We start from the raw sequence: 144,179 nt of genomic DNA, 5'->3' as shown, positions 1-144,179 counted from the left end.
ACTGGAAGGCGTGATGATTAAAAAAGGCTCGAGAGACATAGTTTCTGAGTGATTTAATCATTTTATTAATAAGGTCAGCATGTTATTAATAAAAAGATGGTCATTTGCTCTTCTCTCTTAGAACTAATGGGGGCGAGGTGGTGGTCACAATTTATATTCCCTTCAAAGAATAGGTATTCCTGTTAACACAATGTGGGGGGCTATATTAAAATGAAAGTCTTGGGGTACGTAACTTAGGTCACTCAACTTGGTCAAAGAGACATCAATTTCCCATCTTGATAACAGGGAGAATCAACCTTTGCCCAGACCCATCTGAGAAAACACAACGAGCAGGAATACACCCATTAACCCAAATTTAGAATTTCTTTTACTGTCTGATTAGGTCTCAGCCTGGGTAAATCTTTAAGAGAGATTTCCCATGCTGGTTGGTTTCTGGATGAGGAAGTAGAAAGGGGGGAAACTTTGGTTCTAATGCAATAATTAGTTATTAAATATGAGAGAAATAATCATTTCTTACAAAGGGGCATTAGAATATAGCATTTCAGAGTGAGAAGGGAGCCTACAGAATATTGGGAAAAAATATTGTAACAAAGAATATTAGAACATACAATGCCAAAGCCAAAAGGGCATTTTAGAGCATAGAATATTAGAATACCGAATGCTAAAACATAATGTCGGAGCTGAAAGTGCCTTTGGAATACAGCATATTAGAATATAGACTATCGGGACTGAAATGGCCTTTACAATGTTACGACACAATGTTAGAACACAGGATGGCAATGTTGGAAGGGGCATCAGAACACAGAATTTCAGAACTAGAAGGGAGACTGTAACATAGAATATGGGAATAAAATATTGTAACATAATGTTAAAACATAGAATGTCAGAGTTGAAAGGGCCTTTAGAATGTAGAATGTTAGAATACAGAATGTTAGGGGCAGCTAGGTGGTGCAGTGAGTAGGAGCACCGGCCCTGGAGTCAGGAGGACCTGAGTTCAAATCCAGCCTCAGACACTCAACACATGTACTAGCTGTGTGCCCTTGGGCAAGTCACTTAACCCCAATTGCCCTGCCAAAAAAAACAAAAAACAAAACAAAACAAAGAATATAGAATGTCATAGTTGAAAGGGCTTTTAGAATATAGAATATAGAATGTTAGAATGCAGACTGTTAGAACATAGAATGCCAGAGAGGACCTTTAGAACATAAAACATTAGAACATGGAATGTCAGAGTTGAAAGGGCCTTTAGAACATAGAATGTTAACATATAGAATGTCAGAGTTGAAAGGGCCTTTAGAACATAGAATGTTAACATATAGAATGTCAGAGTTGAAAGGGCCTTTAGAACATAGAATGTTGACATATAGAATGTCAGAGTTGAAAGGGCCTTTAGAACATAGAATGTTAGAATGCAGACTGTTAGAAGACAGGATGTCAGAGCTGAAAGGCATCTCATCTCATAGAATATTGGAACAGATTATTGGGATGTAGAATATTAGAACATGAAATATGAGAGCCAGGAAGGACCTTAGAATACAGAATGTCAGAACTAAAAGGGGTTTTAACTCCAAATCTCTCATTTTATAGACCAGGTAACCCCAGCCCTCTATGCAGAAGTGACTTGCTCACATTCCATAGCAAATGACTAGCTGGGCTGGCATTTCAACTCAGGTCTTCTGACTCACATCCAATGATCTTTATTGTCCTTGTCTGGCATTAATAGGCAATGCCCCAAACAGGACTCAGCTGGACAGTGTTTATTATCCTTCATTCAGATGAATCTTTAAAGCTTTGGGAATCTGGTGTCAACGGCGATGTTCAGGAATTACCTAAGGATGTTGGCTAGCCTAGAGATGGTGAGGAGCAAAGGCTGGAGCCAAAGTCAAGCCCAGGTTCCAGGCCTGGCTCCATAAATGAAGTCACTATGTGACCTTGGGGAAGTTAGTCCTCAATCTGGACTTGAGCTTCATCAATGAAGTGAGACAGTTGCGCTAGGTGGATTCTAAGGTCCCTTCCAGTCCTGGACGACGAGGAGATGAGAGACTAATATATATGAAAATTGGCTAAAGAAACCAGGACTATGTGACCTAGAGAAGAGATTTGGGGAGGATATGAGGACTGTCCTCTAGTATTTGAAGATCTATCATGTGGAAGGAAGATTATACTAGTTCTGCTTGACTCCAGAGATCTGAACCAAGGAGATGGATATAAATTCAAGTCTTCAAGCAAGGCTGGATAACCCCTTGTCAGTATGCTCTGGAAGGGACTCTTTTGTTGCAGGTACATGGATGGACTAGATAGATCCCTTCCAACTCTGGAACTCAATGAGTCTGATTCTCTAAGTTAGAGGACCGAATGTTGTTCAATGGAAGGCCATATTGTAAGGCTACTGGAGCTGTGCAACAGAGGGAAGGGCTATTCCTGGGGAGTAGCAGGCCCTCTACCACTAAGGGCTCCAGCCTCTGACTGACCATTTGTCCAAGTAGTTGAAGACCAAGGCTTCTTAACTTGGAGGCCGTGAATTTTTTTTTAAAAAAAAATCTTGATCATTTTATTTCAATATAGTTGGTTTCCTTTGTAATCTGATGTGTATTATTAAAAACAATTCTTCTGAGAAGGGGTCCGCAGGCTTCACCAAGTTGCCTGAGGAGTTCAATGACACCAAAAAAGTTACAAACCCCTGCAACTCGTGAGACAGCTCTGAGATCTTCCTCTTCAGCTCTGCAATCCCATGGTTCTTCTTTAGCATCAGCTCCCTGGAGCCAGAAGCCTCAGAAAAGGGAGAAGGGATTTCTTTGCCTTTTCTTATTACATTTCTCTGGTACTGTGCAATGACCAAGCTTTAGGCAGATCCCCTTGCTTGCTCCTCAGAAGACCCTGTGAAATCAGTAACAACATTTGTACTCTCTGCATTTTACAAATGAAAAAAAAAAATGAGGTTTTAAGAGATTAAGGAACTGGCCCTAAATTACCCCTAGAACACTGAAGTCAAGATTCAAACCCAGGCCTTCTGACTCAAGGTTGAAGACTTGTTTTACTAAGCCAACAGGAAAACCCAAAGCCAAAAGCATCTTTGTTTGAAGAGGCCTCCAGTCGTGTTACCTGGCTGGGTGTTGGTGCCTGCAACATAGTGAAGCAGAAAGATACCCAGATTTGTAGTCATAAGACCCGACTTCAAGCCAGAAGCTCAGTCCCTTCAATTCAATTTTTAAAATATTTACTCCCTAAGCACCAAGTACTAGGCACTGCGAGACAAACATTAAAAACCAAACCAAACAAACCAAAAAACCAGTCCCTGCCCTCAAGGAGCTTAGATTTAACTTCATATTTACTTTCATTTAACAAGATCACACATGTGACCATGGATAAGTCACTTCCCTGTTTCTATATCTATCTAATTAGGAGGTGATCTCCAACATCCCTTCCTGTTTTCATTCCTATAATCCTTGACTTCTCCATTGCATAGTAGACAGCTCAAAGCTTCCACCAACTTGTAGTCCTATTTTTAATGCCCCTCTCTGGGAACCTTTCCAAGGCTTCTTGGAGGAAGGAAGGAGGGTGATTGCTTTTGATCCCTCATCTTCCCTCAGTCTGTCTGCCACACTTTCCATCTGGGCCCCAGCCGAGTATAGGGAAGCCTAGCAGGACAGAATTCCAGGGGAAGCAGCTTCCCAACCACCTCCTCACAAGTTCAATGCTTTTGAAATCAAACTCAGGGGCCAGCAATAACTCAGAAACAGCCCCAAACCACCCCATTCCCCATCCTCCACTGGGAGAAGAGGGGACAAACGAGAAGACAGTCCCTGACATGTTTAGTAAAGACAGGGGAAGGGGAAGAACAAATGCAGATTTTTCTACCCACCCCCCCACCCCCACTCCCCTCCGCTGAATGTTAAGCAACTCCCAAGCACCAGATCCAGGATTCGCTCTGAGGCCCCACCCACCCTGGGTCTTTCTCCTTCTCTGCCTTTGTTTAGACCAGGAGTAACCAGGCCTCGAGGCCCCATGTGACCCTCTAGGTCCTCAAGCGCAGACTGAGCTTAGTCAAAGGGCCACACTTGAGGACTTAGAGGGTGACATGTGGCCTCCAGCACAGGTTCCCCACCCCTGTTTTAGACTACCCCATAGGCCTAGAATTCCTCCTTTCTTCCTCCACCTCTCCATGTGGACACCTGACTAACCCAACAGCTGAACAACCCTTTGGCGATGCACAAATGAAGTGGAATACTGTTGGACGATAAGAAATAAGGGATATGAGGAATTCAGAGAAACTGTATGAACTGATGCAAAGCAAAATAAGCAGGACCAGAAGAACACATACAATGACTACAACCAAGTGAAGGGGGTGGAAATAAAGGAACAATACACAGGAAGAAATTAAAAGGAAGATGAACCCTGAGCACCTGAGTAGCTAGCAGTACAGCACATAGAGCCTGGATCTGGAGTAAGGAAAACCTGAGTTTGAATTCTGCCTCAGACACTTCCCAGCTGTGTGCCCCTGGGCACCTTGCCTTTGTTTAACTCAGTTTCCCCATCTGTAAAATGGGAGTAATAACATCCCCCCTCCCTCCCAGGATTGTTACAGGATCAAATAAGTTAACATAGAGGGTGTTCTAAAAGTCTTAGTGAAGTCAAGTTATTATGCAGAGTCCTTTGCAAATTCCTCAAAGACCTACATAAATGCTGGTTACTATTGTTATAATAATAAGTTATTGTGTTATTATCAGCAATTGTCATATTTATTATTATTATCTAGTTCAATTTTCTCTGCAGGATCCCTGACAAGTAGTCACCTAGTGACATCCCTTTAAACACATCCAGTGACCGGGGGTTCACTTGGAGGAGGACATACTGACTACTACTACAACTACAACAGAATTGATAAAGCACTTTATTTATAATTAATTATAATTATATACATAATTATAACTAAACATTTATTCATTTATAAATATTATCTCATCTGATCCTCACAACTGAAAAGATGATCACCATCCTCAAATATTTTTCCCCATGGATTAGCCATGGAAGAAGTATTGAAATATTAAAGTGGAGAGAGCACATAGCCCCAAATCAGGAAGATGAGTTTGAATTCAGCCTCAGAAACCCCCTGGCTGTGTGACTGTGGGTAACCGTCTTCTTCAGTTTCCTCGTCTATAAAATGGGAATAAATAATAGCATCTATTTTCCAGAGCTGTTGTGAGTCTCAATTGAGATATTTATAAAGTGCTCAGCCCAATGCCTGACACACAGTAGGTGCTTTATAAGTCCTTATTCTTGATTCTCTTGTTCTTCTTGGTCCCAAAAGGCAGCAGTAGAGATGATGAGTAGAAATTAGAAAGTGGCGAATTTAAGCTTGTCAGGGAAAACGTGCTAACATTTTGAGTTATCCTAAAATTAAATGAAGGGTTAGGTGATGAGAGCAGTGGGTTCCCCTTCCGTAGAGGTGTTGAAGGAGACTGAGTATTTGTCAGGTTTATTGAAGAAGGAAGGGTGTTGTTCCGGTAGGGGAGGTCTCTTCCTACCCTGAGATTCCAGGAAGGTGGCCCCATTCGATGGTTGGCCGGTCAATCAATCAACTAGCATTTTCTAAGAACAACTCTAAAAATCAGCAAGACCTCCATGTGGAACTGAAATTTGCCTCCCCACTACTTCTCCTCCTTGTTTCCAGTTCTGACATCTGGAGCTAAGCAGAAAAGTTTAACCCTACTTCCCCAAGACAATGACTATGTTCTTCAACTGATTCTCCTATTAGGAGGGATCAAGTCTCCTCACCATCCTGGTTACCCTCCCTGGATTTATACTCAATTGTTTTTCACTAATTATTTGTGTAAATATCTGTGTCCATCACTTAGCCCAGTGCCCGGCACATAGCAGGTGTTTCATAAAGTCTAGCTGACTAACCATCTTTCTCACTAGACTTGAAGGCAAGGGCTGTCTTATTTTTCTATCTCCCCCAGTTCCCAGGGTTTACACCTAGTATTCAAAGGACTGTCACCCCAAAGAGATCAGAGAAAGAGGAAAAAGACCCTTATGTACAAAAATATTCATAGCAGCAAAGAACTGGAAACTAAAGGGATCCCACTTGGGGAGGATGGCTGAACAAATTGTGGTGTGTGAATAGAACGTCATTGGTAACTGTGGGGATGGGGAAGGACAAAAGGGACAGGTTATGAGAAACCAATGGAAGACTTGTATCAACTGATACAGAGTAAAATGAGTAAAAACAGGAGAACAATTTATATAGTAACAATGATATTGGAAAGACAAATAACCTTGCAAGACTTCAGAACTCTGGTCAGCACAATGGCCAACCATGACTCACAGGACAGATGGGGAAGAATGCTTACCACCTCCTGGCAGAGAGGTGATGGAACTCAATATGTAAAACTAAGACATACATTTCTTCCAAGGTCAACATGTAAATTTGTTTGTCTTGTCTATGACTGTTTCTTATAGGGGTTTTGTTTTATTTTCATCTTTTCGTAATAGGGAGAGAAAATAAACACATTAATTTTTTATTTAATTTTTTTTTTGAAGAAGGGTTATTATGGGGAAGGATTTTCTCTCCCTGGCCCCCAAAGGACAGAATTAAGAATGATGGATGGAAAGTAGAGGGAAGCAAATATTTGAATATCAGGGGAAACTCTGATTAACAGTGAGAGCTGTCTGAAAGGAGAGTGGGCTACTTTGATAAACAGTGAGCTCCCCATCACTGAGAGGTATTCAAGCAGAGGCTGGATTACCACCTGTTGGGGATATAACAGGCAAGGTATAATGAGTATACCTTAAGGCCACAGGTTCCCCACCCCTCCTGTTCTAGATACAGTGCTAAATACTGGAGATATACAAACATATATGTGTATATATGTATGTGTGTGTAACATATATATATATATATACACATATATATATGAAGGAAAAAAAAGAAAAGGGAAAAAAGGTAGTTCCTGTCCTCAAGGAGCTTACCTTCTAAGGAGAAAAGACATTTATGTAGCACTTCCTATGTGCCAGGCACTTTGCTAAGCATTTTACAATTATCCCATCTGATCTTCACAGCAACCCTGGAAGATTGGTGTTGTTATTGTTACACATGAGGGAATAAGGTGAAGTGACTAACCCAGGGTCACACAGCTTGCTAGGCTCTGAGGCCAAATTTGAACTCAGGTGTTCCTGACTCCAGGCAGGCCCTGTGCTTCTATCCACTATTCCAGCTAGCTGTGACATACAAAAAAAGGGAGCTAAAAGGGAAAGGGGGTTAAGATACCCATGTGGGAACATGATATTGGAGTCTAGAAAGTCAGAAGCACAATCAGGAAGGGATTGAAGTTTGGCTGGCTTGACCCTGGGCCATTCCCCAAAATGACGGCCCCTGTAAGAACTCAGCATTGAAGGAAAGGGGCCAGCATGGCCAAGAGATTTTCCACTGTGAGAAGGCCATGGGGCGGATGATATTCCAGAGTGAGGAGGCTCAGGGCTAAGGAATTTTCCAGAAGGATTTCTGCTTCAGATAGAAACTGCACTCCATATAACAGGTTCTTTCCAAATTTGGAACTTAGTACGTGATTCTCACTTAACAAACATCTACTGAAAAAAAAAATAAATGACTTGTCCAAGGTCACTCATCCACTGAAAACCAGAGCTGGGGCTCAGACTCCCACTCTCAGCTTCTAAGCTCGGTTCCCTTTCCCCCCCTACCCCACCCCATGTTGCCTTTCCCATTCCTGTAGGATGTCAAAGTGGCAACCACTTCTCTGGGACATTGTCAGAAGGATCGTTGTCTGGATTGGCTTAGATGCCCTCCAGAGGCCTGTCCAGCTTGGGGGTTCCACGATGTCATGAAGCCCCATGAAAATCAGGCAGTATAGCATAGCAGTAAGATCACTGATTCTAGGATCAGGGGTGCTGGGTTCAAATCTCTTCTCAGATTGTTCCTTCTTATGAGCCATTTAACTGCCCTCATTCTTGGTTTACTCATCTGCAATATGAGGGGGTTGGACCAGATGGCTGATGAGGTCCCTTTCAGCGTTGGATTTCAGCTCTGGAAATCCCTGCCTAATCTCACGAGATAAAAGTCTACCACTTCCCCCAGCAGGGTGGACAAGGCAGCCTCTGAGTGGGCAGGCCACATCTAACATCGCAGACTGTACTATTGATCTGGGAGGCACAAGTATGGGGCAGGGCCTGCCAGATTTCCCCTATTGATTTGAGGCCGGTGGTCTGGGGTTGTTGTGTGTCTGTCTTGTCTGTGGTCTGGCCAGCCAGGGTAGCCTGGCCCTTTCCTGGACAGGAGTCTGGGTTGGTAGGCAAAGGTGGAGGGAGAGGGGTGTGGGTGCGGCCAGAGAGCCAGAGAACCCAGTGGGCAGAACCACAGGCCAGGATTTCCTGGTTCTTGATAAGCAGCTGCTGGGCTGCTAGGCAAGGCTGTTGATACTCAAAGGGAAATGGCATCTTTCTCTTTTTAAAAAAATAATTCAAGGTAGGCTGAGAAAGATTAGGATCTTCCCAGCAGATTCACTCACTAAAGAGTTGTGTGTATATTTTCTGCCTGCTGTTGTAGTGCTGACTTCTTCTTTTGGGGACAATACATTAATCCACCATGAGTGGGCTTCAGGTTTTTAAATATCTCCTGGCTTTTCTTGTCCCACTCACTGGGTATAAATAGATGCCTTTACTGCCCCCTGGGAAATTTCTATCATGACACCAGGAAGATGAATGGGGATGGACCAGATGGGCCTCTCAGGTCCCATCCAGTTTTGGAACTAAGCCTCGGAGCCTATGAATGTCCCTAACAGGCCTGTGGCATGAAGCCCAACACATGTAGGAAGACAAAAAGGAGAAGGAGGGAGGAAGAGAGACGGGCAGAGACAGGGAGACAGAGACAGATGGATAAAGAGATAGACAGACAGATGAGACCAATAGATGGAGACAGATAGATAGATGGATGGATGGATGGATAGATGGATGGATGGATAGATAGATAGACAGACAGACAGATTGATAGATAGACAGGCAAGCAGGCAGACAGACAGATAGATAGATAGATAGATAGATAGATAGATGATGGATGGATAGATGGATAGATAAATGGATGGATGATAGATGAGAGTAAAATAGACAGAGAGGAATAGATAAATAGAGAGATGAAACTAACAGAGAAATAGACAGAAATGTATGGATCAATAAATAGATGAGTCTAGCAGGGACAAAGATAGGTGAACAGATGAGATGATCATAGAGATGGGAGATGGGGATATCAGTAAGTCAATTAGCATTTAATTGAGCACCTACTATGTGCCAGGCGCTGCGTTAATGGAAGGTGATACCAAAAAGAAAAAAAAAAGCCAAAATGCCCCAACAACCACCACCCGATCCCTACCCTCGAGGAGCTTACAGCCTAATGGATGAAATGACTCACACACAGCCCAGCTGGGATGAGACCACATCAGCCCTCTTGGCCACTAAAATGACTGCTTCTCCCTCAGAGCAAACCGTCACAAACACTCAGATTTCACAAGCATTTCCACCAGCTGTCTTTAAATAAATAAATAAATAAATGGGTGTCTTCTGACTTCGGAGAATTGCCGGCTTTTGCAGAAGTGCTTACAGCCTTCCGAAAGTCTGGTTTCCACTTGGCCAGAGGCCTCGGAGCTAAGCGGGAGAATCCCTCGCAGCCCCTCCCGTGCTGCCCCTGCCCCAGAGGTGGAGCTCGGGCTCCCTCCCCTCTTCCCTGGCACCTCCGCGGTCCCTGCCCAGGCTCAGCTCCAGCCAAACCAAAAGGCGAAGATGGAGATGAGGAGTTCAATCCCTGAACGATTGACACCCACAGGAAAGGGGTGGGCGACACGAGAACAGAGGGTGTCATCGCCACGGTAGGGGCGGCTGCAGCGGCGGCTGACGGAGCTGATAAAAGGAGGAAGGAAACCGACAGATGTTGCATAGAGCTCAACAGAAAAAAAAAAAAAAAACCCTTAGGACAAGTTGCAGCTGCGTGAAGACCGCCTGTCTTCAGAGAAAGGGAGAGAACCGCAGGCAGAGGAAGCCCTGGTCCGTCACTTGGCCAATTGCAGAACGGCCAGTGGGAGAGGGGACCGTGGGCGCAGCAAGTTCGAATTCTGGCGCTGTAATCCAAGTGAACGCCCCTTCCCTCATCACCTGGTGCCCCAGCCAAACTGAGACCTGGTAAAGATCTTGGCTTAAGAAGGCCAAGGTCTCCCGCAGCATCCGGGCCCATCTCTAATAGTCCTGATCTATATCGCTGGACCCAGATGGCTCCGGAGGAGAAAGTGAGGCTGGTGACTCTGCACAGCCCTCCCTCACAGTGATTCAATTCACTTGGGAGTCGTGGCATCACCTTCCTGATGTTATGATCCTCTTTGAGAACAAAGGACAAACTACATTGCCAAGGAACACTCATTTGGGCTCCCTGCCTCCTGACACTCCCCTTTCCAACCTATTCTCCCACACTTGTCCTGTGTAAAGGGGTGGTGTTCAGGGGACCTGATCCGATTAATGAGCTTCACTCTCTCCATCAAACCCCTCCCTGCATATAAGCCCCAATGTTTTGGTTTGTTTTTGTTTTTTTCTAGTTCCCTCTTACCCCTAGGATAAAATACAAACTCTTCTGTTTAACTTTTGAAGTTTTTCCCAGCCTTCCCTTCCAGTTAATTGATGAAAACAGATTCCTCTAGAACACCAAAGATAAAAATCACAATAATAACGACATGTAGCATTTTATAATGCTTTAAGGTTGCACAGCACTTTACAGAGATAGCTCATTTGAGCCTGGGAAGTAGATGGTATGATTATCCCCATTTTACATATGAGAAAAATGAGGGGGGGAGAGAGAGAGAGAGAGAGATGGGGGAGAGGGAGAGAGAGAGGCAGAGAGAGAGACAGAGAGAGGGACAGAGACAGAGAGAGCGAGAGAGAGGGGGAGAGGGAGAGAGAGGAGAGAGAGGAGAAAGAGAAGGAGAGGAAAGAAAGAAGGGAGGAGGGAGAAGGAAGAGAGGGAGAGAGAGGGAGAGAGAGAGAGAGAGAGAGTTGCCTAAGGTCACTAGCCAATGTCTGAGACAGAATTCTTCAGTCTTCCTAACTCTATTCACTGACTCACATAGCAGTGTCCAAGCAAATTAAGGGCTGCCTTCAGGGAATTAAAAAAAAACTTTTTTAAAAAATGTTTTTACTTCCTCGTTTTAGATAGAAGTGTGGGGTGCCCTGGATAAGGACACCTTGGGTCTAAGTCATGGCTGCTACAGTGTGCCATATGCTCTTGGGTAAGATACTTCATATCTCTGGGCCTCAGTTTCCTCTAAATCCTCTGGTCATTTGAAAGGTCAGAGAGGCAGGGAGGAAGCTGGGCTTTGAGAACATGTATTTAAAAAAAAAGGCATAGGAAAATGTTCATGAAAAGCGCAAAATTCTGGTTATCTGGAGCCCCACCTTAGGCTGGGGCATGCTGTGTTGGACCCGAGGGCTCTCTCTGGGTGGCTAGACTTAGATCATGATGACCTGAGAGAGGGGCAAGGTTGTAATGAGAATCAAATGAGAACAAGGATGTAAAGCACTTTGTAATCCTTAAATCAATTCAATAAACATTTATTAAGCACCTACTATGTGTCAGGGCTGGGATTACAAAAAGATGCAAAAGACAGTCCCTGCCCTCAAGGAGCTTACAGTCTAACGGGGGAGCCAATGTACAAACAAATATAAACAAAGCTGTCTATATATGCATAAACAGGGATAATTAATGGAGGGAAAGAGCTGGAATCAAGAGGGGCTGGGGAAGGCTTCCTGTAGAAGGTGGGACATAAAGGAAGCCAGGGAGTCAGGAGTCAGAGTGGAGGAGAGAGAGGATTCCAAGCATGAGGGACACCCAGGGATCTGAGAGATAGCAGGTCCTATTCATGGACAGCAAGGAGGCCAGTGTCACTTGATGGAAGAGTATCCACTGGGACTAAAGTATAAGAGTGAAAAGGTAGGAGGGGTCTGGGTTAGGAAGTGACTCTACACACAATCGCTGTTGTTGTTAGCCTCCCCAGGCCTCCATTCTGGTGATGCCTCCTATCCTTGTTCCCTTCATATTCCTGTTGAGCTCAGGCAATATTTATAGATCAATACAGGGCTATGCTGATAAATGCTTAACAGCTAGATTCTCCCAGGGGAAAACAACATCATGCACACACATGTTTTTAAGTTCAGTCTGAATTATTAAGTCTTTCTTAAGTCTAGACAATCACCAGAACAATCATCAAGCCCTGAGTTGTACCCACTTCAGATTTCCATCTGAGGCCTGGGTAAATGTTCACTTTTAAGCAGCCAGTCAGAGCTGGGTCCAGCATACTCCTGAAAGGAGAGAACCTTAGAGATCATGCTCTTGAGGAATTTCATTCATCCAACCACATTCCACAAATGTTCATTAAAGCACCTGGTCTTATAAGCAGGGTCCTGTGCTAGGCTCAGATGGAAAGACCAAGCCATGATTAAATCAGACCCAGTCCATGCTTTCTGGGGGCTGACCACCTAGTAGAGGCCATGAGATATGGACAGAAACAGACCCAGGGATGGTGTCTAGACCTGGGATTTCAGTGGCAGAGGGAACTCTGGCAGGAGGAAAGGCAGATCATCTACATCTACACTTTCTTTGAAGCTCAAGGCTGTGAGAGTTGCCTGGGGATCCTGAGAGGCTGAGGGGCTCAGGGTCCCAGAGACAGTTATGTGGGGAAGGAGGTTTCAGGTTAATCCAGGCCTGCCTAACCTGCAAGCTGATTCTCTACCCACTAGACCACACATAGGGAGAAAAGGAATATAAAGTCTTTGAGGTTTTCAGAGTAAGAAATCCCTCCCAACCCAGGAACTTCCCACTGGTCAGTGTAATGTACATCATGAGACAGAGTTTGTGTTGGCCACTTGCACTTCGAAGAAAAGCCATCAATTCCAGAGGATCTTGGGTTTTAGAGATGGAAGGGAGAGAATCATTGATTTATTCAGGGGTTCTTAGCCCAGCGTCCATGAACTCTTTTTAAAAACATTTTGAGACAATTTGAGACAATATTTTAACAAGATGATTGGTTTCCTTTGTAATCCTATGTATTTTATTTGGTACTTTATTATTTTAAGAAACCTTATTCTTTCCCAGCCCCTCAATTCTAGTGACTTCTTTCTGTCAATTATTCCCTATTCATTGTCTACATAGCTGTTGTTACAATTTGGCTAGCAGCTGCCGTGCGGGTGAAAAACCAACACAAGCCCAACAACAAGAACGCTGCCAGCACAGATTCTTTTGATCTGCTTTACTAAGGAAAGCAACGTTAAGGGGTTAACAATCTTATTTCAATCCAACATACAGATATCATTCACGTAGTTCAGGGGAAAAACCCAGCACCCTGAACTTCAGAGCAAATACAAACAAATTACAAACATCAGCAGACAGACCTTGTCTGATTCAAATCTCAATTCATAGTTACCAGGGTTTAACAAAGTCCCAACATCCGAGTTTACAAGCTGGAGGGGTCTTAACTACAGCTGCCCAGAGTCTCCACATCAACATACCTGCAAGAGTGAGAGCCCCAAGCAAATAGCTCCGTTCTCTCTTTTTATACACTCTTTAGCCTTCATCAAATGTCATCTGAGTGACCAGAACTCGGGCTTCTACTATTGGCTCTGGTCTTAGCAACTCCCCTTAGGACCCCGAGGTCTTCACGCCCGCACAGGCTTAGCACCTAGTAGATAGGGGTTTGGGCCTGGGGTTTAGCGCCTAGTAAGGCTCAATCCAAGACACCTAATTAATCATTTTAAAATAGTATGAAAGTCCTGCCTTAGTTGATATTACAATAGCTTATCTCTCCCATTAGATTGTGAGTTCCTTGAGGCAGGGACTGTCTTTTGTCTCTTTTTGTAACCCCAATGCTTATTAGCATCATGCTTAGATTAGAACATAGTATTCTTGACCAGTCATTTCAGTTGCGTCCAACTCTTCCTGATCCTATTTGGGGTGTCCTTGGCAAAGATACTGGTGTGCCATTTCCTTCTTTGGCTCATTTGACAGATGAGAAAGTCCAGGGTCACACAGCTAGTAAGTGTCTGAAGTCACATTTGAACTCAGGAAGAGGAGTCTCTCTGACTGTAGACTGTAGACTCTGCACCATGGTGCCACCTAGCTGCTGCTGGAACATAATAGGTTAATAATAAATGTTGATTGATTGAGAAGGCTTGCATAGGCTTCATCAGACTGCTAATGAGGTCCATGGCACCTGTGTGTGTGCATGCACTCGTGCGCGTGCATACACACACACACACCATATCTCTAGAAATAGTAATAAATCAATACTCATGGCAGTTCAGAGACTTGGAGGCAGAAAAACCTGGGTTCAAATCCTACCTCAGACACTTAGTAGCTAAGTGACTCTTAGCCTCTCTGAGCCTCAGTTTCCACTCTGTAAAATGGAGATATAATAAAAGCCCCTCCCTCACAGGTTATTGTGAGACTCAAATGAGATCTATATGCAGTGCCTGGCACACAGTGGATGCATAATAAATACTCATTGGTTGATTCATTGATATGTAAAGCACTTTGCCAACCTTAATGTACTATATTAATACTAGGCATTACTGTTATGCTATCATTCCTGGAGAGGCTAGATCCCTCCACTGACCCATCCCTCCACTCACCCTCCCTGTGACTTACCAAATCAAACGCCTCTCTTTGCTGACCACTATTCTGTGTGAGCCGTCTTCCCCACTAGAATTAATTTCCTTGAGGGCAGGCCAGATCTTAGCCTAGTGCCAGGCCCTTGGTAAATCCTTAATCAATACTTTCTCTTTTGTAAGATTCAGTCCCTGCCCTCCAGGAGTTCACAATTTGGGACGAGAATATAAGAGAGAATGAGAAGACACGACATTGAATGAGAAGTACATCAGACAGGTGTAAAGCAAAGTGATATCCCAGGGAAAGCTTGTTACCAGTGGAGAAGCAGGGAAAGTCTCTGAGTTAAGCTTTAGAGGATGGGTGAAGAGGGGGAGGGGAGGAGAGGAGAGGAGAAAAGGGGAGGGGAAGAGAGGGGAGAGGAGAGGAGACTAGAGGAGGGGAGGGGAGGAGAGAGGAGAGAATGTATGTGTGAGAAAGTGAGAGTGAAAGAAGAGAGGGATTTTGTGTGTGTGTGTGTGTGTGTGTGTGTGTGTGTGTGTGTGTGTGTGTAAGGGAGCAGTAAGAGATAAAAGCTAGAAAGGAATGGAGGCCCAGACCATGAAGGAGCTTGAATGTCATCAGCAGAGTTCCTACAAGGCCGGTGTCAGAGGAGGCCACATGCCGCCATCTCACACCCTGGTTTCAAATCCTGCTCTGCCATTCACTATGTCCTTGAGAAAGTCTGTTCTGCTCTCTGAGCCTCAGTTTACTGATCTTGAGAGGGTTGGACTCGACGGCCTCTAAATCTGTTCAGTTTTTTTGTGTGTTTAAAGCAGAGAAGTGATGTGATCAGATCCTCTAGTGTAGACTGTAAACTCTTTCAGGAAGGGGGGGGAGGGTCTTAGCTAAACCTTCCATCCCCTCCAGCCATCATCCCACACCCTGCCCAGGATTCTGCCCCTGAAGCTGCCCTGGCCTCTCCTTCCACCTTATCTGGCCCAGAACTCCATGGGCCTCATCTCTCCTCCTGATGCCAGCTCCCAGCCAAGCCACCTGTTCCCCCGCTTTGTACCTTCCCTTCATGCGTTGTCCTGCACCATTGAAACATAAGCTCCTCGAGGGCCTAACACAGGACCTGGCACATAGGGAGCCTTTAATAAAGGTTCACCTGCTCTATTTATCCAACCCTCTCTGTCTATCTATCTATCCAGCTTTGCCTCTTTATCTATCTCCCTACTGATACCTCTTTATTGATCCCTTCTCTCGATCTCTCCCTATCTATCCAGCTATCTATCCATCCCTTTCTGTACATCATCTATCACTTCATCCATCTAATAATAATAGCTAACAATGAGATAGCGCTCACTATGTGCTGGGTGCTGTGTTCAGCGTGCCACAATTATTTCATTGGGTCCTCACAACAACCACCCCGGTGCTATCGTCAGTCCCGTTTTACAGATGAGGGAGACTGAGGCAAAAAGAGGTTAAATAACTCATACATAGTCACACAGCTGGTGAGTGTCTGAGCCTGTATTTGAACTTTGGTCTTCCTGACTTCCTGTCTGGTGCCTTGTCCGTTATGCCACCTAACTGCCTCTCTCTCCTCTGTCCTCTCTCTCTCTGTCTTTCTCTGTCTCTCTGTCTCTCTCTCTCTCTGTCTCTCTCTGTCTCTCTCTCCTCTCTCTCTCTGTCTCTCTGTCTCTCTCTGTCTCTCTCCTCAATCTCTCTCTCTCTGTCTCTCTCTCTCTCTGTCTCTCTCTCTCTGTCTCTTTCTCCCCCCCCCCATCTGCGTGTGTGTGTGTGTGTCCCCTAGTACACCCGGCTACATGTAAGACCTGAGTTCAAATGTGACCTAAGACACTTACTAGCTGTATGACCCTAAACAAGCCACTTAACCACTAGCTGCCTCTTCAGGGCTTCTTAACCTTTTTCCGCTCTCGCCCCCTTCAGTGCTTCTTAAACTGTGGGTCTCGACCCTGTCTTGGGGTCACTTCGTAGGGTTGTTGTGGGAGTCAGAAGAGATATTTACAAAGCGTAGGATAATGAGATTCTGCAGGGAGCAGAGATGAAGGTCCAAGGAGGGCCCTTGCTTTGGGTGTTGAGGAGTTTCTGTCCTCTGCCTCCCCAGGGCTGCTCTCCTCCAAATTCCTACCGCTTTGTAGCCTTCCAATGCCTTATATTCTCACTTATATCAGGGACATCTACGTCTGCTTTGGGAGGGAGAGCTGCAATGGCTGGAGTGCAGGTGGGAAGCCCGGGCCACTTTGGCTGAGTGACTCTAGGCAAGTCACCTAACCTCTTAGTAGCCCAGACAACTCTGTAAGACCACAATCCAATACTGCCATTGTTCCTGGAAGGAGTGTGTCAACTCATGATTTAGTGTCCCAGTGGACACTAGTTGGCTCCATAATGCATAGAGTGCTGAGCCTGGAGTCAGGAAGACCTGAGTTCAAATGCAGCCTCAGACACTTCGCAGCTGTGTGATGCTGGACAACTCACTTCACCCTGCTTGCCTCAGTTTCCTCATATGTAAAATAAACCAGATAAGGAAATGGCAAACCACACTAGTATCTTTGCCAAGAAAACCCCAAAGGGGGTCATGAAGAGTTGGACGTGACTAAAACAACTGAAGAAGTCTCCACTCACTTTCCCTATAATTTTTCTAACTCAGTACCCTTCCCTAGCCATTGTTCCCCTGTATAAGCAGCTAGGTGGTATAGTGACTGGAGTGCTGGACCTGGTGCCTGAGTTCGAATCCTGTCTCAGGCATTTTTGCAAGTTGTGTAACCTTGGGCACAATTCCCTCAACTGTAAAACAGGGATAATAATAGCATCTAACTCCCAAGGTGTTTAGGGGATAAAATGAGACAAAATCAGGAGGTGATGGGTAGATTCTTTCAATTTCTATTGTACCCTCTGGTTCTAGAATATCAAGGCAGTTTTCCTTTATAATTTATTGCAATATGATGTGTAGGCTCTCTTTTTTTATCATGGCTTTCATGTAGTCCAATAATTCTTAAATTATTGGATCTATTTTCCAGGTTCGTTGTTTTTTCAATAAGTTATTTCACCTTTTCTTCTATTTTTTTCATTCTTTTGATTTTGTTTTATTGTTTCTTGATATCTCATAAAGTCATTAGCTTCCACTTGCCCAATTCTAATTTTTAAGGAATTATTTTCTTCAGTGTGCTTTTGTACCTCTTTTTCCATTTGGCCAATTCTACTTTTTAAGGAGTTCTCTTCAGTGGATTTTTGTGCCTCTTTTACTATTTGACCTATTCTGTTTTTTAAGGTTTTATTTTCTTCAGTATTTTTTGTGCCTCCTTTACCAAGATGTTGATTTTTTTTATTGTTTTCTTTCTTATCTCTCATTTACTGTCTCAATTTTTCTTCTACTTCTCTTATTTGATTTTTAAAATCCTTTTTGAGTTGTTCCAGGAATTCTTTTTGGGCCTGAGACCAATTCATATTTTTCTTTGACACTTTGGATATAGCCATTTTGATTTTGTTGTCTGGGCTCTATCCCTGGCATGGAGAGGGCACTGTCCTAAGCTTTTTTGTGCAGCTGTTTTCAGAACTAGTTCTGGGGGTCTGTAGGTTTTTGTTTCTTCCAAGGTGGTATAATCTAAAGAGAGGTGTGGTTGCTCTTCTTTTGGATCTGTGAGTGACCACAAGTACTCTTTGCCTCTTTGGAACCGTGACGAGGGTCCTTGCTCCCCTGTGGCCACAAGCTCCAGTGTGCTAGTGCTCCTTCTTGCCCTGAGACTGTGACCCAGAACTTATTATGGGTAATGCAAAAAAGTCCTGCACTCAGTGCCAGCAAAGGGACCCCTGTAATCTTCTTCTGGCCAGTTGTCTGACCCCTTATTATATATGGTCTAAGAGATCCAGAAGCCACTGCTGCCAATTCAGTTGCGTCTAAGGCCTGCTTCTGATTTAGTGAGTGTTACCTGAGCTGGACCACACTCCACTCTCACCCTGGTGCTACAGACTTACCTGCCGACCTTCTAGGTTACCTTGGGCTAGAAAATTGTTTCATCTCATCATTTTGTGGGTTCTGTTACTCTAGAATTCATTTCAAGACATTATTTAAAATTGTTCGGAGGGGAATTTAGATGAGTTCAGGTGAGTTTCTGCCTTTATTCTGCTATCTTGGATCCACCCCTAGGCCATTTGATTTAACAGTTGAGACATCATGTGGTAAGCCACATCACAAAGAGTTAGAAAAGAATGTGAGGGGGGAAGTGAAGACAAGTGAAGGCAGACTACTTTTTCAAGGAGCTGGCCTGAGAAAGGAAGGGGGGATAGAGGGCAATAGCTAGCAGGGATGGTAAGATTTAGTAAGGGGTATTTTTTAAGGATGGGGGAGTCTTATGTATGTATGTAGGCAGAAAGGAAGTAACCAGTAAAGAAGAGGTTGAAGATGAGAAGTGAATTGATTTCAGGGGAAATCTGTTGGAGAAGATAGGAGGGAATGGAAAAAACGGCTTACGTAGAAGCCTTGGTCTTGACCAGAACCACCACCTCTTTTTCAGAGATTGGAGTAAAGGAGAAGATAGTGGGGGATGATGTAAAGAGACTGTGAGATGTGCAAAAAGGAGAAGGTGCTCAGGGTGAATGGTTCTTCTCCATCAAATAGGAGATGAGGTCTTCATCTAAGCAGGTCAGGGGAGAGAACTGTGTGGGAGACTTGAGGAGAGCTGAAGAGCTTAGAACAGCCACTATGGGCAGTAGGACAGAGAGTCAATTAGAGCAGAGGGAACTTTCAGCAGTGAGGACTGAACTGAGATTAGGTAACCTAAGTTTGTAGGGAACCCTCACAGTATGGTTTTGTGGCTTCCCCCCTCCCCCACTCTGTTAAGCCACAAAGGAATAGGAGCAGGAGAAGCAGACAATGGGAATAGTCCAAGGCATGAACAGCTGTGGGACCTGGGAGTAGATCATAGTGTAGAGTTGAATTGACTAACAAAAGGATGACTAGAAAAAGGGAAGAGAGCATAGGGGAGCATGAGTAAGGGGCAGGGAGATCAGTAATGGTTGGAGATTATGAGCAGATAAAGGAATTTGCGCATTAGAATCCTCATGGGTGATGGTAAAGTCAAGAGTGTCATCAACCCTGTGTATGTGGGGCTGAGGCTTAGGTCATGGGAGTTGAGAAGACTGAGGGACTGGGAAGTTAGGGTGTTGAGGCATATCAATATAGATGATGTTGAAGAAGACCAGGGCTCAAGACCCACCTTCAGCATGTACTAGCTGCATAGCCCTGGGCAAGTCACAAACTCTAAGTGCCCTCAAGCAACTCTTTGAGTCTATAAATTGCTGAGCAGGTGCTGTTCCTCCTGAGCAGGAGTTCCTATACTGATGAAATTCCAGTTCTGCAAGATGGTGGAGTAGAGGCAACAGCCCATCTGGACTCTCCCAACATTCCTCTCCAAAAAACCGTAAAATAATGCCTCAAATCGAATTATGGAGCGGCAGAGCCAACAGAAGGTCAAGGTGAGACATTTTTCCAGTTGGCAGGAGAGGTTTGTGACATGGGGTGGGAGCTGGCCCCAAGCATGGAAGCAACACCAGTTGTGGGCCTTTGGGATGGTAGCATTTTCAGGAACTCTCAGCCCAGAGAAGGTGAGGGGATTGGACAACCGGTCAGAAAGAGAATATGGGAGATCTTTTGATGTCATTGGGTGCAGAACCCTGCTGCATTGCCCGTACACAGTTCTGGGTGGTTTAGAGAGGAGTGCTTCCGGTTGGTCACAAGGGATTAGGGGCCTGGTCACAGTTCCAGGATGGAGAAGAACTTTTGTGGTTGCTCACAAGGGAGCAGCAGCCCTGGTCCCAGTTCCAGAGCCAAGAAGAGTGCAAGGGCTCGAGGCTGCAGGGGAACAAGGGCCTTTCCTGGGTAAAGACCAGAGCACAGACCAGGAGAGTGGTGATCACACCTCTCCACGGATCACATCACCTTGGAAGCACCAAAAACTTGCAGACCCCCAGCACAATCAGCAGTACAAAAAAGCCTGAAGCTTGGCACAGTGCCTCCCTGACCCAGGTGAGCAGAGCCCAACTTTAACAAAAAGTTCAAAGGCAAGAAATGGGCTGAAAAATGAGCAAACACCAAAAAAGAATTTGACCATAAAGAGCTACTACAGTGGCAGGGAAGACCAAGAGAGAAACTCAGAAGAACAACAGCTACAAACACAGGCTCAGAGAAAAATGCAAATTGGACATAAGCACAACAAGAATTTCAGAAAGACTTCAAGAAAGAGATAAGAGTGGTAAAGGGAAAATTGAAAAGAGAAATGAAAGTGATGCAAGAAAACTGTGAAAGGAGAATGAACAGCTTGGTAAAAGAGAGACAAAAAATACTGAAGAAAATAACACCTTAAAAAACAGAGGGCAGCTAGGTGGTGCGGTAAGTAGAGCGCCAGCCCTGGAGTCATGAGGACCTGAGTTCAAATCTGGCCTCAGATACTTGACACATTTACTAGCTGTGTGGCCTTGGGCAAGTCACTTAACCCCAATTGCCTTCCCTTCCCCCTTCCAAAAAATAGAATGGGCCTAATGGTAAAAGAGGCATAAAAATTCACCAAAGAAAAGAACTCCTTAAAAAGCAGAATAGACCAAATGGAAAAGGAGGTACAAAAACTTACTGAAGGAAACAATTCCTTAAAGAATGAAAAATAGGAGAAAAATGTGAAATATCTTATTGGAAAAACAACTGTCCCAGAAAAAAGAATTATTAAGCTACCTAAAAAGGAAAAAGATCTTAGACATAATATTTCAAGAAATTATAAAGGAAAACCCCTCCGATATCATAGAACCAGAGGGTAAAACAGAAATTGAGAGAATCATCTGATCACTTTCTGAAAGAGATCCTAGAATAGAATTCCCCAGTAATATTAAAGCCAAATTCCAGAGCTCTCAGGTCAAGGATAAAATATTGCAAGCAGCCAGAAAGGAACAATTTAAATATCATGGAGTCACAGTCAGGCTCACACGGAATGACAAATGCTGGAGGGGATGAGAGAAAAAGACCTGCACTAATGCATTGTTGGTGGAGTTGGGAACTATTCAACCATTCTGGAGAGCAATTTGGAACAATGCCCAAATGGCTATAAATCTGCGCATACTCTTTGACCCAGTGATACCACTGTTTGATCTGTATCCCAGAGAGATCAATAAAAAGGAGAAAGGATATATCTGTACAAAAAATATTTATAGCAGCTCTTTTTACAGTGGCAAAGAATTGGAAATCAAGGGGATGCCCATCAATCGTTGAATGGCTGAGTAAGTTGTGGTATATGGTTGTGACGGAATATTATTGTGCTATAAGAAATGATGAGAAGGACGGTTTCAGAAAAACCTTGGAAGATGTATATGAACTGATGCAAAGTGAAGTTAGCAGAACCAAGCAAACACTGTAACAAGAGAACAATAACAGTAGTATTGTAATGATGTTAAACTGCAAAAGACTCAGCTACTCTGATCAATACAATAATTGAGGACAATTCCCAAGAATTCCCAATGGAAAAAATGCTATCCACCCCCAGTCAGAGAATCGATGAACTCTGAATGCAAATTGAAGTATTACTTTCTCACTTTCTTTGTTTCTCTTCCCCTTGTGACATGGCTAATATGGAAATATGTTGTGTATGATTTCATAAGTATAATTGTTTTCATACTGCTTGTCTTCTTAATGAGTAGGGGAGGGGTTGGAGGGAGAGAATTTGGAACTTGAAATTTTAATAAAGAATGTTTAAAATAAATTAATTTTTAAAAAGAAATCATAGATATATCCTTTTCCTCCCACTTAAAAAGAATATGTTCCCATTCCACCCCCAAAAAGTAGTTGGGAAGAAGGAGCTGTCTAAAGTATAAAGTACTATTTAAATGTGAATTATTATTATTTGATAGATGCATAATAGCAGCCAAGGGTTTAGAGTATGCAAAAGTAGGGCCTGGGGAACATTGAACATGGAGCAGCTTCAAAGCAGTAGCGGGAAAATGACCAATGCAGGAAATATCCTTCCTTGAACAGGTCAAGCTGTGATCTATGGCCCCTGGCAGCTGTAAAATCGCCTTAAGCCTAAAAGCATGTTCTCCTGCGGGGTCAAGCAGGAGCTCGGTGGATTTTCCCTATAGATAAATAAACATTTGTTCAATGAATGAATGAATGCTGTGTTCATGGGCCTGTGAACTAGGGATGGGAGTTGTCTACTTTAGGTTTCAATCTCTAGTTACAAGAAGACTTCACTATAGAACCCTTTGCTACCCTTCAGATCAGATTATTCCATGGGTCAAAGTACATACCTGGTGGACAACAAACAGTGGCTCTCCTTCGCTCTAACACACGGAGCTTTGTTGTTTGTCCTTCGTTCTTAACCTCAGGAAGGCGATGCCATGACTTGCAAGTGAACTGGATTTAAGTGTGGCAGGGCTGTGCAGAGTCACCAGCCTCACTTTCTCCTCCGCAGTCATCTGTGTCCAGTGGCCAGATATAGATCAGGACGACTAGACATGGCCCCGCAACACACAGAGCTACAGTGTAAGAGATGCCCATGTCTCCGAAGAAGAGTGTTAGAACAAGGCTCCAGAGGATCATTAATTAAAATTTTCCTAGGTCACATCTCCTGGAAGCTGTAACCCCAAGCTTTATTTTAAGAAAGAGAAAAAAGAAAACTGAACCAAGCGGGAAGTCATTAAGAAATTGGTTCTAGGGTTTCCGTTGCCTAATTAATATGACGATAGCTTTTGGCTACCGATGGATTTTAATTTCTATGCACAGAAGGACCTGAAGGCCTACTAAAACTGCTGCTAATGATCATGGGAACCGAGCTTCAGTAGGAAATCAAGGTCTTTCAACAGTAACGTCACATCATAAACAGGTTTTAAAGCCAACGGGGAAAAAAGATGCTGAGGCTGCAAGTGAAATATCCATCTCAATTATTAAAGGAGATTAATTCTTAACACCAAAGTAAAATATAATTATTCAGCACCAAACCCTTGGAAAACAGACTTTCCATACTAGACGCCAAATTCTATTAACAAATTAGAAGTGATCACTGCCCCCGGCCCCAACACCTCTACCAGGCTGAGGCCGGCTTCTTTTCTCTTTCCAATGCCATAGGCAAACAGGCCGGTTCATTAGGTTTCATTAGAACAATGTCAGGTCCATATGAGCATAGTTAATCTTGATTAACTAGTAAATTAAACTCAAGGGATTGAGGACAGGCTCTTCCAGGGCCTAGCATAAGGCCTAACCCAAAGTAGGTGCCCGTTTGAAATAATTTATTAAAATCGATGACTAAAATCACTGCCATCCCCTGGAAAGGCGCTTACGAATCCACCATTACTGAGATGTACAGGAATTTCAGCTCGATAAGGAGCAGTGACTTGTGACTGCCCAGTAACAGCATGGGCTGCCTGGGAGGCTGGGGAAGAGTGAGGGACTGGGTCCCTACTGTTGGAGGCAGATTACTTCATAGGGATTTTGTACCAAGATTCATGCTTACAGGAGGGACACTTTATGAGGTCCCTTCCAAGGTAACATTCCATGGTCTATGGAAGGTCTGTTGCAATATTCCCAGGCACTGAGGTCATTTCTAGCCTTGACAATCTATAGGTTTTCTTCCAGTTCTGACTTTCTATGTTCTAAGGTCTCCTCCAGTTCTGACCTTCTATGTTTTAAGCCACAAAGATACAGAACCTGTGGCCTTGAGACCACATGTGACTTTCTAGGTTCTTGGGTGCAGCCTTTTGACTGAGTCCAAGTTTTACAGAACAACTCCTTTTATTAAGGAGATTTGTTCTGTGAAGTTTGGATTCAATCAAAAGGCTGCTCTTGAGAACCTAGAGGGCCACATGTGGCCTTGAGTCTGCAAGTTCCCCACTCCTGTTCTAAGGTCTCTTCCAGTTCTGACTTTCTGTGTTACAAGGTTTCTTCCAGCTCTGATTTTCTATGTCCTAAAGGTCTCTTCTAACCCTGATATTCTGGGTTCTGAGAGCATTTCCAGCTCTGACATTCTGAGTTCCAAGGTTCCCCATAGCTCTGACATTTGATGATCTAAGGGCCCTCCCAGCTCTGACATTCTGTGTTCTAAGGACCCTCTCAGCTCTGACATTCTGTGTTCTAAGGCCCTCCCAGCTCTGACAGTCTGGGTTCTAAGGGCCCTTCCAACTCTGACAGTCCGGGTTCTAAGGCCCTCCCAGCTCTGACAGTCTGGGTTCTAAGGGCCCTTCCAACTCTGACAGTCCGGGTTCTAAGGGCCATCCCAGCTCTCACATTTGATTATCTAAAGGCCCTCCCATCCCTGACATTCTGTGTTCTGAGGTCCCTCCAGCTCTGACTTCCTGTGTTCTAAGGCCCTTCCATGTCTAGAACTCTATGATTCTGTGAACAAGGTTGAATACCCTTCTTATGTTCTTGCAGTAGACCAGGAATCAGGGGACCTAGATTCTAGATAGAGATGGTGTAGTATAGTACAAAGTGTTGGACTTGGGTTCGGATCTTTGTTCTGGCTCCTCTGAGTTGTGTAAGCCGGGGTAAGTCACAACCTCTGAGGCTCAGTTTCCTGATCTATAAAATGGACACAATTACCCTTGCACTAACTACCTCATGGGGATGCAAGGAGGAAAGTTCTTCGTAAACCTCCAAGCCCTATTAAAATGTAAATAACTGTTCTTGGCTGCTGACTGTTCAGTGTCATAGATACTGCTAGGCAGGTCAGGAAGACCTGGGTTCAAAACCTGCTTCTGCTATTCACTGCATCACCACAGTCAGGTCATTTCATCTCTCTGCCTCAGTTTCCTCACCTGTAAGTTGATGTCCTCTGAGCTCCTGTAGCAGAGCACCCCCTCCTGGTGGTGATGGCAGTGATGCTCTGCTCTAGAGGCTCCTGGGCAGGGCAGCCAGCCCCACCTGGGAAGAATGTTTGGAATGCAATGTGTTTGCAAATTCCTGGCTATGCTAGGCTCATTAGGTGGACTGAAGTCCTTTTAAAAAAAAAGGATCAAATGACCCAAGATCCCAACCTAGCTCTAAATCATGCTTCATATAGAGAGAGCAGAAGGGGGACTCCCAGTGTGGAAATTCCTTCATCCCATGCGGATCATCCATTTACCTAAAAGTTAGTCTTAGAGAGTTGCCTCAGACACTGAGAGGTTAAGTGACCTGCTCATGGTCATATGGCCAATATATGTTTTGAACCTTGGTCTTCCTGACTCCAAAGCTGGCCCTCTCTCCATTACCAGGATACCTCTTATATATTTAGGACCTAGTTAATATTGTATACCTGGAATGTATATTCCCACCTCTTCCCAAATCCAGTGAAATTTTGGACATCTCATCTATAAGATCCAGGTCATTCTCATGTAATTATGACAAGGGCTGTCCCCCACCTGTATGGAGGCATTCCCATGTGACTCAAAGGGAGACCGAGTAGATGTCTCTAGCCTCTTCTCCTCTTGCCCTTTTCCAAGGGAGACTTCAAATCTTGCCAAGAGTAGAAGCAAGAGGGTTGGGGCCAGAAATAACTCTGCTCTGATTAGAAAGAGGGGAGAGTGGGCTAAGATTATATCCATGGGCTCACTTGAAGATTTTCTACACAGCTAGATGACGCCGTAGCTCACAGAGTGCCAGGCCTGGAGTCAGGAAGACCTGAGTTCAAATCCAGTCTCAGACATTTCCTAGCTATGTGACCCTGGGCAAGTCACCTAAACTTTGTTTCCCTGTTTTCTCAACTACAAAATGGGGAGAATCATAGCACCTCCCAGGGTTTTGGGAGGATCAAATCAAGTAATAATTGTAAAGTGTTTAGCACAATGCCTGGAACAAAGCAAGCACCATCTAAATATTAGCTATCATTGTAAGGGGATATGATTTTCAGGTTCAGTCTAACTCCTAACCACTGTTTCATTCACTGATTCAATAAACTTTTATTAAGCTCCAAGCACCATGCTAAGCGCTGGGGATACATAAAGGGCAAAAGGCATCCCCTGCCCTCAAGGAGCTTACAGTCTGATGGGGGAGACAACATGTACACAAATCTATACAAAGTAAGCTATGTACAGGATAGATAGGAAATAACTTAAAAAGTAAAAGCACCAGAGGATTTAGGGAAGGCTTCCTGTAGAGGGTGAGATTTTAGTTAAAGGAAGGGGGGAGGGGGCAGGCAGTTGGAGAGGAGGGAGAGAGCCCCAGGCAGGAGGTAATGCCTGTACTTGTTCAAGCAATCCCATGCCATCCCCTCCCCTCCAACACTGCCCTCTCCGTCTCCTCCACTCTTTCGCTTACTTTCAATCTCCCCCTCTCCTGGCTCATTTCCTGCTGCCCACAAACATGCCCGTCTCTCCCCTTTCCTGAAAAAACCCTCGCTTGATCCTCCCATCCCTGCTAACCATCACCTGTATCTCTCCTGCCCTTTGTAGTCCAGCTACAATAGACCCCTCCTGTTTCTCTGGTCTCCACCCCTCACAATCTGGCCGCCAGTCTTGTCACTCCACTGAGACAGGGGTGAAGGAGCAGAGTGGCAGAAGGCACCAGAGTGATGGGAGATGAGGAAGAGGGAGGGACAGCAAATGGCTCGAATGTTTTCTGTAAAATAGGAGGCAAGTTTATCAGTGGTGAGGGGAGGAGGGACCATGAGAGGTCTGAGGAGGGATGAAAAGTTTGGAAGAGCTGCTGTGGAGAGTGGGATAGTGAGCTGATAAGGGAGGTGTCATAGGACTGCCTGGGAGCAGGTTGTGTACCATGCATCTGTACGGAACCCAGTCAGAACAATCGTGGGGTTTGAATGATGGTCTACAGGGATAGGAAGGATATGACCAGGTGTGAGTATGGTCATCACTGAGTGGAAGGTGTGACCCTGCTACCCTCAAAGGACCGGAGCAGTGGGAGATAGGAAGCCTGAAGTCAAAGGGATGCTTGCTCTTCTCTTTGCCAGCGGTCCTCCACATCTCAGCTGGGAGATTAGACTGGCAGCGGGAGGCAGAAGATGGCTTCTACGGATGGAAGTGGTTGCTTTGGAGCGGATGGAAGATGCCCAGCCTGGCCCCAAGCAGCTGCACCAAGCAACAAATGGAAAACTCCAGACACTAGCACGTTACTGGGGGAATCAGGACCCCAACTTCTATATCCAAGGCTTTATTCTTTTTTCCCACAATGAATGTATACAGCAAGAAACAGATTTATCCAAATCAGTAGCAAAACAGAAATCAGAGAATATAAACATGAGAGAATATATACCAGACGATACAGAATAAAGGCTTTCTCCCATTGGGAGTGAGGTAACTCAGCTCAAACAAGAGAGTCCTAGGTCTCCCTCAAGGGATCTCCCTCCCTTCAGTAACTTGAAGCAAGGCTGGCTTCTTCCATCTTCTCTCTGGAAGCTGAAGCTCCTGAAGCCCAAAGAGACTGAAGCTTGAAGACATCCCAAGTCTCTCCTCTCTCCTGCCCTCACCGACTCTTCCCTTCCCCTCATGCTCTCCCCCGAGGAGGACAGTCTCCACACCGATGCACTTTACAGTCTGGCTGATGGTTCTTTTGCAGGTCAAGGTTTGCAGAGCACTTTTTTACCTCATTGGATCCTAAAGACCCTACAAGGCGGGTGCTATAATCTTCATTTTTCTTTTTTCTGCAGGGAAGGCAAGGCAATTGGGGTTAAGTGACAGCTAGTTAAGTGTCAAGTGTCTGACCCTAGATTTGAACTCAGGTCCTCCTGACTCCAGGGCCGGTGCTCTACACAGTGCGCCACCTAGCTGCCCCATCTTCATTTTTCAGATGCGGAAACTGAAGCCCAGACAAGTTTAGTGACTCACTTAAGGGTCATACAGTGGATGGAGCTGGAGCAACTCCACACTGGGCTTCACTTTATTTCACAGCTAAAGACTGTACTCCTAACCATAGCCAGGCCCCTTGGAAATGCATGTTGTTAGTCACAGAGGGACCGAGCAAGAAAATTGTGTTCCGATAGCTGCCTATTCATTCATTCATTCATTCATTCATTCATTCATTCACTAAGCATTTATTAAGCACCTACTGTGTGCCCGAGCACTGAGGATACAAAAAGGAGCGGTGTCCTCTACTCTTGGATCCCTTGCCCCTTGCCCTAACAGCTCAAGCCTTGACGAGTCTCAACCCCAGATTGCCCCCACCATCGACTCCACTCCTACTTACATGTTGCTAAACATGCTGGAGGAATGAATTAATGAATGAAAAAGCATTTATTCAGCGTTGACTATGTATTATCAAGCACTGTGCTCTGCCCTAGAGATCTAAACACAAAAGTGTGACCCTATCAGCCCTGAGCTTACATTCTAATAGTAATAATAAATAATGATGATGATGGTGATATCTAACGTTATACAGCACTTACCACGTGCCAGGCCTTATGCCAAGTGTTTCAAATTTTTTATCTCATTTGATCCTCACAACAATCCTGGGAGGTAGCTGCCCCTTATTATCTCCATTTTACACATGAGGAAACTGAGGCAGACAGAGGTTAAGTGACTTGCCCAGGGTCACACAGCTAGAAAGCACCTGGACATCAAAAAGAGCGTTCAACTTTATGTTGCATGGCAAGGAGGGTTCAGCAGCAAGGCCGATGTCAAGGCCTAGGGATCTGGAGAGTGACCGTTAGGAATCTCGCCATCATGGGAACTGAAGACACAGGCCCACATTTCCATTTGAGCTGAAACTCTAACTCCCCAGGGGGAGTTCTGTTCAACAGAAGAGGTCACATAATTGTGCCGACCAGGCCCACTCTGAATTTGCTATTTAATCTCTGCTATTCTAAGCTTTAAAATCCTGCGACATCACCCCCTAAGGTGTCTCTCCTCCTACACTCGAGTGTTGGATGACGAGGCAGCCCCCCCGTCTCTGTACCCTCGATCGCAACCCCTCTGTCTCTTCCAGACAGACCGACCCCACCACCATTTCCCCTTCTCTAATCTTCCAGGTCCCTGCTGTTTACAGACATACCCAGCTGCCCCTACTGGCCTAAAACTTTTACTTGACCCTGTCCTTCCCTCAAGCTATGGTCTCCTTTTCATAACCAAACGCCTGGAGAATCTCACCTACTCCCATGGCCTTCCCTGCCTTCCTCAATTCTTATTTCTTTTTTGAACTTTGGAATCTGGTTTCCAATCTCAGAACAGCTGACATCACTCTCTCCAAAGCCACCAGCGATGCCTTCATTGCCACATCTAGTGACCTTTTCTCAGTCCCCGTTCTTGACCTCTGAGGCATTTGGCAATGCTGACGAGCCTCTGTTGTTGACCATTTTCTCTCTGTTTGCTCTACCCCCTGTGCCACCTAACTGTCTGTGATACGAGTCTGGAAAGGCAGACTGTAACGGATTGCAATGGCTTTAAATGCCAAACAGGGGAGCTGATATTTTATCTTAGAGGCAAGAAGTGTTCTGAGCAGGAGAATCAACAAGCCTGTGCTTTAGGAATAACACTTTTCCAACTATAGGGGGGCCACTAGGTGGCGCCATAGTGCATAGAACTCTGGGCTTGGAACCGGGAAGACTCATCTTCGTGAGTTCAAATACGGTCTCAGACACTTACTAGCTGTGTGACCCTGGGCAAGTCACTTAATCGCTATCTGCCTCAGTTTCCCCAACTGTAAAATGGGGATAATAAGAGCACCTACCTCCCAGAGTCATCGTGAGGATCAAATATTTGTGAAATACTTAGCACAGTGCTTGGCATATAGTAGGTGCATAATAAATGCTTGTTACCTTACTCCCCTTAATGCTCTATACATTCCCGCTAATCTCTCGTCTCCAGGGTAGGCAGCCCCCTCTTCAACTTTCATTCTTAGAATTCCTAGTCCCCTTCAAAATTCAGTTCAAATACTACCTCCTACATAATGCTGATCCCCAGAGGAGTTAGTGATCTCAAACCTCTTGGAAAACGTGTGTGTGTTGTGTTGTGTGTCACCCTGAATTTTTTCTCGCTTAACAAAAATCCACTTTCTCTCCCTCCCCCCTCCCCAGCCTCCCCCTCCACCACTGTAAGAGAAAAATAAAATCCTTGTAACAAAATATTGTCAAGTCAAACAAATTCCTATGTTGCTCATATCTAAAAAAATAAAAAGCCTTAATCTGTAGTCTAAATACATCACCTCTCTGCCTGGAGGTAGGCAGCATGAGTCTCACATCTCTTGCAACAAGAGGGCATTGTGTGCATCGATCAAAGCTAAGCCTTTCAAAGTTGTTTGTCTTTACAATGTTGTTATTATCATTGAAGTTGTTCTCATGGTCCTGCTCATTTCACTCTGCATCAGTTCATCAAAGTTTCCCAGGTTTCTCTGAAACCATCTCCTCAATTTCTTTCTGCAAAATAGCATCCTATTACATTATCACAATTATTTTTTATCATAATTATTTATGTATCATATTATTATCATAATTTGTTCAACCAGTCCCCAAATGAGGGCCCTCCCCTCAGTTAAAATTCTTTGTCACCCCAGAAGGAGCAGCTACAAATATTTTTGTACATATGGGTCCTTTGACCTCTTTGGGGTAGCGATATCTGTGGGTCAAAAAGCATACAGTTTGGTAATCTTCTAGGCGTAGTTGCAAATTGCTTCCTAGAATGGCTGGAACGGTTCACAGCTCCACCAACAATGCATTAATGAATCTGTATTCCTGACACCCCTCCGCATTTGCCACTTTTCTTTGTTGACTTTGCTGATCTAATGGGTATGGGGACCCTCAGTTGTTGTCATTTGCATTTATCTATTAGTCATTTGGAATTTTTTTTTATATGGCTATGATAGCTTGGATTTCTTCCTCTGAAAGCTGCCTACTTGGAACCTCTATCAGTTGAGGAATGGCTTATTCTTATACTTAAATCAGTTACCTACGTATCTTGAAATGAGACTTTTATTAGAGAAACTTGCCTCAAAGATCTTTCCCCCAGTTACCTGCTTCCATTCTAATTTTAGCTGCATTGGTTTTGTTTGAAACCTTTTTATTGCACATCATCAAAATTACCCATTTTTTTCTTCTGCGGTTCTCTCTACCCTTTGTTTGGTTATGAAGTCTTCCCCCATCCACAAATCTGGAAGGCATTTTCTTCCTTGTTCCTCTCTATATTTATGAAGTCATATACCCGTTTGGAACTTATCTTGGTATGCAATATGAGACCTTATACCTAGTTTCTGCCAGACTACTGTCCAGTTTTCCCAGCAGGTTTTTATCAATCATTGAATTCTTACCCCAATAGCTGAGTTTATCAAACACTAGTCCACTGTGTGCATTTGCTCCTGTATATTGCATATCTAATCAGATCTATTTCTTAACCAGATTCAAATCCTTTTTGATGATTACTATTCTGTAATCTAGTTTATAGTCTGACCCTAGATCCGTGCTAGGTGGGGCAGTGGTTAGAGCACTGGGCCTGGAGCTGGGAAGGACTGAGTTGAAATCTCACCTCAGACACTTAGCAGCCATGTGACCCTGGACAAGTCACTTGTCTGCCTCAGTTTCCTTGTCTGTAAAGTTGGGATAATAATATTGCCTACCTCCCAGGGTTCAACTGAGATAGTTGTAAAGTGCTTGGCATATAGTAGGCTCAACATAAATACCAGCTATTACTATTTGCTCCCACTGCTATCACTTCCATTTTTGGTTATTTTCCCTGAGACTCTTCACATAAAATAAAATAAAAATATTATTTTTCCAGCTCTATAAAGAAATCCTTGGTGGCCTGATTGGCGCGGCCCTGAATATGTCAATTCAGGTAGTGGTGACATTTTTCTTGTGTTGATTGGACCTATCCATGAGCACCGGTTATTCCTCCAATGATTTTGGTCCATCTTTACATGTGAAAAGAGCTTTTTGTAGTTGTATTCATACAGTGCCCATTTTATCTTGACCAGCAGACTCCCGAGGATTTTGTATATTCTGTAGCTATTTTAAATGGAATCTCTCTCTCTCTCTTTCTGCTGGGTTTCTGCTTTTTGTTGCTGTTTTTTATGTGTTGCCCTGCCCTCTCTCCCACCCCAGAATGTGGGACTTGATAGTGGGAATGATTTCACTGGGGTCTTCATACCTCCAGTGCCTAGGGTGGGAGTGGGAAACCTACCGCCTCGAGGCCATGTGTGGCTCTCTAGGTCCTTGGGTGCAGCCTTTTGACAGAGTCCAAGTTTTACAGACTCCTTTTATTAAGGGGATTTGTCCTGTGGAGTTTGGATGCAGTCAAAGGGCTGCACTTGAGGGCCTAGAGGGCCACATGTGGCCTCAAGGCTGCAGGTTCCCCACCCTTGAGCTAGGACATATATATATAAAGTGGTTAAAAAATTCAGGTTGATTGACTGGAATGAAAAAGTGCTTTGAAAATCTCAAGCATTACTTGACTATGAGATTATTATGGATCCAGTGCAAACTCATTACTGAATTTGTGCTATTTTGGGTTCACAGGACTTTTCTTAAAATGAAAAGAATGAATCCAAGCTCTTCTCCCTATTGCAGTAAATGCTTCTCTAAATGAATGTGTGTGTGTGTGTGTGTGTGTGTGTGTGTGTGTGTTGAACCAGTGGTCACAGCAGGAAAGAAAACCAGCCCTGTAAGCACAGAACTTACCACGTCCTAAAATGTATTGAAGGAAGTTTATTTTTTTTTGGAGGCAATGGAGTTAAGTGACTTGCCCAAGGTCACATAGCTAGTGTCTGAGGCCGAATTTGAACCAGGTCCTTCTGACTCCAGGGCCGGTGTTTCATCCACTGCACCATCTAGCTGCCCCCGGAGGACATTCTAGACAACCAACCAAGGCCTCAGGAAGGCTAGAGAGGACCGACGTTCCAAGCCTTGAGGTATCCTTCTTGAAGCGCCTCCCCCTTCCGGGCAGCCTCATGCAATGTTGAAGCCGCTCATGGGGATGCAGCCACAGAGTGAGCTTCTGTCAGTGATGCTTCACCAGTCACCAGTTAGTGGGGAAGCAAGGTACTGTCTGTAACCTCTGCACCAAAACTTATGCTTTGGCAACTTTGAGGACTTTAACAAGAACAAAGAATGTAGAAGGGGAAGCGGGGTAGTCTGGTGTAACCAGGATGGCCTTTGTTTTCTTTGAGTGACTCAATTCATCTCAGTGAGCTTTACTAGGTGCTAAGCCCCAGGCCCAAACCCCATTAGGTGTTAACCTAATCCATGTGGATGTGAACCTCCCAAGGTCCTAAGGGGAGGGGCCAACTCAAGAACCAATCACCAGAGCCTGAGCTCCGGTGATTCAGATGAAGTTTGATGTCTGAAGCTCTATAAGAAGGGAGGACAGAGCCATTTGTGCGGGGCTCTGGAGATGGTGTTGATGAGCAGACTCCAGGCAGCTGTAGCTAAGGAGCCCTCCAGCTTGTAAACCCGGATGCTGAAACTTTGTTGAACTCTGGTAACTCTGTGTTGGGATTTGAATCAGACAAAGTCTGTTGATGTTTGTAATTTGTTTGCATTTTGTTTTGAAGTTCAGGGTGCTGGCTTTTTCCCCTGAACTAACTGAATGATATTTGAATGCTGAATTAAAAGTAAGCTTGTCAACCCCTTCACCTTGCCTTCCTTAATTAAGCAGATCAGAAGAACCTGTGCTGTTGGCAGCTTTCTGGGTGCTGGCTGTGGGTGAATCTTATACCCCCACAGAAGCTGCTAGCCAGGTTGTTGAAACATCTGGCTCTCCCCACAAATGACTACAAGTTTATTGGGTCTGTTCTTGTGGCCTTAGCTGGACTCCGAAAATAATTATCTCTAAGTTTTCCAGAGTCCAGAGACTTACCTATCCCTCCACAGAAAGAGCTACAGTTCATTAGACCAGGGGTTCCATGGAATTAGAAGAAAAAAGTGCCATCAAGTTTGCCCATGGGCTGAATTTCTGACTTAACTCTCCTGATTCGCCAGCCCCCAGACTGTAGGGCATGTGAGAGGTGGAGTTAACAGGCCAGCATTAATTCGCAGCTGTCTTCCCAGCTGGCAGTTCCAAACCTGCACCAGAGATGTGGACTCTCCTGCCCCCTCCTAGGAAGTGCCCTGGCTCTGAGAAGTGACCTTGTTGCTTTCTCTTGCCCAGAACCAAGCCTTGGCCTCACTTCTCGGACACCAGCTCCAGATCTCTCTGGCCTGTGTACCAACCCCGCCCTCCCCACCCTTTGGCTTCCCTTCCCCAGGAGAATGGAAGTGCACAGAGGGCAGGGACTGGCTAGATTCCTTGTCCTTGTGTCCCCAGCACTCAGTACATTTACTGTCTGGGGCATAGCAAGTGGATGGTCAGTGCCCCAGGTGCTCTGTTCAGTCCCTCCCATACCGGAGTGCCCTGCACCTAAGAGATGGATCCAGAGACAATTATTGAGGCTTGGAACAGCTCCCAAGCAACTTCCCACTGAGAAAGCCTTTCCCGATACTCCAGTGTTACCTTCTTATACCAATGATACTCACTTACGGGTTTATTCCAGCATGGCGATTTAACACCCCAACTGTAAAATGTCATTTGTTAGGAGCCTCAACCATACTTGGCTGGTCCCCATCACTTAGCAGAGGCACAGAAAGGTGCCATCATGCTGCTAATTACAGATGAGGAGCCTACACTTACAATGGCTCTTCATCCCACAGCTGCTCTGATCACAAAACAATTCTTCAGAGATTCAGATGTTTTGTAGGGTTTTTGTTCTCTGGCCACAGGGGAGGGGGAAAAAACAGAAAAAACAGAGTCTTTTTTGGTAGTGAAAATATAATTTTTATTTTTTTTTAAACAATAGCTGCCAGCAGTATACTGGTATATCTGTAAAAGAAGTTCCAGAGAGAAAGGAAGACAGAGGCCTACTGCAATACATTTTTTCATTGAACTGTTCAAGTAATTCTGCAGAAAATATTCCAATTCTGTCCAATACTATGGCTTCAGGTAGCTGAAAGCCTGGTGGCAGGAGCCTCGCTTGGCCGAGGAAGGGCTGACGCAGGGGACCTACAAACTCGCCTCTCTTTGAATTAAATGCTGATTATAAATAGCACAAGAAATGAGTTCATTAGCACACTCTACCACAGATGAGCAAAGCCATCAAAAAGGGGATAAAACAAAATAAACATCTATTTGTTCTAAACTTGGCTTTTTTAGCTAGTTTCTAAATGGATGTTAGCTATGTGGAAATAAAAATGATTCGACAACTGCACGTAGCTCTGGGGAAACTCAACTACAGCCAGGAGAGAACTAGGAGATGAGAAGGCCCCCCCGTGCAGATCAAGCCCCCCATCTCTGTAGGGGCGCAGGCCTTGAAGACAAGGTCTAGTCAGGAAATATAACGCCATCCTCAACTGACCAAGCTGGGGACCGCAGCAGACCATCAGACACGAGAAGGCTGTTCACCCTCCCTCACCCCAGGTCAGCCTGGGCCACCTCTGAGCGAAGCGTGAACGCCTCTGGCATCACTGAGAGCGGAGAGAGCCTCCAGGCATACGTCACCTCTGCGCTCCCTTCTGAGGCTCTGCAAACATGGGGGGATCCACCAGGGGGGAGAGGTGGCAGACACCGCTGGGGGGCCCAGCTGCGCTGCTTGAGCAATGAAGCCAATTTTCACTCAGTACCGATCCTTTTGATAGACCTGCCATGACAAGGTAGATGCCCTGTTCCCCTCCTCCAGGAATGTAGCCATGCACCTTTGGTGACAGAGAGGGGCCAGACGCGTGGCAGAAGGCTCATGGCTAGGATTACAGACAACAGCCCTATAATTTTGTTTCTCAGCTTTATTTATTTACCAATGTCTCAACTTTCCTGGATTATATAATATCCTTATTTAGACGGAGAGCTAAAAGTGGTGAAATCTATGTTCTTACAGAGATATCTCAATCCAACTTAAGTCATGTTGGGTTAGTTCCATTCTCATGAAGAAGGGCCAGAGGGGATGAAGAAGGCTGGGACAAAGCCATTTAATACAAAGAACAAGGAGGCTCTCTGACCATCTCACCAGCAAGGCCCTGTCTGTCACTGTCTCCTCATCCTCCTTCTGCAGACTAGAAGTGACCCTGGGCTCTCCGGGGGACACAAGCCCTGGCCAGTCCTGCACTAAGCTGGCCAGGCTTCTCTAGGACCACAGGTGATAGATAGGCTGACCGCATCTGCTGGGGTTCAAGGACCAGGTTACCAAAGTGTGATCAAAGAATTCATAGCTTCTGGCTACAGCAACCCATGAAACCACCTCTCTCCCTTTACCAGCCTCGGTTTGGCTAGAAATAATCCGGACTCCTCCTCTCCCTCACTCTGTTCCCTCCCTCTTTCCTCCACCCCCTATGCTTCATGGGATGGAAAATGCCACAACCTACAAGGGAGGGTGATGGTTTGTGGAGATGCCCAGGTGCAGACGTGGCCCTCTGACCAAGGCAGCATGGGAAAGACCCATTAGCCCTCGAGAACTGATCTGCAGTTTTTTTCTTCTGGAACTGCAAGTTTCCATGCATAGTTTTTGAGACAGGAAAAAAAACCCAACCCATTTGCCAATATTTGATCTGCAGTGGGGCTAATAATACAGGCAAGACCAAGGCATCCTCCTGAGCCAACTGGACACAAAACAGACTTTGTGGTTGCTTTCCTATACTGAGTTAACTTTATGGTATGTAAAGTAGCACAAAAAAAATTAAAAGGCAGGATAGTTTGAAGAGTCAGGCTGTTCCCATAAAGCCAATGTTTATGAAATGTTAGCATGTAAAAAGGTGAGAGCATTGCCATTTTAAGCGGTATGTTTGAAGACCCCCACACAACAGAGCCTAGGAGAAATAGCACTTCCAAGTTTTATAAAATAGAAAAAGCTGTTACCAGATAATTTTCTAACCACAGCCATATTCTCTGCAGCAGAACTCGTGCCAGCTTTCAAAATAATTAGATTGAGAAACCCTGCAAATGTTCCCCCAATCCCTCAGGAAAACAAAACTGACCCTTAACTTAGAAAAATGTCGATTCTTTCTGGGTGGTATCGGTGGTTTTTAAGGTTGACGTGTTATTTCTCAGTGTGGCTGCAGTGAGACAATTCAGAGAAGGGCCAGGACCGCTATCTACCTACGCTATCTACATGGACGGTGGCTACAGTGAGGTTCCGAAAGGGGTGCCTAGGCCTCTCTCCTATCAATGACTCAACTGGCCTGGGCTGGGGCGGGGAGGGCTATGACAGCCAGAGCGTCGTGGAGTTTCAGGCAAGGTCACTGATAGCCAATCCACTCCCCAAACCAAACCAGAGACCTCCCTTGGGGTCCCTCTGAGCCTTCTTGAAATGTTCAGGCTCACCCGGCTGCTCACTGCACTTCTAACACTCCACAGAGTGTCTCTAGCTACATCACTGAGATTCTAGTTCACAAGTGAAATTATTCAGAGAAATTTTCACCAACACCTATAAAGAGCAAAGGTTCTTTGCCACCACAAAAGAAGCCGGTTTCATTTCAAAGCAAACTGGACAATTCAGTACTGTTTCCAAACCAATGGTGTCTGGCTCTATTGCTGGGACTAAAAATGCAAAGTTAGATTTGGCTGGAAGAAGACCTGCGCTCCTCCTATTGTGATGATACAATGCTTTGGGAAGGTCTCAGCGCCACCAGCTCTCCCTACAAACATTCTGTTTATACAACAGTCAGAGAGGTTACAACTAGAATAAAGAAATTAGGGAGAACAAAGAAGAAAAAGGACTCTTCCACCAAACAAGACTGGGAAGAGCTAGTCTGTAAAAGGATCTCCTTTCATACAGACGTAGGGAGCCCAGACAGGTACAGCTGGCTGCTGCTGACGTTCTGCACAGGCTGGCTAACAATTCGGAAAGCCCGAATCCATAGGTATTCCACAGAGCACATGTCAAGGGCTCGATAGTCTGGAGCTGCCTTGTGAAGTTCCCACCACCACTTTAATAAGGTAAGTCCAATTCTTTGTAAGTCTGTGTCACCAACATTGAACAGACACAAGAGCAAGTGTCCTGAAAAGATGATAAACACCTATAGACAAATACATTGTTGTTATGGAGTGTCTCCAAACTCAACACAATTCGAAGGGGGCAGGAAAAAATGGGGTTAAAAAAACACACCAAAAAAGACCACTTCAACACTTCGTAGGAGTGTATATTTTTGATAGCTACTGTACCTGATCTATCCTTTATCCTAATTTTGAGTAACTGCATATTCATGCAAAATATGACCTCTATGTGATAGGAAGAGGAGCAGTATTCTGTTAAGAAGCGTGTTCTGTTAAAGGGGGAAGACAGGAAGCCATCCGTCTCCCAATGCTGCTTTATTTAGTGAGTCTTTTGGCTACATCACTATACGCTATCTCCACCTCCTTGTCACTAGGACAGGTGTTGGTGAACTCATCCCGGCTGTACGCATTAGTCAAGTAGCGCCAGATGCCAGTCATGTCCTTCGGGATAAGGAAATTGCGATACTTTTTGGCCACCACCTAAAACACACAAACACATAGACATCCCAAGTTAGCAGATTAGCTTTTTCATGTCCTCCTCCCATGACACCCCACTTTCAGGGCGTGGAGGGGATCCTGCATTCTCCAAGGCCATACCAGGACAACTCAAGCTCTGTCTGCTCGGGCCAAGTAAACAGGCTGACAGAGGTCAGTGAGCACCAAGGCTCCCAATCAGGGAGCTGGCTACCAGAAGGGAAATTATTTTTTCAACCACAGCAACTCATGAAGACTGTTTACGAAGGGCTGGGACATGTGGAGCACACATACATGTTCTTGAAGTACTCAAGTACCAAAAGACAAACCACTTTTCTGTTGCTCCTCCACATCCAAGTACTAATTCCAGGGATTCCTCCAGACTTGATTCTGCTTGGAGAAATGAGGTTCCTTCTGTGGCAGCAAGAACCCCAAAGAGTCACAGGCAAGTACAAATGATTGCCCCTGGACATCTAAACGTGGGGTGAGGTGGAGAAACACGAAAGGAAAAGATGGATTTGGAATGGTGGGTTGTAAGAGCTACTATTCCACAGCTTTTCCCATGCAGAATCAAGATTTATTCCTGCAGATCCTGGGGGAATCCCACATGAGAAAAACACATTTGCACAAAGAGCACGCTGAAAGTGGATCCCAAATCCAAGCAGCTCATATGCGCTTCTTGGGGGAGCACAGGGCACCAGGACTGGGAGGCAACTTCAAGCATCGCCATCACCCCAACCCCTTATTTGGCAGTTGAGGAATCCAGGATCCAGGGCGGCCGAGTCCAGCTCTGTCTTAGACCACACAGCCGGCTGGGAGTGGGGCCGTGTTCCCTCTGTCCACAGATTCACCCCTAACACTCATGTACTCATGTACATGGATTCAGGGCTGCGAGGCTCCTTAGGTAAGACTATCTAATCCAATCCCCTCCTTTGACAGAAGAGGATCAGAAGCCCAGAAAGGTAAGGGATCAGATAACACAGAGCCAGAATTTAAATCCAGGTCCTCTGACTCAAAATCAGGGCCTTTTTTCCTACCTCATGGCACAACTTAAACTGCACCGTGACAGTAAACACAGAGGAAGTAGGGCTGCAGTGACCTTTCCTCTGGGCACACTCAGCTCTCTCAACCAGCGGTAGGGTCTTGACATCCCCTATGGCAGGGATAAGTACATGGACTCATCTCTTGGATTGCATGACTCTTCCTGGAGGACCTCGAAGAGGGGACGGGGTGGGGGTTGGGGGGGAGGAGGAGAAGGCAGAGCAGTGTACTGTGGGGGAAGGACTCCAGCTGTGGGCCAATCATCTACCCTCTCTGCCATCTATGAAATGGTGATAACACCGCCTGGACTTGCATGTGCCCCTTGGGCATTCCTTTATACCTGTACATAAGGGGAATCATTAGGAGATTTTCACACTTCTGAGTCAGAATCTGCTTGTCCGAGGACAAAATCTAACAGAGGGAGATGAGGGTCCAGTCCAGCGTCAGTGTCAGATGTGACAGGCTCACCTTGACGATGTGCAGTTTGGGCAGCAGGTTGCAGTCAGCTAATGTCATCTCATTGCCATCCAGGAATTTACGGGTGGAAAACTTGATGTCCTCCATGCTGTTCTCATCGATTTCATCGGGAAGGGGAGAGTTCAGGTAGTCGTCCAGTTTCTGCAGTGTTTTCAAGAGACCCCGTTCCAATGCTGTAAGAAGGAAGGGAACACTGTGTGTTTAGGAGGAGCACAGCAGACTCCGGGAATTCCTCTGTTGATAAACACACTAGGGCCTGATGTCCTTAGTGCTTAGCTGGGAAAGGGGCTGCCAATGCACGGGGATGAGAAAGCAGGAAGGAGTGGGAACGTGGCACCGAAAAGCATTCGGCGCTCATTTACAGCGTGCAGGCATTCTTCTCCCTCATTCCCACTTCATGTTCTTCCAAAATAAATGACTTTACAAAAAAAAATATTAAAAAATGCATGATGCTAAACACAAACCAAATACGCAATGTAAAAATAAAAGACCAGACTCAGGATAGGGGGAGAGATAGGCAGCGAGGTGGTGCAGCGGATGGAGCGCTGGGCCTAGAGTCAGGAAGACCTGAGTTCAAATCTAGTCTCAGACACTTACTAGCTGTGTGACCCTGGGCAAGTCACTTCACCCTGTTTGCCTCAGTTTCCTCATCTGTTAAATGAGCCTGAGAAGGAAATGGCAAACCACTCCAGTATCTTTGCCAAGAAAATCCCAAATGGGGTCACAGGAAATCGGACAGAACGAGCAAGAGCCAGCAGGGATGTTCGCATCTAGCTCTGGGCCCCCCGGGCTCTGCCCACAGGCCCAGCTCCCAAAGAGCGACTCTCAGCTCCTTGCCTAGTGCTATTCCTGAGAGGCCTGATTTGACTGACAACACTGCCCCAGACTGTACCGGACTTGGCTCAGCATTTGGATCACCAATCACGATGGTGACCTCCCTTCTAGAACTGTACAGTATTCAAGCAGAAAAAAAGCCTCGGAGAACAATCACCCAGTCCGACTCATTTATTTAAAAGATGAGCGAATGGAGGCTTGCTTAAGGTCTCCCCACTCGTGGGTGTGTGTGCCAGGCCTGAGAAGGGGGACCTGGAACACAAACGGCCCAGAACTCAGCTCTTCCTCCTCGCTTCTGCCACTTCTCCCTCCTCCCGTTCCCCATAAGCACAATGACAGACCACAGGGCACAGGGGGCAGCTGAGGAAGCTACAGCAGCAGCACCTTTATGTCTCCTGAAGACAGCAGAGGGCACTAGAGACCACTAAATATAACAGACCAACATTAGGTTAAGAAAAGAACTCAAAATAGGGAAAGGGGAAAACCCAGCTCAGGCAGTAAAAAGACTCTTACTGTCCTTCTTGTAGGCCCTGAGGCTTTAGAACCTCCCACTCAGCTGTGCCCTCCTTCCCTTAATTCCTGCCACACTCCCTGTTCTGACCACTCTGGCCTCCCAGCTGTCCCTGGCTCTCCTCCGGCTTTCTCCTTCCTCCCCACATCCCTACAGTCACACTGTCATCTCCGGCGCCTGCAGCACATCCCCCCCAAACCTCACACACACACCTGAAGAAATCTTTCTCTTCCAAGGCCCCGCCCAGGTGACACCTCCTCCAGGAAGGCTTTCCTTCTTCCCCATTTAACAGAGGCCTCAAGCTTCCTAGAGTACTTGGTGGCAATCGCTTCTTTCCCCGATCACATCCTACCTCATAGGAAAACCCAGCTAGTAGAGGGTGTCTTGGTGTTGGACTGCTCAGGACTCAGGGACTCCATGGCTCAGTCTCGAGCAGTGACCAATGATGGACACAAACACTTAATGCTTGGTGGAGGGCACAGAGTTAGTTATTCCAACCAGGCAGCTAACTGTGCCCTTCTCCCACACGTGAAGGTTTCTGCAGAGAGCAGGTGTGCCCTGGAAGGCTGCTTCCAAACAAGCGTCCGAGAACAGAAGAGCTGCTGGGCCCCAAGGTCTGTGCAGCAGAGCACCAGTGGCTCCCTGACCACCCACCTGAGGCAGCAGCAGCAGCCAGTGGCCAGCAGGAGGCCACAGCGCTAAGGAAGCCCAGTGCGCCTGGCTGGGCCCATCCCAGCCCAGGAAGGGACTAATGTTTGCGACCCTGGAACGTAACTAGCAGGTCTCAGGCCAGCAGCTGCTGGCCATGACAGTGAAGCAGTGGAGCTGCCTGAGTGAGAAAGGTCCGTGGCATGTGACAAAGAGCCCGGGAAGAGCCTGGGCTCTGCCACAGACGACAGACGGGATCTCAAAACAACACGCCCAACCTCCTGTGGAGCCACTTTTCTCTTCTGCAAAATGCACTAAATGATCTCTGAGGTTCATTTCAGTTTTCACATCCTCTGATCCTAAACCAACTTTGGGCCCTCCCTTCCCCTACGAGGAAAAACTGCCCCTTATAACTCTCCAATTTAAAAAAAAATCCTATGGAGAGAGGCAGCATGGTCCAGCAGATGGAGGGCTGGCCTCCAAACCAAGAAGGTCTGGGTTTAAGTCCTTACTCTGACACATCCAGGCTGTGTGCCCATCTGTCTGGTGCAGAGAAGGTGCCAGCCTGCACCAGTACAAGGAGTTTCCTCCCCTGGCAATCCCCTAGCCTGTAGCAATGACATGACAGGTTCAGCCCCTAACTCTATCCCTATAATTGTTTGTTAAACATCCACTGTCCACCTGACTCCACTCCTTGGGCTCTACAAGTTAGATGGGGGGTGTTTACTCTACAGATGTTTAGTATTTCAGCAGGAAATTCTTGTCACTAATTACCACCAGAGGAGTTGAGGATGGAGCCCCTGTAGACCCTGCTTGGACTGGACACACTGAAGCTTGTGGGAGGCGGTGTGGCCTCAGAGAGAGAGGTCCTGACCCTAATACTCCCTGCCCTCTCCCTGTGTGCCCCTCCAAAAGGGCCTTCCATCTTCCTGGCCCTCAGCTTCCCTGAGGGCACAATGCCTAAAGGCCTCCACCCACTATTCTTTAAACCAAAACAAAATTTGTGCAACATCGATCTCTTTAGCACAGAGAAAATCTCACAGTGACAAAGTACATATTAGTTGATCATCAGAGGAAGTGGCAAGAAAACAGATATTAGAAGACAATGAGCTTTGGGAGAAGGCCAGGAGATGGGGATCCAGACCTGGGACTTCCTCTTTACAGGGAGCTCCTAGTGAAAAACCTCTAACTCAGAGGCATCCAACCCCTGGCCCACCCACTGATGCTTCCCAGGCTTCCTGAACCAGATGAAAATGTCACTGGGAAATACTGAACAAAATAAATACACACGAAACATCCATAGTGTTACTGGGTGATTTGTTTGGAAGTCTCAGGGAGCTTCCTGGGGCCCTAAGACATTCAGTACCTCGCTTACAGCCACACGGCTAGGACTGGAACCCAGGGCTTCCTGCCTCCCAGGGCAGCCTTCTATCCATGACAGCACACTGCTTCACAAATAGGCAATTCTATCATTTAAAAGTTGACCAGTGTGAGGAGACTTAGGAGTCGTGTTACGGCACAACCACTAAAATGCACAGTCTCTGGCTGGTGGATGGCCTTTGTAATAATTAGCCCAAAGCACAGCTCTTACTGCCTTGCATCTCTGCTCCAAGTCACCAAAGGATAGAGACTTGTGCATGCACTAGGGGTATAAAACTCACTCACAACATGGAGGTCTAGAAGAGGAGCTGGGCAAGTCAAGCACAGAGGGAGGAATGGGAGCTGGCTGGAATGGGGCCTTGGTGTCCACACTATCTCCAGATCTAGAAAAAACCCTTCAGCATACAGGAGAGATGCCTCTGTTTGCGGGGGCAGATTTCAGGAAGGTCATGACAAAGACTCTGGGGGGTGAGAGGCCTGGAGGGCTTCGAGCTGCTCTTTTCTACAAAACCACATTCCAGCAGCCCACAGTCCATGAGAATCCTCACGCCTCCTGGTTAAAAATAAGCATAAGCACTTGGCAAACATGAAACACAGCTCCCCCCACTCCAGCAGGGCTCTGTTTCATTCTGAAGAATGAAGGGCAAGGATGGACCACCCTACCTTTTTAAAGGTCATGTGACACAATGGTACGAACACTGGACACAGAGTCCCGGGCATCACTGCTTCTGCCCGGGCAGTGCCACATCCCACCAAGAGGAGTCACCTCAAATGTTGGGGGCGGGGGGGGGGGACAGGTACAGTGACACCACCTCCTTCAGGCAGGTAATGACCAAAGAGCCTCTCAAAGAGCAGCCAATCCAAGGCTGCCTGAGGAGGCTGTGACCTTAGCTCCCTGAGGACAAGTGCCCTCTGCCTTCTGTGGCAACCCCAGGGCTCAGCAGGAGTGACTGGCCATGTGGCATAATGGGAAAGATGTCAAACCTGGAGTCGGAGGACAGGGATTCGAATCTTGGCTCTACCATTTCTGTAAATGTAAATGTGACTTGGTCACTTTACCTTCTCTAGGCCAGTTTCCTCACCTGTAAAATAAGGGGGCACTAAATGAACCCCAACATCTGTTCCTAAATCGTAACATGTAGAATACCCCCTTGCTTCCAGGTAAGCAACCATCCACATCTTTTTTAACCCTTCAGTAAGATTCCAAGATCTCTCTTTCACAGCTCTTTATTTAACACTTATTAAGCACCTAGTGTGCGCAGGGCATCATGCTAGGTGGTTGAGATACAAATACAAAACTAAGGCAGTGTTTGCTGTCGGGGAGCTTACATTCTACCTGTGGGGACACGACATGTGTCTGGAGATGGACAATCAAAGGTTGAGAGAGATGAGGGCCAAGGAGAGAGCCACAGAAACTGCCCTGTTGATGCTGTCTGCAGAGGGGGAGAAGCCTTTCACTGGGGGAGCTGGGGGAGGGGAAGGTCGGGGAAGGTGGGGGAAGGTCAGGGAAAGCGGACAAAGGCCAGAGATGAGCTGGGAGGGAAGGCAAGGTTCAGAAAAGCTGAGCCCAGGAAGGAGTTTTCAAGAATGAATATGGGCAAAGGCCCAGAGGGAGAATGTCAGGTGCACACAAGAGCTCCTAGTTCACTTGGGCTGGAAGACAGAGATCACTACAGGGAATAGTGGGGTATAAAAGGGGGAACTGGGAAGTCTCGCCAAGGCCCTCCAGTCCAATGCCTTCATTTTACAGATGAGGAAAACTGAGTCTGAGAGAGGTGAAAGGAGTGACCCAGAAACACCCAGAAGCAGGAACTGAACCCACGAAGAAAGACCTTCACCAGCGGACAGAGCATCACACAAAAGCGAGGCATCTTGATCTGAGGCACAGACAAGGCTTTAGGGTCTTCTTTCAGGAAAGTCGTCGGTCCAGTACACCTTGAGGCTCTCCAGGAACGCAGGGCATCCTACAGACTGTGCCTGGGAATTCCGGGATTGCCCAGCTTATGAAAGGATTTTAATTGCATTTTAGGAGAAGAGAGACCTTCAAACAAAAGTCCACGAGGGACCACTCCAGAGTGAGCAGGAAGGTTATTTTCTGAAATCTCCCCACAGTTAACAGGTCCCTGTGGTGGGAGGTTACTTAGCAACTGCGTGCTCTTATTTACTAATAGGTAATTGAATCTCCAGGTCTACTGAGCCGCTCACTGTGCTGGCTCTCCTCACTGCTGGTGGCAGTCTGAGGCCAGCCAAGGTGGCCATCTACTTCAGGCAACAGCCAATTAATCAGGGGCAGGGGGAATAGAATATTGTAGAGAGTGGAGTCACATGAGTCACTTCCTCCCCACCTTCCCCCAAAGACACACAAAAAGGCAATTCTTTCTAAAGGGGGGAAAAGGCTTTCTTCTTCAGTGTCAGATGAAATCCAACTACCCTCCAAACCATACACACCATTTTAAAATTCCAGTAGTGATAAAGGGAAGGCTGAACAGTTGGAATTTTGAACAACAACAAATAGAATCATAGAATTTTTTTAACTGAAGGTGATCTTAGTGAAGCCTCCTCCAGATAAGGACACTGAGGTCCCGACATTCTAGTCAGTGACAGCATTGGGAATGAAAGACAGGTGTCCTGCCTTGGAGTCTAACAGAGAAGAGAAGGACACAGAAGGGGCTGACTGAAGAGGACAGACGCTGCTCTGAGTCTAACGCTCAGTCTGTGAAGGGGCCTGACATCCCCACAGGAGTTGGGTGAGGCAGGTGGAACCCAGAGAGCCCAAGGTGTGAAGGAGGGCTCCTCAGCCCACAGACCTCCATCATAAAGACCAATGGCAGTCAGCCCATGACTCAAACCCAAACTGCCATTAGAACGAGGTTAAAGAGGCAGAGTGAGGCCTGGCCACTAGAAGCTTTTCCCTTTTCTTCTAATAACAAGGAAACATCTCATGAAATGGATTTCTTAAAACCAAGATAACAAACTGAGAAGTCCTAAACTGAATGAATACTACTTAATAATTAAGACAAGAACTGCCTGGCTCCCCTGGATGTCCACCTGCCCACAGAGTGGCCTAAAGGCCAATATTGGCAAGTGGCAGGGCCAAGTTTACTTTAAAAAGCAGGCTCTTGCCCCTTGTGGACAGCCCTCTTCAGCATCCCCAATCCATTTATGGCCAGGGATAATGCCAGAAGCTCGCACCCAAGAGGACCCCTACCTAGCTCATCCTCTGGATGAAGCCGAGTGTTTATAGTTGGAGATGAAAAGAGTTGATTTTAGTCTGCCCTGACCAACAATAATGCTTCCCATACCAGGAGCCTTAGATGAGGAATAGGAGGTAAAAATCATGAAATTGAGATTTAAGAAAAAAATTTTCAGGTCCCAGGATTTAGAGCCAGAAGGGACCTTAAAGATCAGCTGGCCCAACTCCCTTGTTTTACAGAGGAAGAAACTGAGGCTCAAGGCATTGGAGCAACTCCCTCAAGGCAGCCCAGGTGATCTGGGACTATCTCCTACGTCTCCCAACCCCCAAGACAAGGTCCTGCCTGCTTCACCACAGACTTCTCTGCACACCTCATCAACCTTTTTTCACCAAATTCCACTGCCACATGTTTAACTTGGCCATAACACAGGTCCTAAGGAACTAGGGCTTTGGAAGAATCAGGTCATTTTAGGCAGGATAAGCCCATTAAAATGGGGGCAGCAGGGAGACCACAACAGCTGAGCTGGACCAGACAAAGTACCAGCCTGGAGGAGGGAAGGCCCAGCTCTGTCCTCAGACATGAGGTATGGGGCCTCCCCTCTCTAAGCCTCCATCTCCTCTCTGTAAAGGAAGGGGTTCAATATGAAGTGACCTGAGCTTCCTGTTCTAACTTCTAACTCTCACGTTCTATAATTCTAGAAACTTCTTTTACAAATCCTCTTAAAAGATACCACATTGACATTTAACTCCAAAAAACTGTCATCACAGAAGAAAAAAAGAAGCTCCTCAAAATTTTTACCTTTAATATGGGTGCAAACTGGGGCAAAGCTTAATTGTATGCAGCCCAACAATCTGACCAGGCTAACTGCTGGTCTGACTCAGGCTGATGTTGGGTCTCTGGACTCAGTTTACAATTAGCTTAGGCTTGGAGCTGAACTTCAGCGCCTACTGCCAAGGCCAGTCACAACCACATCAATCTGCTAGTTGGCAGCACATTCACAATGCTGAAGATTATAATTCAGGGGATGCTGTCAGGTTTTGTGCAGCCCACAGGCTAAGAAGAGTTTTTACATTTTTAAATACAACCTGCTTTATGAACTCTTCGAGCTGGAAAGGAGCTAGAGCTTAGAACAGCTGGTTCCCAAGCCAGGGTCGTGTCCATCAAATCCCAAATTCTTTGCACTAGCTTTACCTTTAGAGCAGCTTTCTATTAAAAGCTCATGGTTGGTTCACGGAAGTAAAAAGGGGGCGTATCTATATTGGCAATCATCTTAGAAAGCTAGCTTGTAATGAGCCATAAGACACTTTGGATTCAAAGTACTCACTTATCATCATCATCATCATTTCATAATAATTAGTATTTTTTTTTACCTTCATTAGCTTCTGGCCTTGAATTCTTAATAAATGCAGAAAATTTGGCAAAGATGTCCATTCCAGCAGTGTTTGACTCTGGGTGCTTTGGTGAAAGCTTTAAGTATCTGTGTGGGGAAAAAAAGCAGTTTGGTTTACACAATTTCCAAAGAATCTTTGATCTGTATGTCAGGTAACAAATAATTTCATGCACAAACACGTCCCATGCTTCCACATTGTTGGTTACTCTGTCACCCAATCGATCCTTCAAAGTACTGTCAAATGTCACCTGCACCATGAGGCTTTCCCTAATTCTCCTCCCCATTTGAAAGGGATCCCCTCTGACTTTTTAAAATTCTGAACTTAAAAACCAAAAAAGAACATTTCCACATACACAGGAAAACCCAACAGATTATATATTAATGTGTGAATTTCCATTTCATGTTGCTTACCTTTTAAAAAACACATATAATCAAATTCGTGTGTTACTTTCAAAACTGCCCTCCTTGCTGTGGCTGGTAGATAAAGTACTAGGTCTGGAGTCAGGAAGCCCTGAATTCAAATCTGACCTCATACAGACCTTGTTAAGTTACTTAAATGGAACTAGGGTGCTAGTCACTGTTGGCTATCAGTAGGGGAACTTGCATCATTAGTAATAAAGACATCCCAATCCCTGAGGGGTACCCGTAGAACCCTGAGGAAGAGAGCCTTGCTATAAGGGTATAGTGAGCTCAGGCCATACGCTACACTAAAAATAAAGGAAAACTTCCTAACAATTAGAGTTGATGGTCCACAGGTGGGATTTGTAAACCTTAAAGCTCCATTTAAATGTGAATCATGACCACCAGGGTAAGAAGGAACTCCATTACTGTGGGTAAATTGGGGGAAGACAAGTGATCTAAGAATTGTAAGGGATCTTAAATATCAAGTCCAATTCCATAATTTTTTTTTTAAATGATGCAACGAAGGCCCTGGCGGGGAGGACCTTGGGTAAGGCCACACAAAGGCTTCTCCTCCCCCAAACTCCCCTTCCTCTCTCCAGAACTCATTACCACCTCTGGTAAATGCTAAGTGTGCTGTGGCCGCTGAACCAAAGGCAAAGGAGTGAGTGAGTAGGCAGTGAGGGTGAGGCTTGGGGAGGGGGTAGAGAACAAGCATCAATTAAGTGCCATACACCAGGCACTGTGCTAAGCACTTAAAACATTGGATCTCCTTTGATCTTCTCATAACCCTGGCAGGCAGGTGCTATTACTATTCCCAAGGGAGGCAGGGAGCAGCTAAGTGACTTGCCTAAGGTCACACAGCCAGATTCAGATCCAGGTCTTCCAGGCTCCAGGCCCAGCCCTCCATCCACTGCACCACCCAGTGCCACCTTGTCTCTGCTGCTGACTGTGAGACCTTGGAGAAGTCTCTGAGGCTTCTCACTTATACAATGGATACTTCCAAAGCCTCCTGTTTCACCAGGTTATGCTTAGATTTATATGATAATCAACATTTGGGCATCACCTACTGAGAGCAAGTGAATGGGAAACCAGGGTAACTGACAGTGGAGACAGGCAGGTCACCAGTGTGTGAGGGGCTCTGGGCCCCTAAAGAGGAGGCTGTGCCAACTCTCAGGACAGCATGCCACCACTACCAGGTGCTTTCCTGCATTTCTGCCTCACTCAGCTGGATGTGACCCACACATTCCTCACAATCAGACTACAGAGAGGACCCCTCCCTGGGCACTGAAATGGACATGCCGGCCCCAGGCTGAGGGATGACCCGGCAGGCAGGACTAGCTTGAGCCTCCCTCTCATCTTCTGTCCTCACAGCGGGGATGCGGATGTGGCACTTAAAGGAGTGGGAACCGACAGACACCTAAGTCATCTAAGACAAGCCAGCTCCAGGACCAGCGGAGACACCTTGGTGCTCATATGGAGGAGGCCCTGAGACTTCCCCAAAGGCCTGGAGGACAACAGGCTGTTTCTCTCTAATGACATCACCACAGAGATTCTCCTCTGAATGAAAGGCAGGAGTTTTTGAGTGAATGAGTATGTACCTCAGGCCTTGGTTGGGCTTCTGCTTGGCTGTCAGGTACATTAGAATGCCAGGAGATCCACAGATGTGAGCAGCCCTGGACTTAAGCTCAGTCCAGTCACTCAGTAGCAGCGTGACCTTGGCCCTGGAGGTCCCCAGCTCCCAAGACTTTGTATTGACTATTTCCTTGTCCCACATTCCCCTCTCCTCCCCTCCCCCCCTCCATACGTATGCAGAACAGAGATAAGAACACAGCACTCAGTACTGCTCACAGTACTGCTGTGAGGGAAGCACGTTGTAAAACACAAATCCAGCACAAGAGAAAAATGAATTCTTGCTAATAGAACTTGATTTCAGGGCCTATCAATATACTCAGAAAGATTCCGGTTCTGACATGGGTCTCCTACCTCCCCCTGCTACTGAGAGATGGAATAAGGTCAGATTTGTGGGGTGGGGTCCTTGTTGGCTATTGTAGAGGTGATTGCTGCTCAGGTTTGGGTTGGACTAAATAATACTAAAAAACATCTCAAGTGCCTTCCAACTCAGAGATTCTATAATTCTATAAAATGACAAGTCAATAAACCCTCTCATTTTTCTTTATTTTAAATTCCTCTAGAGAGTTTCAGTCATATCTGGAGAAGAGACTTTTGTTCTCAGATCCTGCATCCAATAAGGAACTCATCAGGGAGTAAATTCAACAGGCAAATTTCACTTCCTTTTATGCCCGTTTAAATGTGAAGCCCTTACTCTCCTGACTTATTGCTAAGGAAAGGGGGGAGGGAGGAGTGAAAGGAAGCTAATCCCATTCCTTTAGACCATGAGGCGGCTCCCCCCTTTCCAAGTAAATAGCTGGCTTTCAGCGGAAATGTTTGGATCAATGACTGGACGATATAGTTACTGGCCTGCTCCAAATAGGGAACGGCCTCGATGGTGCCAAGGACATAGGTGTCTCAACACTGCAACTGTGTCCAGCCAAGATTCCAATCCCTCCTCCTCCCATCCCACCAAAAGTCTGCTATGTTTAATTTTCTCAAATTGGTAAGACCTCATTAATTCGGAATAACTGAGAGGGAATGTTAGTTTGATGATATTACAGGATATTTAATTCAAACATTTATCAAGCTCTTCCTAAGTGCAATATAGCGTGCTGCTCAGTACTGGGAGACATACAAGGATAAATTATACATGACCATTGCCCTTTACTGGCTCAGAACCAAATAATTTTAATACAAAATGGAACTTGATAAGTGCACTGAACAGAGTCATGGAGGGGTGGGCAGGGATAGGTAATTAATAGATCTTAATAAATGTTTCTTCAACTGATTTGTGGTGGTAGCATTTGAACTAGGCACCAAGGGATGGGCAGGGATTTCAGCAGCAGTGTGCCTAGGTGCCTAAGGCAGCTGTTACTTTCAAGAATACACCTGTGACTCTAAGCAGGGCATCTTAGGGCCTTCTCTGAATGACTGGATAAATGTTTCAGGAACACAGATCTATAGCTGAAAGAGACCTCAGAGTCCAAGCAATGGATCCAACCTGCTCATTTTACAGACCAGGGAACTGAGGCCCGGGGTGGCTATATGGTTTGCACATTGCCACATGGGCAATAAGCAAAAGGGGCACAATTTGAACCCAGGTTCTCCAACTCTAGGGAGTTGGGCTTTTCTTTTTATACTGTACAACTGTCCCCTACTCTATCAATCATTCCCTAAGTAGCCACTCATAGTCGTTCACAGAATAAACCAGGGCGGGGGGAGGGGGTGTGGAAGAGAACAAGCTAAGGGATAAGGGTGACCCTGGTTTCTTAAAAATGATGCCTGCAGAGCCAGGCGAAAAGTCCAGCAGACATCAAGCTGGGAAGGGTCCAGTAAAGGTATGCTACCTGGTGGGGAACTTTCTGCCTGTAAAAGGAGGAACAGCCTAGTGAAGAGTGGACAAGCTTATTATGAACTCATGAGGACCATGGGCTCATAAGGCATGGGAGGCTACTATCTGCATTCCTACAAAGAATACCCACACCAAAGAAATCATGATTCCTTGTAGTACCGAAATATTCATTCATAGAACTTTAGAACTAGAAGGAACATGAGAGATGATCTAAGCCAGACCCCTTACTTTTTTTTTGTCTCATTTAAAAAATTTAGAAATTTTTTTCAATTAATACAAATCTATTTTTTCTTCCTCCTGCCTCCCCCTCTAAAGACAGAAAACAAATTTCTTATAATAAACACTCATAATTAAGCACAATAAATTCTCATATTGGCTATGTCCAAAAAAATCCATGTCAAGCAACACCCTACAACCTCTATGTCATGAATCTTCAGGAATCCTGGTTGTTCATTGAGTTGATCAGAGTTCTTTAGTCTTTCAAAGTTTCTCGTCTTTACATTGTTGTAGATATTGTATAAATTGATCTCCTGGTTCTGCTCCCTTCACTCGCATCAGCTCATATAAATCTTCCACAGTTTCTCTAAAACCATCCCCTTCATCATTTTTACAGCACAATCATTTTCCATCAAACCCCTCATCTTAGAGACTGGAGATTGAGGCCCTGAGAACAGAGGTGATTAACTCAGAAAACACATCTAGTTAGTAACAGAGCATAGACCAGAGCTGAGATCTAACTCCTAGCACAGATCTGGGGTCTGGGAGTGCTTAAAAACAGATAACTGAATTTCAACATAATTGGTTTCCTTTGTGATATTATATGTTGTATTTCATGCATTTAAAAACACTCTTCTAAGAAGTAATACAAAGGCTTCAGGGGCCTGCCAATAGGCCAAGAGGCTGCTGGTGATGCAATGGAGAGAACTGGGCCTGGAGTCAGGAACACCTGAATTCAAGTCTAGTCTCATACAGAAGTTCTGGGTAGTCTCACCCAGCTCATGTCCCTTCACTTCCATCTGCCTCAGTGTCCTCACAGGAGAGGGAGGGAGCATAATACAATAATGGCTAAGAACTTCTGCCCTAATACAATTTTTTTAACCATTCGGACCTGCTGCTTCTTGAAAGTAAATCAGCTCAGCCTCTTTTGGATGATAACAAAGTCTAAATATGCAGATGCCAAGTAACAAGATGTTGAACCAACAACTGGAGGACTATGGGAGGTCATGTGGATGTTCTGTGTGAGCACTACTTTTAGAAGCCTGGGGCTCTTTGGGGATGGGGGAGACTCAGGGTAAAGAACAGGACAGAAATAGATCTAAACTCCAGAGACACTCCCTCCCTGCCACACACACACCCTCAAGAATGGGAGGCAGTGTAAATGCTTGGTTGAAATGGGAAACTGAGGGGCTAGAACAGTCTGCTTGGATTTGGGGGTCAAGGCAGGAACAAGGACAAACACAACAAAAGAACAATGGCTCTGGAGCCAGAAGGCCTTCACTTGACCCCTCGTTCTGCCACTGATCTGTATGACCTTGGGCAAGTTACTTAACTAACTCAGGGATCAATTTCCTCATCTGTAAAATGGGAGGACTGGATCAGATAGCCAGAAGGCCCTTCCAGCTGTAAGTCCATAATCCATAGTCTGAGTTTCTATACCAAAACAGGCACGAGGACCCAAGAATTTTGGCACCCCCACAACCAATGGAACCCCTATATCATCACAGACCATTAACATTGGGTTAGCAAGGCTTCCTTCACTCTTTCTGCCTGCTAAAGGCCTATGACTGTGAATTAGCATTCCTGGTAACCGTGAGGAGCGCTGAACAACTCCACCAGAATGGCTAATACAAGGGTCCTGGGACTGACAGCACTTTGCAGGGGGTTAGCCCTTGTACTCATTCACATTCTCTTTGGAAAGAGCAACACTGACTGTACCTGGAGCCAAAGGGCAGCAGCCTGAGGCCCAGTTCTGCCCCTCATTAGCCGGACAACCCTGAACAACCTGCTTCCCCTCCCTCAGCTTCCCTGTCTGTAAAATGAGGAGACTGAACCAAGTGACCCGTAGGGTCCCTTTCTAGCCATTGCCCTCTGTGCTGCTGCTGAAGAGCTGTTCCCTTCTCAGCTTCTACCAGAGTGCAGGCTGGGGATGCTGCCTTAAAGACCAGTGCCAAACACTATGCTTCCATTTCTCTCTATCCACAGGCCCTTCAGAAAAGCCAGCCCGATCCTTCTGACCTCAGGACCTGCACGTTCCCCAGTCCTGTGGGGGAAGCAGGCTCGCTTCTGCCCTAAGCCCGAGTCACAAATGTTCTCTGAATCAGCTGCGGGGAGAGCAGAGAAGTCACCATACTGACAAAGAAAGCCTGTGGTCAAACCTGTAGTTACACAGAGATATCGGCTCTTTTCCCAAGGGCCCGGATTGGGATCATTCTAGACTGAGAGAAGGCTTTGACTGGAGTTTTCATCCGTCTCTTAAATCACTCCCAATTGGTCAGTTTCCGCCACTGAACCTTCAGCCTGCTGTTGTCAGGGGTCAGGATGAAACACACAGGAGTCCTGTCAAGTACACACTTCGAAGTGTGACCAAACACACCCATCTCAGCCACTAGAAGCCACCGATGTCTGCCTTTCCTCCCCCATCCCCACCCCCTTATCCTTAAGAAAAAGAAAGCTGCAGGGAAAGGGGTAAGGAGGAAGAGCGGTGGTTAACGCCAGGGCAGGAGAGTCCAGAGAAGGTGAACTGTGGTAGTCCCAGGAAGATTTCCTCTTCCTGCACATTCTCCAAGGAGAAAGAGTTGAGCAGGACAAAGATTCTACACTGTTTGGTCAGCTTTCCACACAAATAGCTGCACACTAGCCGAAGGCAAAGCACTCTCAACCCTAACATGCTCTTCCAATTCAGTACACTAATCTTATCTGGAAAGCTTGGTCCCTATCCTGCCCCAGTGCCCTTCTTCGGCAGTATCTTCTGTTTCTGGAATTCAGCTGTCAGTTATTAAATGCCTACTACGTGGGCCTGGGTTTCTGCCCACAATCAGGCTACAACGACGACCAATGAAGAACTGCACAGAGGGAGCAGGGGGAGGAACACTGGGCTTGCAGGGAGAGGACCGGGACCCAGCTCTGCTGCTAAGAGGTCAGTCACCCTGGCCAAGTGACTGCCCCGCCTGGAGCCTTAGTTCCTCACCTATAAGGATGAGGCCTGTTCCTGCTCTGAATCTACGATGGTTTGATATCACAGAAATGCATGACCAGAAAAGAAGGTGGGCTGCTCATCTTGGGGGACAGACAGACAGCACACACGTTCCCCTGGTGTCCACAAGAGGACGCTACCCAAGTACCACTGGATGGTTATTGTTTGGGCCCTCATGGACCAGATGGTAAAAAGTCACTGTTTCTCTTCTGGCTGGCGACCTTGAGGGTCGTACTCTCCCAGTCTGATTTTGGTTTTTTATTAAAGGGGCCATCCCTTGGCTCACTTCTTAAACAGCCCTAATCACCAAATGGGCTTTGCCTCAGTCAAAGTGAGAACTCAGAAAGACCTTAGCTTAAAAAAGCCAAGGTCTCCCACTGCATCAGGGCCATCCAGTCATCCTGATCAATATCTGGCCACTGGACCCAGATGCCTCAGGAGGGGAAAGTGAGGCTGGTGTCTTTGCACAGCCCTCCTCTCGCACTTAAAACCAATTCACTTGCAAGTCATGGCGTCATCTTCCTGATGTCATGGTCCTCTTCAAGAATAAAGGACAAACCACACAACATAATGTTGAGTAAGCCAGACAAGGCTCCCGGAATGCCACACAGATTGAGAAGGTGTGGAGAGAATGAAGCCTGCACGGCTGCAGGAAGCCCCAAATCAATGAGATCGCAGGTTCATCAGGGCCCTGAAGCCCTGTGGGGCAGGCCCTGGGATTCCAACATAGAGGAGGAGCTGACACTGTCCTGGGGAATAAGAAATATCCACAACTTACTACCGAGAGTCAGGGGAGAGGATGGGAGAGGAGGACATGCAGGAACAATCCAAACAAATCGTATGAGAAATCAGAGGAGAGGGAAGGCCCTTCCAGCTGGGGCTGGATGGGAGAAAGAGGGCAGGCAAGGGAGAAATGGCTAACCATAGGCCGGATCTTGAATAAGAATCATCAATGCACACGAATGCACATTTATATGGTGGTCTAAGATTTACAAAGCACTTTTTTCTCACAAGAACCTTGAGAGACTGCCTAATGCAAGTAGTATTATCTCCATTTTAAACTGCCTTGCCCAGGGTCACACAGCTAGGAATTTTCATGGACAAGCACATAGTCATCAAAATGCTGACCGTAAGCACAGGGCCATAATGCCTCCCCTTGAAGAAAGAAGGTGGCATCTAGGTCTAGGGAAATCGTCATGAAGGAAGCCGCTCCTCAGTTGGCACTTGACTGAATGGATGGAGATTGGCAGGAATAGGGAAGGAGATGAAAAGCATGAGCTCAGTCTAGAAGGTGGGACAGAGAACACAGAAGAATCTAGTCTGGCTGGAATAGAGAATGTGTGGAGGGGAATAAGCCAGCAGAAGGCTAGAAGAGCGGGCACACGGGAGCCAGGCCCTTAAGTGCCAAGACCATTTCATCTGGAAGCCAGCAGCAGCCTCTGAAATTTTCTGACTAAATGAGTGTGACTGAGGCAGAACAGTAGCGAGGGTCCTGGGGCAGGGGTGGGAAGGGTGGGAGAAGGGACAACCTCTCTCTGGTCTCCCAGCTTGAAGCCTAGTACAATTGTCTACACTACTGGGCTCTACATTTTGATTGCACAAAAAGGTTTCAGCACCTACTCCCAATACATGTATATTTATAAATTACATACATATATATATATATATCACTTTATTAATAGTTAATTCTATTATAATACAAAAATGGACATTTTAAAGGATGATAAAATATTTAAAATATTCTTAATTTTTTATTTTATCAATGACAGCAAAGGCTTTTCTGTTCTCACTAAAATATTTAACAGTAAGAATGTGACTGAATATACTTTGCTTGTTTCCAAAAATATTTGATTATATCCTAGGGGATAAAGTGGCCTCAGATAATAATTATTTGCTAGCTATTAATTCAATTGATTCAACAACTGTAACTAGCCAAGCAATGAACATATTCAGATATGTTATTGAACGCTACACAATGCAACAATTAAAGAATAGGCCCTAACAATCTGTGCCCAAAATGGCTTTTTGTCAGGAAGATGGTTTCATCTTGTGTAACTATTTAAAGTATATGATGCAAAAACAAGCCAAAGTGAATTATCTTTTCTGAATTCTGCAGAAAGTGGCCAGTAAAAATCCATTCCTCTCTATTTAAGTGGCTCTGCTTAGTGGATGATACATTCTGCTGTGTAGGAGAGGGAGAACAGGAATTTCAGGTCCCCCTGCCGCCTGGAAAACCTCACTGCTCTAGGGCAAACATGTTGCCACCCCTGCCCCAAAGGCCAGGTCTTTTTCCTTCAGGAGTCTTCTCTGGAGCTGGTTTCAGAGAACTGAAAAGTCAGGGGCAGAACAAGATCTGCCTGCTCTAAAGGGCCTGGAACAGAAGAGCACATTACGTGTTCTGGTCCAGGGAACACCTCTGAATTGGAAGTAGGTATGAAGTCAATAGTTTGGACCTGAAGCTAAGGATAAATGGATAAGTGTGGGGACCAGACCCCAGGTAACACCAAGTTTGGCCTAGAAACTGATCATAGCCTTTGACCCAGCAATGCCACTACGAGATCTGTGCCTCCTCATCCTCCCAAGAGATCAAACGGAGGACAAGACCCATATAAACAAAAGTAAGGCAGCTCTTGGTAGCGACAAAGACCTAGCACCGAAGGAGGTTTCTTTCTATTGGGAGAATGGCTGAACAAATGATGATATAAATATATATACACTGGACATCATGGAATATTACTGCACTGTATGGAATGATGAGAGGGAAAGTTTCAGAAACACTTGGGAAGATTTTTACAAGCTGAGGAAGAGTGAAACGAGCAGAAACAAAGAGAATGATTTATACAATAACAACATCGTAAAGGCTCAGGAGCTCTCATCATTGCAATCACCAGACACGGTAATTCCAGAGGGCCGATGAGGAAGCGTGTTAGCCACGACAGACAGGGGATGGACTCAAGATATGGAAGAAGACATGTCTCTGGACATGGCCAGTGCTTTTTAAGTATCTATAGCTGTTAAAAGGACTTTGTTTCTCTTTTACCATTAGGGTGTAAAAGGGGGGAGGAAAGGGAGAAAATAATTGTTGTTTGTTAATTAAAAACCAGTAAAAATATAAGATTAAAAAAAGTCTATGCTAATGACTACACATTGAGGAAGTACCCCCTGAACTTGTTTTCTGGAGTTGCCTTATGTTCCCAGATGAAGCCCCTAACCCCCTCCTCCACTTCCCAGTACCATGATTTGCTACTTTCAACCCTAACATGTATAACCTATATAAAACTGCTTACTGTCTTAGGGAAGCGGTGGGGAGGAAGGGAAAGAATTGGAACTCAAAATTTAAAAAAAGCTAATGTTAACAATTATTTTTATATGTAATTGGGGAAAAAAGTGTGTGTGTGTGTGTGTGAAATCTCCTATAACTATGGAAAGGGCTGTTTCAGTAGAGTGATGAGGTCAGAAGACCCACTATAAAAGATTGAGGATCAAGTAAGAAAAGAAGCAACAAGAGGGAGACACTAAGGAAGAGGACGCATAAGGCAATAAATAACTTAAGAAGAAGGTAATGTCTGGAGAGTATTTTTTAAGGCTGGGGGAAACTGGCCTGTCTGAAAGCCTCAGGGCAGCCTCAGCTGACAGGAAGAGGGTGAAGAACAGAACTCGTGATGTTTCCCTTAAACGCTCCCCTGTCTCCCCCCACCCCCAACCTTCCCTCTTACCATAGAGGACAACACCATCTTCCAGTGCCTAGGGCTCCCAAGCCAAGAGTCATTCTGGATCCTCACTCTCTCACCGCCCAAGGTCTGCTGATTCCACCTTTGCAAAGCCTCTCCAATATACCCCCTTCTCCCCTCTGACACTGCCACCACCCTAGTGCTGCCTCTCATTACTCCACGCCTGGACCATTAGCGGGTCTGCCTGCCTCAAGCCTCTCCCCAGTCCCACCCATCCCCCATGCAGCCACTAACGTGAGTTTCCTAAAGCACAGATCTGATCATATCAACTACGCGGCCCCCCCCCCCCCCCCCCCGCCCTGCCCCAAACTCCAGTGGCTCCCTCCCTACTGTGTCCAGGATCAAATACAAAATGCTCTGTTTGGCATTCAAAGCCTTCCTAACCTCGCCCCCTCCTACCTTCCCAGGCTTCACCTTACTCCTGACACATTCCCTTCAATCCAGTGACACTGGTCTCCAGGCTGCTCCTCCATCTCTCCATTCCAGGCCACTCTCCCTCCTCTGCCTCCATGCCTACTGACCTCCCTGGCTTCCTTCACATCCCAGCTAAAATCCCCTCTTTTATAGGAAGCCTTTCCCAAACCCTCGGCTCACTATTTCCTATTAATCTTGTAGAGAGCTTGCTTTGTCTATGTTTGTATGCTTGTTGTCTCCCCCATTAGACTCTGAGCTCCCCAAGGACAAGCACCGTCTTTTGCCTCCTGCAGTATCCCTAGCACTTAGTACAGTGCCTGGCACACAGAAGGCACTTAATAAATGTTTACTGATTTGATTGACTGAAGACTGGAAAAAGGAAAGATGACTGACAAAGGTTGGCATTCCCCTTGATAAGGATGAAGGAGGTCCTAGTGGCCTTTACAACACATACATGGTTAAGGCATTGCCCCCTACTCTGTGGCATCTAACAATGTTAATCTGCTGGACAAGAGGGCAGAAGATGGGATACAGTGTATATGTAATGGGATTCACCTTGTCAAGGAGAAGGGCCGCCTCTGTCACAAACGGGGGGGAAAGGAAGAAGAAAGTGGGAGATGATGTCAAGGGATTCTGAAACAGAGAGAACAGGAGAGAGAGAGGCCATGTGGAATGGACTCAATTTTTTCAATAAAGTAAGAGACAAAGTTCTTGACGGGGGGGAAGGAAGAGCTATAGAGGAGTACAGCAGGAGGATGTGTGGAGGGCTTGAGGAGAGAAGAGGTCTGGAACAGGGACACTTCCAACTCTGACTTTCTATGGGCTAAAGGTTCTTTCAGCTCTGACTCTGCATGCTTTATGGTCCCCTTTAACAGCCTCTGGCCTACAGTCCTTAACAGATCTGACATTTGACATTTTAACATTTTACATTTTACAACTCTGACCATCTATGCAGATTCTCAGGCCCCTCCCAGCTCTGACTTTCTATGATGCTATTTGTTAGCAGCCCTAATAATAAAACCCTTGTTGGAGAACACCAAAGCTATTACCTAAATTAAAGTCTGAAATCACTTATGGATTTAAATTATGCAGCTGAACATTAAATACTATATAGTAGGCAAGGGAGAGTCAGAGATAAATAAATCTTGGTCCCTACCTCACAGAGCTTATAATCTGGTAGGGGGAAGAGAAGACGATAAGACACAAACACCAACATATATGGGTGCATATAATAAAGGGGTAAAAGATGAGATGAGGAAAAGACCACTTCCAGATAGAGTAAATAATGACAGATAAAATTGGTATAATAACATGTGCATGACCTTATTAAAGGGTGGATAAGGCACTTTGTGATGTTTAAAGCACTGTAGAAGCCCAAGTGATTACTGCTGTGACGGACAGCCCCCAACTGCCTGCCCTGCTCGGCCCTCCCTGGACACTGCTTGGGCCTCTGGGCTAATGACACCTATGCACCAGTGCTCCCTTCCCCTCAGATTCCATTTTGAACCTGCCTTTACCTCATGCTTCTGCAGGTTCTTCCCTCAGACCCATGTGTCCTGACACTCCCGCCTTCCCCCTTCCTGCCCCTGTCTTGGCTCCAGCCAACCCTCTTGATGTGGCTCTTCCTACCACTGTGCAAACCTCAGCTCAGACAGCCATTCAGTTATATTCAACAGAGAGTCAATACTTTGGGGGGAAAGGCTCTTATTTACTCCTAATATGACTACTGTTAAAATAATTTGGTATTTGCACATTAACCAGATGTTGTCTGTTTAATGTACCAGGAGACAGGATTCTCTTTTTCAAAAGACCAGTTGTTCCTTCTAACCAGTCCAAAAAAAAAAAAAAAAAAAAGGAACATTCAACAGCGGCACTATCATTTTTCTCTGATACTCACTTAGGTGGGCATAAGACTTCCTCAAGGAACTCCTCAATCTTGTTCACATCCGTTTTAACTTCACTGTTGAAAGTGATAAATGGCGGGTGAGTCCCTGGAGCCAAGTTCTGCAGGTCTGCAGGTTTCCTAATGGACCAAAAAAGGGAAAGAAAGGAAAACTGTCAAAACCTAATCATTCCTTCTCTTACTCAGAGAGCAGGAATATTCTCCACCTCTCCCCCCACCAAAAAGATAATGGCTCTTGCAAAGAAAACTGATTAAGTTATATAGACAATGATATGGTGAAATTTATCTTTAATTAAGCGAGCTGTCTCCAACTTCACTCGGATTAAAAACAAATTTACATTACAATGAAGAAAGTATATCCTGAAGGTGTGGTGTTTTTCATTACAGTGAATTTTCAGGACTGAATTGATGGTCCTAATGAATTCCGGGCAAAGCACTTTACTGCCCTGTTCTGTATATAAGCATCTCGAGTCCTCTTTACCCTTCATCATTCCACCATTTGGTCCAGCCAGCGCCTCATCTTTGACAGTCATACCTTAGCAGGAAACAAGAAAATTTTGTGAATTCAGTCCCCTGCTTAGGCTATGTTGTTCATATCCCTTCCCAAATCAAGAAAACGGATATTTTACAGCAAGCTTTATAGAATCTAGTCTTCAGCTTCTTTTTTCAAAATTGAAAATTCTATTATTTTCTTTGACTTTCTATTCACCACCTTCAACCACGACTTTCATTCTGTACTGTTTGAAATATTGTATGTGTGTGCATATGCACATAGAGACTATACACGTGTGTGTGTGTGTGTGTGTGTGTGTGTGTGTGTGTGTGTGTGTGGAGAGGAAGGGAGGGGGGGGAGGAGAGTGGAGGGCAAGGGGGAGAGGAGAGTGGAGGGGAGAAGAGGAGAGGGAGATGGAAAGGGAGAGAGAAGATTTAAAGTTAAAAAGGATCTTAGAACAGAAAATGTTTTAACTAGAGGGGACCTCAGAAAGCATCCACTCTGAACTCCCTCATTTTACATATTAGGAATCTGAGCCTCATGGAAGTTAAATGGCTTGTCTAAGGTCACACATGTAAGTAACCAGCAGAAGCGCTATGACAAGTTAAGTCTAATGCAAAATTATGGGAAAATAGGACTCTTGGCTTTAGAAAATAGAGGAGTCTTCCAGAAACACTATTGGGGAAGCAACATGAAATAATAGAAAGAATACTAGACTTGGCAGCTCAGAGACACGAGGAGTTCCATCCCCAATCTCTGCCATTTACTCTGGGCAGTCCTTCTATCTTTCTGATCTTGGGCTTCCTCACTGTGCTATAGTGGAAGGAATACTAGATTTGGAATCCAGAAGGCATGAAGTAAAATAGGGATAATAAAACAAAACGGGATTTTTGTGAGCAAAAGTACCAGGAGCCGTTTATTTTTCACCTAAATTATTTCTTTAAAAAGTTCTTTCTGGCTCTTGACCCTCTTATCCTAGGAGATGATACTTATGCCACCTACCTTTAGGAGTTGTTGGATCAAAAGACATAAATACTTGTAATAACAAAGCACCATGTAAATGTAAATTTATACTTAACTGGGGGGAGTGGGGCTAGAAAACCCCAGGTACTCTAAAGAGGAATCATTCTGCTCCTACACATCAGCGGCATTTGCAGTTTGTCACTCCCTCTCTCTTATCATTGAGACCACCTGCTTTCCCTTTCCCTGATCACTAAAGGGTGTCCGAGTGTGAAATTACAGCCTAGACATCAAGTGCATGTTAGTCTCATCCCCTCTGGCTGCCCACCCCACCCAACACACACACACACACACACACACACACACACACACACACACACACACACGCCCCTGCTTGTACCTTCCTTGGCTCCAGGAGTGCTCAGGCACTGGTCAATAGTCCAGAAACTCAACTACTTTAAGTTTTTAACTTACCTTTGCTCAATATTCAAAAGTGAGAGGTTTTTGTTGTTCAGGTTTTTTTTTTTTTAGGGAGGAAGAAGGGGGTGACAATGAGAAAGGACAGTAGTACTTGAGTAAAGCCAAGGGGCTGTTAGCTGTGCATCATTCACGTAAAACAAAAAGACACACGGCAGAAATCCCATTCAGGGAGGTGGCTGATTCTAGAAAGGTCCAGGAAGTCTTGTTTTTGAATGTGCAGTAGGAAGGCTAACTTAACTTCTCACACACAAGCTCTCAAAATACTTTATCAAACTTGTTCAGCCCAAATCATAACAAATTATATCTGCCCATCATTTTATGATAAACTGAAAGGTCAATAAAACTCAGAAAGCCATAATTCCAAAACACGAGGCCAAACAATCCCTACGAATACATCTTGCATCTACCTAGCAGCATTTTATGTTTACCAAATTCTTTCCTCAGAGTAAGCTTCAAGGCAGGCAAATGCACGTTTATGCCCATTCTACAAAACTCAACTCATTCTTCTTTCCCCCAGGCCCTCCCTTCCTCCACACTTCCCTGTTCCTTTCAAGGGTACCACCACCCTCTTCAGCACCTTTCCAGGGCAAAAGGGTCAAAGCCCAGGCATCAACCTCAGCTTCTCATTCTCTCTCCCCACAGCCAATCTGTCACCAACACCTGTCAATTTTATATCCATCACGTCTCCTGTATGTGCCTCCTTCTCTCTATGACGTTGCCATCACCCTGGTGCAGGCCCTCACCATGTCATGAAAGGACTGCTGCTATGTCCTTTGGATGGTCTTCCTGCCTCTCTCCATTCCAATCCAGCCTCTAATCAGCTGTCAAAATAACCTTGCTAAGCACTGTATCACCCCACTAGAAACTCCAGTGACTCTTTATTACCTCTTACAAGGTACTCCTTCTCTTGGCCGTCCTCCACTCCTGGAAGGCTCTCCCTCCTCATCTCCCCTACCTTCCTTCAAGTCCCAGCTAAAGTCTCATCTAATTCAGAAGCTATTCCTGATTCTCCTTAATGACAGTGCCTGCCTTCTGCTCATTATCTCCAATTTATCCTGTCTAGACCTTGTTGGTACTTAGTGGTTTTCATGCTATTTCCCCCATAACACTGTGACCTCTTTGAGAACAGGAGCTTTTTTGTCTTTCTTTGTATCCCCAACACTTAGCACAGTGCCTGGCACATCACATGTGCCTAATAAATACTTCAGGAATCACTGAGTGATCGTGATACAGCGGAAAATGCACTGCAGAAGCCTGGGTTTCAAAATGTACCAGCTTTGAGTCTCAGAGTAAGACATGTTCCCTCCATGCTCATCCACTTTGTCATCTGTAAAATGAGAGTGATAATACATTACGTACACCCCCGTGCTGAGGGACCTCTGGACTAGCTCTAAAGCCCTCTTCTGTGCAATGTGCTTTGTTAGACATGGCAGTCTTTTATAACGTTGGAAGGACCCCAAGTGGCCCTCATGTCTGCCTCATGAACTGGCCTTCCAGCCTCCACCTGAGCTCCCCAATAGCATCTCCATTACTTCTCGAGGCAGCCCGTTTAACTTTCAGGCAGAGCTCCTTGGTAGGAAATTCTTCTTGGCGTCAAGTCTGCATCAGCCTCGTTGGTATTTCCACCTATTCCTTTAACGCCTCTGCTCTATGATGGCCCCTCAGACATTCTGCCATCCGCATACCCTGGCCAGCCCTGAGGTTTATCTTCTCCAGGTTAAACACTCCCACGCTCCTTTTATAGGCACAGACTGAAGGCCATTCACAATCTTGGTTGTTGTGGGTTCAGTCATTTTTCAATCCTGTCCGACTCTGTGACATCACTTGGGATTTTCTTGGCAAAGATACTAGAGTGGTTCAGTATTTCCTTTTCCAGCTCATTTTACAGATGAGGAAACTGAGATCAGCAAAGGTGAAGTAACTTGCCCAAAGTCATACAGCTAATAAGTGTCTGAGGCTACATTTGAACCCAGGTCTTCCTGACTTCAAGCCCAGCACTCTATTCACTGTGCCACCTAGCCGCCCCTTGTCCTGGCTACCCAGGTTATCAATCAATGTCCTTGCTCTGGGCAGTCAGAATTGGACCTAATAGCCCAGATATGCTCTGACCATGGCAGAGGGCAGAGAGGCCATGCTCTCTTTGTTTCTGGAAGCTGTCTGCGCCCCTCAATGCAAACCCAGCTTACTACAAGACATGGCAGATAAGCAAATATCAATAGGAAGTACAACCACAAGTGGGGATATCAGAGGAGGCTCCATGGTATAGGAGAGAGCCCTGGAACTGAGTCTTGAAGAAAGAAAAAGGTTCTTATAGAAATAAGAAGGGAATATATACATCCCAGGCACTGGGGGCAGGCAGGAGACCAAGCTCCAAGTCTGGGAACCAGCTAGTACTGCAGGTGGGTTGGAATGACTAGAGTGTGAAGAAATGAGAATGGAGCCAGAGTAGGGGGAGGGGCCTTAAACTCCAGCTTAGGTGGTCCCTACCTACTGATACAAGAGAGGCCCTGAAGGTTTTTAAGCAGGGGAAGGAGATATGGTCAGGCCTGTGACTTGGGAAGATAATCCTGGTGCCCATATGGAGGATGTCCTGGTAATGGGAGAGGCTGGAAGAAGGAAAGCCAATCAGTAGGTTGCTGGAAAAGTCTCTTGGTGGGAGTTAATGAGGAGGCAATAAATTCACCCAAGCTCTATGAGGATCTGCTGAAGCAACCAGGGAGATTTCTCCTGGAGAAAACAACACTGGGGGGTAGGGGAGGTCTTCAAGCATCTGAAGGACTGTCATGAGGAGCAGGGACCTAGACATGTTCTGCTTGGCTCTAGAGCACAGAACTAGGAAGAGGGAGAAACTGACAGTGAGCAGATTTAGGTTTTACCTAAGAGAGAGACTTAGGTATTAAGGTTTCTCCCTTCCAGGGGCCAAGGGGGTGGGGGTGGGGGGCTTCAAATAGGCTGGATGGCCACTTCTGCTTCTGATATTGTGGAAGCAAATCCTGTTCAGGTACAGGTTAGACCAGAAGGAATCTGTTTCAAATTAGAACTCTCCCAATTCTGAGATTCCAAACCTCAACAGGATCATTGTCAGGGTCAAGAGAAAGCACTTCGGTGATATGGAAGTGGGAGTTATTGTTATTAGTGTCTCAACTATTAAAGACATTGGGAGCAGAGCTCAAGCCTTGAAGTCAGAGCACAGCTCCTTCCCATGGTCTGGTTGTTTTTGTTTTTAAAATTCTAGAAGCAGTAAATAATTCTTTTCCTTCTGCTTTGGTTCTGGAATAAAAGAAAAGAGAGACTGGGGGTGGGGAAGAATAGCCAGAGAATGAGGCAGGAAGGAAGGTCAAGAAAAGTCAATAGGAGTGGAAGAAGAGAGTAAAGGATGGGGGAGGGAGAGCCCAAAGTTGGAAAGAAAAAAAAAAGAGTTGGGGAGCAGAGGAGAGTTTCTAACAGTCACCAGAAGTCGCTGTGGGGGCGGCACTCTCCCAGGTGTCCAATTCCAAGCCTTCTAATGAAAACCTAGTTGTAGTTGATGAGTTCTCCAAATGAAGAAAGACAAACACTTAATGTAAGGGGGATGTTTTCAATCCTAATTCTTTCACATCCTAAAAGCAAACCCATTAAAACAACAGATATATAAAACAAGGGTTAACACAACCCTAGATCAAGGACTAGTGCGCAAAAAACCTCTTTCTATTGCTTGAGTCATCCAGGGAAGGTCTGCCTCAATGGGGTCAAAATGCATTTTGCACTTGTCTGTTCTGAGATAACTTTTAAAAAAAGGTGTTAACCGATTTTAACCAAATTTAGCATACTGCTGAAGGTACAATAAATGCCACCATAAAGATGAAAGGAATGACAGTTCCTGCCTGGAAGCTGAGAATCTACTGGAGCAGGACCACAGATAAGCATGACATGCTCTAGAATGTGATGAAGAAAGATGGATCTGGACAAAAGTGATACAAGAAAAAGGGGATGATGCTTTCTGTTGGGAGACGAGAAGAGGTGGGCTTCATGGCGGAGGCAGCATCTATAGAAAAGGATTTCTATGGGCAGAAGTAAGGAGGCAGATCCCTCCAAGAAACTGAGAATGCCTTTGCAAAGACATGGAAATGGGAGGTAGGCTGCCAAGCTGGAGAAAGAACGAGTTGTCCCCTGTGGCTGGAAATAAAGCTAAAGGGCCATGACTACAGAGGACCTCAGGTGAGAGTGCCGGCCACCAAAAGTGAGCAACAGTGGAGGGAGGTTTGGGGGGGGACAAACATCCCTGGCACGGCACCATGTTCTCATGCTTCCTTGACTCGATTTATTTGTAACAAAGGAGGGAAGGAGGGTTCTGTCTGAGGGCTGAGTGTCCGTGGGAAGGGACAGAGATGTCAGAAAGGAAGAGAATCAAGAAACGCCGTAAGAAAAAGCCTGAAAAAGTATGGAGAGCCTTAAAAGCTGGGCTGTTTCCATTTAGCCTCCAAAGAGAAAGCCAGTGATGTTCTAAAGCGAGGGAGGGACAAGTAGCAGGAAGGAGGCCTGTCAAGGGCAATGTCACAAGACCTCTTGGGAGGCCAGTGCAATTATTTCAGCGAGACCCCTCAATGTCAGCCTCAGTCTAGCCTCTTCAAAGAGCCTCCAATGAATTGTCAGACAAGCATGATGCTCAGGTCCTTGGTGGTCTTGCGCTATGTGCACAGTCAGTGACAGCCTCAGCACTATGGCCACCGTGGATGCATTCTCTAATACTCGACCTTCTCGTTCAGAGATACATGGTAATATTTGTTCAAAAGAACGTCAGCAGTTATGCTAAAAAGTAAAGCTCTCACCCACTGTGGTGGCAGGGCTGAGGCTGAGGAGACCCCTCCTGAGAGGGACTTCTTTTTGGTCCCAGGAGGCAAGGCCATGAACAAAAGGGAGAAACTGCAGAGAAGCCACCATAGGTGACATCAAGAGAGACTCCCTGTCAATGCGAGCTGTCCAAGAGTTGGCAGCTGCCCACAAGCCCCTCAGGTAGAGGCTGTCAAGCATATTACAGCAGAGATTCCTCTCAAGGAGGGGTTGGACTTGAACCCTTCTGACTCTTAAATGCTATAATGTTAATGGAGATGACTTTGGCTAATTGGAGAAGCGATGTCATGGAGTAAAGAGGACACTGGACCTCCCATCGCTGCCCAACTCAGCTACCTCCTCACAGCATCAATTCTGTCAAGTCATTTTACTTAAGACCCAGCCCCTCCTGGGCCTGCTTTCTCCTATGTCAGCTGAAGGAGTACACAACTACTTCCAGCAGCATTTTGTCCAGCAGCAATGGAATGTTCAAATACTGGGCTTTAAGCAATGATGAAAGAAACATATTTCAGAGAAAACTAGGACTTGAATAAACTGGTGCAGTGACCTGAGAAGAACCATAACAATTTATGAAGAAATACACTGTAAAGAAAAGCAGCTCTGAAAGACTTGAGAGCTGTGAGCCTCGAGGGCACTGCGCAAGCCCTATTCCAGAGGCTGGATGGAGAAGCCTGTTGGTCACTTCCTAACAGGTGACAGACTCACAATGCAGAATGAGGTGTGCTGGTGGACACGGCCAATGTGGGAATACGCTTTGCCTGACTATGACTATTGGTACAAGGGTTCTGGTTTTCTTTTTTTTTTTCCTCCAGTTGCCCCCCCCCCCCCCGCCCCCAAGAGAGAAGAAAACAGAAGGAAGTCAAAGGGAATCGGAGAGAAGCAGGGCAGTTCTTACCATTTCTCAAGGGGGCCAATTCCACCTTTGGACAAAACTGTCCTGACTGTGATTCCTTCTGGTCCTTCTGTTTTTTCCCCTTGGGGAGCAGGAATGAGGGGGTGGTGAGGGGATGATCTATGTGTTGAATTTATTACATACTTTAAAAGAAAAGCAAGAGAAACACAACTCCGTGTACAATCTCTTGGTCTGCAGTATATATGGAAATTTTGATTTTATTTGGTGTTCAGGTTTAGAAATTAAGCAAATATATAAAATGAGAGGGTTGGCCTGGAAGATCTGGCTCTAACATTCTGTGAAAATATGGCTAATTCAGAAACACTAACAAAAACCTGAAATCTCATAAAGCAACAAACCATACAAGTGGCAAAAGGAGACAAATGGCATAGCTTTCAGAGCTGTTTCCATTAGGTCCCTTTTTTCAGACTGTTTCTCATGAACAGAAATCGGCTCCTGAATTCTAACTGCGCCACTGCCGTGTAGCTACTCATGAACAAGAACCAATCCCTGTATATTAAAACCATGGGTGAGTTCACCAATCAGAAGCAATTGCATTCAGGAGAGCAAAAGATGGTAACGTTTCTTGGTGAGCCACTTAGATATGACTTTTCGGGGTTTTTTACTAATATCAACAATGCCTCAAACAGTAGGAGGCTAGCCAAAGCTCTGGCAGGCCCTATGCCACGCTGTAAAGAACTTATCTTGGGATCTGGTAATGGGTCACTAGCCAGCTCAGAGCCTCCTCCTCAGAAGGCCAGCCACCAGGAGTGTCACTGCAGGCACCACATCAATACCCTCACAGATCCTTTAAGTAGGAACCCTGACACTGCCACGAACGCTTTCTGTTGCAAAATGCTGTCAAAGGAGCCTTCTGTATGGCTACAGGAAACTGGCTGTGTGCTTCCCAATGCCAGGCCCCAAGTCACTGGAGATGGGGCCTGATCTTCTACAGGAATTCACTGTTCCAATCCTGTCCATCAGTCACAAGCAGATGGAAACCAGAGCACCACATCTGGCACGAGAAGCCAGCTCCTACTGACTTTTGTCTGAGTTGTCACAAGTCGACACAGTGCAGGCATTGCTGTCCAAAGGAGTCACTGACACCAAAGATAGGAACAGAGCTCTCTGGATGGTGCTGCCCAGCAGGGCCTGATTGGAGGGAATGCTACCCTCTCCCAACTCTCCGCACTGCACAGGGAGGGCCCCAGGCTTCTCTTCTAGTCCTGCTCCCTAATTCTGGGGTGAACTACACGTCTTCTTTGTCACTGTTATCTATGCAAGGAAGCCCCCTCTGAAGAGCTGCCAATGGGCTTCAGAATGGCAGAGCACCTTATATGCACTATTTCATTTCACCCTACACATCCCTGTCTAGTTCAGGGATTATTATCCTATTCTAGAGATAAGGAAAAAGAGCCTCAGAAAGAAAGTGATGTATCCAGGGTCATACTGCCAGAAAGCAGCAGAGTTGGACCCAGGAGTCTGGTCCTCTCTTCCCTCTCCACCACCCTCCCTCCCTGCTGGACTCTGACCATGAGGAGAAGCACCAAGAAAAGGAATGTGTGTAGTGCCCCCGCTGCCTGCCGCCCCCCCCAGCATGACAGCCACCTCTGCAGGATCTGTCGATTTGAAGGAAACACCATCCGGGGGACCAGGAGCAGGTGAAAGCACAACACAGACACCGTGGAAGCTGCCCACCCAAAACTGGACGGCAATTTCCAAAGGAGTTGTGAAATCGGTTCACTGGGGATTTTATGACTGCCCTAACAAGCAGCTGCGTCTGAGAGAAGAGCGCAGCCTCGGCACTGCCAAGCTGAATTCTCTCTGCAAGGTGGCCGTGTTCCCTCCTACTGACTCTCCCTATGGGATTCATGCAAGAGAAAAGAAGTCAATGTGCTTTCCTGTTTGTCCCAGGAGTTCTGGGGGCCCAGAATCATAGGATGATCAGGAGGCAAACACCTTAAGTGGCTCTTCACATCCTCCTCAATAAACCATGACCTTCTGGTTGATCCTGGCATTCAAGGCCCTGACCAGTCTGGCTCTACTTTATCCCTCAGCCCATATGAGCCCATGAGCTCATACTCATATCTCATACTTCTCCCCTTAACAGACACACTAGAACTTCCTACCCCTCATTTTCATCCTGCCCTCCCCTCTCTCTGTCCCTTTACTCATTCCCACATCAGGAAAGGCCATTTCCTCACTCTTCCATGCCCCCACCCCTCCATTATGCTTTTCTCAGCTCTCTCCCCAGGCCTCCCCTTTACAGTTAGCCCCTCTCCCATGTTATCATGCTTCACCATCCCATTAGACCATAAGCTCCTCGAAGACAGGATCTAGTATGCTGACCTTTGCAGCCCCAGTAGGTGCTTCACAAAAGCTCAAATTGAAAATATCCTTCTCTGCATCTCAGCTCCTCACCTCAGAGGATTCTGCCTCTACCCACCAGGGAACCAGCTAGGAAGATGCCAGAGGCTCTCCCACCAGGCACTTCTAGTGTCCCTGCTCCTTCTCCCAAACCCTCCACAGAGGAGGTACCAGAAGCCCTGCCCCCGCTTTTCAAGTCCCATGGATCCTCAAAGACAGATATCCTGAACACCATTTTCATACAGGAATCCTCCTTGGTAACATGCCACAGCCTAGCATATGTTGACCTTTGGAGTCACCAACAAGTAGCCCATCAGCACTGGGCGAACCTTGGGCAGGCAGCAGCGGGCAGCTTGGGTCCCTGCAGCCAAGGGCAGCCTGAGTTTTGGGCCATATCAGGGGAACTCTGAGTTGTTTTTGAGCTTTTGATTCTTTGAGATCTGATTTGCCTCTCAGTTCTCTAAATACAATATGCAACAAGAAAAGAAAATGAGGTTTAGATTTGCTTTTTTCTTTTTCATAGAAACAACTCCCACAAAAGCACTCAAGGTACCAACTATGTTTATACTGGCAATCAAGCTAAGGAAACTAATTCAAAGACTCCATAGGGTTCTATGAATACCAGCAGAGTTATTAGCATAGACGGCAACTCGAAAAAGATGTCCCACAGAGCCAACCGCAGATGGGAAATGATTCGCTCTTATGGATAAGATGTCATGTGACAATCATTCTATCCACATGTAGAATGGATTTTTAAGAGCCCTGCTACTCCCCATCGGTCTCTTTAGGGGACTGTTTTTGTCTCAAACCCTCTAGAACTGAGCACTTATCCTTAAAGGCAGAAAACTGAGTACACCAAAGGCCTTTTTTCACCCACACACATGCAAAAAAATAGTCCTATTTTTTTTAATCCAAGAGATTTTACAAAAGACATTTTAGGCTCTTTGTACAATATTTTCAATAATCCCAAAGTCCTCACTGATGCAAAAGTTCACCCCCTTAAAACCGATATTCTCCTGGTAATACTACCGTGGCTGCAAATCATGGTCCACCATGATCTCAGAAAGCCAAAGGGCCATATTAGTAACACATCACCAATGACGCCTTGTACCTAAGAGGTGAAGTAAAAGGCCTATCAAAGATATGTTTATTCAGAAAAGGCCAGTATTGTGCTGAAAATGAGGGGATAATGGAAGGGCAGCTCCTCTCCTCCCCCCTATTAAAGAACGAGAAGAAGGCCCAATGTGTAGATTGCTTATGAAGGACATGGCTAATATGTGCAGAGGATATGAGGCCATGTGGAACAAGGAACCACAGGGACAAGCTCATGGTCTCACTGACTTACTGGAGTGGCTGAGACCGTGAGATATTTTGTTTCTCTTAAATAATTTCACTGAATATGGATTTTAAAAGCAATGCAGAATGTGTGTGGATTTTAGCTGTATCCTCACTTTTCCTGCACAGATCACATTGCACTTAAGAGCTACTTTGAGTGTATTGGGAAAAAGAAAAATTTCCAAAGCCGAGAATTAGGGGCAGCGGCGGGGAATATGCTAGAAAGCTCTCCTTCCCCCAGTACAGTGTTCTCTTGTGTTAGGAGTGTTTGTGCAAGTTCCTAGGCACACAAATATGCCAACTAATATACCTGAGGGATGGAGAACAACAAAGGCCAGTACAGCCAGTACTGCCCGAGCTCGGGCCACGTCCCTTTGGGAACGGCGGATTTCCATAGCTCATTTTAGAATTCCTGGGGCAAGTATCACAATCGAGCACTGTACAGAGTAAAGCGACTCATTCAGAGTACAGCCGACTCATTTGCTCCAGGCCAAAAATGGGATAGGAAAAATCCAAGTATTTTCAGTTGCAGTCAGGGCGTGTGCCTGGCGGCAGGGTCTACTCTTAGGAGCTGTACTGGGACGTTTCCTTTTGGGGCTGGGATCCATCCAGTTCTAACCGGGGTCTCCCTGAAGAGATCTGAATTCGTAGGAAACTCACTCCAAATGCAGGGTGGCCACATCCATGATTGTGTTCCTCCAAGAGTTCCAGAGTGAGGTCATCCCCCTCTGGGAGGGTGTAGTTAATGCTTGCTCTCCCACCTGCTGTGCGGCGCAGACCCCAGCACACAGAGCCAAGGCTCAGATCTGTGTGACCCTAGCCTAAGCACTTCACCTTCCCTGGAGGATCCACTTTCCTTATCTGTAAAACTGAGCTAATGGCAGCTTCAGGACCCTCACAAGCTCTCTGAGTCTGAGCCATTTGCCATGCCCCTGATGCTCTACAGAGGGTTTTCTCTGGTGCACCTCACAGCCTCCATGCTTCCTCATTCTGTAGCTGTTTTTTTTTATCATAAAGGCCCCTCAGAGTCCTTCTCCATTTCCACAACCCAAGTTGCCTTCCTGTGAAAGCAGGAGTAACAGCAAGAAGAGATTTCTTCGCAGGACTCCCAACAACAGCATCAGGGAAGAGCATTAGGCAAGTCAGGGCAACTGAGCCACTAAAGTCACTCCCATGAAAATAAATTCCCTGCCCCATCCTCAGTTATCTGCTGTAAAGAAAATTCCACATCTGTGAAACATGAGGGAAGGAAGATCACTATTGGCAGCACAGCCTGATTCTAGGAAGCTTTATAAACAAAGGTTCTGGGTGACACAGGATGGTTGGAAATGAGATACCCCGCCCTGGGACAGCTCTAACCACAATGTCCATTTTGGGAACATGTTAGGGTTCACAGAGCGCTGTCCTTACAGCAAGGACTGAAGCCACAGAGAGGCCTCACAAGAACATGCCCAAACGGTCACAGACACTCTGTGTGCATTCCTGCTGTCATCATTCACCATTCTCCAAGAAGCTAGCTGACATGAATGCAGTCCTGATGGCGACAGTTATCTTGGCCAGTGGGAAGCCACTCTGGGTTTCCACTGAATTCCCACCTCAAGCATGTTTGCTCCACGAGATCATACCAGGACAAGCCCCTAAGCACAACAGACCCACTGTTCGACGGACTGCACGTGCCTCCTGACCATCTACCAAGACCCTTCCAGGAGGCTAAAAATAGCTCCCTCTACATGAATGGTGAGCTCACAGATAGGGATTCTTATTTGAACATTACACAGAAGCCAAACTTCTCTCAAGTCCCAGGGCAGATAATTCTGGCTAAGCTCCACGCAGTCTTCATTTTCTCCATGTGCACATTTTAGAAATGGAATCCACCCAAGAAATTCCTCAAGCCCTTCCTCTCATTTTGCAGATGAAAAAGGTGGGTCCTGTTGAGGGGGCCAAAGTCCCAGAGGGCCAATGAGTCTCAGGACCAGGACAAAGGAGACCCCAGATGTCCAGGACTTTCCCCACTATATCGAATGGCCTCTATTCCTTGGTAAGGAACTCAGGGGACAAAACAGCAGTGTACTAGAAGCTCCTACCCACTGCTGGAGTGTCCAGACAGCCTGGCAAGAAAGCCAATTTCTTATGGGTCCCCTGCTATCCTTGGAAAGTATCCTTGAAAAGACTGCATGATCTTCAAGCTAAAACTCAGCACCTCTGAGCTGCTCAATAAAACTACAGCAGAACTGGAGGAAGTTTCTAGCAAGAGAGTGGTGAGGGGAGATTCTAGAAACTGAATCGGGATTATGTCCAATGGCCCCAATCCACACAGAGCTTTCCTGCTGTGATGTTTACAAAGGAGGGAAAGAACCAAGCAACGCTTGTGAAATGACTTGGGAGAGCAGGAGTTTATTTAAGAGAAGTGCTGAGCTTCCTTACCTTTTCAGATCCACTGTTGTGACGCTGAATACCACTCCTTTGAGCCAAAGGATCATGAAGAGCCTCTGGGAGAAGGGACAGTTTCCTATGCTCTCACCATCACTGCCAGCCTGAAAAACACAAGAGACCAAGGTTAAAATCAACACAGGATTAAGGAGAAAGGATGTAAGACATTCAGAGCAACGATAATTCAACTTGTTATGAGTCGACCCTGCATTCAAGACTCCACTAGGTGTTAAGAAAGATAAAAGCCAGAATCTCAGAATTCAGAGGACTCTCAGGGGCCAGCAGCTGGTCCAACCTATACGTGAACAAGGATTATCTCTGCAATATACCCTTGTCCTCAAGGAGCTTCTACTCTAGTGAGGGAAATAAAATGTATGTACAGATAAAAAGAACACAAATGAGAACATAATTACCATTTAAATGCAATGCAGTGTGCCATGAGAATATGAGTCAGAGGACAGAAAACGTATTGCCAGGTTTTAGGTGGGCGGGGCAGGCACGGAAAAGCTCTGTGGAGATGGTGACATTTGAGTCGGAAAATGGGTGTAATGTCAACAGACAAAGATGGTCAGGGGTGGGGTCTGAGGAGAAGAGGGCCTCCATGGCTGGCAGAAAGAGGAGTATGAACAAAGGCATGGAGATGAAAAGGAATGATAAATATTCAGCAATCACAAAAGCAGAGGTGGAGCTAGCTTCTTAGTCTGGGGTCTGCGTACTGGTTTGGTTTTTTGAAAAAATTTTGATCACTGTATTTCAATAGAATTGGTTTTCTTTGTGAATCCTACGTGTTTTATTTTATGCATTAAAAACATTATTCTGATATGGGGTTCACAGGGTTCACTGGACTGCTAAAAGGTGAAGAATCCCTGATTCAGAGAAAGAAGGGGCACTCAGGAACATCTAATCCAACCCTCTCCTTTTTACAGATAAATAAACCAAAGTTTTAAAGAGGTTAAATGACTTGCCCGGGGCCATGAAACTACTAAGAATCAGAGAATTAAAACTTGCGTCTTGGGTCTTAGCTCAAGTTCGAAACTCTTAACGTCACACCAATCCAGTACATGAAAAGGCCAAGTGGACCCAACTTACAAAGGCCTTGAATACCAGGCTATGAAATAAGAACTTTATTCGGTAGACAACTGGGGTTTTTTTTACTATAAGACATTGTCATCCTTGAAGTAGAGGGAGGATTGCTTGTACCGAATTTGTGTGTGGTGTACAGGAAAGGAAAAGGAGAAGAAACCAGAAGGAAAGGCCTACAGTACAGAGGTGACGGTATTCTGTTCTGTGATTTACAATTTCCTCTCCCCAGGGTGCCCAGGTAGGGAGCTGTCTCCACCAACCGCTGATCACAGTTTGCTTTGCAGCTTACAGTTTGAGAGAGGTGCCAGGGGCCCTCTGCAGAGCCACAGAACCAATAAAGTGTCAGGTCACACGGGAACCTTCCTCTTCCTGACTCCACGGCCAAGCTCTCTCTCCATTATGCCACACCATGCTGCCTCTTAGTAAGTTTATCCAGCTTAAAGGAACAGTAGCAAACAGAGAGGGGACAAAGCGGAAGGAAGGGTGGGGAGCTCCAGGCCATTCCTCCCGTTCCCCAGTGATGAGACATGTAAATAAAGAGGAGAGTGTTAAAAACCAAGTCTGGCCTCTTTGGGCAAGGTTTTTATCATCTGAAGGGCAAGAAGTGTATTTTTAAGTTTTATGAAGCAACAATGTAATTACACATACCCTATAAAGACTAAGTTATCCATTCTTTTTTTCTTGTGCTAAGATAATAGCAAACAAGAACTCATTTGTGCGCCGAGATTTTATAAAGCACCTTCCTCATTACGGGGAGGAGTATTATCATGCCTCTACTGGAAGGCTTGGCTTCTAGGGTTCTCCCATCATCTGGGCGGCTCCATCATCCCTAGGCCTCAGTAGGTGATCTAGGTATGAGCCGCTGGAGCTGGAAGCTCCACCATCCTGCAGCCTGCCTGACGATGGGCCTTCCTCAACTCAGCTAGGCTGATCCAGGGCCAAATGTCCTGTCCCCCAGTAGGCCCCTACTTGAAGACTTTCCCATTCGGTAGGAATGGTCAGAGCTTACAATCCACTTGGGACAGGCCTTTAGCAGTGTATTGTTATCCTCATTTTATTCCCATCTTCAGGCAAGGAAACAGAGGCAAAGAGGTTGTGACTTTGGTCACACAGCTATTAAGTGTCAGAGGCAGGATTTAAATCTGTTTAAACACAGTCTGCAAACTGCAATCCTGGAATTCTTTGTACTATGCCAATGAAGCGGATGCCTTCTCAATATAAAAAATATGAGGGGACTGTCACAATAACATGTGTGCTATTATCAATCCTTGTGTGAGGAAACACGATGAAAAGCTACTGTGATAACTGCTTTCTCCCACTGCCAAACTCCTCTGGGCTCCATACCCACCTCACTAATGTAGTGGTGATGGTGGTGGCTCAGCAGCAGCCCCATGAAAACAGTCACTTCACATCACAACTGAGTCACAAACAGGAGAATTCCTGAAGCCTGATCCACTGTGATTTTCAGGAAATTTCCCCCAAGTTGAGTTGAGGGAAAACAACTGTCCCTTAGCAGATTCTTTGCTCTCAGTAAAGAATGTGCAAATGAAGGCTGTGGGGTATTTATAAATCAGTAACTGCATCTCCCTTAACCCCTTTGGAGTAAATGGCTTTTACAAGTTTGCCTGCAGTGTAGCCACATGCTTTAGGCATACTCGAATTCACTGCTAAGGATGAATCAAAGTCTCTGGAGAAAAGCTGCACCTCTTAGGGGCACAGGTGGTGTTTTCAACACTGGTTCTGACCAAAACAAGGGCCACAGAGGAGGAAAGCAGCCTGGGAAGTGAATGGCTGGTTCAGGACTTCCAGTCAAGACTGCTGCCTGGATGGAAGTCACCCAGCTCCCATTAGCCTGATGCAGCAAAACCCTGAAGTCTGTACCCAGTCAAATAATGATCAAGAAATCCAATGACAGTCACTCCCAAGGATATGGACAGGCGGTTTTTTGATGAAGAAATCAAAACTATATATGATCATATGAAAAAAAACCTCTAAATCATTATTGATTAGGGAAACGCAAATTAAAACAACTTTGACACATATCATCTCATACCTCTATCAGATTGGCTAAAATGATAGAAGGGGAAAATGACAAAGTGGAGGGAATGTGGAAAAATTGGGACATTAATATGCTGTTGGTGGAACTGTGAACTGATCCAACCATTTTGAAGAGCAATCTGGAAATACGACCTAAGAGTTCTATAACTGTGTATATACCCTCTGACCTAGCAATAGCACTCAGCTCTGTTTCCCAAGATGACCAAGAAAAAAGGAAAAGAACCTATATGTTCTAAAATATTTATAGCAGTTCTCTTTATAACGGCAAAGAACTGGAAACTGAGGGGATGCCCATCAACTGGAGAATGGCGGAACACATTGTGGTATATAACTGTGATGGAATATTACTGTGTTATAAGGTTGATTTTAGAAAAACATGGAAAGATTTACATGAAATAATGAAAAGTAAAATGAGCAGAACCAAAAGAATGTTGTATGTAGTAACAGCAATACTATTCAAAGAATAACTGTGAATGACTGAGTATTATAAACAAACCAACTACAAAGGATCTGTGAAGGAAGATGCTATACACCTCCAGAGAAAAAACTGATAAAAAGAAGTGCGTGTAGTATTGGTTTTGTATATATTTATAAATCTGTGTCAAATGGTGGCCTTCTCTAGTGTGGGTGGGGTGGGCAGGAGGGAGGGCGACAGTTTGGAACTTAAAATGTAACATAAATAAATAAATAAAATTTAAATTAAAAAGAAAGAAATCCAATGACAAACTACAATAAGTGACTTATTCTACCCTAGAACTGTACAACAAATCAACCAGAAACTCACAAGTATTAGGGAAAGGAGCCACCAAAGCTTGCAAACCAGACTGCTGTCTCCCAACATGTCCAGGGACAGGGATGAGGACCTGGAAACCCTGAAGAGTGGCAGGGACCAGTATAGGAACACTCAGACCTGGATAGCCCACGTACCCAGGGTCTTTAAGGTCACTAACATTCTATCCTGAGACGCTGTAAAGAACCTGAAGATCCAGCACTCTTATCCTCAAAGATAGCAAGATAAAAAGAAATAAAATCAAATTAAGGGATGAGAGAGGAACATACTGAGAGAGGCAGATAGGGAGAGACAGAATGGGGTGGATTATCTCGCATAAAGGTGGCAAGAGGAAGCAGTTCTGTGGGAGGAGGGGAGAGGGCAGGTGAGGGGGGAATGAGTGAACCTTGCTCTCATCAGATTTGGCCTGAGGAGGGAATACCATACATACCCAATTGGGTATCTTACCCCACAGGAAAGAAGAGGGAGGATGATAAAAAAAAAAAAAAGCAGGGGATGATGGAGGGGAGGGCAGATGGGGGTGGAGGTAATCAAAAACAAACACTTTCGAAAGGGGACAGGGTCAAGGGAGAAAATTCAATAAAGCGGGATGGGTTGGGAAGGAGCAAAATATAGTTAGTCTTTCACAACATGAGTATTGTGGAAGGGTTATACATAATGATACACATGTGGCCTATGTTGAATTGCTTGACTTCTTAGGGAGGGTGGGTGGGAAGGGAAGAGGGGAGAGAATTTGGAACTCCAAGTTTTAAAAACAGATGTTCAAAAACAAAAAAAAAAGTTTTTGCATGCAACTAGAAAATAAGAGACGTAGGCAATGGGGAGTAGAAATTTATCTTGCCCTACAAGAAAGGAAGGGAAAAGGGGATGGTAGGGGAGTGGGGTGATAGAGGGGAGGGCTGACTGGGGAACAGGGCAACCAGAATATATGCCATCTTGGAGTGCGGGGGGAAGGTAGAAATGGGGAGAAAATTTGTAATTCAAAGTCTTGTGAAAATCAATGCTGAAAACTAAATATGTTAAATAAATAAATTTAAATTTTTTAAAAAAAGATACCAAAATAACTGAACCCAGAAGGTGGAGGTCAGCAGAGGAACCCAGGTGACCCACGAGGGCCAAGCAGAGTCAGCCAGGCCACCTGAAAACAAATCAGGTGACAGAGCCTGACGCTGGCACAAAGTGCCCACTCAGGAACTAAAGTTGGAGAGATAAGTAAACCAAAGAAGACCCTAATCAGCATTTTTAAAAGTATTGCAAATCTAGAGAGCCCAAAGAGAAGGAGAAAGAATGTTTAACAACTGCAAGGACAGCCTGAAAGGAAAAACCAAATTTTCCACAAGGACTATATATAAATACCTTCTCTTACCCCAGAACCGCACGACACGTCAACCAGAAGCTCACAAGCACAAGGAAAGGGAGCCACCAAAGCTAGCACCTGCACAGGCAAATCAGACTGCTATCTCCCAACATGTCCAGGGACAGGGATGGGGGACCTTGGAAATTCTGCAACTCAACTAAAGGATTAAAAATGAAATAAAAGCTCTGGAGGAAAGAATTAGAAGAACACAAACTATTTAAGAAGATAATGTCTGAGACTGGGATTTGGATATCTGGAACAAGGCTTAAAATATAAAAATAACAGGCTCCTTGCCAGAGATGTACAGCACCAAACAGAGGCTGGTAATGACATTATTTAAATAACTGAAACTGAATACTATAATAACCAAGTTTGGACCCAAAAAAGAAGCATGAGAAGGCATTTCCCTCCCTTTTTGACAAAGATGGGGGGACCATGTGTGTGGCACACTGCAGATAAATGTCCAGCTTCCTTGATGTGTTGGTCAGTTTTCTTTTCTCTTTTTTGTTAAAAGGGATGGCTCTCTGGGAGAGATAAGAGAGAGGGATAAGTTGGGAAATACAGATGGTGTAAAAGCAAAAAAAATTTATTTTAAATACTCTTATTGCCTGGAGTCTTGCAGGTCTAATCAAAAGAGCATTAAACCAAAGACAAGAGGAGGGAGACAATGAGCAAGCCAACACAGTAAAGAGCTACACTGCACAAACTGCAGCTCCAGTTCTCCAGTGGATTTAAGAATCTGAGTGGCGAGTTACTGCTGCTCTTACTAGGAACAGCAATTTGCAGCTATTTCCCCATGATAACTGGATAAGCTTAGGTTTAGTTATTCATGTAGGCGGCCCCTTCTAGACGCTATACCCATTAAAACAAAGGCCAGCTGCAAAGGAGATAGGTCAGAGAAAAAATGCCACCTGTTTCTATACCCCCTATTTCAGGGACAACAAATTACCAGCAGGGGCTGCTTCCATGTCCACCCCTTGGGTAGGCTTGCTTGGGCTCACCTCCACCAGAACTCCCTTCCAAACCCCAGCTTCTACTTCTCCCCCTTACAAAAGGAACACAAGTCTCCTATACAATGGGAATTTCCTCCATAGCCCCTTTTCTTTTCTCTCTCTCCCTGGGCTACAGGGAACACAGCTTACCCAGCAACCATTGCTTCTCACCTCAACAGCAACCCACGATTTGGATCAAAGGAACAAGAATTGGAAGAGACCGTGGAGCTCTCTACCAAACTTGCTCCACTCCCACCCACCCACCCCATCTTACAGTAAACCACAACCCAGACAAGGTGACTTGGCCCAGGTCACACACCTGGGCACACTTCCCCACTGTGCCTTCTCCCAACTGAGTTAGGCTGGCCTTCAGAAGAAGAGACATACAGTCTGTTTATTGCAACAATAATGATGCTTGCTGCTACTGTGGAGGTGTAAGGCCAACAACACCAGCACACAGGAGGGCTACCAGCACAGGTTCTTTGATCTGCTTTTCTAAAGGAAAGTAAATCTAAGGGGTTAACAATCTTACTTTAATTAAACATACACACCTATATATGCACATATGCCTATATATGCACATATGCCCATATATACACATATACATATATATACATACACACACACATATATATCATTCACTTAGTTCAGGGGAAAAAGTCAGCACCATGAACTTCAGAGCAGACACAAACTGAAATTATAGAGAAAATAACAGATCAACAGACAGGCTTCTGTCTGACCACAGCAATACCTACATAGTGACCAGAGAGAGAGAAGCACCAACATCTGGGTTTTCAAAGCCAGGGGGCTCCTTAACAGCTACCCAGAGTCTCATCTGGCCAAATCACACAAACACTCTTCCAATGAGTGAGCCCCAAAGCAAAATGCTAACCTCAGAGTATATATACTCTTTCCAATCAAGGACTCTTGATTCAGTCAAAGACTCTTGATTCAAACAAAGGCAAGATTCAATCAAAGTACTTGATTGCTTCAGTGCTGAGAAGGACTCCAAAAGAAAAAATAGCAAATGGTCCCACCTTGCTTGCCATTACAGTCATGGGTCCACACTCAATGCTTCAGCAACCTGGTAGGAAGTGCCAAACACTGCACTCTACTGCCATAGCCGTGGAGACAGTGGTTACCACCATATGATGAAAGGCCACTGGAAAATGGTTTTAGGAGAGGGGAATGTGCTTTATGTGTTTAAAAGGAAAGGGTAGCTTCCACTGTATTGTTCTCTACCAGGTTATTCCCCTCCAAATAGCAAATATACAGTGTTATCTGGGCTCCATTATGGCTTATAAACTAGCCTTTGTAGGCTAGGCTGGGAACCCAGCCACCATTTAGAATGTTGTTTATAGAAATGTGTTCAGCATTCCAAACACCTAACTTACAAAGGAACTGTAAGAACACAATTCATTTGTCAGTTGGAACAGCCTATGAATCATACTAGCCATAGGCAATACCAATGGCACATAGTTCCATAATTAATTACATTTAGTCAGTCAACAGTCATCTCAAACTCATCACGTCCAAAACAGAACTCACTTCCTTCTCCCCAACCATGCTCCTAAACCCTACCTTCTTTGCAATTTTGAGAGCACCACCGGCTCCTCCCAGTCACCCAGGCCCACAACCTAAGAGTCACTCACTCTTGCTCCCTCATTCTCACTCATCCTATATGTCCAATCTGTTGCCAAGTTTTGTCATTTTGATCTTCACAATATTTCTCTGGCATGTTTCCTTTCCTCCATTCCCAAAGCCATCACCCTTGCACAGGTCTTCATCTCTTGCTTAGACTACAGCAATACCCTCCCATCATGCTCAGCTGCCTTCTCATCTTGGAAGATCTCTCCACCCTGGAGGCCCCATCCTCTCATTGATAAGCTCCTAATGGAACCACCATTTTGAGGAAGTGCTGAGGCCAGCCATGTTCACTCCTCTCTCCCCTCTCTCCTCTCCCAGTTCTGCTCCTGACAATCCAGACTTCTACACACACACACACACACACACACACACACACACACACCCCTCACCATCACTACCACATGACCACACAGCATCACTGTTTTTACTGTATTTCTCACCAAGAGAAAATGAGCTAACAACTTTTTGTCTAAAAAAGTTCTCAACTTAGCAGAAAGATATCCCTGTCCTATCAGTTTCTTGTATCTCAGTCCACAACAAGACGCCCCAGGCTCTCCCTTGCTACGGAATGTGTGCAATGATGATACTCTTTCCCATTTCATTAATGCTTTAAAGATTCTAAAGTGCTTTCCTCACCATGACTCTGTGAGGTTGGGCATTTAGGAGCAGTCTGTCACCCCCATTTTGAAGAATGAGGAAACTAAGGCTCAAATTAGTGAAGCCACAGAGCTAGGAAGGGTCTGAGCCAGGATTCTAACCCAGGTCTCCTGATGCCAAGTCCAGCACACTCTCCACCCCACCTCACTGCCTACCAGGGAAAGAAGGAAAGAGGAACTGACACGTAGACTAAGTGCAAGTCCAGGGTGAGCCACTCAATAAACACCGCTCCCTCCTCCTCTCTCTGGCTCCCTTCCCCACAGGGCTGGGATGAAACCACTGTGCCAACTGCAAAGGGCCAGAGCCACAAATTCCTTCTTCTCTTCTAAACAAGGAGACTTGTCTGGGAATGATGTGGAGGTAGACCAGACAAAAGGGAAAGGGCAGCAATATTCTTGTCAGACACAGGACAGGAGCCCCTAGGTGACCTGGAGGAATAAGGCCTTCAGAAAGCTTCAGTTCTCCCAACAATGTAGGAGAACTTGCCCATGTTAAAGCAGTCATATGGCTAATTCAATCCATTAATTTACAACTGTTTTTGATATAAATCCAGTCCAGTTCTGGAGTTGCAATGTAGTTGGTAACAAATGTGTCTTATATGTTTCTATCTGCTATTCCTGATTTTCTTCTAATTTTAGATGTATTGGTTTTGTTTGTGCAAATTTTTTTTAATTTTATGTAATCGAAATAATTAATTTTGTCTCCTGTGAATGTTTTTCTCTTGGTTGGTTATGAATTCTTTCCACAAGGATGCTATGCTCATTTGCTTCTATATATTGCATACCTAATCTGTTCTACTAATCAACCTCTCTCTTTCTTACACAGTACTAAAACGTTTTGATGATTACAGCATTGTAGTATTATAGTATGATTTGAGATCTGGTACCCTTCCTTCCCACTTTTTTTCATTAATATTCTTGAACTTTTGTTCCTCCAGATGAATTTTGGTATTTTTTCTGGCTCTATAAAGTAATTCTTTGGTAGTTGATTGGGAGGGCACTGAATAAGTAAATTAATATAGGTAGGATTGTCGTTTTTTTATGATATAGACCTGGCCTACCCATAAGCAACTAGTATTTCTTAGATCTAAGCCTAGATCCTTTAAATTCTGAAATACCTTCCAAGCCCTCAGCTTCTACATAATGGTAGCTGATAAATCTTGTGTGGTCCTGACAGGGATTCTGTGGTACCTGGATTCTTTCTTTCTGGCTATTTGCAGTATTTTTTCCTTCACCTGGGGGCTCTGGATATTGGCTATGATATTCCTTAGACTTCTCATTTTAGAGTTTTTTTTTTTTTCCAGAAGGTGACCAATGAGTTCTTTCCATTTCTAGTTTGCCCTTTGGTTCTAAAGTATCAGGATAGTTTTCTTTTAGGATTTCCTGAAATTGACATGTAGGCTCTCCAGTGATTCTTAAATTATTCCTCCTCAATCTGTTTCCTAATTCAATTGTCTTTCCTATGAGATATTGCACATTTTCTTCTATTTTTCAGTCTTTTGATTTTATTATTTCCTAATGTCCTGTGGAGTCATTATCTTCCATTTAGCCAGTTCTAATTTTCATGTAGTTATTTTCTTTGGTGAGGTTTTGTACCTCTTTTACCAAGCTCTCTTTTCCTTCAGGAGAACAGGGGACCTGATCACAGTTCCAGGGCCAAGAGAAATGCTAGCAACTTGGGGCTGCAGGGAGCAGGGACCCTTCTTAAGTAGAGATCAGAGCACAGACCAGGAGAGCAGTGACCACACCTCTCCTTGGATCATACCACCTTGGAAACACTGGAAACTTTCAGATACTCAGAACTAGTTGTAAAAACATTAGCACACAAAAAAGCCTGAAGACTGGGACAGTGTCTCCCCACCCCCCGCCCCAGGTGACCAAAGCCCAACTTTAACATAAAGTTGAAAGTTAAAAAAAAAATAGGCTTGAAAAAATGTACATATAACAATAAAAGAATCTGACCATAAAAAGTTACTATGATGGCAGAGAAGACCAAGACGTGAATTCAGAAGACATCACCATGAAAACAGCTATAAGCAAAGCCTCAGAGAAAAAGGCTAATGGGAACCAAGCCCAACAAGAACACCTGGAAGAGTTCAAGAAAGAGATAAAGAGTGGTAGAGGAATAATTGGGAAAATAAATGAGAGTGATGCAAGAAAATTATGAAAAGAGAGTCAACAGCTTGGTAAAAGCACCACAACAAAATACTAAAGAAAATAACACCTTAAAAGACAGAATTGGTCTAATGGTAAAAGAAGCACAAAAATTCACTAAAGCAAAAGTACTCCTTAAGAAGTAGAATAGACCAAATGGAAAAAGAAGTACAAAATTTCGCTGAAGAAAATAATTTCTTAAAAATTAGAATTGGGCAAGTAGAAGCTAATGACTCCATGAGATTTCAAGATAAGATTTTTTTTAAGTCAAAAGAATGAAAAAAAATAAAAGAAAATGTGAAATATCTTACTGGAAAAACACCTGCCCTGGAAAACAGTTCAAGGAGAGCTAATTTAAGGATTACTGGACTACCTGAAAGCCATGATCAAAAAAAAAAAAAAGTCTAGACATCCTATTTCAAGGAATTATAAAGGAAAACTACCATAATAGCTTAGATGCAGAAATTGAAAAAAATACACCAATCACCTCCTGAAAGAGGTGAAAAATGAAAACTCCTAAGAATATTAAAGCCAAATTCTCAGATTAAGGAAAAACATTGCAATCAGAAAGAAACAATATTGTGGAGCCACAATCAGGATCATGCAAAATTTGGCAGCTTCCATGTTAAGGGAGCAGAGAGCTTGGAATATAATATTCTGGAAGGCAAAGAAGCTAGGACTACAACCAAGAATCAGCTACATATTAAAACTGAGTATAATCCTTCAGGAGAAAAAAAATGAGTATTTAATGAAAGAAGACTTTCAAGCATTCCTGATGAAAAAGTCAGAGCTGAATAGAAAATATGACATTCAAACAGAAGATTCAAGAAAAGCATAAAAAGGTAAATATGAAAGAGTAATAGTAAGGGACTCGATAAAATTAAGCTGTTTATATTTCTATATGGGAAGATGACACATGTAAGTTCAAAGAACCTTATCATTATTAGAGCAGTTAGAAAGAATCTACATAGACAGAGAGCATGAGTATGAATTATGTTAGAATGATATCCAAAAAAAATGAAGAGATGAGAAGGAGGGATGCACTGGGAGGAGGGGGAAGAGAGAGAGAATGAGGAAAATTTACTCATATAAAAAAAGCACACAAGGAAAAGGGGAAAATTGGGAGGGGGTGGTAATTGAACCTCATTCTCATCTACATTGGTTCAAAGAGAAATGATATATCTACACACTCAGTTGGATATAGAAGCCTATCTTATCCAACAGGAAAATAGAAGAGTAAGGAGATAAGAGATATGGAGGGCATAAGAAGGATGATAAAAGGGAGGGAAGATTAAGGGAAGCAATGGTCAGAAGCAAAATGGGCTTTAGAGGAACAAGATAAAAAGAGAGAGAAGGATAAATAGAAGATAATAGGATGGAGGGAAATACACAGTAATCATAACTGTAAGTGCAAATAGGATGAACTCACCCATAAAGCAGAAGTAGATAGCAGAATGGAATAGAAACCAGAATCCAAAAATATGTTGTTTATGAGACACAATCTTGAAACAAAAAGACATAGAGTTAAAATAAAGGGCTGGAGAAGAATCTATTGTTCTTCATCTGAAGTTAAAAAAAAGCAGGGGTAACAATCATGATCTCAGAAAAAGCAAAAGCAAAAACAGAACTAATTAAAAGAGATAATCAGGAAAACTACATTTTGATAAAAGGTACCATAGACAGTGAAGTAATATCAAAAAATTTTACAGTAAGTTTCTCTGATAAAGGCCTCAATTCTCAAATGTATAGGGAACTAAGAAAAGTGTATAAAAACAAGAGCCAAGTGATAAATGGTCAAAGGATATGAACATGAAGTTTTCAGATAAAAAAACCAAATTTATTTGTAGTCATATGAAAAAATGCTCTCAATCATTATTGATCAGAGAAATGCAAATTAAAACAACTCTGATGTACCATTTCACACCTATCAGAAATGATAAATGCTGGAGGGGATGAGGGAAAAATAGGTTACACTAATAAACTGTTGGTGGAGCTTTGAACTGGTCCAATCACTCTGGAAAATAATGTGAACTATACCCAAAGAGCTATAAAACTATGTATACTCTTTGACCCATCAATATCACTACTTGGTCTGTACCCAAAAAAAAAGATCAAAGAAGGAAGAAAAGAATCTATATGTACAAAATATTTATAGCAGCTCTTTTTCACAGTGGCCAATAATTAGAAATTGAAGAGATGCCCATCAATTGGGAAATGGCTGAACAAGCTGGGGCATATAACTGTGATGGAATACTATTGTGCTATAAAAAATGATGAGGGGTGGTCTTAGAAAAAACATGACAAGACCTATATGAATTAATGCAAAATGAAGTGAGAAGAACCAGAAGATCATTGTGCACAGTAATGGCAACGTTGCAAGGATGATCAATTGTGAAAGACTTCTCTGCTACTCTGAGCAATACAATGATCCAGGACAATTCCAAAGGACCACCAATGGAAAAATGTTATCTACCACCAAAGAATGAATTGACAAAGTCTGAGTGAAAATTAAAATATAATTTTCTTGCTTTGTTTGCTTTTTTGTGATATGACTAATATGGAAATATATTTTGCATGATTTCACATGTATGATTGATATCATTTTGCTTCTTTCTCAATTGGTAGGGGAAGACTGTGAGGGAAGAACACAATTTGGAACCCGAAATTTAAAAAGAAAAGAATGTTAAAAATAAATAATATCCTTTTTAAAAAAACAAATACTATTGTGCTATAAGAAATGATAAGCAAGATGCTTTCAAAAAAACCTGGAAAGACTTACAGGAACCAATGCATAACAAAATGAACAGAACCAGAACATTATACATAGTAACAGCAATATTGCATAATGATCAACTGGGAATGACTTAGCTATTCTCAGCAACACAATCATCTAAGTTCCAAAGAACTTAAAAAAAAAACTGATGGAGACTGACTGCAGATCAAAACATTCCATTTTTTTTTAAATTTTCGTTCTTTTTTTCTTTTTTGATCTGTGTTTTCTTTTACAACATGACCAATACAGAAATGTGTTTTGTGTGACTGCATATGTATAAGCTATAGCAAATTGCTTGCCATCTCAGAGAGGGGGGAGGGAAGGGAAAGAATTTGGAAACTCAAAATTTTTGTTAAATAAATGTTAAACCAGTGTCTCTGATAAAGGCCTCATTTCTAAAATATACAGAGAACTGAGTCAAATTTATAAGAATACAAGTCATTCCCCAATTGATAAATGGTCAAAGGATATGAACAGGTAGTTTTCAGAGGAAGAAATTAAAGATATCTAGTCACATGAAAAAATGCTCTAAATCACTATTGATTAGAGAAAGGCAAACCAAAACAACTCTTAGGTACCACATCTCACCTGTCAGATTGGCTAACATGACAAAATAGGAAAATTATAAATGCTGGAGAAGATGTGGCAAAATTAGAATACTAATGCATTGTTGGTGGAGTTGTGAACTGATCTAGCCATTCTGGAGAGCAATTTGGAACTACACCCAAAGGGCTATAAAAATGTGCATACCCTTTGACCCAGCAATACCACTTCTAGGGCTGTATTCCAAAGAGATCACACAAGTGGGGAAATATGTACAAAAATATTTATAGCAGCTCTTTTTGTGGTGGCAAAGAATTGGAAATCAAGGGGAGGCCCATCAATTGGGGAATGGCTAAATAAATTGTGGTATATGAATGTAATGGAATACTATTGTGCTATAAGAAATGGGAAGCAGAAGGACTTTATAATAACCTGGAAAGACTTATATGAACTGATGCTGAGTGAGGGGAGCAGAACCAGGAGAATATTATACACAATTACAGACACACTGTATCTGTGATGACTAACTTTGACAGACTTGGCTCTTCTCAGCAATACAAGGTTCAAAGACAGCTCCAAAAGACTCACGATGGAAAAAAGCAATCCACATCCAGAGAAAGAATTATGAAATCTAAATGCAGATTCAAGCAACCTATTTGCGCTCTCTCTCTCTTTCTCTCTCTCTCTCTCAAATTTCTGTTTTGCTTCTTCTTTCTCATGGTCTATTCCATTGGTTATAATTCTTCTTAACAACTTGACTATTGTGAAAATATGTTTAGTGTGAAGGTATATGTAGAACGTATATGGGATTGCATGCTGTCTTGGGTGGGGAGGGGGGAAGAGAAGGAGGGGAAGAAAATTTGAAACTCAAAAACTTATGGAACTCAATGTTGTAAACTAAAAATAAATAAATTTAAAAGAAAAAATAAATGTTAAAATTGTTTTTACATCTTAATTGGAAATTTAAAAAAAAAAACTAGTAATAAACCAACCACAAAAGGATCTTCCCCAATAGAGTAGGGGCTGATGTGGCATATTTATCTGTCCTACATGGCTTTTTATTCATAAAGATCACTACCATCTCATCAGCAAAGCAGTTCTAACCAGAAGCTGGCTGCTGAGCTCTGGAAATAATTCTCTTAAACAAAAGCCTATATCATAAACGGCATTCATTAAAATGAAATTTTACCCATTTAACTATATGGGAAAGAAGCCCATTAAGGGAACAACAGTGCTTAAGAACTTGTAGAACAATTCTTTGGTTGCAACATTCTGCTTCTAGTCCAAATAAACATCCATTTTCTGAAATGCTGCCCAGGATCCAAAGTTCTATTTCCGGGCAACGGAAAGTTGCCACTTCTGAAGTCAAGTTTCAGAGCCCTAAGAAAGGCCCCTGTTTTCTGATCTGGATTTGTCACAAGTCTGACTAACATTGGGAAGGGTGACTTTAAGGACATGATCGGGAAAGCAAACGTAAAAGAAAAACAAGCCCCTTCAAACACTGTTTCACTTGGTCCGGAGGGTCAGGATCAGTACAGAGAAGAGAGATCTAGTCTGGAACAAGCTCCAGCTCCCCATTACTAAACACCCACAAGAAAGAGCATCGTCCACCAGGCAGAAGACCTGGATTTGAGATCAAGCATGTGACAGAGGACAAGGCTCTCTAAGTTCCACTTTCTCATCCGTAAAACAAACCTGAATCTCAGAGCTGCAGGGTAGCAGAGAACACTCTGTTATCATTGCGCAGGGCGTTCTCCCAAGCAGAGCATGACCCTCCATTCTCTGATTGGTGATTCCTGTCCTTGGCTACTCTTGAGTCCTCAGTAGAAGAGACATGTCACGTGCCTGGACCTGTGACCCTGACATGGCCCACCTACCTCCTTTTCTCAGCAAGCAGCTATGAAGAAAATGATTAGCACAGTATGAAGCACTAAAAGTGTGACCTACTGCTAGTCTTATCATCGACACACCTTGAAATCAAAATTTACCATTGCAGGTGTTTTTTTTTTCTTTTTGAAATAGTATTTGGGGGATATAACGTTATGGGGGGGGAGTCTAAAAACACTTTCTGATTTAAGACAACTGTGTAACTACTTATTCAAATTTTTTAAAGGTTTTCAAAGGGAAAATTAGCATCATCAACATAGGCAGAATTTACCAAAAAAAAAAAAAAAACAAAACCCAATACTAGGTTGACTCTAGGCATCCAGTCCTATACTTGGGTTCAAACAACCAACTGCACTAGTATAGGATACACCAGATAGAGCCCTGTGCTTAGTCAGTGGATCAACCAGCATCTATTAAAGGTCTCCCGTACGCCAGAAAGCACTGTGTTTAGTGTTAGGAATGCAAAGACAAAAATGAAAAACAAAACAGCCTTTGCCCTCAAGATGCTTACATTCTCCTAGGGAAGACAACAAGCACATAGCTATATACAAAATATAGATAAATACAAGGAAAATTTGGGAGAGGTGGGCACTGGAAGCTGGAGAGGGACATCAGGGAAGGCATCATTTGAGCATCGTTTTTAAGGAAGTAAAGGTAGGAGAGAGGGGAAGAGTACGTTTGGGGGAGGGGGAGGGGGAGGAGGGAAACAACAGCCAGTGCAAAGGCAGGGATCCAGGAGATGGGAGTGTCATGTGTAAGGAAGAGCAAGAAGACAAATGAGGCTGCATGGGGGAACAGGAGTAATAAGAGGCAAGCTGATGCCATAATGTAAAAAACTTTGAAAAGCTAAATCCCTGGAGTAGTTGTAGGGCTATGGGAACAGTAATGCATTGCTGATAAACTGTGAATTGATCCAAATATTCTGGAAAACAATTTGGAATTATGCAAAGAGAGTGCCTAGGTATTTCACTGCTGCTCAGCAAGAAGTCATATAAGGAAATCAACACACACAAAAAAAGGTCCCATAAATGCCAAAATATTTGCAGCAATACTTATTGTGGTAACAAAAAGCTAAAAACAAAACAGATGCCCATCAACTGGGGAATATTTAAACAAGCTGTTGTCCATGAATGTAATGGAATACTGTTGTTTTGTAGGAAGCCATGAATATGATGAATACAGAGAAGCAGAGGAAGACATACCATTAAGAGATACAAAGTGAAATAGACAGAAACCCGAAAACAATATACCCACGACTACAACAATGTAAATGCAAAGAACCACAACTACAGAACAACTGAAACCAAATGCTACCAAATTGTAATGAACACCTTGGTCCCAAAGTCAGCTCTCCCTGCTTCTTTACGGAGGCAGGGGACCACAACTGTGAAACACACCCAGTGTTAGAGGTTAGTTTGGCTGAGCTCTGACTTCTTTTTTTTTTTTTAATTCTTCATCAGAAAGGGTAGTTCTCTGGGAGGGGAGCCAGAAGAGAGAAACAGTGGGAAATGTGGACAATGTAAAAACAAAAGTTATCAATAATCCTTTACAGTTAAACAGAAGAACTGGCCAGGACAGTGAGAGAGCTAGAAACTGTGCCATAAGAATTCTCTGCAGGAAGTAAGAATGAAGACTACTCAGCCGGGGCCCGGAAGCTGGATTAGGACAGACAAACACAAGTGTGATGAGACTTGGTCAGCATGGCCCATGGGCCACAGCAGAGGCAGATTTTAGATCCACATAAAGAACAATTTCCTAACAACCATCACTGCCTAAATGTGGAATGGGGAATGCCACACAGTGAGGAACCACTGCCAAGGAAGTTGTCCAAGGGAGTCCTTTTCATGTAAGGCACTAGATAATTTCTAAAGTCTCTTTCCACTCTGAGATTCTATTATTCTTTTAGATTACCAGGACTGAAAGAAGGGTTTCAAAAATCTTTCTTCATGGATTTCTCTTTGACACACACTAACTGTCAAGGTCACAGTCCTAACCCTAACCAACCCACACTCTCCAAAAGATGTTGTAACATCTACTCAAATTTACACAACACTAGGATGGAACCAAAGGCCAATGGATTAACTCCAGCACTGCCCAGAGTAGAGAGGGGGCCACTAGTGGATGCCATAAATATTTTAATGTTTTACTCATTCAAGGTTAAAGGATTGCTCACTTGGAAAACTGAGCTTAACCCATCAAGGAAGGTTAAAATATGTGGGGGGGGGGGCGGGGGGAGAGAGGGAAGGAGGTGAAAGGAGAAAGAAAGAGGCTCAGGACTAGACAGGAGAATGAAGCATCTCTGAGGTTAGATTAGTTTTCTCAAAAGAGGGCAAAAGATCATGGGATTGTGTGATTTAGAATTGACGGGACTTTAAAGACAATAGAACTTCAGACAAAAAGACTGAGTCCTAAAGTGGCCATGTTGAAGCGGCCAAGATCACACAGGTAGAATCTCTCTTTTCCATTCTGTACTAGCATTGTGGTACACTCAAAAAAATAAAACAGAGAGCAGCTAGGCGGCGCAGTGAGTACAGCACTGGCCCTGAAGTCAGGAGGACCTGAGTTCAAATCCAGCTTGGACACTTGACATACTTACTAGCTGTGTGATCTTGGGCAAGTCACTTAACCCCAATTGCCCTGCCTTCTCCCCTCAAAAAAAAATAAATAAAACTTAAAAATAAATTTAAAAAAATAAAACAGGAAAAAAAGCAGTGAGTTTAGAACCACAATATCTGAGGCCAAATCTCAGCTCTGCCACCGACCGATGGGGAGGTAGCAAATGGCACAAATTGCTAAGAGCACCATTAACTGTCCAGACCAAAGCAGCTACTGAAGTGTGTGTGCAGAGAACCTAGAAAGGCCAGTCTATTCTACTGACCAGAGCAAAACACCCACCGAGCCCTGTTCAACTGCCAACGGGGAGAAGTTCCAAAGAGGCAGATTTAGAATGGACATAAGGAAAAGGCTCCTAATAATTTTGGGGGTTGTTATTGTTCAATTGTTTCAATCTTTTTGACCCCATTTGGAGTTTTCTTCGGAAAGATACCGGAGCGGTGTGCCATTTCCTTCTCCAAACCATTTTACAGATGAAGAACTGAGGCAAACAGGGTTAAGTGACTTGCCCAAGGTCACACGGCTGGTAAATATCTGAGGCTGGATGTGAACTCAGGAAGCCTGGCGCTCTATCCACTGTACCACACCTAGTTGCCCCTTTTTATCAATTAGCGCTATCCCAAAGTAGAGAGGGCTGCCTGAGGAGAGAGTGGCTTTCCTCTTATCTAAGGTCTTTGAACAAATGACTGACTACTTGTCAGGTACATGGTAGAGGAAATCCCTTTTCAGACCCAGGTCTTAGGCCTCCTTATTTCTGAAATCCTGTGATTCTATCTTTTCAGAAATCAGGATTTCAATATTACAGGCTCTCCAAACTATTCACCTACCACAGAGAATTCATTCCTGGAACATGGGCTTCAGCTCCTGTCCACAATCTTTAATTTATACTTCATGGGTCAGAGATAAGAAAGGAGCTAGGTCCAGGTCCTTTCTTTCCTTTATTTGGCCTTGCACCTACCAGGTGCTCAATAAATGTTTGTTGGATTAAGAATGGGTTTTCAGTCACTGCCCTGTTAGGTCATTTTAAAAAACCAAACTGGAGCGCTGTGCTTTGAGGAAAAAAATAACTCTTTCATGTGATATTAACCAGTCTCATAAAGGAAGGAAAGGGTAGCCATTATCTCTGACACAAAGGAGGAATTGTCTTCTTACCATAAGCAAATCATAAAAAGTAACCAATAAATATGAAAGAAGTCAAAGGGCATGCATAGAATGGAAGAATCCCCACATCCCCAGCTCTGCCTGTATAAACCACATACAGTCAAGAGCAGAACACTGCAAAGCCTTCATACAACCATGTCCGAATGAAGCCAGCCTGCCAGATGAGAGGGGCAAGTCAAAGAACACCATGAGTTAAATTCGAGTGATCCTTCTGACTGGTTTGGAATGATGTGGGGAAAACAGATCAGTATGGATAAATAAGACTTTAGGTTCCCGAGACAGGAGCCATGAGCAGCATGAAAGTGTCTGATGAAGAGGTCAGCTGCCTCAAATCCAAACGAAGTGTGTGTCGAGAAGGCTGGGGAGAGGGGTGGGAACGGGACAAGCAGAAATATAAAGTTAGTCTTACTTCCTGGTCTTACAGTAGTTAAGGGGCTGCTACTAGAAATTGGGGATGGCTCTGCTGTGCCCAGACCTCGGAACAAGGTACAAGAAGGGGAAAGGAAATATTTCCTAACACTTAGGAACAACGATAGAAGGGGCTACTTGGGAGGCCCAGAGCTCCCCACGGTGGACGATGCTTTTTAAGTGTGGTGGGTGTTGGACTGGACAGCCTCTCCAATCCTTCCAAGAGGAGATTCGGGTGCTTCCCGTCCATCCATGCCAGAGATGTGCTCTGCCTGGCAGGCTCTTGTGGCTGGAAATATAAATACAGGAAAGCAGAGTAACTCAGGTTTATGCTTTAGAGTTCCAAAAGCACTTTCCACAACACAGATCTAAGAGGAAACAGAAAGGTAAATTCTACTTTGCCCAAAATCTAGATTAGAACAGTACAGCACCACACTTGGGAACAGAAACCCTGGTTTCCAGTCCCATCTCTACCAGTGACCAGCCACATAACCTTGGGCAAGTTATTTTAACCACACTCAGACTCAGTTTTTTCATCTGTAAAATTAGAATAAAACCCCCAACTCTTACAAGACTGTTGTAAAGAAAGTGCTTTGAAAACCTTAAAGAATTATGTAAAAATGAAGGTTTTAATCATTTTAATCGTCATCAATATCCCCTGGAATCAAATGTTAACAATGCCTGAGGTCCACTTGTGACCTCTCATTCACCAATTTAACAAGCATCCCTCAAGCCCCCAAACTATGGCAGGCTCTGTGCTGGGTGCAAGGGGCACCAAAGGCTGATGGGAGACCATCATACCGCCCTAGAGGTCACAGATCATTGGGGGTGGGCATAAAGCCAAGAGAGGGCGCTCCTGTGTACAACAGTGCACAGTTAAGTAAATGTAAGATATGTACAAAGTAAATAAAAATAAATGTGGGGGGTGGGGAATCAGGAACAGTCTGGTATGCTCTTAAGCCCCTAAAAGATGAGGGAACCTGTAGGAGGAGAGCCTGCATGTGCACAGGCACACTAAGAGGAGGGAGAAGGCCAGCCAGGTCCAGGAGCAGCAAGCAGGATACTTTTGCAGGAAGGTAGGGAGCAGAGAGGAAGTTCTGGCCATCCAACAGACCCGGAACCTGCCTATGAAGGTCTTTAAATACTCAACAGAGGAGTGTGCATTTCATCCAGGATGCAACCAGGGGCATTCTGGTCAGAGCTGTGCTTTGGGAACATCCGTATGGGGAAGAAGATGGGAGAGGAGAGAGCTGTGAGGCCCGGGGAGGACAGAGAGAGGCCACAAAGTAACATGAAAGATGACATTCCAAAGCCCAGAAGGCTGACCGAGGCAGATTTAAGGAAGAAAATGCAACAAAGGCACTTAAAATGGCAAAGAGTTCATTCATTAACTCTGAATGCCTTGTGACACCATTTGGACTCTGCTCCGTTGTCCAGTGACCTTGCTCTCTTCATATTAGCTTTTCTCAGACTGAGGCAAACCAGAAGCAAATGGACTAATCTCTAAGCCCAAACGTGAAGGCATCAGTCTGAGCCAGGACTAGGTAAGAAAAGAAGACAGACGTCCAAGTAGCAACATACCAGAGTTCAACAAGGAATGCTTTTAAGTGTTGCCTTTCTAAAAAGTAAATGCACAATTATTTAATACTAAAAAATTATTTTCTCCAAGATATGTATGGAGGCATTTACTTTTTGAGAGGTCAAGTTGTATTCCATGATAAAATTTTCCTCCAAAACTTCATTAATATGTGAAGGCAACCAGGTTTTCAAAAGGCTGTGTCAATGGAGCCCAGCTGCAGTAGGTCCACAGATTTACGCGTCCCTCTGATCTGGCCCCTGGCTCCAGACCCAGGAACCTCTGTCACCTGCGGACTAGCCGAGCTAAGCTCAGAAAGGCTCATCACCAGGCTGCCTGCACGAGAACACAGTTTTCAGCTCTATCATCTCATGAAAACCATCTTCAAAGGTCCAGATGATGCATATTTCAAATCTAACATTTTTTCCAAAGTACCATGCTGCCTTCCTTAAAGAAATATCAAGGAATGTGCTGTTGGCATAAAACCTCATTCAATCCATTCTGATTGGTATTTAAATCCACATCTTAATTTAAAGCTTCACCCCCTACCTTGGAGAAAGCAAAGTTAGCAAAACAAAAAAGACACATGAATATTGCTCAGAGCACTGCTTGATGAAGGCCTATCACCGATGAAACTAAGGAAAACACTGAAAAAGTAAAAGAAAACCCAAATCAATCCCCCATTTCCCGCCCCCCAGCCCCAAAAGGTCACTTTTCTACTCAATTGATTTTGGCCACAATTCTTTTCCTCATGATTCTGTGAGACTTTGACCTTTGACGTTTGTAACATCAGCAATATCCAAAAGAATCAAATTCCAAGATGTGTGCACACATTCCCTCCCTTGTTCAAATATTGCTTTATGGTCAACTGTACCTGGGCCCTGCTACATGATACTCCAGACCAATGACTTAGGTTCTCATGGTTAATAAGCTAGCATTTTAACCTCAAATTGGCTAACAATCGATCTTTAGCATAATTACCTGACTCTTCTGAACATACGGTGAAGGGCAGGCAGCCTGTCAAAGTAAAGAGAGGACCAGCCATGCAGTCAGGAAGACCTAGGTTCTCAGGTCCTACCTCTGACTCCAATTAGCTACAGGGTCCAGGGCAAGTTACTTAAGCTCTCACTGCCCCTGGCTTCTCCAGGGCTTGGAGCACTCTCCCTCCTCATCTCTGCCTGTTGGCTGGCTTCCTCCAAGTCCCAGCTAGTCTTCCCTTCTACCAAAAACTAATCCTGATCGCCCTCCAGGCTAGTGCCTTCCCTCACAGATTATCTCCAAGGTATTCGGTCTATAACTAGTCAGTACAAAGGAGTTTGCATGCTGCCTCCCTCATTAGTGGCTAGGGCAGGGACTATTTGTGCCTTTCTTTATATCCCCAGTGCTTAGCATAGGGCCTGGCACATAATTAATGCTTGATGACTCAACCTAAGTTACAATTCAGTCGAAGATTTACATGAGTATAGAAAGTTTCCAAAACAGGAGCTCCCCACAGTGCTAAAATCCCAAGTCCAGACAAAACAAAAGGCCTGAGCCCCCAGTGCTATGTGCTTCATTACATATGGTCTGTTTTCTTAATTGTAATGTTATTGCTGGGGGAGGACTGGGGCTCTGCTGATCTCTCCCCCTGGTTTTCTGCAGCTGTCATTGGCCGCTGGTCCTGCAGAGGATGACACTGGCTTCTCCCTTGTCTTCACATCTCATGAGCTGCCTAGGGCTATTTTATCTAAAGAATCCTAACTGGCCATCATCCACAGCCCACCAGCCTTTGGGCCTTCTCTCAAGAGGAGGCCACCCTTACAGGCAGGCAGGATTCTACTTCTTTTTGCCAGCTGTTCCCAGGGCCCACCTCCAAATTCACAACACTCCATTCAGTAGGTACTTAAAAAGAAAAGGCATTTGGTGAATGATATTGAATGTCACTCACTACCTTTGTCACAATGTTAAGCATAAACATTCAAGAAATACTTAATGGGATGGGAAATTAATGACGCAAGAGGTTGATACCATTGAGAACTTAAAAGAATTCTCTGCAGCACCATTTAGGGAAGATGTTAAAGGTCAAAACAACAAAAGGGCCCAGTCTACATTAAAAAAAAACCAACAATCCTAACAATCTGAAAGGCTTTGACCAGAAACATTTTTAAAAGCAAAAATTCCAATTTTATAATAACGGGCTTTATAATCTAAACACCGGCAAAACTGCAATGCACAAGATCATCTCAAAAGCCCAACTAGAGGGGACAAAATTATCTCCATTATGTTTTCTGAGGAGGATACAAATCGTATATGGGCAAAGGAAAAAGCAGGCCTCCCTCCTCTCCCCACCCTGCCTCAACTTCTTCATGTAATTCCCCCTCCTAGATAACTCTGCTTCACTCTAATCAAAATGTCTCCCAGACGGTCTGAGAACCAGTTAATGTGATCCTGGAATGAGCCCTGGAGATAAAGGCTCCCTGTAGCAAGTACCACCTCTCCAGAGTAGGGCTGCTGGGCCTCAGGAATGATCTCCAATCATCATAAATGCCAGAGGAAAAATGGTGCTTATGTACAAACTGCTCTGAAGGGGAGGATGGACAAGGGGAAAGTTCTCAAATTCTAGTTGCCCCTAAATCAGTATGCAGGAAAAGAAAGGAACAAGAATTCTTCAGCACACAATATAATGTAACAATGCCTGACTTTTCAGGGAGGCAGCAGCATCTCTAAAGCAATCTCACCTAGCTGGAACAGCCAAGACCTTGTGAGTAACCAAACGGGGTGTCACCAAGGCCAGGCACCAAAGGTCCTAAAAATCCCTAGGGCCCTCACACTATATTTACTCCTGATCTAATAGACAATTGTAACAAGCTGGGGATTTTGGTTTTCTATCCCACAACAGATTAGAAATATGTTAAAAGGAGGAGGGAAGGAAAAACGGGCTGATGCTGGAGGATGACGTAGTGACCATGACAAAAGCTGAAGAGCCTTCCATCACTGGACCTGCACATGCCACAATAGCAATGCTGACCCAGATCCATCCAAAAAAGCCCAAAAGGCATTGACTGGCTGTGGGACTAGGGTGGGGCACCCCTTCCACTCATTGCTCTGGCGGTGCTCATACCCTCCACAGGCCAGAGCTGTTTCCAGTCCAGGCTTCATTCCTTAGATATCTTCTCCCAAAGATAACACACTCATTAACTAGCCCTGCCTTCACTGGTTTATTTCCTGAGGACAAAAAAAGCTACGTTCTTGAGGGAGCTTCCACAGCAGGAAAAATCCAAAGCTGACTTTCTCTTCTACTCGGGAAGCTTCTAAAGAGCCCATTTCTAACTGGTCATTTGCATTAACCAATCCATGGAAAAGATGCCGGTGCAGTGGTGAACAGTGAGGTCTGCAGGAAACAGTGGACACAAGCTGCATGAAGTTGCTGAGAAACCTAGCTGAGAAATTGGGGGGGGGGGGGCGCGGGAGGAGTGCTTGGCAAATCTTAAAGGACTACCTAAACAAGACAGTTTTATTTTCTGGATCTAAATTCTTCAAGCTCAGGTCTCTACTGTAAGTCAGTAAGTATTTTTTTAAAGCAGTTGGTACATGCTAAAGTCAACACTAGGCACTAGGGATACAAAGAAAGGCAAAAACAGTCCTTGGTCTCCAGCAGCTTATACTCTAACGAGGGAAACATTTGGTGGTGGCAAATGTAAGGTCACCTAAGGGGGAAGGGTTTTGGAAAGGCTTTTCGCAAAAAGCACCATTTGAATTGAGTCTTGAAGAAAGCCAAGAAAACTAAGAAAGAAAGGTAAGGAGGCAGAACATTCCAAGAATGGGGAGAACCAGTGCCAAGGCCAGAGGCAGGAGGACCACAGTAGGTCAGTGCTCCTGGAGCACAAGAGGACAGAGGGCCGGGCCAGGAGGGCAGGGTGAAGCTGACAGAGTCAGATGGAGCCAGGTGATGGAGAGCTTTCCACAGGCAGTAGTAGAGCTTACTGAGCTGGAAGGTGGCATGGTCACCTGGGCAGCAGAGTGGAAGATGGAGTGTGTGAGCAAAAGACAGTTTGGTTCTAGAAATAGCAGAACTGGAGGGAACTGGAACACAAAACTTAGAAGACCATTTGGTCTACCCTAATTTTCTTGGGAGAAAACTGAGGCCCAGAAGCACCCCAAGTCACACAGCTGCCAAGTAGTGTGACCAAAACTCTAGACAGGATTCCTGACTCCCAAGGCAGCGTCTTCTCTCTACACATCACAGCTGCCTCCTGGCAATTTTGCTTTTGTACATAAATTAGAGACGACATTATTACATGATCATCCATCATCCAATGACAGAAAAGCACAATGTTACTCTGCAAAACAGATGAGAGACTAAAAGGGGAACAGTGATGTTTGAAAGACGGGCTGGGTTTCAGCCTCTGAGCCCACCATGCCAGTGGCGCCAGAGAGCAGATACGAAACTAATCACAAAAACCCAAAGTGCATGGCTCCTAAGCCCAATGACCTGAACCCTACTCCTTCCTCAGGCCCGAAACCATTCAAAAGCCACAAGGCTGAAATGAAGAATTCTCAACACTGAACTATGTCCTCTACCTTTTTTAAAATAAGAATGTGACAATGGGAAACTACCACCACTCCTTCACATCACATAAAGGCTGCCCTAAGGGGTCTGCTAGGATTTATCAATGGTCCCCAGGAAATCCTTAAAATAAGATCCAGTCAGTCACTCAAAGGCACCTATGTGTAAAGCATTGTGCCAAAGGCTTGGGAAGATGCCCAGGTTGGCTAAAGGTTTCATCAAGTTTATACACATCTTGCAAATCAGACACAATAAACTATGACACTTCCCAGAATCCCCTTCACAGCTAACACTTGTGGAGCACTCTAAAGATTGATAGATTAGCCAGTGCTTTCCTCATAACACCCTAAGAGTATTGTTAATCGTGGGTCATGAAATCATGCAGCGTAAGAAGGGCCCTTTGAGAACCATCTAAGGTAAATTCCTCACTTTGTAGATGAAGAGACAAACCCAGAAATAAAATGACTGGCCAAAGTCCCACTCACTGGTCATGGCAGTGGTCAGGGGCCCCATATGATCCTATGACCCTCCCACCACATTGGTAGCTCTACAGATAACACCAGGTAACTCTTGAAACTTTAGCAAACTTAGAAGAGTATGGGGGCTTTTGAGGGGCTCTATAACAGAATGAGTTGTGCCAGTTGAGTAGCATACATGCTTTGACCCCAGAGGGGACGCCCACTGCCTTTCTGCTCCAGCAGAACTTCTAATTCTAGCTAGCAGATCAACCAGTCAGATCAGAAGAATCCTGCTTTCACTTAGCAACACTGAGGGCCTACTCCTGAGTTGGCTAAAATCTGAACAACTCAAGAGTACAACTGAGTAACACAAATGTTGCTTGCTCAAAACAGAGTGTTCAGGTTGACATGAAACTGAACCGCCAAGAAATCCAACAAAGCTAAAAACAAACCTCAAATATGTGGTGATGTGGATACAACAGAGGGAAGCTCTGACTTGGAAACTACTGGAACTAAAAAGGGGCCTCAGCTACACCATCTAACCCAATCCCCCTGAATTTCACAAAGGAGGAAACAGAGCCTTTGAGAAGGAAATGGCTTTGAGTAAGGTCCCAATCCTAAGTGAGAGAGTGCCTGCATTGATGCCCAGGCTTCCTGACTCTCAGACCAAGGACCCTGCCCCAACACCACACAGGCTGGCACTGCCAAGGAAGTGATGCTGAAATCTACTGTGGTGAGCTTGTCTCTTTTGGCTCCTCTATTTCTTTTATTCCCCCCAAATAAGGGACCTAAGGAATCAGACTCTAGGAGTCATCAGGTTGGTGATGTTTTCAATGAGCCAAAAGGAGGGGACATAAAAATTTGAAGCTGACCCAAAAGTACCCACTGATCTCATTAGCCAGGCTCAAGAAACTTCACAGATGTGACTTCACCCCTGGATTATACTCCTATATTTAGTTTATACCTAATATGGATATTTAAAGTCCCAAACTGATAGGCATTTCCTCCATCCAAAAAAAGAAACTGCTTGGCTCTTTGTCAACAATAAAAGGATTAAGCTTGAGCTGCTCAGAAGAACACCCTGCAGAGAAGACTGCCAGTAATAAACAGGCAGCTCCCTCAGACGGCAAGACCCCCACATCTCCAAGTCAAAAAGACAGTACCCTGACCACCAAATAAAAATCCCACACTCAAGGCAGAGGCTACTAGCCAGTCTCTTTATATGTACTTAAAAGGCCTTTACAAAACCCTAATTAACCAAGCCTTGGGAACACACAAGCAAAGTAATGGAATTTTCCAGTTGGCTTCCTTAGCCACCAAAGAACTCAACCATCCGCCTAAGGCAGCTGAATGCTTTAACACTCTCCTGACTTATTTTCATAAGGCCTTGGTGCTTTATTCCTGTTTTTATCAAAGTCTTCCTTTGACGCTTCATTGTGGCTCTACCAGTCAGACACGAGTTCTGGTGGTTTTGGAAAAGATGGAAGAAATCTGAACATAGATCTAATGAAGAATATGCATGTGTAGTCATTAGTGATCCAACAGCTGAGTTCAGAAAGGCTTGTCCCCAGACTAGCCATAGGAACCCTGAAGAAAACTGACCAACATGTGCAGGGGTTTACATTGGCAAAAGGAGCACTTCCACCAAGAAAATCTGAGTGCCTCAAAATATGATTTGCAAGGATCCGGAAAGGGAAATAAAAGTAAAAGAGCACCAATGAGGTGAAAATTCAAGATTCAAACAAATATTTAGAGAAAAACCACATACACACACATGATAATGGGGGGGGGGGGGAGGCAGGAGGAGACAACCTGGCCCAGCCTTTGACTGGATAAACAATCAATTAATCAGCAAGCATTGATCAAGTGTCTACTGTGTGCCAGAACTGAGAACCTGGTGGGAATACAAAGACAAAAGTAGAGAGCTGACAGTGCGCTCTCAGGGATCCATCTATGTTCCCTAAACGCGTAAATACGAATTCACGTGGGAATGAAGAGTAGTTCTAACAATCACGAGAGGGGTCAGGAAAGACCGTTGAGTCTTCAGACAGAGTCTAAGAGCAGAGAGGAGAACAAGATGGAGCCCTGTGCGCTAGAAACAGTCGGGTTTAGACGGTCTGAGGGTGCTGCAGAGGGAATCGCACTGGAAATGTCTGTGGGAGCTAGGCTGTGTAGGGTTTGAAATGGCAGGGAGCCACTGAAGACTTGTAAGAGAGGGAATGGTGACCAAGCACGATCAGACTTTTAATAACAGAAAGATGACGCATGTGAAGAAGGTGGATCAGCCAAGGGAGAGATGGGAAGCAAGGATACCACTTAGCAGTCTATTTATTGTAGCCGTGAGTGATAAGTGATGAGAACCAGGAGGGCAGTAACTGTACTGATGTAAAGAACAGGACAGAGCCAAGAGATCCGGGGAAGGAAGAATGAGCAAGACTTGGCAACTGACTGTAAGGGAAGGGAACAGCCAAGAATGATAGCCAGGCTGTAAACTAAAGCGACTGGAAGTATGGTAGTGACTGACAGAAACAGAGAACTTTGGAAGAAGGGAAATATAATGAGTTCTATCCTGGACATCCTGAGCTTCGGATGCCGATGAAACACCCAGGCAGAGATTTCCAGCAGGCCAATGGTGACATGTCAATAGAGTCAAGAGGGAAGAGAAAAGATGGGTATGGAGATTTGGGAGGCATCTACACATGATCATCACCAAAAGAATGTGAAGAAAGAAGCAGAGGGCCTTGGGAGAGATAAGGACACCCATACCTGACGGATAGGAAGGGGATGATGAGCAAAGAAGCCTGAGAAAAAAACAGACGGGTAGGAACAGCCAAAATCCAGATCTGACGTGTGAAAGAAAATATATTGGTAAGCATTTTTAAAGATGTGGGGAGCGGGAGGGAGGGATTGAAGTGCCAAAGAATTACAATCAGGATCACACAAGCACACAAGACCTGTCAGCTTTCACTTATAAATGAGAGGGAATCTTTATCCCCCCCCATTATCCCCCCCCCAAAAAAAAAACAAAAACAAAAGAAACAGGCTTGTGTCTTACAACCAAGAATAAACTTACCCCACAAGCCAGAGACAAATCTTACAGGGGGAAACATTGATTTTTAGCAGAATAGAAGAGGACTTACAAGCATTCCTGATAAAGGAAGGAAACCAGCATTTATTAAGTGCTTACTGTGTGCCAGGCGCTGTGTTAAGCACCTTACAAACAGCGTCTCATTTGATCTTTGCAACAATACTAAGAGATATCCCCATTTACTCTTTGAATGTTATCTCCATATTAGAGCTGAGGAAACTGAGGCAGACAGAGATTAAGTGATTCTCCCAGGGTCACACAGTAAGTAGCTAAGACCACATCTGAACACAGCTCTTCCTGACTCTAGGCCCAGCGCTCTAGCCACTGCATCGACTAGCTGCTAAACGCAAACACCAGTGTCTAGAGAAACCTAGAAAGCTGCAAGAAGCCCAGAGGAGATGGGACTGACAGTATGTTCTCAGGCCAGGTTAGTCTTTAAAGGAAGAGGTTCACCTCCACCAAAGAGGCTGGAGCAAAGGAGGGGGACAATGATGACAAAGAGCTTCCAGGTAAGAAGGAGACAATAGATCATTAAAGAAGAACCTATTTTCTCCTAAAGACATGGGGTGGGGATGGGGGGGGGGGGGGGAGAAGAAGTCTGGAATAACAGTCAGGGAAGAATGAAAGGCCTGACCCACAACAAAACATGAAAAATCTATTACGGATGGCCATCATGGAGTGACCAGGATTCAGTTACACAGGAAATAAAACGAGAGAAGATAGATGATGGACAGAAAGCCAGATTTAGGGTTTGGCAAGGTGTGGCTGCTTGGGGACTGGGGAGGGCAGAGAGAGGGGAGTAAGGAAGAAAAGTGAGAGCAGAGGAGGGACAAAGGCCAAAAAGAACATAGAGGGATGGGGGCACTGGAAGCCATGAGGATGACAAACAGTAATTTTAAGAGAAAGGAGGCAGAAGATGAAATTGAAAAATAGGAGGTTCTGATCAGAAAGAGGAATTTCAGAATCCTGGCTGAAATAATCTGACCTTACCCTAACATACCATTATGATATTAAGAATGAAGGAACCTATATCAGATTGCATACCACCTTGGGTGGGGAGAGGGGAGGAGAAGGAAGGCAAGAAAATTTGAAATTCAAAAACTTAAGGAACTGGATGTTGTAAACTAAAACTAAAAATTAATTAATCAATCAAAACAATAATGAAGGAAGTATTTTAAATACCTGGAGTGCCTCAGGAAAAAAAAGCATTAGACAAATCCAAGTTATTACAAGTCTGTTCAGGGTCCTAAGACTCAAAGGCTTTTTATCATTAGGGCTATCATCACCGATACCTATCATCATGATACTCACTTTTATATGGTACGTTATGGTTCACAAAATGCTTTCTATAGATTCACCTAGCTTTACTGATGAGAACACTGAAGCTCGGAGAGGGGCCTAATAAATAAGACAGCCGGGCTTCAAGCCGCTGCCCTGCCCCTGGCTCCAAAGCCAGGGCTCCCAGAATGGCCAAATGCACAGCAGGCAGATGGGTGCTGCTGACAAAGGACTAGTTCCAGGAGAGGCCAGAAGCCTGTAAAGGACACTGGCCTCAGAATTATGACACCCTGGGCCAAATCCTAGAGTTACTTCCTCTCCCAAAACCTCAGTTTCTCCACCTATAAAAGGTACTAATTAACTCAGAAGGAGGACAGAAATGCTCCTTTGTGAGCTATCAAGTCTGACAGATAGGTGAGCTGTTATTCCTCCAACGTGCTACAAGCAAGCCACTGGACAGGCCTGAACCTGCCAGCTTTTTCTCTTTTGTTCTTTCATTATGAGAAAATTGCTACCGTGCCGATTAAACCGCTTACCATCTATTGATGTTTTCATCTCTTGCTACCAGGTCTAAAGGAGCCATCGGTGCAGCTGACCCAGGAGGGAAGGCTGCAGACTCCAACCTAACTTTGTTTTCCTAAGCAACCTAATAAGCACGGGATGGGTCAGGGTTTACAAACCACATGTCAGCAATACAGACAAGACTAAACCAGGAATTTATCTATGCTGAGGCTTCAAAGCTGTTCCGATCCAGAGTAGAGGAAGCGCCCCACTCGTTTCTAATCTCAGCCCAAAAGAACCCACAGAGCCGACAGAGCAACAAAAATATGAGCCCAACACTGAGATGACCTTTGCTTCACTCAGGATACTCTCCTACAGGCCTGTGATGGCCTCATGAATTATTACATAGCGCCAGATCCAGTCTGCCAGAGAAATGAACAATCAGTAAGTCTGTATAATAATTTTCAATCTATGGATCCCTAATCTTGACAATGTAAGGACCTTACACAGGGATCACAAACATTACTTCACATCAGAAACACCTAACTCTACATCTCCCAAATCTAAACCCAGCCCATCTGGAGAGCCACCAGGCAGGTATTCCAACTCTAAATACACCATGAGCTTTCTTTACTCCAAGTCATTCCTCCTTTGGTTTTTCCTAGTTTTCTCAATAGTAACAACATTCGCCTGCTCCTATCTGATGCACCTTTGGCTCCTTGCCCTTCCTCACCTCCCACTCCAAGCAGGCCATGGTGACCACAAAGTCTGAAAATGTTCTCCTTCACATATCCCTCCTTCTTTCTGACTCATTGTCTATCTAGACCACTCAACTATCACAAAAGCCCCCTACGTGGTTAGCCTGCCCCTCAATCTCTCCCTCATGCCAATGCAGGCTTCTTGCCACCACCAGATTTCTGTTTCACATTCTTCTTTCTTAATAATAATAATTTCTGACTAATATGATCTGATGTTGAGTGAGGGGAGCAGCACCAGGTGAACATTATACACAATTACAGACACACAGTCTCTGTAAGGACTACCTTTGAAAGACTTGGCTCCTCTCATCAATGAAAAGTTCAAAGACGCTTCAAAAGACTCATGACGGAAAAAGCTGGGCACATCCAGAGAAAGAATTATGGAGTCTGAATGCAGAGTGAGGCAAACTATCTGCTCTCTTTTTTTTTTCCTTCTTTTTTGGTTTTGTTTCTTCTTTCTCATGATTCATTCCATTGGTCATAATTCTTCTTTACAACTGTACTATTATGTAAGTAAGTAGAACTTATATCTGATTACACGCTGTCTTGGGGGGAGGGGGGAGGACAGGGAGGGAGAGAAAATGTGGAACTCAAAAACTTGTGGAACTGAGAGTTGTAAACTAAAAATAAAAAAGAAATTAATAAAAAAATTTTAAAATAATAATAATTTCTTAGCCACATATTAGATCACAGATGATATCATAATTCTCCTTAGCTGCCATTTCAAGCCTTCCACAATCTGGTGCCGCCTGCCTTCTGTGACCTATCTCAATATACACCACTACATGATTGATATATATACATACATATGTGTGTGTGTGTGTGTGTGTGTGTGTGTATATATGTATGTGTGTGTGTCTCTCAGTAGGAGTTGACCCCCCACTTCCCCAAATCTGATTAGTCCTTCACTCAGACTCCTCTTGAAAACCTTCAGTGATAAGGCAGTACCATTCTACTTTGGGTCAGCTCTAATTGTCATAAAAGGCTGCTGGGGGGCAGCTAGGTGGTGCAGTCAGTAGAGCACCAGCCCTGGAGTCAGGAGGACCTGACTTCTATTCCAGCCTCAGACACCTGACACACTTACTAGCTGTGTGACCTTGGGCAAGTCACTTAACCCCAATTGCCCTGCCTTCATAAAAATAAATAAAAAGCTGCTGGGTTTGCCCCTACATTGACCTTAAATCTGCCTCTCTACAGCTCCCAGGGGCCAAACAGAATGGGTTTAAGCTAAGCCTTCTCCTGCATAGTGGCTCTTCAAATGCCTGAAGACAACAATCCAGCCTCCCTTCAAGGCTTCCTTTCCCTAGGCTGAACATTCCCAAGGATTCCAACAGATTCTCTCTAGAATGCTGTTTCAAGTGTTCTCCCAATCCCAGCCAAGCTTTGATAAAGCGCTACAATCTGTCAACTTTGCTCCCAGTGAGGTCTGCCTAGGATCATCACCTTCCTCACTCCACCTGCATTAATGCAGGGGAAGATTATGCTGACTTTAGGTTCTCCTGGCTGCAAGGAGAAGGGAGGCAAGAACAGGGCACAAGTGAGCAAGCTGGTCACTGGCTTATTGTCAGAGGTTGGAGGATAATCTGGATAACCAGAAAAGGAGGTTTCCCCCTCCCCCACCCTTTGGGCTAGAATCAAGACCCATTAAGGCAAACATTCATCCATCAGTTAAACTGTACACATCACCATGCAATTCCTGCTCAGCTGTTTGCTTTGGCTTCCAACACAAAATGAAGTTAATGGACACATTCAAGCAGCAATTCTTAAACAATCATATGATTTCTCCCTTTCTCCCAACCCCCACTGGAATGACACCATTAAAGAAATTCTCCGCCCTAACCCCACTGTCTCACACTGGTGAGGAATGCAGTGAAAATGTAGAAGTTTAAGAGGAATCCATCTATTCTACATAAAGCAAGTAGGCCAGAGAAAAGACTGCCCCTTCTTAACTTCCATCTGTGGTTTAGAGTACTAATAATTAATTGGCAAAAGGAAACACAGTCTGAAGCAGTAGGATACAGCAAAAACAGTAGAAAGCACACCAGATTTGGAGTCAAAGGGCCTGAGTTCAAGATCTGGCCCTAACACTTCTAAGGATAAAAAGCTATGTGTCCTTGACCAAGATAGTTTAGGCTCTCTGGCCATAGGTCCAGAACAGAGTCCAGCAGGCTCACACCTTTAAGGTTCAAGATTGAACCCACTCTGGCGAGGCCCTAGCACACCACTAACTACACACTGAGCTTGTAGGCCACTCAGATGGACACATCTTTTTCAGATGACCAGCTGTCCAGTGGTGTCTTCCCCACCTTGTACTTGGAGAGTTGGTATTATGAACACAACCGTGTATCTATATTTATCTCTACCAGGTTCAGGCCAGCATTCAAACCTGTTGAGATTTTGGGGTCATCTTTTCTCTGTCATGTTCCAGTTCCAAACCCACACACTGGTCACTGAAAAAGCAATCTCACATTTAGAGTAGCAAGTACAAAGCTAACATCCGTGGAGAGTCCAAATCTCACACTAAGCCATTCTTAGCGCACACTGCCTGCTTTTCTACCAGCCTGCAGCCCTCTTTACAGAAGCCCACCATGGCCACATAGGGCTAGAGGTTATTTTGGATTTCTCATTATTTCCTGAGTTGACATGTCCAAAGGATTCATCCAAGAAGCCAGCATTCTTATAAAATGCCTCTCTGTACTGAGCTAGGCTGGACCTTAGAAAGCAGTCTGGTAGCACACTCATACTCAAAGGGGTAGCTAAATGGTGCAACGGATAGAACTCTGGGCCTGGAATGAGAGGACATGAGTTCAAGTCCAGCCTGAGATACTTATCAACTGTGTTGCCCTGGGCAAGTCATTTAATCTCCATTTGCCTCAGTTTCTTCAACTGTAAAGTAGGGATAATAATAGCCCTTATTTCACAGGGATGTTTTGAAGATCAAATGAGAGGACTTTAAAAAAGTACTTTCACAGTGCCTGGCACACAGTAGACACTATACAATTCCCTTCCCTTTCCTATGACCAAATCAGCCAGAGCCTACATTCTGTTAGCATAGCCTTCAATAACCCAAGGTAAACCTCCATACCAAAATGAGAAATCAGAGTGGGCATTGTTGAGGCTTTGCGAACTCAGAAGAACTCAGAAGCCTACTTCAGATTCCATTTTCTTCCTTCTTTTGAAAATTAGGACTGCGTACCCGTCAAAAGTACCTTTGCCATTCTCCAGTTTTTCAAAGAAAGCCAAGAGTAAATGACTCAGAAATCACATCCACCAGTTCTTTCAGTGTCGTTCATCCCTGCCACATGACTTTAACTCAACAAAAGCTATAAAGTCTCCCACTACTATCTCTCCTCACTTATCTTGGGCATAAAAATTCCCAATCAGCCATTTGGTTTGCCCTTTCTGGTCCAAAGAGCACTCTGCTTGGCAAAGAAGCCAGGTTCAGAGTAAGAGGTCAGCAGCTAGGCCTTGATTCTATTGGCAGCCATCTCTTCTTCCTCTTGCAGTCCTTGGGCTCCCAGCAGAGCGTTAGAAAATCCCTTCTGACCCTCCTGAGCTCTCCTTACCAGACTCAGCTCCTGCCCAGCATTTGCCCCCTGACTCAGCACTCTCAGAGGCCTCTACTAGATTGTTAAAGAAGTGCTTTAGGGTGGGCGCTGTTTGGCTACTGTATCCCTGGTGCCTACCACGGTGCCTGGCAAAGAAGTGCTGGGGGAGTTGTTCATCTTCTGTTCCCTGCCCTTGCTTCCCTCTGTAGCACACGTCTTTGGGGGTTGAAGGGATAGGCAGAGTTTCCTGAGAATCCACATCAAATGATCTCCTAGGTGTCTTCCAGCTTTCCCAGGTTGGCGATTCTAGCCCTACAGCAGTTATCAGTATCCCTTAGGAAATTCTTGGGGCAAGATAATAACTGCCATTTCTCCAGGGTTCTCAAAGCAAGTCTTGGTGCTACCACTTAGGTTATCTTGGGCTAGTCACTCCATTCCTCTGAGGGGAGGGTGTTGGGAGAGGGTTAAACTAGGGGAGAGAGGGTAGGCTGGTCAGTTGTTTTTGACGCAAAAGCCAAACTCTGACTTTGGGTCTTCCTGCAATTTAAAATGATGACCTGTATGTGAACCTGAAAGCACTATATAATTATTAATATGACGATGGTGATAACTCCCAGTAAAAAAGGGGGCAGGAAGAACAGGCACCAGAAACATCAGAAGTCTTCCAAGGTGCTGGCAAATAAGGCAACACATATCTTAGGAAGGCATGTCAAACAGATTCATTTTACCGCGATCAAGTGTCATTTCTGAGGTGTAGAAAGACATCATTCTGAGAAGATTATCCTCGACTAAGAGCCTCCCAGAGAAAAGGCCATGTCATGCCCTTCATCCACGATAAACTTATCTTCAAGAGCAGAGTCTGGCATCAACTTCAGGAGAACACACACAGGGTCTGGAAGGAGCCCTACCCAGAACAGCAGCCTAAGTCCGAGAGGGAATTAGACCAGGCTTTCAAGAACAATGAAACGAAGTTAATAAATGAGTTCTGTCTCCGTAGTAGTGAGGGCTCTTAACGGGTTTTGGATCTGGCAGCATCAGGCCAGGATGTTACCTCTGATAAATGCTAAGACTACAGCAGATCCATTAAGCCACAACTTCCCTTCCTTTCCAGTCCACACTAAGCCTGTAGCTTCACAATGGGGAGGGGCATAGAGGATAGGTTTTGTCGGTTGTTTCTAGCACAAAAGCCAAACTTTCCCTTGGGTCTTCCCACGATCTAAACCAGTGACCTCTGCTGAAATTCTCATTCTGTTACTTGCTAGCCCCATAACCTTGGATAAGTCATTTCCATCCAGCCCATGTTTTCTAGCCACATCCTTCCCCCTCATTGAGTTACCATGTCCCTCGCTAGTCCAGGGCACCTGGATGTGAAGAAGGAGCAATGCTGGGCAAAGAATCAGGAAAAAAGAAGTGTGGGTGTTCTTTCTTAGCATCCCAGGAAATAGAGATTGAGGACCAACATTCTCTAGTTCCCCTGGGAGCAAACAGAGGGGAAATATGAAATCTGAGCAGAGGGAAATGAGCCTTTCCAACGTTTAGCTCAAGGGAATCCTGGAAAAGGAAAATAAGGCAGGGTGGGCAAGCTCAGAGCACTTTAACAGCGCTATATGGCAGCCCAAAGGGCTGGGAAATCCTAGATTTCATTCAAAGAGAAGTCAGGGCCAGCCACACTCTGAGAGAATTAAGAACAGAATCCAGAATGAAGTAAAGCAGTCTGGTTCAGGTCATCAGGACAAGGGAGGTCTGTCTAGATGAGGGTGACCAGGAAGGAAGGAGGACCGGAGATCAGGCCCTAAAAGTATGCGCTGAAGGCAATGGGTTATTCAGGGTTAGCCTGAAGAAGAAAACAATTGGGGGAGTGGGGGACAGAGATGATAGCTGTAGTCCAGCATTAGGAGAGCTGGCCTGTGGGAGAGGAAGCCCCAGAACCTGAGGACAGAAGTTAAGAGAATTGTGGCTCAAAACAAAAACTTTCTAGCTCTTAGAAATGGTGCCCATACCTGGGTTTCCCTTCCTCCCCAGGCCTTGGGGCCTCACTTTGCTGACTCAGCCCAGATGCCAGTTTAGACACAAGGTCTTTCCTGATCATTACTAGCTGCAATTCCTTTCTACCAAAAAAAATGACTGTGTATGTTTCTGTATATGTACCATATGAGAGATGTCAGCTCCAGCAGGCATCTGAGGCAGGGAGAAATGGGGTGAAGTCCTGGCTCATACACATACTAGGGCTGTAAGCAGCTTAACCTTTCAGTGCCTGAACCACTCTAAAAACCAACAACCCATAAATGGCAAAGAAGATTCTGAGTTTCCCTGGCCTTTTAGAGTCAGAGGGAGGCTGTCAGATGTGGGCCTATGTCCTTCAGAACTCCAGGGGCTCTAGGCTCTCCTCAGTGTGAGTACTGCCTCAGCCTCCCCAGATACTGTAAACCACTCTCATCCTTAACAACTCTGGTCGATTTTATTTTGGGGTGGGGGAGGGCTGGCAGGGGCAGTTCCTTGCTGAAAGCTCCCTATTGGGAGGAAATCACCAACAAATTTGAGTCCAGACTCTTTCAAACTAGGGCACTGAGATCCCAGGCAACTCTTAAAATCCTTCTCAGGGGCCCAGGCAACTCTTTCTAAAACTAGAAATAGCAAAGTAAGTACCAATCATCATTGGCAGAGACTGAGTCTCCTCACCAGGAGTCTCGAGCTGGGTCCATCTCCTCTCCCTCTTTCCCCCTCCCCTAAAATAAAACAAAATAAAATGGACAAGGCTGGTAAAGATGAGGATACTTGGGTGGGAGTACTCACACTGAAGCATACAGGCCCACATCTGACAGATTCACTTCACCAGTGTAGGCAGCTGCTTAGACTTGGCAGATCACGGCTCTTAATACCAGGTTGGAGAAGAGTACAGAGGTGACCCTAGACTGCCTTTCAAAGGCTCGGCCAGTGAAGCCCTTGCTATAGTCAATCCTACCAAAGAGAAAGGGCCCAAGTATGTGCCCAGACACTATCCATCATCTGAGCTCTGATAGAAAAGTTCATCGTCAACAAGCATTTATTAATCATCTAATGACAGCCAGAAACTCTGCTACGCCCTGGGAACATGCAAAAAAGGCAAAAAGATCCCTACCTGCAAGGCCCTGGCACTATAAGGGCAGACACCATGGAAATAATTAGGCCACTCAAGATATAGCCAGAGTACACGGAAGGTGATTTCAGACAGGATGGTCTCCTACAGAAGCAGAGGGTGAGCTGAGTCAAAAGGCTGGCTACTAGGAAATTTGTTTTTGTTTTTTTTTTTACATGGCAACCTATGACACAGATGCCTGGTAGACTAAATTGGGTTTAAATAAAAATCAGAGGCTGTAACTTGGCTCGGCAGCACTGAAGTAAAAACGTTTTTAACTGTAAAATGAAGGGGTTGGACTTGATGGCCTCTGAAGTCCTTCCAGCTCAAAATCTGTGATCTTGTAAAGCTGGACATTTATGGTTGGCATCCTTGTTCTATGCCGTTAGGCTGTCTATTTTTTTAAAGGACATTATGTGCTTTGTTTTCTATGGAGTGAAATTGTGCTGCCCAAAGAAAGAAGAACATGACTGTAAATAAATCCCTCAACTCCTTTACCTCTCCTTTCTCCTGGGACAATGAGAAAAGATGTCAATCATCTTCCAGGCTGTTATTTCCATTTTCACAGTCAGACAGACATCAGAAAAGCAAAGTGTTTTAATTCAGTTGGGAAAGAACGGGGAGCCTGGAGGTCTTCAGACAAAAGCTGGAGGGCCATTTGTCAGGACAAGGCCAGACTCCCATCCAGCCTGGCTGAGATGCCTTACAAAGTCCCTGCCAATCCAAAGAGGGGCCTGTAGCCACACACCTAAAGCCCAGATAATACAAAGACTGAATGCTAAGCCCAACCCAGCCAGACTGTAAATACACTTCGATTTCACATGCAATCTTCATCTTTAAACAAGAGACTGTAAAATTCTTAGTGGAATAATCAATTGATTGGATAAAAATGGAAAACGCCCAGTTAAAGTTACTTGAGAAAAGAGGCTTTTTGTCCCCTTGTCTAGCCCTAAATTTCCTGTTCAATGAGTGAACTCTCAGGGCTATAAATAATTCAAGAAGGAGTTATTAAAAACTTACTGTGTTCCAGGTCTTAGGGTGATCCCGGCGCTTGCTGGTTCAAATTAAATTCAAACACTCATTAATCATCTACTGTATACAGGTGGACTGAGGAAACAAAGGTGGAAATCACTGACACAATCCTAACCATTCCTCATGGAGCTCACAGCGCAGTAAAAAGAACTGAAACACGCACATGCAAAATGATGAGCACAATTAGACAATTAACAGAAAAGAAAGACACAAAATGAGAGTTTGAGGAGAACCTGGAAAACTGTGAAACAAAGAGGCTGGATTGACCCCTCCAGCTCTCCCTGAATTTCAACCACAGTGTCTCAATGTCCATCCCCCACAGCTTGGAGCCTTGTTGGGTGCTGCCAGATTTCACAAAATAAGTAAATTTGTCCCTTTCTTGAAAAGATCAAATCAGGTCAATGGCCTTTCTGTTTTGTTAGGACGTCCAACACAGAAAACATCAAAGTCTATTGCATAAAACCCAAAACAGTGGGGGAGGAGAGGAGGAAGAGCTCATGTCCTGAATGGGCCACCCCAAGCTCTCCCCTCCTCCCGTGTGCTGGCTGCTTTTCTCCATTCAATCCCACCTGAAGAAGACTTTAAATATTTTGAGTAAACTCTCAACTAATACTACATACCTGTTCCCAGGCTAGAAAGCAGAGGAGAATATGCCGTTGCTTTTTTGAGAGAAAGCCAGATATGATGAGCCAATATGTAACTCAGTAATTAAAAGGTGAGTTAGTCCAACTGCCAAGAGGCATCCGCTGGGTGGCAGGGAAGGGGGGGAGGAAGAGATAACAGGCTTTTGACACATCCTGGCTGCAGGACCCTAGGGAGGTCACTGAACCTTTTGAGAGTCCTGCACAACCCTAAGCCTCTCAGGTGTGAATGTCATGGCCAGAGAAGAGTCTCTTACACCAATGAAATCAGAGTGGGGCCAAAAAAATTTTGTTTTGTTTTGTTTTAATTAAGGCTTCCCATAATTAAATTAGGGGGGAAAGAAACCAAGAAGGTTTGTTTGCCATCATGGACTCAGAATTCTAAGAATATGGGCAGTGATGCCGGGCAGCCCTTCTGCATTTCTGGCACCGCTAGCTTACAATCAATCATCTGTCATCAGCAGGAGAAGGGATCACAGAGATAGCTATGTCACTCAAATCCCTCGTTTATGCACAAGGAAACTGAAGCCTGGGAGGTAAGGGAAAGCACCCTGACTTTTTAGAGTCAGTGAGCTGGAGTGTAATCTGTCACTCTCCCCTTCTGTCACCTCGGGGGCCCTCACTTCAACTCACTAGATTGTTTCCTAACCTGTAAAATAAAGGGGTTAGGTTAGAGGATCCCTATGTTCCCTCCTCCTGCTGCTAACTAGCTGGCCAGGCCTCACACCTAGATCTCTGAACTCCTAGGCCAGCTCTTTCTCCTTTGGTTAACATGGGGGTCAAAAAAAATTCCCAGATCATGACTTTGTTTGTCAATACAGTCCAAACCAAACACACACTAAGCATTTACTATGGACAAAACTGGACTCTGAAAATACAAGGATAAAAAGTAGTCCCTGCTCTCAAGGAGTAATAGCCTTTTCTAGCACAGTCCGTGCTAGTCTCCCTCTCCTTACCTGTCCTCCCAAAGCAAATTACCCAGATTCAAATCTCAGCTTCCTCTTTGCTGACCCCATGACATTGGGAAATCCTGGAAGCTCTCTAGGCCTAAGGTTTCTCATTTATAAAATACCAGGGTTTGACTAAATGACCTTACATTCCTTCTAGCCCTAAATCTATGGTCCTCCAATAGATGCCACTTAAAACTATTTACTTCGGCCTCCATTTATGATTTACCATTCTTCCTTCCCATTTACTATTCCACCTCCGTTACAGGTGGCCCATACAACTGCGCTTCCTGGTCAGAGTTTCACAATCCCTTGGCATCTGAAGGGACCTCAAAGGTCCCCCCAAGTACAAATCACCCCTGAGTAAGAATCATCCAAGAATCTTGCCTCCACGTAAAGCCCTCCAAGGAGGGAGAGGCAATGAGGTAGAGTGAAAAGAGAACGCTGGTCCTGGAAAGGCAGAAGACGACTCTGGTGGCCTTGGAAGATGCTGAGGCCTTTGATCTTCACAACTGTGGGAGGTGGGGGCCATTATTTTTCAGATGATGAAACTGAGGCTGGGAGAGTTAAAGTGACTTTGCCCAGAGTCACACAGTTACTACAGGGGATGGGGGTGGGGGATGCCACGGCAAGCGTCAAATTGAGGATGACAACACACGGGCATGTGGTAGGGCAAACACACTGTAAACCTAAAACGTGAATCATTATCCTCCCCTGAAGCTTCCCTTGGAAAGTGCTTCCGAGTGACAATAAGTGATGGAGCCCTTTCATATTGACTCTATCATCCCTTTTCCCCAAGATGGCACTGAAGGCAAAGAAGGAAGCCGTTGTCCCCACCCAAGACAGAAGCCAACTCCAAGGCCTTGAAGGCCGAGAAGGTGGTGTCGAAGGGTGTTCATAGCCACAAAAAGAAGTGGATCCGAACATCCCCCACCTTTCGGTGACCCAAGACACTAAGATTTCAAAGGCAGCCTAAATACCTCAGAAAAAGTGCCCCTCGGAGAAACAAGCTGGATCACTGTGCCATCATTAAGTTCCCCCTGACCACTGAGTCTGCTGTGAAGAAGATTGAGGACACCACCGCCCTAAACTTCACGGTGGACATCAAGGCCGACGAGCACCAGATCAAGCAGGCGGTAAAGAAGCTCTGTGACATCGACGTGGCCAAGGTCCACACACTGATGAAGAAAAGGAGGCCTGTGTCCGACTTGCCCCAGACTACGATGCTTTAGACGTTGCCAACAAAACTGGAATCATCTAAACTGTGTCCAGCTATCCCACTCCACCTACAATAAAAAGTTCTCCAGTATAAAAAAAATGTATATATTGACTTCATCATCTGCCTTAGCACCTTCCAACCCTTCCAGCCACTGGATTTCTCCCTGTGAACAGGTCGAAAGCTAACTTGACTACAGAGTATTAGTGATTAGTCCAACACAGTCAACAATCTGTGGAGGAGGAGAAGTGGGAGCGGAGCAGCCAACGTCTTACCCCATAAACACCAGATAAATGTGCTCCCTCCATCGCTAAGAGTCTCTGTAACTGGAGCGCTTTGCAAGGCCCTCTACAGGCAGCTGAGAAGGCAGCATGGATGCCTCAGGAATCCAGGGGAGACAAAGAAGGCTGCTGAGAAGGAGAGAGGCCCCAGCCTGGAAAATGAATGCTGTGAAGGTGGGCCAGGAAGAGCTCCCTCTTCTCCCTCTGCTCCGCCTGGACAGCATTCTAGGCCCAAGCCTGAGCTCCTCAGGCAGCCCTATGCAGCAGGCTTCTCACAAGACTGCAATTAGATGAGTTGTGCTTTTAAAAAACAAGACCAGAAGAGAAAAGGGGAATGACGGAGGAGCAGAAAGAGGACTCACATAGGGCTAATTGCTATTCCCACTACCAGTGCCTGTGACTGAGATCTGAGGCTAGTTAGAGCTAATTTTCAGATTAAAAAAATGAAGACAAGTTAAAAGTTAGACTTGAGTCAGGCTAAGTACACATCTCCATGACTCCCTTTGGGGTTTTCTTGGCAGAGATACTGGAGTGGTTTGCCATTTCCTTCTCCAGCTCATTTTGCAGATGAGGAAACTGAGGCAAACAGGGTAAAGTGACAGAGTCACACAGCAAATAAGTGTCTGAGGCCGGATTTGAACTCAGGAAGTTGAGTCTTGCTGACTCCAGGACCTGCACTCTATCCACTGCAACACCTACTTAACCACATATAGGGAGTTTATAGCTAAAAACCTGGCTGCTGGCTATTTTCCATCCTTTGCAAGGCTGCTTAGTGGTTCAGTTCTAGAAATGCCAAACCCATCCTGACTTTCCCCCTACTTGGAAGAAATTTTTATTCATGCCTTAATCACTTCCTGTCCTGCCTAATGCAATTCCCTTTTATGGCCTTTCTAAGTCCCTCCTCAAGAAAATCCAAGCCACCGTGGCTCCACAGCTCCAAGAGCACAGGAAGTGGGCAGGTCCGTCATCGCCCTCCAGCTTCCTACGAGCCCCGCTTCACAAGTCTCACACTATATCCAGGTTTTCCTCCAAGACTCAGAATGAGCTTGCCACTTTAGGCAAGTCACTGTCATACCTCTGGGACTCAGTTTCCTCATCTGTAAAGGGCCAGCAACAGAATGGATGACCTCTAAAGGTCAGTCCAGTTCTAATGTTGAGATTCTGTAATACCACAAATTCACAATTCACCGAATGAGAGAGAACCTTTTCTTCTCCTCTGAGGTCTCTCACCTTTAAAAAACCAACCCTGTGTCTTAGCTCCATTAAAAGAACCACTGATGTGCCTTCAAAGATAGTCGAGGCAAAAAGAGAAAAGGTAAAGATCCTTGCCATTCCCAGTGGGGAGCAAGAAATACAAAGCTTAGAAGCCTGAATTTTCCTTCAAGAAGCTCGGTAACAATTTGCCAAACTCTCTAGACCCAAGATAACATTCTCCTGAATTGCCCTGGGTGTTTACTGTTCAGTGATTTCACTAACTTCTCCCAGGAGATCTCTAGCCCCTCATCATTGTGACAGGAGATGGCCTGGTCCAACTTTAGCTGGTGAAGTAGGCTCCTGTTTGCTCTGTCCTAGTTGCTACTGACCAGGACAGTTTGGGAAAAGAGATCCAAAAAGAAGGCTGCATCCTGAGATTGGGAACACAGTGCTGGGCAAGTTCTCTAGAGCTGAGGGAGGTTTTTCCGAGTCTGTCCCTTTATAAATAGCCGCCTGGCCGGCACCACAAGCTTGAATCATTCCCATCCTCAGCCTTCTTCCTTCCAAGGCTATCAATCCTGCACTGGTTTCCTGCCTCTAGATGATGTCAAGAGCCAGCACCCTTGCCAGTCTTTGCTTTTCCTCTTTCTTTTGAATGGTCTGCCTCCTCCTTTGCACTCACTTCAACTTAATTCAACAAACCTCTATTAAGTAAGCACATACACTGTATGAAATGCAGTGTGCCACACACAGACTGCATAAAGACAAAAAAGGAAAGTCTCTAACCTTAAGGAGTTTACATTTTACTGGTGGAGGGAAATCATGTGGATTCAGACAAGTAAATATGAGATACTTTGGGGAAGACTCCCTGGTTGGGAGGCAGTGAAGAGGGAATACATTCTGGGCATGAGGGACAAAGGCAGCTGAAACAGTGCGAGGAGTCTGGGGAACAGCAATCAGGCTAGCTGCGATGGAATGCAGAGTATTGCAGGGGAAAATGGGAACTACATTTGGAAGCGTAGGTTGGAGGCAGATCTGGAGAGCTTTAAACACCAGGCTGATTAGTCTGTCTTGTCCTAGGCACCATGGAATCACCTGAGACCCTGAGGCAGGGAAGTGATATAGAAGAGCTGTGTGCTAGGAAAGTTATTCTGGCAGCAGCAAGAAGGATGACTTTATTGCAATAGTCCTGCGAAGAGGGAATGAAGGCCCGAACTGGGGGAGTGGCCATGCGAAGGCGCTGGATAGAGAGATGGTACTGAAGCAGAAGTGATGAGCCACGAGGGAGGAAGATTTTAAAGTACCTCCAAGCCTACAATCCTGAGGTTTTTGGTGGCAGGCCCCAAGGATCAGGGCTGGATTCTGTGCTGCTTATAGTTTTTTATCAATAACCTGGATAGACCCAGACAACATGCATTTCAAATCATCAAATGACACAAAACTGAGGAGGACACACAGAATTACAGTCAGTATCTAAAAAGTCAGGTTTACCTGATTATGTTGAAATTCAGCAGGGATAAATGCAAAATTCAACACTCAGGTTCAAGAACTCAATTTCACAAGTAAAAGATGGGAGAATTGGTTAGACAGCAGTTAATCTGCAGTTAAAGGGCTGGGGATCATAGTGAACTGAAAGCTTCAGGAGTCAACAAGGTGCTATGGCAGCCCAAAAAGCCAGCACAATCTTCTAGGCAAGACCTCTGCTGTACTCAGACCCCAGCTGGAGTGCTGCGGTCAGGGTGGGCACCATGTTTGGGGAAGGATCTTGATAAGTTGGAGAATGTTTGTAGCCAGGTAAACGGGAAGGTGAAGGGCCTTGAGTCCATGCAGGCCTAGAGAATTCCGTTCTATTTAACAAGCATGAGCCAGGCTATTAACTTACATGTCTCCAGTGTATTTATGGTCCATGCAATACTGGGTTGGTTGGTTGTTGTCCTTCATTCTCGAAGAGGACCAGAATGAAAAAACTCTGTTTGAGTCAAGTTACAGTGTGTCCGACTCTGTCTGATCACACCAATGCAAGCTGGGAATGCTCTACCACAGGTCGAGCACAAATAGTCCATATGAACTGGGTAACAGAGTCTTAACTCCCCCTGCAGAGTACAAATAACTCAATGAGAGGAAGGCCTACTTCTCACGTACATTCCATCTTCCTCAGTGCTGTGCATGATGTTCCAGACACAGCGATCAAGTAACAAATGAGGGTTGTGCTGACTGACTGCACTGGTGGTTTACTGTTCTGTGCAGAAACAGCCCTGTTGGGCTGAAGGAAGCTTGGAGAAGAAAAGACTTCCCAGGGACATGAGAGCCATTTGAGGGCATCTGAAGGACTGTCTCAAGCAACAAGCATTAGACTTGGTCTGTTTGGCCTCCTAAAAGCAAAACTAGGAGCAACAGGTAAGAGTTGGTGAAATCAAGATAGTGGCTTGATATAAGGAAAAACCTTCCCAAGAACAGTGGAAGAGGCTTCCTCAGAAGAGAGTAGATTTCCTCTCAATGGACGTCTGAGCTTTAGTTTTCTCATTTTGAAATGAGAAATGGCTAGATCCTGTGTCTTAGTTCCTAATATAATGACCATCGCTCCACAACCTGTGTAGTCTTGCACTATTAGAACATAAGCTCCTTGAGGGTAGGAACTATCTTACTTGCTTCTACTTAGCACTTAGAAAAATAGCTCTCACAATTTTCAGAAGAAGAAAGGAAAGCTCTTGACAGTCACATGAAAAGTGCTCTAAATCACTACTGATTAGAGAAATGCAAATTAAAACAATTCTGAGAAGCCACCTTACACCGTCAGAATGGCTAACATGACAGAAAAAGAAAAGGACAAATGCTGGAGGGGCTGTGGAAAAACTGAGATACAGATTCACTGTTGGTGGAGTTGTGAACTAGCCCACCTGTTCCGGAGAACAATTTGGAACTATGTCCAAAGGGTTATAAAGCTGTGCATATCCTTTGATCCAGCAACATCACTACTAGGCCTGTATCCCAAAAGAGATCAAAGAAAATAGAAACGGACCTATTCGTACAAAAATATTTGTAACAGCTCTTTCTGTGGTGGCAAAGAATTGGAAATTCAGAGGATGCCCATCAGTTGGGGAATGGCTGAACAAGCTGTGGTATGTGATTGTGATAGAACACTACTATGCTATAAGAAATAAAGAGCAAAATTGTTCCAGAAAAACCTGGAAAGACTCATACGAACTGATGCAAAGTGAAACGAACAGAACCAAGAAAACATTGTCCAGAGTAACAACAATACTATACGATGGTCAACTGTGAAAGACTTAGCTACTCTGATGAAGGCAATGACCCAACACAATTCCAAAAACCCAGGATGAAAAATGCTATCCAACTCCAGAGAGTGAAATGATGAACTCTAAATAAAGATTAAAGCATACTGTTTTTTACTTTATTTTTCTAGTGGTTTTTTTGTCTGTGTTTTCTTTTGCAACATGGTTAACATGGAAATATGTTTTGCAAGACTTCACATATATCATTGATATCAAACTTCTTGCCTTCTCAAGGAAGAGAGAGGGTCTGGATGGAGGGAAAGAATTTGGAATTCAAAATGTTTAAAAATGAATGTTAAAAACTTTTAAATGTAATTGGGAAATATTTAAGAAAATAAAAATATATTTCAAAATGCCTGACACATACATACATAGTAAGCATTTTAAAATCCTTTTTCATTCGTTCATTAATAACAAAAAGACAGGATTTGAAGACAGAGATTTAGAGAAGTCAGAGACTTGGATTCAAATCCTCCTCCTCCCCCCATGATGCTGATTTCCTGTGTGCTCTTAGGCAATTCACCTTACTTATCTAGGTCTGCTCCTCCATTATAAATGAGGGAATGAGGCTGAATGGCCTCTGAAGCCCCTTTGAGCTCTGAGCTTCCTGATCCTAGGATGATGCCTAGGACTTCCTTTCCATGTGCTTCAGTTTCCTTATCTGTAAAAATCAGAGGCTTGGACTAGATGAGCCCTGACGTCTTTTCTAGCTCTACATCCTGCAACCCCAAATTAGGTGGCCTTTACATAGCAGTTCACAGTAGGTCAGTGGCTCCTCAATAAGCTACAAGACAGACAGGGCAATTATTATTCCTTATTTTGTAGACAAAGAAGCTAGGGCTCAGAAGAATATCTTGACCAAGCTCGTAAGCAGCAGAGAACTGGGACTGGAACTCAAATTTTCTGTCTCCAAGTCCAATGTCCTTCACTATCTTATACAGGGCATTCAAACATCTTTAATCTATCTCCCAAAAAATGTTGTTTTAAATCTATTTTATCCAGGTTAGATGCTGCAAGTATAAGTAATAACATTCCACTACAAATTCAGAGCAGAACAAGTTTGTAACACTACCATTGTGGCTAACACGAGGATAACAGCAATCTCCCTCCACCCTCACTGTCCTAAAAAATATTGTATTGACCCGAAGAGTCCCACTACCACCACCTCAAATATTTCTCACATGGGTTCTGAAAAGAGAATCTGAGAAAAAAAGTAACATCCCATTGCTCCCGTTTTTTGAATGACTACTGACAACTGTCACATATAGAAGCTCTCTCCCCATCTCCACCTCCTGGCTTCCTTCCCCAGTCCTCCTCCACCTCAGTGCCTTCACGCAAAGATTATGCTTCATCTGCCTGGTAGAATCTGGTACATACAGAGTTGTTGGCATGTAGGCTCATGTGAGTTCCTTGAGGGCAGGCAAGAGAGTAGAAAAGTACCAGACACATAGTAAATGCAGGTTGATTAACAAAACAATGAAGGATAAATTGGCCCATCAAGGTAACTCAAGTATGATCAAGTTAGTCTCTCAACTCTCTTCAAATTAAGTATGGATTTAATGAGAGCTGGCAAACTTAAGACAAGGCTTCTGGTGCTCAAGGAGAGAAGAGGTTTAGAACCTGTCCCTGCCCTCCTCCAAAAACTACTTCTCTCCTAATTTCAGTTCCTTTTGAAGGGAAGACCTGCCACCCCAAATACCTCCAAAACCACGGAGTGACCTGGACCTGCTTGACTTGCTGGTCCTTCTCTGAAACAAAAGGTGAAACCAGTATCTGAAAGAAATCTTTCATTTGAGGACCTTTCTATCACTCACAGAACAGCACCCTCTCTCCCAAACCAGCCCCTCCCTGCCTTTCACTCAGGAAATTCCTGAGAGGGAGAAATATAAATTCAAAATTTCAAATTATGCTGTCATTGGAATGATGATGGTCAGCCTCCACAAGCTCTCCCCCAGCCATCTTCTCACAGCACTTGGTACGAACTTATTTGCCACATAATATTACGGTGACCTGTGCTTTTTATGCCTTATGAGGGCAAAAATGTTACATCTCCCTCCTAACATGCCATGTTGTGCCAAAGCACAACTTGGTATACAACTGGTCGTCATTAATAAAAGTTTGCTGAATGAGTGAATGCTGAATTGCTGTTAACATCTAAGTGAATCTCTGTTCTCTAACAAACCAGGCTAAAAATCTCAAAGATTTCAAAGAGGTTGACCACAGATCTAGACACTCATAAAACTTCTCTCCCCTCCTATTTTAAAGTGAAAATATCAAGAACTGAAAAAACAAGAGAGATGTTATGAATAATTATTCTGGTGGTGTAGAAACTGCAAAAAAAAAAAAGTGAAGCAACAAGGGGTGGCGGGGGGTGGGGGGGAGAATAATAGTGTAAAATCCCCATCCACAGTGGCTATGGATGTTTTTGTCATCACAATTTCTCTGCTAAAACAAAAGACAACACACAATTGGTCCTGTGACAGCAACGCATGCTACGGTAGCCAAAATGTTGAATCATGCAAATACTCGATGTTTGAGAAAGAAGAAAACCAGATGGTCAAAGAATTAACTAGGAAAGTTCTATTATCTTTTCCAGAGGCTAGGGAATTGATCCATTTTATAGCAATTTTTCAAAAAGTTATATTTTAATCCCAGCTAGCCAAATTAGCTCAAAAGGAACACTACGGAAGCCACTATTTTTTTTTCCGGATGTTATGAATCACAACTTATATTTACACAGCACTCTAAGGTCAACAAAACTCTGAATAGACTTTATCTCGTTTGAGGCTCACAAAAGCCCCACTTGACAGATGAAGAAACTAAGGTTCAGAGAAGTCAAGTGACTTAGCTCAGTAATGGAGCCATGAAGTGTCAGAAGCAGGATTAGAACCCAGCTCTCTCCTGACTTTAAACCCAGAAATCTTTCCACTAGAGGGCCATTTCCTAAAATGTTTTGTTCTCAAAAAAAAAAAAAAAGTTTCTCTCCTCACAAGTGTCTTAGTTGGACAGTACTGACTCTGTGTCTATCTTAAGCTCTCCCTGGTTCCATGGCCAAAGGAGCTGTCAATAAATGGACACTTTCACTTCACTGACTTTCAACAAAGCTAGGAAGAAGCTCAAAGTGGGTGAAAGGCCACAGGGAATCCTCTAACCAGAGGAAAAGGAGACAAGTCATGAAAGAACTATGCACAGCAGGGTTCTTGAAAAAACAAAGAGAAGGAAACAAGCATGTATTAAGGACCTACTATGTGCCAGGCACTGCACTAAGCATTTTACAGAGATCTCATTTGAACTGAACACAACAACCCTGGGAGGTAGGTGCTGTTAGTATCCCCATGTTACAGCTGGGCAAACTGAAGCAATGTGTGCAGTGAGCTACCCACGATTACACAGCCTTATGTGTCGGAGGCTGGACTTGAACTCAGGGTCTTCCTGACTCCAGGCCCAGCTGCCTCAGGAGAGGACCAGACCCGGAGAGGCTGGGTGACAGTTTTATCATAGGAGCTTTTCATATCTCCACAAGGTACTCCCAATAGAATCTCTCCTCAAAGACTCTAATTTGGGGAAAGAATCTTACCCACCCACAAACCTCCCTCACAACCCTCTCATAGTGGAAAGAGTTTAGAACTTAGTGTCAAAAGACCAAAGTTTGAATCTCATTTTCACTGATTACTCGTGTGACTTTGGGAAAAGTCACTGACACCTCTGGGGTCACAAGGTTAGCATGTGCAAAATGGGGGAAGGTGGAAAGGCTCTAATGGCCCTTCCACTTCTAACACTCTAAGATCTAAGATATCTGTCACTCTTCTCATTGAGCTCTGGTCTAAGCTGCCAGCTTCCTGCCAGCTCCAGCTCCTAGCTTCTGTGTGCCAACGCCCTCTTTCCACCTCTGAAGTTCTGTGTCCTAAAGGCTATCCAAACTCTTAATACTGTGTTCTAAGTGCCCTCCCAGCTCTGACATCCCGTGTTTTAAGAGCCCTCCAACTCTGACAGTCTGTATTCTAAGGACCCTCCCAGATCTGACATCCCATATTCTAAGAGCCCTCTCGGCTTGGACATCCCATGTTTTAAGAGCCCTCTCGGCTGTGACATTCTGTGTTCTAAGGGCCCTCCCAGCTGTGATATTCTGTGTTCTAAGGTTCCTCCCAGCTGTGATATTCTGTGTTCTAAGGGCCCTCCCAGCTGTGATATTCTGTGTTCTAAGGGCCCTCCCAGCTCGGGCATCCCATGTTCTAAGTGCCCTCCCAGCTCTGACATCCTGTGTTTTAAGAGCCCTCCAACTCTGACAGTCTGTATTCTAAGGACCCTCCCAGATCTGACATCCCATGTTCTAAGAGCCCTCTCAGCTTGTACATCTCGTGTTCTATGTGCCCTCCCAGCTGTGGCATTCTGTGTTCTAAGGGCCCTCCCAGCTGTGACATTCTGTGTTCTAAGGGCCCTCCCAGCTCTGCTATCCTGTGTTCTACAGGCCCTCCCAGCTGTGGCATTTTATGTTCTAAGGTCCCTCCCAGCTGTGACATTCTGTGTTCTAAGGTCCCTCCCAGCTGTGACATTCTGTGTTCTAAAATCCCTCCCAGCTGTGACATTCTGTGTTCTAAGGTTCCTCCCAGCTGTGATATTCTGTGTTCTAAGGGCCCTCCCAGCTGTGACATTCTGTGTTCTAAGGGCCCTCCCAGCTCTGCTATCCTGTGTTCTACAGGCCCTCCCAGCTGTGGCATTTTATGTTCTAAGGTCCCTCCCAGCTGTGACATTCTGTGTTCTAAGGTCCCTCCCAGCTGTGACATTCTGTGTTCTAAAATCCCTCCCAGCTGTGACATTCTGTGTTCTAAGGTTCCTCCCAGCTGTGATATTCTGTGTTCTAAGGGCCCTCCCAGCTGTGATATTCTGTGTTCTAAGGGCCCTCCCAGCTCGGGCATCCCATGTTCTAAGGACCCTCCCAGCTGTGACATTCTGTGTTCTAAGGACCCTCCCAGCTGTGACATTCTGTGTTCTAAGGACCCTCCCAGCTGTGATATTCTGTGTTCTAAGGGCCTTCCCAGCTGGGACGTCCCATGTTCTACGGGCCCTCCCAGCTCTGACACTCTCTGAGCGCCCCACACACACACACATACACAAACACACTCTCTCTCCACGTTCTAACAAAGGTTCCCTCCAGCCCAAGAGTCCTGGGTCCCCGGTGGTCTCCCGTCGGACAGGATCCTTTAATCGGGGAGCGAGGGCGGGACGTGGCCCCGGGGTACAGGCACAGCGGCCCCCATGCTCGGAGGCAGGACGCGGAGCTGGGCTGGCTCTCCCGGAGCTTCTCTGGGCGGGCGGCCCGGCAGAAACAATGGGCCGGCTGGGCTGGCGAGCAGGAGGGCTCAGAAGGGGCCCCACTCCGTGCTCCCCAGGGGTGCCTCCCGTCCCGTCCCTCCCGTCGGGTCCCGGGCCCCCCTTACCTTGACGAAGAGCTCGATGACGGGCTCTTTGTCCTCCTCTTTCAGCCCGTTCACCGGCATCGACAGCGCCATGGCCGGGCTCGGGCTCCTCGGGCTCCGCGGGCTGCTAGCTACTGGTCCGGCCGCGCGCCTCCCCCCGCTCGAGCTCCCGCGCTCGCACTCGCTCTCGCTCTCCCTCCCGGCCGCTCGGACTCTCTCCGTAACAACCAGACGCTCTGCCTGCTCAGCGCGACTGAAAGGAGGCGGCGGCCGGCGCTCTTGGCCACTCCAACGGCCGGCGGGGGCGGGGCCGGTGCGCCTCGTGCCGCCCGCCCCTCCGCCTATCCCCACGCCGAGCTTCCTCCGAGCCCCGCCTCATCCTCTTTCTGGTCCCGCCCACGCCCTCCGCCCCTCCCACATCCCGCTCCCTGCCGGGTACAGCCCCTCCTTTCCTCTTCCCCTCTGTCTCCTCCTCGCTGCCCCACTTGCCCCCCCCATGTCCCCTCCCCATCCCCATTCCCTTCTCTCTTCCTCCTCCACAATCGCCCCGCTCTCTCCTTCGTCTTCCTCCCTCTCCTCATCCTCTTTCCCCAACTCCCCGCCCCTTTGAATGCAGGGACTGGTTTTTGGTGGTTTTTTGGTTTTTTTTATTTGTTTTTGCTTTTCTTTGTTTTCACATCTCTTTGCTCTGTGCCTTGCACATAGCAGACTCTTAATAAATGTTTGTTTCGCTCCTTTGCACAGCGCCTGGCACTTAATAAATATTTGTTGACTGACAGGAAGGGGTACAATTTATACACTGCTAAATGTAATGTAAGTAGCGTGTGGTGTGAGAGCTAAGGGCAAAATGCTCCAGAAAAGGGGAGAGATCGCTTTCAGCTGGGGGTGCTGGGGGAGATTTCCTCTGTTCTTTTACCATCCTCTCCTATCTTTCTTTCCCGGGTCCCTCCCAGCTCGTTCCTCCCTTAGGAGAAGGGGCGTGGCTTCTCGGAGTTGAGGCGGGAGCCAACTCTGGTCCCTCTCCTCCCCATCCGCAACCCCATCCCCATCCCTGTCCCAATCCCCGTTATAGGGAGGAAGGGGTGGGGCCGGCGCTCCGGCTCTATTGTTCTCGGAGACCAAGCTGGCTCCCAGGAGCTGCCCGGAGCATCTGCTCCCCTTCCCCTTCCTTAGGGGACTGGCCTCTCCCTAGCAGAGGGTGGGCAATGCTTCGGGGTGGGAGGGGCAGTTTGGGGGCCTGTTCTTGGAGTCCCCCTGCCGTCTCTCCCCCGGGAGTGGAAGGGAAATTCCCCAAACGGCCCGGAGCCTGACTCTGCCCTCATCTGCAACGCCCGCCCTTCCTTCGGCAGCTGCTGCTGGGGCTGTGCCCAGTGACCTCATGTCTGAGGAGGCCCCTCCTGGCCGAGGAAGAAGAAGCAGTTCGCCCCCCCTCCCTTGCCCCACCTTTCCTTCTGCCACTGCCCGCTGGACCTGAGACCCTAGGAATTCTTTAAGCCCAGTAACCCCAGCCCACCCCCTTCCCGTATGTGGTTTTTTGCCTGTGGAGTCATCCTGCCCTTCTCCGCCCTTCCTTTTTTTAGAGAGTATAGCCCTCGTCCAGCTAGCATTACCCTCAGTCCTCCTTAGGACAAACAGGCATCCCAGGGAAGGAGAAAGAAAGCCAGCTCGGTCATAGGCTGTCCCCCCACCGGTCTGAAATGCACTAGCTCCCCGTCTCTGCCTTTTAGAGTACTTCGATTCTGTCAAGGCTCAGCTCTGCTGTCACCTCCTCTTGGAAGCCTTGCTGGATTTCCCTAGCTGTTCAGGCTCTCTCCCTGCCCAAATCGTGTCCCTCCCTGCATCTTCTTCCTAAGATGTCCTTGAGAATCGGGACTGTCCTGGTTTGGTTTTCATCTTTGTAGCCCCAGCCTTCTACAGAATAGTTGTTTAATCGATGCTTACTGAATGGGAATAAAACTGAGCCGCTGCTTTTTTTTTTTTTTACATGGTAGAGGAAGAAGGAATTGGGAGTCACTGAATACGACCTGTTCACAAATAAGTCTAAGAAAGGGAAAGTAAGAGCAATGATCTCTCCCAGCTCTGACATTCCGGGTTCTAAGGCCCCTTCCATCTCTAATATTCTGTGTTCTAAGGTACCTCCTAGGGCTGATACCCTGTGATTCTTTAGAAAATTCTCAGGAGGGGGTAACGTTATAGCTCTCGGCACTCTCTTCTTCCTACAGGCTGACCTCTTGCTTTTCCTTGGGTGGGCCTACTAAGTAGCCATTTAGAAGTGCCTGTCTTGGGTTCCACAGCCATCCTCAGCTCACTTTAGTTTCCAGGCAGAACTACAGGGTGTCCAATTAAACCAGGACTCCAAGTGAAGGCAAAATGCCTTTCGGACAAGGCGTTGAACCAAAGTGAACTGTGGGCAAAAACAAACCAACAACAAAAAAATCTCAGAATAAGCTGCCCTAATTGACTAAGCCCTGAATTGACCTCAAATGTTATTTTTTTTTTTTTACTGAACCAAAGTTTTTAAAAAATGGGCAAACTGGAACAAAGCCTTTCTATTTTCTTAAGTTAATGAATCCAACAAGTATGGAGTGGCCTAAGAGGCTTCCAAACTGACCTGAACTTAAGTGATGCTTCTCCTATTGTCCTGCTTTGAAAGCCAGTTGGGTGGAGGAGGCCTCACTGACCCAAGGTGTGCCTGGGGTCTCATGGCAAATAGCTTGAAGAGGTTGTTTAAACATACCTTATCCATGAAACAATCACTGGGGAATGCAAGGGATGCCTGGTCATTCTCCTTCAGACACAGTTTCCCCCCTCTCACATCTAGCAGGTTTGCTCTAGAGAGCCCCAGGGGGCTGTTAACTTCCAGAGCACCCTACAGGCCTGAAGGGGACCCAGAGCCGGACTAGAATCTCCCAGTCCCAACTGAAGTCAACACTGGGAGATAGAAAGCCTGGCACAGATTGGTTCGAGGCTTTTGAAATGATGAAGCCCTGCCCGGAGCCAAGTTTACCAGATTCTGGGTGTGCCAGAGCTTCTGGGAAGCCCTCCCTGAATACCCCAGCCTATACTGCTCTCTCTGTGTCTGAAAAAGACTACTTGTCTAGTCTGCTTGTTTGTCTGTCTGCCTAACTATCTGTCTATCTCTTTCTGTCTTCTGAACTTTGTACTTACTGTTTGCAAGCTCCTCTGACACTTTGGGTGATAGGAACCTCAGAGATCAAGTCTTGCCACCTTCCCATCTCTCCTACTCCTTAGAATTGGTGGGGGGAGTCAGTAGGCTGTAGATTGTTACTAACGATGACTTGCCCTTGAGAAGTAGCTTGAAGAACAAAATTAAAGACGTGTGTGACTGACCACAGAAGTGAGCAGGTCATGAATCAAGAGGATTACAGAAAAGACTAATCTTCACTGCCCTTTCAGTCTTATATGGGCCAATTAGGCAGGGAGATTGCTGCATTGATTACATTGGTTCCCTAGAATCTTGCTTTCTGTGTAGTGGGTGAATCTTTCACATTTTTAGAAAGATATGCATTTAGAATCACACAGGATGGGGAGAGGAAAGGTTGTGGACTGCACTGGTAGGAGGACTCACATCCAGGAGACTGAATATCCACCTAATCAGTAGCATAAATAGAAATTTTTTCACCTAGGTCCAAAAAGGAAAGGAAAAGAAACCTTTAGTAAGCCAGGCTATGTGCTGGGCCCTGGGGATACAAATACAGGCAAAAAGAAAGATAGCCCTTCCCCTCAAGAAGCTTAACTTCAAATAGCAGAAAACACGCAAAAGGGAGCTGAAAGGGAAGGGAGAAAGGAAGGCACTCACGGCGTGGCATGGAAGCAAAGTCTTGAGAGTCAGAAACAGCCAGGAGGAGAACAATGTAAGGTCAGTCCCTAAAATGGAGGTCAGAGGAGAAACTCATCAATGGAAGACGGAAGGGATATTCCTTCCCAGGCACTGAGGGAAGTTCCAGGATGAGAGGGCAGCTAAAGCCTGGTGTTGAAGACCTGAGATGGGGGGAGGGGCGGCTGAAGGCAGGGGGGAGTGAGAGAGTTGGGTGACATGACAGCACAGAGTTTGACTACGGGTAACTTGTCCCATTCCTTAATCTCTACCAGTTCATGCCTCTGGTTTTTCCTCCCCTACGCCTGTAGAGAAAGGGGGAGTGGGGCGTGGTACAGGCTGGTGGAAGATTTCGAGGCATAAGGACATTAGATTTCAAACCACAATAAGAAGGAAATGTGTCCCCTTGTGGGCCTGGGGCAAAGCTCTGGTGGCAGCCCCTAGTTGTAGCTCTCTATATAAGCAACTGCACATCTCTGTCCCCAGGTAGATTGTCAAACCCTAGAGCTCCTTTTGAAATCCTTGCTTTCCTAGACGATGTTTTCCCCCACCACAAAATGACTTTGTTCTTTACTTTTTATATATTTCTTACTTGCTCATTTTGTAAGTTCGTGTTCATGCACATTTTATCTCCTGTTCACATAGTCCATCCCCTCCAGAATGCCAGCTCCCAGAGGGCAGCCTGGTTCGGTTTATCTTTCTATCCCCAGTACTAGACTATAGCAGGTACTTGATAAATGCCTGGCGAATGAGTGATTTGCTTAATTAGTTAATTAATTAAACAAGTGGCAGGTAGTGGAGAGGCATACCAGGTGTAATATGTATAACATCTCAGTTTGGCTAGAGCACAGTCTAAGAACAGGAGTAATATGAGATAATGCTGGGAAGACACATGGAAGGCCTTGAATGACAACCTAACAAGCTTAGGCTTTATTTGGGAGGCAACTGGTAGTTGTTTCATTCTTTATATTCTTCAGGTCCTCCCAAACAGGAGGTGTTCACTTACCCCTGTGGCTTAGCATTGAGTGTGGGAAATAGCAGCTGTGCCCTGTCCCTTTTCTTGGCTCTAGGAGACTCAAATTAGTCTCTCTTTTTTTCACTGTGCTAATTGTGGCTTAATGAAGGTTTGACTAATGTTTAACCTGAAAGTTGTTTCGGCAAATCACCTCCCGATGTGGCCCTGATCTGTGAAATGAAAACATCTGCAGGTGAAACGATGGGCCTCAGGTTTCTCTGAGCTCCTCTGGATCTTGGAAAGCCTAAGAGAACCCTGAGACGCTCTGAATGAATCCAAGTCACCTGGCCCAGGTGAAGAATGTCTTTGGAGATTGAAAGCACTGGCAACTTTGGTTGCTGGGTCATTGTCAGGATTTTGGAGAATGGGAAGGTAAGACAGGACTAGAAAAGGGAAGTTGTGGTGTTGGTTTTCTAAAGGGGTACATAAGGTTAGGCTGGTAAAGTTGACTTTGATTGTGGCAAAACCTAGAATATATAATTAAAGAAGTGGTTGGAAAACATCTAGGCTTTATGGAATAGTGGAATGGGGGTGAAACCAGAATTAGGTTTCTGCCTCTGGCTCTTACTAGCTGGACAAACCACTTAATTCAGGGTCTCAGTTTCCTTATCTGTTAGATGGGCCTGATAACACATAAGGCCATTGTGAGGACCAAAGGAGATAATGTTCAGAAAGCACTTTGCAAACTGGTAGTCGCAAAGAGTCAGCATGGCTTTGTCAAGGATGACATATTAAGTTTATTTCTTTAATCAACAGGGTTAGTAAACTGGTTGATCAGGGGAACATTCTAGATCCAATTTACCCAAGGTCTCAGCCACTCATTTGATAGAGTCTCTCATTCCATTCTTTTAGAAAAGATGGAAAGAAGCGGGATTTAGGTGAGTTCAATCAGTCAGGCAATAAGCATTTATTAAGCACCTACTATGTGCCAGGGACTGTGCTAAGTGCTAGAACTGATTATATGGTGAGGTTCAAAGAATAGATGTCAATGGCTTAACTAATAAAATATGGAAGGTCTCTAGTTGAATGCCTCAGAGATCCATACTTCATCCTGTGCTGTTTAACATTTTTATCAATGACTTGGTCAAAGGTAAAGACAGCGTGATTGTCAAATACAGTTACAGCACTCAAACCTGGGAGGGAGAACTACCATGTAATGGACAGTATAGTAGGGTTTCAGAACGGTATGGGCAGGTTAGAACAGTCAGCCATATCTAGCAATGAAATTTAAGAGGGAGTAGGTATAACTCGTACACTTTGGTTCAAAACATCCATTTCACAAGTATAAAGTGAGGGGACATAAGAGTTCTCTGAAAAAGACCTTGGGGTCTTAGTAGATTGTGATTTCATTAAAACAGAACAGCCAAGAAAACTATCTTCAGCTGCATTGGGAGAATCATGGTTTCCGGGACCAAGGAGATGACAGCCTCCCCTGGTCAGACCACAGCTGGCCTATTGTTCCCCTAAGGTGGAGGGAGATGTAACCCCTTACGGCTTCAGTGCCTCCTCTTATATGAGGCCTTTTGTGATTCCCTCTCCCTCTCCCCACCACCCCAGTTATTAAGATTTTCTCCTTAAAATTACTGTGTTTTTACTTATCAAAATACATGCTGTATCTCTCCAGGAGGTGTGTTCCTTAAGTACTGAGACTGTTTTATATTTGTCTTTATCCCCAATACAATGAGGTCTGTTGTGGGTTGGGTTTTGTTTTCCTGGTGATTACATCTGTGTAGCAAATTCCTATGTGTGGAAACTCTAGTCAGTGATGTAGATGGACAACTTTGTAAAATATAGTCTTAGAAAGTTGCCTTGGGGCACCCAGAGGTTAAGTGACTTGCCACGGAATGTGTCCAAGACAGGATATGAACCAAGAGACCTCAAGGCCGTCTCTCTCTCTCTCCACATCCCAACATTGCCTTTCCCCCTTTATACTGAGCAGGACCTCAATAAATGTTTGACGAAATGAATTAGGGGAGGCAGCACACCATCCCACCTCTCACCGTCTTCCCGGATGAGTCATCAGGCTTTGTGGGATGCCGGAAACTTCAGCCCAATCTTGTGATTTTGCACCCTAGGAAAAGGTGCAGCTATAGAGTCCTTAGAGAAGGCCATCTCCAGTCGACGTCTCCACGGCCTTTCACTCGCTTCTTTGCTGGCCTCTGATGTCATCCTTCAATGGCTCTCTCCAAAGTGACCAGTGGTCTTTTCATCACCTAATCTAATGCCCTTTTCTCAGTCTTCATCCTTCTTGACCACAACAGACTTTGATGCTACTGACCACCCTCTTTTCCTGGTTAATTGCTTCTATGTAGGTCTTCGTGACATTGCTCTCCCCTGTTCTCCTCTGACCTGTCTGGTTGCTCTTTCTCAGTCTCCTTTGCTGTATTTTCATCCAGGTCATCCCTTGGGAGTTCCTCAATACTCTGTCCTGGGCCCTCTTCTCTTCTCCCTCTATGCTATTTCACTTGGTGACCTTATCAGCTCCTATAGACTTTAATGCCCATCTCTTTGTAGATGCTTCCCAGATCTACTTATCCAGCCCTAACCTCTCTCGTGACATTTCAACTGCTTATTAAAAACTAGAATTGGAAGTTCCATAGACATCTTAAACTCAACAGGCCCAGTATGATTCATCACCTTTCCTCCCAAACCTTGTCTCCTAAATTCCCTATTACTGTTGAGGGTACCGCCATCATCTTGCTCCCCGAGCGTCATCCCTAGGCATCATCCTCAGCTCCTCATTCTCTCTCACTCCTCTTCATCTCATATCTGTTGCCAATGCCTGTTGATTTTATCCCCTTCTGCCTTTTGATACTGTATCAACCTGGTACATGCCCTCCCACTTGGACTATTGCAGTGGCCAGCTGGTTACTCTCCCTGCTCTAGTCCACCTTCCACTCAGCTGTCAAAGTGATCTTCTTAAAGCATAGGTATGACCACATCACCCTGCTAGACGATAAGGCCCCTCCCAGCTCTGACATCCTGGGTTCTAAGGGCCCCATCACATCCAGGATCAAAAAGAAAATTCTCTGGTTTTTAAAACCCTTTACACCCAGGCCCATTTCTACCTTTCCAGTCTTCTTATAAACATTACTCCTGTCCTGGTCCACTGAAATCCAGTGACACTGGCCCCATTGCTGTCCCTTGCACAAGACACTTCATCTGCATCTGACTGGCATTGTCCCTGGCTGTCCCCATGCCTGGAATGCTCTCTGTCCTCACCTTCACCTCCTGGCTTCCCTGGCTTCTTTTGGTCCCAGCTAAAATCCCACCTTCTACAAGAAGTCTTCTCCAATCCCCCCAATTCTAGTGCCCTCCTGCTGGGATTGGCTCCAATCTATGGAGATGTCTCTTTTGTACATAGTTGTCTTCATGTTGTCTCCCCCATTAGAATGTCTTTATACCCCCATTGCTTAGTACAGTGTCCAGTACATAGGAGGTACTTAAAAAATTCTCATTAACTGACTGACTAAATGTAGGCAAAGCCTGGATGACCATTTGTCAGAGATGCTGTGGAAAGGACGCTAGTTCAGCCATAAATTGCACTAGATGGCCTCTGAGACATTAGCCATTTCTGACAGTCTGTGACTCCATGACACAGATCTTCTGCTAAAATAGTAAAATCATTGAACCAGGGGATGAATGGAATCAGTGGGACTTGGGAAAAGAGAACATTGGAGCTGGGAGGGGCCTTAGAACACAGGATGTCAGAGCTGGGAGGGCCCTTAGAACACAGGATGTCAGAGCTGGGAGGGCCCTTAGAACACAGGATGTCAGAGCTGGGAGGGCCCTTAGAACACAGGATGTCGGATCTGGGAGAGGCCTTAGAACACAAAATGTCAGAACTAGAAGGGGCCTTGGAACACAGAATGTCAGAGCTGGAAAGGCCTTTAGAGGCCAGATAGCCCAATAGCCTCCTTTCACTGATGAAGAAACTGAGACCCATAAAGGTCATGTAACTTGCCCAGGGTCACACAAATAGTAAGTATCTGGAGAAGGATTTGAACTCATGCTTCTCTGACTTCAAGTCTAGAATGTACAGGAGTATTATTATTGTGACTAATAGATACTAACAGTAATAGCAAATTTATTACTAGTAGTAGCTAATATTTGCATGGCACTTTAAGGTTTGCAAAGTGCGATATAAGCCCCATTCTTCAAAATGAAAGACTTCTTGGTAGTAACAAGAAGGGTCTCTACCCGCCCCTCATAAACTAATGAAGTCTGGCACTCCTAGTATCTTCCTGCCTGTCAGCTCCCGAGCCAACCAGATACCATTTTCTGGGTGTCTCTGGCTTCCTCCGTCTCTTGCCCAAGCAGTGGAGGGGGCTCAAAGGAGATCTGCTGAACACAGGCTGACGGCCTGCCCTGGAGGAGAGACGCCCTGCCTGCCAGCTGCCACAGAGACTCCAGCTGGAGGGCGGAGGGAGGGGGGCAGGGGAGCCCTTTCTCAGCCCTGAGCTTCCCAGTAAGGCCCAGCCCCAAGCAGAAGAAGCATCCCCTGCCAGGCTCAGTGCTATGATCCTAGAGTAATTAGGAGGTGGTGTCACTAAGAACTGAGGCAATCCAGAAGGGCTTCCTATAGGAGGTACTGTGAGTTGAGCCTAAAAGAGTGCTAGGGATTCTGAAGGGCAGAAGGGAGGAAGGAAGGCATTCATGGAATGGGGGACAGCCCCATGCAAAGGCGGAGGCTGGAGAGGACTGGCATACAAGAAGCAGCGAGCTGGCAGCTTGATGAGAATCAAGAGCTCTAGGAAATACGGTATTGGGAAATCAGTCTGGAAAGACAGGTTGGAGCTAAACTGTGAAGAGCTTTATATGTCAGACAGAGGAGTCTGCGTCTGATCCTGGAGCGGCTTCTTAGCTTTCTGTGAGTGGCACGGACACCTCTGGCAGATCGGTAAAACCTTAGCATGGTTGACTGCCTATATTCCTAATTGAAGGAAATGTTCAATCCCACTAGAGGTTAGTGAAAATAAAGTTGTCATTTTTTTCCCCACATTCTAGGACCCCGTGAAATCTGTCTATGAATCTCAGGTTGGGACCCTCTGCCCTAGAGAGAATAGGGAGCCTCCTGACCAGGGGAGCGGCGGTCAGACCCATCAATTTGGCATCTGTGTGGAGTATGGAGGAGAGAAGGGAGAGACTGGAAGACCAATTGGGAGGCGATTGTAGTAGTCCAGGTGAGAGGTGATAGGGTCCAGTTTAGGGGGGCTGTCTATGAGGCATCCACGTGGAGATGTCCAGTAGGCAGTCGGTGCCTCTGGTCTAGCACTAAGGCAGGTAATGTGGGCTGAATATGAGATCTGGAAGTCATCGACACAGGCATCATGGGACCTTAGATCTAGAGCTAGAAGGGACCTCAGAGACCATTTTACAAATGAGGAACCTGGTAACCAGAAACATTGACTTATCCATGACCACACGAGGTATTAAATTTCAGATGTGGAATTTGAACCCACATCTTTCTGACTCCAAGCCCATAATAGTTGAATGCACAGGAATTTATGAGATCCCTGAGAGATTATGGGAGAAGGGGAAGAACAGGACCCAAGACAGAGGTCTGGGGATGCACGCACACGTGTGAGATAGGAGATGGAAGATGATGATACAAAAGAGGCTGGTGTATAATAGATATGTAGGAGGAGAACCGGGAGAGGACAATGTCATGAAAACCTACAGAGGAGAAGATATTCAGGAGGACGGGGCAGTCAACAAGACAGGTGAGAACTGAGACTAGGCCATTGGAAATCCCAACTCCGCTCTCTCAAGGGAGAGAAAGGAGAGACAGACAGGCACAGAGAGATAGAGACCCAGTGGGGGAGTGGGGATGCAGGAAAAGGGAGGGGAAGGGATGAGAGTTTGTTCTAAAATAGAGTATGATCTCATCCCAAAATTCAAATCAAAAGAGAAGAGGTGGCCTTGACGAGGAAGAGGGGAACCGCTTCATCAGAGACTGGAGCTTAAGAGGGAATGAAAAAATGATGCTAAGGAGATACTAAGTGTGGATCTGGGGAAAAGAGAGAGTTCATTATAGGTAGTGTAAATTTGCTCCCTAAAGGAAGAAGTGAGGTCTTCTAGTGGGGGAGGGGTTGGTAATAATAATGGTTCACATTTATATAACACTTAATGGTTGGCAAATTCTTACAACTCTTTAAGGTGAGTAGAACAAGTGTTCTTATCCCCATTTCAGAGATGAGACAACTGAGGCACAGAGAATTCCCAAAGGTCACAGAGCTGATAAGTATCTGAGCAGAGATTTAAAAAAATAGATTTCCCTGGCTTCAGATCCTCCATTCTATCCACTACACCGCGTCACCTATGGGTGACCTGAGAAGCTAAGGTTTGGAACAGACAAGAGTAAAGATGAAGATTTCAGTTTTTCTGATTTGCCCTTCTTCCCATGAGCTCTCTCTCAGGCAGTAAGTGCCCTGGGTGTAAGTGCAGGAGCATTGACATGGCTCACCTCAGGATGTGGCTCAGAGCCCTAGCTCAGTGCTCCAGGGGAGATACTGGGAGGCAAGGAAGACAAAGGCTTGGCCAGGGGCCCTTCTGGGCCCAGGTGCCAGACTCCTCCTTAGCCGGAAGCCTTGGGCTGAGGCTCTTCTTGCAAACCTCAGAGCCAGGGTGAAAGGAGGAGGCCCTCGGCTCCCAGCAGAGCGAGCAAAAGCTCACCAGAGCAAGGGTTTCCTCCTGAAAGACTGTGGCCTTTTGATGGTGAATGCAGGAAGAGGGGGAGTGTGGCCAGGCCTCCCTACCTGGGTCTCCCTTGCCCCTACCCAATCCTGAGTCCACACAATGAGGCTGGGCCCCTGTGGTGGCAAGAATAAAGGCCTGCTTCCTCCCATTGTTTGAGGCTGCTTTCACAGCTGGCCTGATGTGTCCTCCACCACCCCCATCTGCACTGACTCATTGTGACTTAATAGCCTGGTTTCTACTGTTCACTGTTTCCTAAGTCTCCTTGGTCCACCTGCTAGCTCCCCTGGGAGCTCCCAAATCCTCCTTCCCAGGAAGACTCCCTTGGTCCTCTTGTGGGGCTGGGCAAGGGGCAACTCCCTCAATCCTCCACCTGCTCAGGAGAGAGCAGAGCCCTTGGTACTGGGTGGAACACCCTTGAGCTCTGGCCAAAATCTCCACCCCATTCCGCCATTAGACATTCATTCTTTTGGAGCCACTCCTGATCCTGTCCCAGGGTGATTAGACCCAAGACTTTCATTGGGTAAATGAGAAAAAGCCTTTAGATTCCAGCCTGGCTGGAAAGCAGAAAGAATAGTGCTTTTTGGGAGGACCTAGATTCAAATTTAGCACTACCATTTATTACTGGTATGGCCTTGAGCCCTCCCTGGACTTCCATTGTAAAACAAGAATAAGGCCCTTCCAGCTTCGTGTGCTTTACATTTCTCCATTTTCCCAATAGCCTCCATTTATTCCCCTCCATCATTTTGTCACCTAGCAATTAGGGGAGCTGGATTAATGATAGGTTACATTGGTGGAAGCATCCTGGAGAAGGGGGAGTGGAAATTCTGTTGGCTCCTGCCCTGGTCAGACCACGTGGGAACCTAGGATCCCAGCTCTAGAGCTAGAGGGGACCTTAGACATTATCTAACATAACCCCTTTTTTCGGATGAGAACACTGAGGCATGGAGATGTTAAATGACTTACCCAGGGTCACATAGCCAGTATCTAAGGCGGTATTTCAACCCAAGACTTCCTGATTTTAAGTTATACCAGGCTACTTTGGGGTCTGGATGCCACAATTTGGGAAGAACATTAATGAGCTGTAATATGTACAGAGGGAGATGACCAGGATTTTCAGGGAGTTTGAAACTAGGCCATGTGGGGAATGAATGAGGAGTTACAGATAATTGGTCTAGAGGGGTGAGGGCCTCAGAGGGTCATGTAAATGAGGAGCTGCCATGTTGAACAATGAACATTAATGGTCATTAATAGTGTACTGTTTTAGGGCGAACTCACAGTTTAGTAAGGCCATATACACACACAATTCATGATGTTAAATCATAAATGCATCAGAGGGGTGCAAACAGCTGTGTGGTCTGAGGAGGAAGGTCATCTTCATTTGGGATCAGGGAAGGCTTCTTCAAGGAGGTGGTGATTGAAATGGAGAGTTCAGAAGGAAAAGAGCTGGAGTCCCCCACATGTGACCAATATGAGCCAATCACAGAAGTGGCAAATCACAGGATGGGTAAGTAGAGGCAGAAGGTTGTCCAGTCTGACTGAAGCATAGAGTGTAAGAAGAGAGTGATATATGAACAAAAGTTCAAAAAGAAATCTAGTACCTGATTGTAGAAGGGCTTGAACGCCAAACAGTAGAAAAATCTCCCGGTCCATCGGAGATTTTTGGCCAGAGGAATGGCAGGAGCAGATCCACATATGGGTAAGAAAAATGATTCTGGCCTGGTGTGAAGGACAGATGAGGGGTGGAGGGAAGTGAAGACTGGAAGATCTGTCAGGGGGGGGGCATTGCAATAATGCAGGCAGTAGGTAATGAGGGATCATACAAAGGGAGTAGCAGTGGGGAGGGGAAAGACGATGCAAGCTGCAAAGAGGTTTTGGACGTAGGATCCACAGGACTTGCTGAATCAGAGATTCCATTTGTTCAGTGGGTCCCAGGAGGCAGAACTGGAACTGAGTCTCTTCACCCCAGCCATCTTCTTGCCACATATTCTGCTGCTGCTCTACCCTTCAGACCAGTCCAGAGACAATGTCCTAAAATAACTAAGCTGCACAGCTTTGTCACTCCCTCCCTGAGGCTGAGCTCTATGGATTGGTAAGAATCCACTATGGCTAGTCCCAGACCTAGACCCCCTGGCCACGTTTCCCTGCCCCATCCACCGCATCCACAGACATTCTACCCATCCTCCTTTTTATCTCTTCTTCCACAGCTTAGCTTAGTACTGGCACACAGTAAGTGCTTAATAAATGTTGATTGATTGATTGTGACCAGTAACCAAATGAACAATACCTTTGCTTCTGGTAAAGGCATGTTAATCAACTGCCCTATTGCCTGACTCAACATTCTTGTGTCTTCCCAAAGCAGAACATTCCTCCCAGGACAGCACTCCCCCATATAGATGATCTCCCCCATGGGAATGAATTTTCCTTAAGGTCAAATACCCTGCGGATTTTGTATTTGTATCTCTAGAACTTGGCACATTGTAAGTGCATAATAATTTTTAAAATTCATTCATTCATGGGTAAAAGTTGCAGAGAAGTGATTTGCCCTGTGTAAGAAAAATCCAACAATGAGGGCTATTTTTTAATATTCTAATTTGTTATTGACTTATTTTTAACATTCTTTTCCAATTTTGAGTTCCACACTCTCTTCCTTCCTCTTACTCCCCCCCACAACCACTGAGAAGACAAACAATATGATATCAATTTTACATGAAATTGTGCAAAACTTTTCCGCATTAGCCATTTTTAAAAGCAAGAAAAATAAAGAAAACGAGAAAATGAGGCTTCAATTTGCAGTCAGAGACTTTCAGTTCTCCCTCTGGAAAAGCACAGAGTTTTATCATCATGAGTCCTTTGGAATTGCCTTGGATCATTGTCTTGATCAGAGTAGCCAAATCTTTCCCAGTTGATCATTGTTACAACCATGTTTCTTCAGTTCTTCTCTCTTCACTTTGCATCAGTTCATATAGGTCTTCCCAAGTTTTTCTAAAACCATCCCTCTCATCATTTCTTACCACACAATCGTATTCCATCACAATCATGTGTCCCAACTTGTTCAGCCATTTCCCAATTGATGAGCTTCCCCTCGAGTTCTAATTCTTTGCCACCACAAAAAGAGCTGCTATAAATATTTTTGTTCATGTGGGTCCTTTTCCCTTTTTTATGATTTCTTTGGGATACAGACCTAGAAGTAGCATTGCTGGGTCAAAGGGTATGCACAGTTTTATAGCCCTTTGGGCATAATTCCAAATTGCTCCCCAAAATGTTGGATCAGTTCACTACTCCACCAGCAGCTCATTAGTGCACCCCTTTTTCTCTCAGTGAGGGCTATCAATAATAAGAACACCCAGCATTTATAAGGTGCTTTAAGGTTTGCTAAGCACTTTACAAATATGATCTCATTTGGTCCTCATAACAACCTTGGTGCTGTCATGACCCTTATTTCACAGATGAGGACGCTGAAGGGGCTGGACAAGTTAAGCGACCTTTCCCAGGGTCATATAGCTAGTAAATGCCTGGGGCTGGATTTGAATTCCAATCTTTCTGACTTCTCCCAACTATGTTCACTGAACCGCCTAGCTACCTGTAACTGATGGCTGTTTGTTCTTGGAGGAAGTGAGTTACCCATCTCTGAATGTCTTCAGGTAGAGAGGCTGGGTGCCTCCTTGTTGGAAATGCTGACCGCTTATCTCTGAGGCTGGAATGGTCCTCAGGTCCCTTCTAGCTATACAATCCCACGAGGCAGAGGAAGGGATGTGCTTGGAGTCATATTTCAAGTCTGTGGCTGAAGTAGGAATAGAACCCAGCCCTCCTGGCTTCCAGGGCTTCAGGCTCCCATTCCTTTTTCCACTCAAACCTCCTTTTCTCCTAAATAGGAAGGACAGAGGGGCCAGAGAGCACTAGAGGGGGGCAGCTAGGGAGAGGGAAGGAAAGGACTGGAAGGAGGAGGAGAAGGGAAAAGAAAGGGGAATTATTGAGGACCTTGCCTACACTTGAGAACTCCAGCAGGCTTATGGAAAAAATTCAAGAGTTTCCCAGCTGTCAACAGTCCTATCCCCACCTCCCTCCTTCACTTTCCCAACATTGACTACTTGACTCCCCTCTAAGGGGGATCCTGGAAACAGGCTTAGGCTCCAAAGGGCTCTGGCCAGGCTGAGTAAGGTCATGGGACACTTTCTAACGGCCGCTGGCCAACATTAAACTACCCAGGGTTGTGGAGCTGCCAACTC

At 45.1% G+C, this 144,179-nt stretch overlaps 1 protein-coding gene and 1 non-coding gene across 3 annotated transcripts; one reads left to right on the top strand and one right to left on the bottom strand.

Moving 5' to 3' along the window:
* Positions 1 to 38,673: 38,673 nt before the first annotated feature.
* Positions 38,674 to 128,701, bottom strand: CLIC4 (chloride intracellular channel 4). 2 transcript variants are annotated; one of them, XM_036744408.1, is made up of 6 exons: positions 128,423 to 128,701; positions 75,385 to 75,494; positions 61,598 to 61,723; positions 48,478 to 48,584; positions 40,532 to 40,713; positions 38,674 to 39,028 (listed from the first exon to the last, which is right to left on the bottom strand). In XM_036744408.1, the coding sequence occupies exons 1-6, from the start codon at positions 128,492 to 128,494 to the stop codon at positions 38,864 to 38,866; spliced, it is 762 nt and encodes a 253-aa protein (XP_036600303.1). In that variant the 5' UTR covers positions 128,495 to 128,701; the 3' UTR covers positions 38,674 to 38,863. The 2 variants fall into 2 exon arrangements, with proteins under 2 accessions (XP_036600303.1, XP_036600304.1); XM_036744409.1 differs by lacking the exon at positions 128,423 to 128,701 and adding an exon at positions 110,927 to 110,993.
* LOC118840594 lies at positions 60,082 to 60,203 on the top strand. Its single transcript, XR_005009769.1, has one exon. It is a non-coding gene; the product is annotated as a U6atac minor spliceosomal RNA (small nuclear RNA).
* Positions 128,702 to 144,179: the final 15,478 nt, after the last annotated feature.

This window comes from Trichosurus vulpecula, chromosome 2 (assembly GCF_011100635.1).
Source record: "Trichosurus vulpecula isolate mTriVul1 chromosome 2, mTriVul1.pri, whole genome shotgun sequence".
NCBI classification, from domain to species: domain Eukaryota; kingdom Metazoa; phylum Chordata; class Mammalia; order Diprotodontia; family Phalangeridae; genus Trichosurus; species Trichosurus vulpecula.
This window is presented reverse-complemented; position numbering and strand designations above follow the sequence as displayed.

Coding starts and splice junctions, on each gene's coding strand:
- CLIC4 (XM_036744408.1), bottom strand. CDS start 128,494: ATGGCGCTGTCGATGCCGGTGAACGGGCTGAAAGAGGAGGACAAAGAG. Junction 75,495..128,422: donor TCATCGAGCTCTTCGTCAAG/GTAAGGGGGGCC, acceptor TGTGTTTTTCAG/GCTGGCAGTGATGGTGAGAG. Junction 39,029..40,531: donor CCAAACTGCACATCGTCAAG/GTGAGCCTGTCA, acceptor TGTGTGTTTTAG/GTGGTGGCCAAAAAGTATCG.